This window comes from Astatotilapia calliptera, chromosome 4, assembly GCF_964374335.1.
Source record: "Astatotilapia calliptera chromosome 4, fAstCal68.1, whole genome shotgun sequence".
In the NCBI taxonomy this organism is placed as follows: Eukaryota; Metazoa; Chordata; class Actinopteri; order Cichliformes; family Cichlidae; genus Astatotilapia; species Astatotilapia calliptera.
Genome location: NC_137425.1, coordinates 24619883 through 24749321, shown reverse-complemented (window position 1 = coordinate 24749321; position 129439 = coordinate 24619883). Strand labels below are relative to the sequence as shown.

Sequence of the window (129439 nt, the reverse complement as noted above, 5' to 3'; positions counted from 1 at the left end):
TTCTCACTCGTTCCCTAAATTGTCTAGAAACCTTTAATTTAGCCATACCTAAATTATTAAAACACAGACCAAATGATAGACCCCCTATATAGCTTTTACCTTTATGAGCACACTTCAATAATGAGCAACAACCTGCAATCTGTACCAAAAAATCTTCATGGTCCCACCTGCAAATCATAAGAGTAATAAACGATTCAGCACAACAGACAAGTATCATGTTCAGGTTTCTCCAATCATTAAATCACTATTATTGCCACAATTTGCTTTATTCACCCTTTGGGCAATGTTATTCCAAGAGAGAGAGAGAGAGAGAGAGAGAGAGAGAGAGAGAGAGAGCCCCTAATGGCCAGTTAGTGGGCTCTAGGTCAAACTGTCCCCAAATTTGTTATTTGTTATTATTACTTGTTTTCATGTCACTTGTCTGTTTTCTACTGCACCCCTCTCACCAAAGCAAAGCAAACATTAGCAGCACATTGACCGTAGTCAGGCATCCTCATTCCATAGGTGCTATAAAACATTTCCTGTAAAAGAATCACAGTTTTCAAGACAGGGTGTGTCTCCCCCAACACTCTCACCAGAATACAGTGTAATAGCATCCCCAACTCCTAACCCATAAACACCGTTTCTTCACACATCCGCCCAGAAATCCTGTAATAGAAAAACATTAAAACTGTAACCCTGTAGGGAAGAAAATGTAAATGGTAACGCTGCGCAGTTACCTCTGTAAACAACACAAGACACAAAAATGGCATTTAAAGGTTCACTCATCCTCGAATATTTTGTCATCCTTCTACTCCTGTAAAAAGAAACACACATAAATTCATCCACCCTTTTATCCTATCTAGGTGGAGGTGGTTAACCTTGAGTCATGGTCAAGTCTTGTCATCTTTTACCAGTCAGTCCGTTTGTTTTTATTCCCAGTCTTTCATCCATTCATCCATTCTTTCTTTCTTTGCTGATAGTGAAACCTGTCGTCGCATTTAGTTTCCACACTCAGCAAAATGACGTCATCTCAAAAAGAAAACAAGAACTTGAGTTTGGATTACCTCGCTGAATCCTTTTTTAGACAGGGACTCTCGTTTCTAATTGTCCCCACAAGTGTTTCCTCCAGAACCCATTTCAATGCGGAGAAACTCACTTACAACAATTTTCTCGCCGACGTGTACTGCTTGTAATTTCCGATGTGCAGATCTGCTTAGAGAAAAGATTCACAAACAAAAATCAGTGCACTGTTCAAAATATAAAACAAAATAAAATGAAAAATAACAAAAACAAAATGCAGACGCCCGGGTCTTAGGACTTGTCACTGAATATCCCTCCCATCAATAAAAATACCAACCTAAACCTACACAGAGTCAAATCAACACCACCTCAACCTTTTCATATTCATAAACCTATATGTTTTGCGTTCGTGAAACAAAATTGAACCATTAAGTAAGTTGAGCTCTTGAAATGTTTTAATTCTCTTAATTCTGCCAGTTTATTTCAACACTTATTCAATGACTTTTATTCAACTGCTACTTGGTCACTCGAATTTTACCTGTTCAAATTGCCTAGGGTTCAACAAAGTCTAGATCCCCGTTATCATGAAACTTGAACGGGTGTACGATGATTTACTTACAGTAATTTAGAATCATCACTCAACCTAGCTCTACTACTGGCACTGCGTGACTTTTCTCCCACTGGAAACCAGAATTTAGTACAGAACACGGTATCCATGCGTGTTTACGGCTACTGTGGAGGTCACGTGCTTCCGGCTACTGTGGAGGTCACGTGCTTCCGGCTACTGTGGAGCTCCACAGTGGCTGCAACCAGACACTTCTCACTAAAACTAAACAAAGGAAAGAAGGATGGAAGGAAGGATCACATGCATTGTCACCAAGGAAAGAAGGATGTGTTAAGGTTCGAATTTGAGGAAGAGACAAACGACTGCATGGTCTCAGTAGATGTCAGAATAGTGATTTTTATTATACATATGTACATATGGGGAAGATGAGCATCACAAGCCTTTTAGAGCCGATCTTCCCCGAACAAGCATCTCACAAGGCTTTTATTACAATGATGACGTCAAGTCCCATGATAAGTATCAGTCAGTTCTCAGAACTCAGGAAGTTCCCCTCACTCCACAAGTTCTCCTTATAAGGCCTCCAGATGTTTCCACTCAGCCCAGCACTCAGAGAAAACCAGTGTGTGTTATGTGTATATCTATTCGTGTCTATTGTGAAAGTATATCTATCAGAAAACTGTCCTCAGACAACCCTCCTATTCTTACTAAGTGTGTGTGTACACATTCATGTGTTGTATAAGAGCGTGCATGTACTTTCAAGGCCTGTGCACGTGCAGAACTGAACATAGAACCAAGGCAGGGTCCAGCCGGCCCCACAGGCTTCTGAGTGATTACAGAACTGTGAAACAGCTTTAAGCAAATAACATGAATAGTACAGAACAACAATAGACTGATTAAAGTACTGATAATCTGTGTAGATTAATGTTAACCTAGATATGGTTCAAAGATTATTCTGTCAACTGGTTCAACAATGGTAAATGATTAATGATTGATACTTCTGATTATAACTGTGATCATAAGAATACAAAATAAAATATCTCCTGGTCACAGATGGAAGGAAGGATCACAAGCATTGTCACAAAGGAAAGAAGGATGGAAGGAAGGATCACAAACTTTGTCACAAAGGAAAGAAGGATGGAAGGAAGGATCACAAGCTTTGTCACAAAGGAAAGAAGGATGGAAGGAAGGATCACATGCATTGTCACAAAGGAAAGAAGGATGGAAGGAAGGATGACATGCATTGTCACAAAGGAAAGAAGGATGGAAGGAAGGATCACAAGCTTTGTCACAAAGGAAAGAAGGATGGAAGGAAGGATGACATGCATTGTCACAAAGGAAAGAAGGATGGAAGGAAGGATCACATGCATTGTCACAAAGGAAAGAAGGATGGAAGGAAGGATCACAAGCTTTGTCACAAAGGAAAGAAGGATGGAAGGAAGGAAAGATCACAAGCTTTGTCACAAGTGCAATACTTTAATTTTCTGCTGCTCATTCCTGTGCAATATCCCATCTGCCCTCCCGTCATATTTCTTTTCAAGATTTTCTTATTTAATCACTAATGTACATATATTTATATTTATAGATACATATATATTCAGTCATCTTTTCTCTTTTACCATGTCTCTCTAATATTTTGCTCCTTACTATTTTTCTATTTTCTTTATTGTTTTATTTTATTTTAATATATTTTCTCCTACTGTGCATGCTGCTGAGTGACTGCTGCTCGTCAAACACATTTAATTGCAATGTTGACCCTGTGCTAACTTGCATATGACAAATAAATCTGAAAACTGAAACTAAATTAAGGAAAGAAGGATGGAAGGAAAGATCACAAGCTTTGTCACAAAGGAAAGAAGGATGGAAGGAAGGATCACAAGCTTTGTCACAAAGGAAAGAAGGATGGGAGGAAAGATCACAAGCTTTGTCACAAAGGAAAGAAGGATGGAAGGAAAGATCACAAGCTTTGTCACAAAGGAAAGAAGGATGGAAGGAAGGATCACAAGCTTTGTCACAAAGGAAAGAAGGATGGGAGGAAAGATCACAAGCTTTGTCACAAAGGAAAGAAGGATGGATGGAAGGATCACATGCATTGTCACAAAGGAAAGAAGGAAGGAAGGAAGGAAGGAAGGATCACAAGCATTGTCACAAAGGAAAGAAGGATGGAAGGAAGAATCACATGCATTGTCACAAAGGAGAGAAGGATGGAAGGAAGGATCACATGCATTGTCACAAAGGAAAGAACGATGGAAGGAAGGATCACATGCATTGTCACAAAGTAAAGAAGGATGGAAGGAAGGATCACATGCATTGTCACAAAGGAAAGAACGATGGAAGGCAGGATGACATGCAATGTCACAAAGGAAAGAAGGATGGAAGGAAGAATCACATGCATTGTCACAAAGGAAAGAACGATGGAAGGAAGGATCACATGCATTGTCACAAAGGAAAGAAGGATGGAAGGAAGGATCACATGCATTGTCACAAAGGAAAGAACGATGGAAGGCAGGATGACATGCAATGTCACAAAGGAAAGAAGGATGGAAGGAAGAATCACATGCATTGTCACAAAGGAAAGAACGATGGAAGGAAGGATCACAAGCATTGTCACAAAGGAAAGAAGGATGGAAGGAAGAATCACATGCATTGTCACAAAGGAAAGAAGGATGGAAGGAAGGATCACATGCATTGTCACAAAGGAAAGAACGATGGAAGGCAGGATGACATGCAATGTCACAAAGGAAAGAAGGATGGAAGGAAGGATCACATGCATTGTCACAAAGGAAAGAAGGATGGAAGGAAGGATCACATGCATTGTCACAAAGGAAAGAACGATGGAAGGCAGGATGACATGCAATGTCACAAAGGAAAGAAGGATGGAAGGAAGAATCACATGCATTGTCACAAAGGAAAGAAGGATGGAAGGAAGGATCACATGCATTGTCACAAAGGAAAGAACGATGGAAGGCAGGATGACATGCAATGTCACAAAGGAAAGAAGGATGGAAGGAAGGATCACATGCATTGTCACAAAGGAAAGAAGGATGGAAGGAAGGATCACAAGCTTTGTCACAAAGGAAAGAAGGATGGAAGGAAGGAAAGATCACAAGCTTTGTCACAAGTGCAATACTTTAATTTTCTGCTGCTCATTCCTGTGCAATATCCCATCTGCCCTCCCGTCATATTTCTTTTCAAGATTTTCTTATTTAATCACTAATGTACATATATTTATATTTATAGATACATATATATTCAGTCATCTTTTCTCTTTTACCATGTCTCTCTAATATTTTGCTCCTTACTATTTTTCTATTTTCTTTATTGTTTTATTTTATTTTAATATATTTTCTCCTACTGTGCATGCTGCTGAGTGACTGCTGCTCGTCAAACACATTTAATTGCAATGTTGACCCTGTGCTAACTTGCATATGACAAATAAATCTGAAAACTGAAACTAAATTAAGGAAAGAAGGATGGAAGGAAAGATCACAAGCTTTGTCACAAAGGAAAGAAGGATGGAAGGAAGGATCACAAGCTTTGTCACAAAGGAAAGAAGGATGGGAGGAAAGATCACAAGCTTTGTCACAAAGGAAAGAAGGATGGAAGGAAGGATCACAAGCTTTGTCACAAAGGAAAGAAGGATGGGAGGAAGGATCACATGCATTGTCACAAAGGAAAGAAGGATGGAAGGAAGGAAGGATCACAAGCATTGTCACAAAGGAAAGAAGGATGGAAGGAAGGATCACAAGCATTGTCACAAAGGAAAGAAGGATGGAAGGAAGGATCACATGCATTGTCACAAAGGAAAGAACGATGGAAGGCAGGATGACATGCAATGTCACAAAGGAAAGAAGGATGGAAGGAAGAATCACATACGTTGTCACAAAGGAAAGAAGGATGGAAGGAAGGATCACATGCATTGTCACAAAGGAAAGAACGATGGAAGGCAGGATGACATGCAATGTCACAAAGGAAAGAAGGATGGAAGGAAGAATCACATGCATTGTCACAAAGGAAAGAAGGATGGAAGGAAGGATCACAAGCATTGTCACAAAGGAAAGAAGGATGGAAGGAAGGATCACAAGCATTGTCACAAAGGAAAGAAGGATGGAAGGAAGGATCACAGGCATTGTCACAAAGGAAAGAAGGATGGAAGGAAGGATCACATGCATTGTCACAAAGGAAAGAACGATGGAAGGCAGGATGACATGCAATGTCACAAAGGAAAGAAGGATGGAAGGAAGAATCACATGCGTTGTCACAAAGGAAAGAAGGATGGAAGGAAGGATCACATGCATTGTCACAAAGGAAAGAACGATGGAAGGCAGGATGACATGCAATGTCACAAAGGAAAGAAGGATGGAAGGAAGAATCACATGCATTGTCACAAAGGAAAGAAGGATGGAAGGAAGGATCACAAGCATTGTCACAAAGGAAAGAAGGATGGAAGGAAGGATCACAAGCATTGTCACAAAGGAAAGAAGGATGGAAGGAAGGATCACATGCATTGTCACAAAGGAAAGAACGATGGAAGGCAGGATGACATGCAGTGTCACAAAGGAAAGAAGGATGGAAGGAAGAATCACATGCATTGTCACAAAGGAAAGAAGGATGGAAGGAAGGATCACATGCATTGTCACAAAGGAAAGAAGGATGGAAGGAAGGATCACAAGCATTGTCACAAAGGAAAGAAGGATGGAAGGAAGGATCACATGCATTGTCACAAAGGAAAGAACGATGGAAGGCAGGATGACATGCATTGTCACAAAGGAAAGAAGGATGGAAGGATGGATCACAAGCTTTGTCACAAAGGAAAGAAGGATGGAAGGAAGGAAAGATCACAAGCTTTGTCACAAGTGCAATACTTTAATTTTCTGCTGCTCATTCCTATGCAATATCCCATCTGCCCTCCCGTCATATTTCTTTTCAAGATTTTCTTATTTAATCACTAATGTACATATATTTATATTTATAGATACATATATATTCAGTCATCTTTTCTCTTTTACCATGTCTCTCTAATATTTTGCTCTTTACTATTTTTCTATTTTCTTTATTGTTTTATTTTATTTTAATATATTTTCTCCTACTGTGCATGCTGCTGAGTGACTGCTGCTCGTCAAACACATTTAATTGCAATGTTGACCCTGTGCTAACTTGCATATGACAAATAAATCTGAAAACTGAAACTAAACTAAGGAAAGAAGGATGGAAGGAAAGATCACAAGCTTTGTCACAAAGGAAAGAAGGATGGAAGGAAGGATCACAAGCTTTGTCACAAAGGAAAGAAGGATGGGAGGAAAGATCACAAGCTTTGTCACAAAGGAAAGAAGGATGGATGGAAGGATCACATGCATTGTCACAAAGGAAAGAAGGAAGGAAGGAAGGAAGGAAGGAAGGATCACAAGCATTGTCACAAAGGAAAGAAGGATGGAAGGAAGAATCACATGCATTGTCACAAAGGAGAGAAGGATGGAAGGAAGGATCACATGCATTGTCACAAAGGAAAGAACGATGGAAGGAAGGATCACATGCATTGTCACAAAGTAAAGAAGGATGGAAGGAAGGATCACATGCATTGTCACAAAGGAAAGAACGATGGAAGGCAGGATGACATGCAATGTCACAAAGGAAAGAAGGATGGAAGGAAGAATCACATGCATTGTCACAAAGGAAAGAACGATGGAAGGAAGGATCACATGCATTGTCACAAAGGAAAGAAGGATGGAAGGAAGGATCACATGCATTGTCACAAAGGAAAGAACGATGGAAGGCAGGATGACATGCAATGTCACAAAGGAAAGAAGGATGGAAGGAAGAATCACATGCATTGTCACAAAGGAAAGAAGGATGGAAGGAAGGATCACATGCATTGTCACAAAGGAAAGAAGGATGGAAGGAAGGATCACATGCATTGTCACAAAGGAAAGAAGGATGGAAGGAAGGATCACATGCATTGTCACAAAGGAAAGAACGATGGAAGGCAGGATGACATGCAATGTCACAAAGGAAAGAAGGATGGAAGGAAGAATCACATGCATTGTCACAAAGGAAAGAAGGATGGAAGGAAGGATCACATGCATTGTCACAAAGGAAAGAACGATGGAAGGCAGGATGACATGCAATGTCACAAAGGAAAGAAGGATGGAAGGAAGAATCACATGCATTGTCACAAAGGAAAGAAGGATGGAAGGAAGGATCACAAGCATTGTCACAAAGGAAAGAAGGATGGAAGGAAGGATCACAAGCATTGTCACAAAGGAAAGAAGGATGGAAGGAAGGATCACATGCATTGTCACAAAGGAAAGAAGGATGGAAGGCAGGATGACATGCAATGTCACAAAGGAAAGAAGGATGGAAGGAAGGATCACATGCATTGTCACAAAGGAAAGAAGGATGGAAGGAAGGATCACAAGCTTTGTCACAAAGGAAAGAAGGATGGAAGGAAGGAAAGATCACAAGCTTTGTCACAAGTGCAATACTTTAATTTTCTGCTGCTCATTCCTGTGCAATATCCCATCTGCCCTCCCGTCATATTTCTTTTCAAGATTTTCTTATTTAATCACTAATGTACATATATTTATATTTATAGATACATATATATTCAGTCATCTTTTCTCTTTTACCATGTCTCTCTAATATTTTGCTCCTTACTATTTTTCTATTTTCTTTATTGTTTTATTTTATTTTAATATATTTTCTCCTACTGTGCATGCTGCTGAGTGACTGCTGCTCGTCAAACACATTTAATTGCAATGTTGACCCTGTGCTAACTTGCATATGACAAATAAATCTGAAAACTGAAACTAAATTAAGGAAAGAAGGATGGAAGGAAAGATCACAAGCTTTGTCACAAAGGAAAGAAGGATGGAAGGAAGGATCACAAGCTTTGTCACAAAGGAAAGAAGGATGGGAGGAAAGATCACAAGCTTTGTCACAAAGGAAAGAAGGATGGAAGGAAGGATCACAAGCTTTGTCACAAAGGAAAGAAGGATGGGAGGAAGGATCACATGCATTGTCACAAAGGAAAGAAGGATGGAAGGAAGGAAGGATCACATGCATTGTCACAAAGGAAAGAAGGATGGAAGGAAGGATCACAAGCATTGTCACAAAGGAAAGAAGGATGGAAGGAAGGATCACATGCATTGTCACAAAGGAAAGAACGATGGAAGGCAGGATGACATGCAATGTCACAAAGGAAAGAAGGATGGAAGGAAGAATCACATGCGTTGTCACAAAGGAAAGAAGGATGGAAGGAAGGATCACATGCATTGTCACAAAGGAAAGAACGATGGAAGGCAGGATGACATGCAATGTCACAAAGGAAAGAAGGATGGAAGGAAGAATCACATGCATTGTCACAAAGGAAAGAAGGATGGAAGGAAGGATCACAAGCATTGTCACAAAGGAAAGAAGGATGGAAGGAAGGATCACAAGCATTGTCACAAAGGAAAGAAGGATGGAAGGAAGGATCACATGCATTGTCACAAAGGAAAGAACGATGGAAGGCAGGATGACATGCAGTGTCACAAAGGAAAGAAGGATGGAAGGAAGAATCACATGCATTGTCACAAAGGAAAGAAGGATGGAAGGAAGGATCACATGCATTGTCACAAAGGAAAGAAGGATGGAAGGAAGGATCACAAGCATTGTCACAAAGGAAAGAAGGATGGAAGGAAGGATCACATGCATTGTCACAAAGGAAAGAACGATGGAAGGAAGGATCACATGCATTGTCACAAAGGAAAGAAGGATGGAAGGATGGATCACAAGCTTTGTCACAAAGGAAAGAAGGATGGAAGGAAGGAAAGATCACAAGCTTTGTCACAAGTGCAATACTTTAATTTTCTGCTGCTCATTCCTGTGCAATATCCCATCTGCCCTCCCGTCATATTTCTTTTCAAGATTTTCTTATTTAATCACTAATGTACATATATTTATATTTATAGATACATATATATTCAGTCATCTTTTCTCTTTTACCATGTCTCTCTAATATTTTGCTCCTTACTATTTTTCTATTTTCTTTATTGTTTTATTTTATTTTAATATATTTTCTCCTACTGTGCATGCTGCTGAGTGACTGCTGCTCGTCAAACACATTTAATTGCAATGTTGACCCTGTGCTAACTTGCATATGACAAATAAATCTGAAAACTGAAACTAAATTAAGGAAAGAAGGATGGAAGGAAAGATCACAAGCTTTGTCACAAAGGAAAGAAGGATGGAAGGAAGGATCACAAGCTTTGTCACAAAGGAAAGAAGGATGGGAGGAAAGATCACAAGCTTTGTCACAAAGGAAAGAAGGATGGATGGAAGGATCACATGCATTGTCACAAAGGAAAGAAGGAAGGAAGGAAGGAAGGATCACAAGCATTGTCACAAAGGAAAGAAGGATGGAAGGAAGAATCACATGCATTGTCACAAAGGAAAGAAGGATGGAAGGAAGAATCACATGCATTGTCAAAAAGGAAAGAACGATGGAAGGAAGGATCACATGCATTGTCACAAAGGAAAGAAGGATGGAAGGAAGGATCACATGCATTGTCACAAAGGAAAGAACGATGGAAGGCAGGATGACATGCAATGTCACAAAGGAAAGAAGGATGGAAGGAAGAATCACATGCATTGTCACAAAGGAAAGAAGGATGGAAGGAAGGATCACATGCATTGTCACAAAGGAAAGAACGATGGAAGGCAGGATGACATGCAATGTCACAAAGGAAAGAACGATGGAAGGCAGGATGACATGCAATGTCACAAAGGAAAGAAGGATGGAAGGAAGAATCACATGCATTGTCACAAAGGAAAGAAGGATGGAAGGAAGGATCACAAGCATTGTCACAAAGGAAAGAAGGATGGAAGGAAGGATCACAAGCATTGTCACAAAGGAAAGAAGGATGGAAGGAAGGATCACATGCATTGTCACAAAGGAAAGAACGATGGAAGGCAGGATGACATGCAGTGTCACAAAGGAAAGAAGGATGGAAGGAAGAATCACATGCATTGTCACAAAGGAAAGAAGGATGGAAGGAAGGATCACATGCATTGTCACAAAGGAAAGAAGGATGGAAGGAAGGATCACAAGCATTGTCACAAAGGAAAGAAGGATGGAAGGAAGGATCACATGCATTGTCACAAAGGAAAGAACGATGGAAGGAAGGATCACATGCATTGTCACAAAGGAAAGAAGGATGGAAGGATGGATCACAAGCTTTGTCACAAAGGAAAGAAGGATGGAAGGAAGGAAAGATCACAAGCTTTGTCACAAGTGCAATACTTTAATTTTCTGCTGCTCATTCCTGTGCAATATCCCATCTGCCCTCCCGTCATATTTCTTTTCAAGATTTTCTTATTTAATCACTAATGTACATATATTTATATTTATAGATACATATATATTCAGTCATCTTTTCTCTTTTACCATGTCTCTCTAATATTTTGCTCCTTACTATTTTTCTATTTTCTTTATTGTTTTATTTTATTTTAATATATTTTCTCCTACTGTGCATGCTGCTGAGTGACTGCTGCTCGTCAAACACATTTAATTGCAATGTTGACCCTGTGCTAACTTGCATATGACAAATAAATCTGAAAACTGAAACTAAATTAAGGAAAGAAGGATGGAAGGAAAGATCACAAGCTTTGTCACAAAGGAAAGAAGGATGGAAGGAAGGATCACAAGCTTTGTCACAAAGGAAAGAAGGATGGGAGGAAAGATCACAAGCTTTGTCACAAAGGAAAGAAGGATGGATGGAAGGATCACATGCATTGTCACAAAGGAAAGAAGGAAGGAAGGAAGGAAGGATCACAAGCATTGTCACAAAGGAAAGAAGGATGGAAGGAAGAATCACATGCATTGTCACAAAGGAAAGAAGGATGGAAGGAAGAATCACATGCATTGTCAAAAAGGAAAGAACGATGGAAGGAAGGATCACATGCATTGTCACAAAGGAAAGAAGGATGGAAGGAAGGATCACATGCATTGTCACAAAGGAAAGAACGATGGAAGGCAGGATGACATGCAATGTCACAAAGGAAAGAAGGATGGAAGGAAGAATCACATGCATTGTCACAAAGGAAAGAAGGATGGAAGGAAGGATCACATGCATTGTCACAAAGGAAAGAACGATGGAAGGCAGGATGACATGCAATGTCACAAAGGAAAGAACGATGGAAGGCAGGATGACATGCAATGTCACAAAGGAAAGAAGGATGGAAGGAAGAATCACATGCATTGTCACAAAGGAAAGAACGATGGAAGGAAGGATCACATGCATTGTCACAAAGGAAAGAAGGATGGAAGGAAGGATCACATGCATTGTCACAAAGGAAAGAACGATGGAAGGCAGGATGACATGCAATGTCACAAAGGAAAGAAGGATGGAAGGAAGGATCACATGCATTGTCACAAAGGAAAGAACGATGGAAGGCAGGATGACATGCAATGTCACAAAGGAAAGAAGGATGGAAGGAAGAATCACATGCATTGTCACAAAGGAAAGAACGATGGAAGGAAGGATCACATGCATTGTCACAAAGGAAAGAAGGATGGAAGGAAGGATCACATGCATTGTCACAAAGGAAAGAACGATGGAAGGCAGGATGACATGCAATGTCACAAAGGAAAGAAGGATGGAAGGAAGGATCACATGCATTGTCACAAAGGAAAGAACGATGGAAGGAAGGATCACATGCATTGTCACAAAGTAAAGAAGGATGGAAGGAAGGATCACATGCATTGTCACAAAGGAAAGAACGATGGAAGGCAGGATGACATGCAATGTCACAAAGGAAAGAAGGATGGAAGGAAGAATCACATGCATTGTCACAAAGGAAAGAACGATGGAAGGAAGGATCACATGCATTGTCACAAAGGAAAGAAGGATGGAAGGAAGGATCACATGCATTGTCACAAAGGAAAGAACGATGGAAGGCAGGATGACATGCAATGTCACAAAGGAAAGAAGGATGGAAGGAAGAATCACATGCATTGTCACAAAGGAAAGAAGGATGGAAGGAAGGATCACATGCATTGTCACAAAGGAAAGAACGATGGAAGGCAGGATGACATGCAATGTCACAAAGGAAAGAAGGATGGAAGGAAGAATCACATGCATTGTCACAAAGGAAAGAAGGATGGAAGGAAGGATCACAAGCATTGTCACAAAGGAAAGAAGGATGGAAGGAAGGATCACAAGCATTGTCACAAAGGAAAGAAGGATGGAAGGAAGGATCACATGCATTGTCACAAAGGAAAGAAGGATGGAAGGCAGGATGACATGCAATGTCACAAAGGAAAGAAGGATGGAAGGAAGGATCACATGCATTGTCACAAAGGAAAGAAGGATGGAAGGAAGGATCACAAGCTTTGTCACAAAGGAAAGAAGGATGGAAGGAAGGAAAGATCACAAGCTTTGTCACAAGTGCAATACTTTAATTTTCTGCTGCTCATTCCTGTGCAATATCCCATCTGCCCTCCCGTCATATTTCTTTTCAAGATTTTCTTATTTAATCACTAATGTACATATATTTATATTTATAGATACATATATATTCAGTCATCTTTTCTCTTTTACCATGTCTCTCTAATATTTTGCTCCTTACTATTTTTCTATTTTCTTTATTGTTTTATTTTATTTTAATATATTTTCTCCTACTGTGCATGCTGCTGAGTGACTGCTGCTCGTCAAACACATTTAATTGCAATGTTGACCCTGTGCTAACTTGCATATGACAAATAAATCTGAAAACTGAAACTAAATTAAGGAAAGAAGGATGGAAGGAAAGATCACAAGCTTTGTCACAAAGGAAAGAAGGATGGAAGGAAGGATCACAAGCTTTGTCACAAAGGAAAGAAGGATGGGAGGAAAGATCACAAGCTTTGTCACAAAGGAAAGAAGGATGGAAGGAAGGATCACAAGCTTTGTCACAAAGGAAAGAAGGATGGGAGGAAGGATCACATGCATTGTCACAAAGGAAAGAAGGATGGAAGGAAGGAAGGATCACAAGCATTGTCACAAAGGAAAGAAGGATGGAAGGAAGGATCACAAGCATTGTCACAAAGGAAAGAAGGATGGAAGGAAGGATCACATGCATTGTCACAAAGGAAAGAACGATGGAAGGCAGGATGACATGCAATGTCACAAAGGAAAGAAGGATGGAAGGAAGAATCACATGCATTGTCACAAAGGAAAGAAGGATGGAAGGAAGGATCACAAGCATTGTCACAAAGGAAAGAAGGATGGAAGGAAGGATCACAAGCATTGTCACAAAGGAAAGAAGGATGGAAGGAAGGATCACATGCATTGTCACAAAGGAAAGAACGATGGAAGGCAGGATGACATGCAGTGTCACAAAGGAAAGAAGGATGGAAGGAAGAATCACATGCATTGTCACAAAGGAAAGAAGGATGGAAGGAAGGATCACATGCATTGTCACAAAGGAAAGAAGGATGGAAGGAAGGATCACAAGCATTGTCACAAAGGAAAGAAGGATGGAAGGAAGGATCACATGCATTGTCACAAAGGAAAGAACGATGGAAGGAAGGATCACATGCATTGTCACAAAGGAAAGAAGGATGGAAGGATGGATCACAAGCTTTGTCACAAAGGAAAGAAGGATGGAAGGAAGGAAAGATCACAAGCTTTGTCACAAGTGCAATACTTTAATTTTCTGCTGCTCATTCCTGTGCAATATCCCATCTGCCCTCCCGTCATATTTCTTTTCAAGATTTTCTTATTTAATCACTAATGTACATATATTTATATTTATAGATACATATATATTCAGTCATCTTTTCTCTTTTACCATGTCTCTCTAATATTTTGCTCCTTACTATTTTTCTATTTTCTTTATTGTTTTATTTTATTTTAATATATTTTCTCCTACTGTGCATGCTGCTGAGTGACTGCTGCTCGTCAAACACATTTAATTGCAATGTTGACCCTGTGCTAACTTGCATATGACAAATAAATCTGAAAACTGAAACTAAACTAAGGAAAGAAGGATGGAAGGAAAGATCACAAGCTTTGTCACAAAGGAAAGAAGGATGGAAGGAAGGATCACAAGCTTTGTCACAAAGGAAAGAAGGATGGGAGGAAAGATCACAAGCTTTGTCACAAAGGAAAGAAGGATGGAAGGAAGGATCACAAGCTTTGTCACAAAGGAAAGAAGGATGGGAGGAAAGATCACAAGCTTTGTCACAAAGGAAAGAAGGATGGAAGGAAGGATCACAAGCTTTGTCACAAAGGAAAGAAGGATGGGAGGAAAGATCACAAGCTTTGTCACAAAGGAAAGAAGGATGGAAGGAAGGATCACAAGCTTTGTCACAAAGGAAAGAAGGATGGGAGGAAGGATCACATGCATTGTCACAAAGGAAAGAAGGATGGAAGGAAGGAAGGATCACAAGCATTGTCACAAAGGAAAGAAGGATGGAAGGAAGGATCACAAGCATTGTCACAAAGGAAAGAAGGATGGAAGGAAGGATCACATGCATTGTCACAAAGGAAAGAACGATGGAAGGCAGGATGACATGCAATGTCACAAAGGAAAGAAGGATGGAAGGAAGAATCACATGCGTTGTCACAAAGGAAAGAAGGATGGAAGGAAGGATCACATGCATTGTCACAAAGGAAAGAACGATGGAAGGCAGGATGACATGCAATGTCACAAAGGAAAGAAGGATCGAAGGAAGAATCACATGCATTGTCACAAAGGAAAGAAGGATGGAAGGAAGGATCACAAGCATTGTCACAAAGGAAAGAAGGATGGAAGGAAGGATCACAAGCATTGTCACAAAGGAAAGAAGGATGGAAGGAAGGATCACATGCATTGTCACAAAGGAAAGAACGATGGAAGGCAGGATGACATGCAGTGTCACAAAGGAAAGAAGGATGGAAGGAAGAATCACATGCATTGTCACAAAGGAAAGAAGGATGGAAGGAAGGATCACATGCATTGTCACAAAGGAAAGAAGGATGGAAGGAAGGATCACAAGCATTGTCACAAAGGAAAGAAGGATGGAAGGAAGGATCACATGCATTGTCACAAAGGAAAGAACGATGGAAGGAAGGATCACATGCATTGTCACAAAGGAAAGAAGGATGGAAGGATGGATCACAAGCTTTGTCACAAAGGAAAGAAGGATGGAAGGAAGGAAAGATCACAAGCTTTGTCACAAGTGCAATACTTTAATTTTCTGCTGCTCATTCCTGTGCAATATCCCATCTGCCCTCCCGTCATATTTCTTTTCAAGATTTTCTTATTTAATCACTAATGTACATATATTTATATTTATAGATACATATATATTCAGTCATCTTTTCTCTTTTACCATGTCTCTCTAATATTTTGCTCCTTACTATTTTTCTATTTTCTTTATTGTTTTATTTTATTTTAATATATTTTCTCCTACTGTGCATGCTGCTGAGTGACTGCTGCTCGTCAAACACATTTAATTGCAATGTTGACCCTGTGCTAACTTGCATATGACAAATAAATCTGAAAACTGAAACTAAACTAAGGAAAGAAGGATGGAAGGAAAGATCACAAGCTTTGTCACAAAGGAAAGAAGGATGGAAGGAAGGATCACAAGCTTTGTCACAAAGGAAAGAAGGATGGGAGGAAAGATCACAAGCTTTGTCACAAAGGAAAGAAGGATGGATGGAAGGATCACATGCATTGTCACAAAGGAAAGAAGGAAGGAAGGAAGGAAGGATCACAAGCATTGTCACAAAGGAAAGAAGGATGGAAGGAAGAATCACATGCATTGTCACAAAGGAAAGAAGGATGGAAGGAAGGATCACATGCATTGTCACAAAGGAAAGAACGATGGAAGGCAGGATGACATGCAATGTCACAAAGGAAAGAAGGATGGAAGGAAGAATCACATGCATTGTCACAAAGGAAAGAACGATGGAAGGAAGGATCACATGCATTGTCACAAAGGAAAGAAGGATGGAAGGAAGGATCACATGCATTGTCACAAAGGAAAGAACGATGGAAGGCAGGATGACATGCAATGTCACAAAGGAAAGAAGGATGGAAGGAAGAATCACATGCATTGTCACAAAGGAAAGAAGGATGGAAGGAAGGATCACATGCATTGTCACAAAGGAAAGAACGATGGAAGGCAGGATGACATGCAATGTCACAAAGGAAAGAAGGATGGAAGGAAGAATCACATGCATTGTCACAAAGGAAAGAAGGATGGAAGGAAGGATCACAGGCATTGTCACAAAGGAAAGAAGGATGGAAGGAAGGATCACATGCATTGTCACAAAGGAAAGAACGATGGAAGGCAGGATGACATGCAATGTCACAAAGGAAAGAAGGATGGAAGGAAGAATCACATGCGTTGTCACAAAGGAAAGAAGGATGGAAGGAAGGATCACATGCATTGTCACAAAGGAAAGAACGATGGAAGGCAGGATGACATGCAATGTCACAAAGGAAAGAAGGATGGAAGGAAGAATCACATGCATTGTCACAAAGGAAAGAAGGATGGAAGGAAGGATCACAAGCATTGTCACAAAGGAAAGAAGGATGGAAGGAAGGATCACAAGCATTGTCACAAAGGAAAGAAGGATGGAAGGAAGGATCACATGCATTGTCACAAAGGAAAGAACGATGGAAGGCAGGATGACATGCAGTGTCACAAAGGAAAGAAGGATGGAAGGAAGAATCACATGCATTGTCACAAAGGAAAGAAGGATGGAAGGAAGGATCACATGCATTGTCACAAAGGAAAGAAGGATGGAAGGAAGGATCACAAGCATTGTCACAAAGGAAAGAAGGATGGAAGGAAGGATCACATGCATTGTCACAAAGGAAAGAACGATGGAAGGCAGGATGACATGCATTGTCACAAAGGAAAGAAGGATGGAAGGATGGATCACAAGCTTTGTCACAAAGGAAAGAAGGATGGAAGGAAGGAAAGATCACAAGCTTTGTCACAAGTGCAATACTTTAATTTTCTGCTGCTCATTCCTATGCAATATCCCATCTGCCCTCCCGTCATATTTCTTTTCAAGATTTTCTTATTTAATCACTAATGTACATATATTTATATTTATAGATACATATATATTCAGTCATCTTTTCTCTTTTACCATGTCTCTCTAATATTTTGCTCTTTACTATTTTTCTATTTTCTTTATTGTTTTATTTTATTTTAATATATTTTCTCCTACTGTGCATGCTGCTGAGTGACTGCTGCTCATCAAACACATTTAATTGCAATGTTGACCCTGTGCTAACTTGCATATGACAAATAAATCTGAAAACTGAAACTAAACTAAGGAAAGAAGGATGGAAGGAAAGATCACAAGCTTTGTCACAAAGGAAAGAAGGATGGAAGGAAGGATCACAAGCTTTGTCACAAAGGAAAGAAGGATGGGAGGAAAGATCACAAGCTTTGTCACAAAGGAAAGAAGGATGGATGGAAGGATCACATGCATTGTCACAAAGGAAAGAAGGAAGGAAGGAAGGAAGGAAGGAAGGAAGGAAGGAAGGATCACAAGCATTGTCACAAAGGAAAGAAGGATGGAAGGAAGAATCACATGCATTGTCACAAAGGAGAGAAGGATGGAAGGAAGGATCACATGCATTGTCACAAAGGAAAGAAGGATGGAAGGATGGATCACATGCATTGTCACAAAGTAAAGAAGGATGGAAGGAAGGATCACATGCATTGTCACAAAGGAAAGAACGATGGAAGGCAGGATGACATGCAATGTCACAAAGGAAAGAAGGATGGAAGGAAGAATCACATGCATTGTCACAAAGGAAAGAACGATGGAAGGAAGGATCACATGCATTGTCACAAATGAAAGAAGGATGGAAGGAAGGATCACATGCATTGTCACAAAGGAAAGAACGATGGAAGGCAGGATGACATGCAATGTCACAAAGGAAAGAAGGATGGAAGGAAGAATCACATGCATTGTCACAAAGGAAAGAAGGATGGAAGGAAGGATCACATGCATTGTCACAAAGGAAAGAAGGATGGAAGGAAGGATCACATGCATTGTCACAAAGGAAAGAAGGATGGAAGGAAGGATCACATGCATTGTCACAAAGGAAAGAACGATGGAAGGCAGGATGACATGCAATGTCACAAAGGAAAGAAGGATGGAAGGAAGAATCACATGCATTGTCACAAAGGAAAGAAGGATGGAAGGAAGGATCACATGCATTGTCACAAAGGAAAGAAGGATGGAAGGAAGGATCACAAGCATTGTCACAAAGGAAAGAAGGATGGAAGGAAGGATCACAAGCATTGTCACAAAGGAAAGAAGGATGGAAGGAAGGATCACAAGCTTTGTCACAAAGGAAAGAAGGATGGAAGGAAGAATCACATGCGTTGTCACAAAGGAAAGAAGGATGGAAGGAAGGATCACATGCATTGTCACAAAGGAAAGAAGGATGGAAGGAAGGATCACATGCATTGTCACAAAGGAAAGAAGGATGGAAGGATGGATCACAAGCTTTGTCACAAAGGAAAGAAGGATGGAAGGAAGGATCACATGCATTGTCACAAAGGAAAGAAGGATGGAAGGAAGGAAAGATCACAAGCTTTGTCACAAGTGCAATACTTTAATTTTCTGCTGCTCATTCCTGTGCAATATCCCATCTGCCCTCCCGTCATATTTCTTTTCAAGATTTTCTTATTTAATCACTAATGTACATATATTTATATTTATAGATACATATATATTCAGTCATCTTTTCTCTTTTACCATGTCTCTCTAATATTTTGCTCCTTACTATTTTTCTATTTTCTTTATTGTTTTATTTTATTTTAATATATTTTCTCCTACTGTGCATGCTGCTGAGTGACTGCTGCTCGTCAAACACATTTAATTGCAATGTTGACCCTGTGCTAACTTGCATATGACAAATAAATCTGAAAACTGAAACTAAACTAAGGAAAGAAGGATGGAAGGAAAGATCACAAGCATTGTCACAAAGGAAAGAAGGATGGAAGGAAGGATCACAAGCTTTGTCACAAAGGAAAGAAGGATGGGAGGAAAGATCACAAGCTTTGTCACAAAGGAAAGAAGGATGGATGGAAGGATCACATGCATTGTCACAAAGGAAAGAAGGAAGGAAGGAAGGAAGGATCACAAGCATTGTCACAAAGGAAAGAAGGATGGAAGGAAGAATCACATGCATTGTCACAAAGGAAAGAAGGATGGAAGGAAGGATCACATGCATTGTCACAAAGGAAAGAACGATGGAAGGAAGGATCACATGCATTGTCACAAAGTAAAGAAGGATGGAAGGAAGGATCACATGCATTGTCACAAAGGAAAGAACGATGGAAGGCAGGATGACATGCAATGTCACAAAGGAAAGAAGGATGGAAGGAAGAATCACATGCATTGTCAAAAAGGAAAGAACGATGGAAGGAAGGATCACATGCATTGTCACAAAGGAAAGAAGGATGGAAGGAAGGATCACATGCATTGTCACAAAGGAAAGAACGATGGAAGGCAGGATGACATGCAATGTCACAAAGGAAAGAAGGATGGAAGGAAGAATCACATGCATTGTCACAAAGGAAAGAAGGATGGAAGGAAGGATCACATGCATTGTCACAAAGGAAAGAACGATGGAAGGCAGGATGACATGCAATGTCACAAAGGAAAGAAGGATGGAAGGAAGAATCACATGCATTGTCACAAAGGAAAGAAGGATGGAAGGAAGGATCACAAGCATTGTCACAAAGGAAAGAAGGATGGAAGGAAGGATCACAAGCATTGTCACAAAGGAAAGAAGGATGGAAGGAAGGATCACATGCATTGTCACAAAGGAAAGAAGGATGGAAGGCAGGATGACATGCAATGTCACAAAGGAAAGAAGGATGGAAGGAAGGATCACATGCATTGTCACAAAGGAAAGAAGGATGGAAGGAAGGATCACAAGCTTTGTCACAAAGGAAAGAAGGATGGAAGGAAGGAAAGATCACAAGCTTTGTCACAAGTGCAATACTTTAATTTTCTGCTGCTCATTACTGTGCAATATCCCATCTGCCCTCCCGTCATATTTCTTTTCAAGATTTTCTTATTTAATCACTAATGTACATATATTTATATTTATAGATACATATATATTCAGTCATCTTTTCTCTTTTACCATGTCTCTCTAATATTTTGCTCCTTACTATTTTTCTATTTTCTTTATTGTTTTATTTTATTTTAATATATTTTCTCCTACTGTGCATGCTGCTGAGTGACTGCTGCTCGTCAAACACATTTAATTGCAATGTTGACCCTGTGCTAACTTGCATATGACAAATAAATCTGAAAACTGAAACTAAATTAAGGAAAGAAGGATGGAAGGAAAGATCACAAGCTTTGTCACAAAGGAAAGAAGGATGGAAGGAAGGATCACAAGCTTTGTCACAAAGGAAAGAAGGATGGGAGGAAAGATCACAAGCTTTGTCACAAAGGAAAGAAGGATGGAAGGAAGAATCACAAGCTTTGTCACAAAGGAAAGAAGGATGGGAGGAAGGATCACATGCATTGTCACAAAGGAAAGAAGGATGGAAGGAAGGAAGGATCACAAGCATTGTCACAAAGGAAAGAAGGATGGAAGGAAGGATCACAAGCATTGTCACAAAGGAAAGAAGGATGGAAGGAAGGATCACATGCATTGTCACAAAGGAAAGAACGATGGAAGGCAGGATGACATGCAATGTCACAAAGGAAAGAAGGATGGAAGGAAGAATCACATGCGTTGTCACAAAGGAAAGAAGGATGGAAGGAAGGATCACATGCATTGTCACAAAGGAAAGAACGATGGAAGGCAGGATGACATGCAATGTCACAAAGGAAAGAAGGATGGAAGGAAGAATCACATGCATTGTCACAAAGGAAAGAAGGATGGAAGGAAGGATCACAAGCATTGTCACAAAGGAAAGAAGGATGGAAGGAAGGATCACAAGCATTGTCACAAAGGAAAGAAGGATGGAAGGAAGGATCACATGCATTGTCACAAAGGAAAGAACGATGGAAGGCAGGATGACATGCAGTGTCACAAAGGAAAGAAGGATGGAAGGAAGAATCACATGCATTGTCACAAAGGAAAGAAGGATGGAAGGAAGAATCACATGCATTGTCACAAAGGAAAGAAGGATGGAAGGAAGGATCACATGCATTGTCACAAAGGAAAGAACGATGGAAGGCAGGATGACATGCAATGTCACAAAGGAAAGAAGGATGGAAGGAAGAATCACATGCATTGTCACAAAGGAAAGAACGATGGAAGGCAGGATGACATGCAATGTCACAAAGGAAAGAAGGATGGAAGGAAGAATCACATGCATTGTCACAAAGGAAAGAAGGATGAAAGGAAGGATCACAAGCATTGTCACAAAGGAAAGAAGGATGGAAGGAAGGATCACAAGCATTGTCACAAAGGAAAGAAGGATGGAAGGAAGGATCACATGCATTGTCACAAAGGAAAGAAGGATGGAAGGCAGGATGACATGCAATGTCACAAAGGAAAGAAGGATGGAAGGAAGGATCACATGCATTGTCACAAAGGAAAGAAGGATGGAAGGAAGGATCACAAGCTTTGTCACAAAGGAAAGAAGGATGGAAGGAAGGAAAGATCACAAGCTTTGTCACAAGTGCAATACTTTAATTTTCTGCTGCTCATTCCTGTGCAATATCCCATCTGCCCTCCCGTCATATTTCTTTTCAAGATTTTCTTATTTAATCACTAATGTACATATATTTATATTTATAGATACATATATATTCAGTCATCTTTTCTCTTTTACCATGTCTCTCTAATATTTTGCTCCTTACTATTTTTCTATTTTCTTTATTGTTTTATTTTATTTTAATATATTTTCTCCTACTGTGCATGCTGCTGAGTGACTGCTGCTCGTCAAACACATTTAATTGCAATGTTGACCCTGTGCTAACTTGCATATGACAAATAAATCTGAAAACTGAAACTAAATTAAGGAAAGAAGGATGGAAGGAAAGATCACAAGCTTTGTCACAAAGGAAAGAAGGATGGAAGGAAGGATCACAAGCTTTGTCACAAAGGAAAGAAGGATGGGAGGAAAGATCGCAAGCTTTGTCACAAAGGAAAGAAGGATGGAAGGAAGGATCACAAGCTTTGTCACAAAGGAAAGAAGGATGGGAGGAAGGATCACATGCATTGTCACAAAGGAAAGAAGGATGGAAGGAAGGAAGGATCACAAGCATTGTCACAAAGGAAAGAAGGATGGAAGGAAGGATCACAAGCATTGTCACAAAGGAAAGAAGGATGGAAGGAAGAATCACATGCAATGTCACAAAGGAAAGAAGGATGGAAGGAAGGATCACATGCATTGTCACAAAGGAAAGAACGATGGAAGGCAGGATGACATGCAATGTCACAAAGGAAAGAAGGATGGAAGGAAGAATCACATGCATTGTCACAAAGGAAAGAAGGATGGAAGGAAGGATCACAAGCATTGTCACAAAGGAAAGAAGGATGGAAGGAAGGATCACAAGCATTGTCACAAAGGAAAGAAGGATGGAAGGAAGGATCACATGCATTGTCACAAAGGAAAGAACGATGGAAGGCAGGATGACATGCAGTGTCACAAAGGAAAGAAGGATGGAAGGAAGAATCACATGCATTGTCACAAAGGAAAGAAGGATGGAAGGAAGGATCACAAGCATTGTCACAAAGGAAAGAAGGATGGAAGGAAGGATCACAAGCTTTGTCACAAAGGAAAGAAGGATGGAAGGAAGGAAAGATCACAAGCTTTGTCACAAGTGCAATACTTTAATTTTCTGCTGCTCATTCCTGTGCAATATCCCATCTGCCCTCCCGTCATATTTCTTTTCAAGATTTTCTTATTTAATCACTAATGTACATATATTTATATTTATAGATACATATATATTCAGTCATCTTTTCTCTTTTACCATGTCTCTCTAATATTTTGCTCCTTACTATTTTTCTATTTTCTTTATTGTTTTATTTTATTTTAATATATTTTCTCCTACTGTGCATGCTGCTGAGTGACTTCTGCTCGTCAAACACATTTAATTGCAATGTTGACCCTGTGCTAACTTGCATATGACAAATAAATCTGAAAACTGAAACTAAACTAAGGAAAGAAGGATGGAAGGAAAGATCACAAGCTTTGTCACAAAGGAAAGAAGGATGGAAGGAAGGATCACAAGCTTTGTCACAAAGGAAAGAAGGATGGGAGGAAAGATCACAAGCTTTGTCACAAAGGAAAGAAGGATGGATGGAAGGATCACATGCATTGTCACAAAGGAAAGAAGGAAGGAAGGAAGGAAGGATCACAAGCATTGTCACAAAGGAAAGAAGGATGGAAGGAAGAATCACATGCATTGTCACAAAGGAAAGAAGGATGGAAGGAAGGATCACATGCATTGTCACAAAGGAAAGAACGATGGAAGGAAGGATCACATGCATTGTCACAAAGGAAAGAAGGATGGAAGGAAGGATCACATGCATTGTCACAAAGGAAAGAACGATGGAAGGCAGGATGACATGCAATGTCACAAAGGAAAGAAGGATGGAAGGAAGAATCACATGCATTGTCACAAAGGAAAGAACGATGGAAGGAAGGATCACATGCATTGTCACAAAGGAAAGAAGGATGGAAGGAAGGATCACATGCATTGTCACAAAGGAAAGAACGATGGAAGGAAGGATCACATGCTTTGTCACAAAGGAAAGAAGGATGGGAGGAAAGATCACAAGCATTGTCACAAAGGAAAGAAGGATGGAAGGAAGGATCACATGCATTGTCACAAAGGAAAGAACGATGGAAGGAAGGATCACATGCTTTGTCACAAAGGAAAGAAGGATGGAAGGAAGGATCACAAGCATTGTCACAAAGGAAAGAAGGATGGAAGGAAGGATCACATGCATTGTCACAAAGGAAAGAACGATGGAAGGCAGGATGACATGCAATGTCACAAAGGAAAGAAGGATGGAAGGAAGAATCACATGCGTTGTCACAAAGGAAAGAAGGATGGAAGGAAGGATCACATGCATTGTCACAAAGGAAAGAGCGATGGAAGGCAGGATGACATGCAATGTCACAAAGGAAAGAAGGATGGAAGGAAGGAAGGATCACAAGCATTGTCACAAAGGAAAGAAGGATGGAAGGAAGGATCACATGCTTTGTCACAAAGGAAAGAAGGATGGGAGGAAAGATCACAAGCTTTGTCACAAAGGAAAGAAGGATGGAAGGAAGGATCACATGCATTGTCACAAAGGAAAGAAGGAAGGAAGGAAGGAAGGAAGGATCACAAGCATTGTCACAAAGGAAAGAAGGATGGAAGGAAGAATCACATGCATTGTCACAAAGGAAAGAAGGATGGAAGGAAGGATCACATGCATTGTCACAAAGGAAAGAACGATGGAAGGAAGGATCACATGCATTGTCACAAAGTAAAGAAGGATGGAAGGAAGGATCACATGCATTGTCACAAAGGAAAGAACGATGGAAGGCAGGATGACATGCAATGTCACAAAGGAAAGAAGGATGGAAGGAAGAATCACATGCATTGTCACAAAGGAAAGAACGATGGAAGGAAGGATCACATGCATTGTCACAAAGGAAAGAAGGATGGAAGGAAGGATCACATGCATTGTCACAAAGGAAAGAACGATGGAAGGCAGGATGACATGCAATGTCACAAAGGAAAGAAGGATGGAAGGAAGAATCACATGCATTGTCACAAAGGAAAGAAGGATGGAAGGAAGGATCACATGCATTGTCACAAAGGAAAGAACGATGGAAGGCAGGATGACATGCAATGTCACAAAGGAAAGAAGGATGGAAGGAAGAATCACATGCATTGTCACAAAGGAAAGAAGGATGGAAAGAAGGATCACAAGCATTGTCACAAAGGAAAGAAGGATGGAAGGAAGGATCACAAGCATTGTCACAAAGGAAAGAAGGATGGAAGGAAGGATCACATGCATTGTCACAAAGGAAAGAACGATGGAAGGCAGGATGACATGCAATGTCACAAAGGAAAGAAGGATGGAAGGAAGAATCACATGCATTGTCACAAAGGAAAGAAGGATGGAAGGAAGGATCACATGCATTGTCACAAAGGAAAGAAGGATGGAAGGAAGGATCACAAGCATTGTCACAAAGGAAAGAAGGATGGAAGGAAGGATCACAAGCATTGTCACAAAGGAAAGAAGGATGGAAGGAAGGATCACATGCATTGTCACAAAGGAAAGAACGATGGAAGGCAGGATGACATGCAATGTCACAAAGGAAAGAAGGATGGAAGGAAGAATCACATGCGTTGTCACAAAGGAAAGAAGGATGGAAGGAAGGATCACATGCATTGTCACAAAGGAAAGAACGATGGAAGGCAGGATGACATGCAATGTCACAAAGGAAAGAAGGATGGAAGGAAGAATCACATGCATTGTCACAAAGGAAAGAAGGATGGAAGGAAGGATCACAAGCATTGTCACAAAGGAAAGAAGGATGGAAGGAAGGATCACATGCATTGTCACAAAGGAAAGAACGATGGAAGGCAGGATGACATGCATTGTCACAAAGGAAAGAAGGATGGAAGGATGGAAAGATCACAAGCTTTGTCACAAGTGCAATACTTTAATTTTCTGCTGCTCATTCCTGTGCAATATCCCATCTGCCCTCCCGTCATATTTCTTTTCAAGATTTTCTTATTTAATCACTAATGTACATATATTTATATTTATAGATACATATATATTCAGTCATCTTTTCTCTTTTACCATGTCTCTCTAATATTTTGCTCCTTACTATTTTTCTATTTTCTTTATTGTTTTATTTTATTTTAATATATTTTCTCCTACTGTGCATGCTGCTGAGTGACTGCTGCTCGTCAAACACATTTAATTGCAATGTTGACCCTGTGCTAACTTGCATATGACAAATAAATCTGAAAACTGAAACTAAACTAAGGAAAGAAGGATGGAAGGAAAGATCACAAGCTTTGTCACAAAGGAAAGAAGGATGGAAGGAAGGATCACAAGCTTTGTCACAAAGGAAAGAAGGATGGGAGGAAAGATCACAAGCTTTGTCACAAAGGAAAGAAGGATGGATGGAAGGATCACATGCATTGTCACAAAGGAAAGAAGGAAGGAAGGAAGGAAGGATCACAAGCATTGTCACAAAGGAAAGAAGGATGGAAGGAAGGATCACATGCATTGTCACAAAGGAAAGAACGATGGAAGGCAGGATGACATGCAATGTCACAAAGGAAAGAAGGATGGAAGGAAGAATCACATGCATTGTCACAAAGGAAAGAAGGATGGAAGGAAGGATCACATGCAATGTCACAAAGGAAAGAACGATGGAAGGCAGGATGACATGCAATGTCACAAAGGAAAGAAGGATGGAAGGAAGAATCACATGCATTGTCACAAAGGAAAGAAGGATGGAAGGAAGGATCACATGCATTGTCACAAAGGAAAGAAGGATGGAAGGAAGGATCACATGCATTGTCACAAAGGAAAGAACGATGGAAGGCAGGATGACATGCAATGTCACAAAGGAAAGAAGGATGGAAGGAAGAATCACATGCATTGTCACAAAGGAAAGAAGGATGGAAGGAAGGATCACATGCATTGTCACAAAGGAAAGAACGATGGAAGGCAGGATGACATGCAATGTCACAAAGGAAAGAAGGATGGAAGGAAGAATCACATGCATTGTCACAAAGGAAAGAAGGATGGAAGGAAGGATCACAAGCATTGTCACAAAGGAAAGAAGGATGGAAGGAAGGATCACAAGCATTGTCACAAAGGAAAGAAGGATGGAAGGAAGGATCACATGCATTGTCACAAAGGAAAGAACGATGGAAGGCAGGATGACATGCAATGTCACAAAGGAAAGAAGGATGGAAGGAAGAATCACAAGCATTGTCTTTTTTTTTTTTTTTTTTTTTCTAAATGACATCAGAAACAGCAGTATGCGACATTACGTGATGGCAGAGCTTCAGTTCATCCTTTGTCATTTTTTTTTTTTTTTTTTTTTTAATAAATAGGACAGGGGGAATGAATGAGAGAGAGAGGGGGAGAGAAAGAAAGAAAACCAAAGGGGAGAAGAGACGGTGAGAAGGGGGGGGAAGAGAGACAAAAAAAAAAAAAAACTCCTGGGTCACCTGTATGGAGAAAAAAAAACAAACAAACAAACAAACAAAAACAAACAGAGGAGACAGCAAACAACAAAGAGCAACATAATAATAGAGAAAACAAAGCACCATCACAATAAACTAGCTAGTCATAGATATCAGTATTTACTAAGTAATAAACGATATTGTGCAGCACGCAAGATAGACAGCGCACAGTGTGCTTTGAGGCAGCAGCCAAGAAAGCTTTAGTCCGCGTCTGTGAATACCCATGTGTGCATACCTGTGTGGATCAGCATGCTTGCATTCCAAAGGTTTCTCCATGTAATGATCTGCTAGGGAGTGTGGGGGGGCCACAGCCCCGTCCTCCAGGGTGTGAAGCGGGTATGGAGGAGATCAAAACTCCAGACATCCAGAGGCCCCCAGAACACAAGAGACCATGGAAGACCAACAGAGGGGCAGCCGCGCCACTGTCCCAGTAAGAGCTGAGGAGAGTCCCAGATGAGGGCTCGCCCAGCAGCCGCGGAGCAGAAGTCAGGGGGAGTTGCAGTGACGCGCCCGTGAGCTCCGCCGGCCCCCAGCTGCGCCTGAGTGACCGAGCCCTAGGCCGAGAGGCCGGGGGCACCCCACCTCCAAAGGGGCCCGAGCGAGCCCCAGGCCCCAGGCCCCGACAAGCGGCCGCCAAGGAGTGAGCCGGTGTGTACCCGGACGCCCACCCCCAGACACAAAGAACCACCAACACACCGACACCTGAGGGAGTCCGCCACCGGCAGGGAAAGTGGTGGTGGGTGGAGATAGGCCTCCAAACCTTGGAGGGCCTGAGGTGTCCCCAGAGAGGTGGCGTCTGATACCCAACCTGACATATAGACACAGACATACAGGCACACACAGACACAAACATCCATTCCCACCCTCATGCTCTCATATGCACTCACTCCACACTCAACCAACGTGGAGACAGACATAAAGAGACGCTGTACACACAATCACACTCCCCAAGCGTACTCTACAAACCGGGTCTAGGTACCCTTGCCCCTGGAGGGGGGAATTGCACCCAGACCCAGGTGGTGTTACCCTTTTCCCTGCGGTGGGGAGAGGCAGACCACCCCGACTCCGCAGCAGCAGGGAGGCCCCACACCCCAGACCGCAGTCGGACGGCCAACTCCTCCTACTAGCCCTCCCGCTCCAGCAGGCCGCAGAGAATGGGGGTGGGAGAAGACTCCAAACCTCCCTCCACCCGCTCATTGTAGTGTTGATGCATATGTGTTCTAAGGTGCAATTAAAACCCAGGAGGGCATGGAGCTACCTGCCAAGGAGCAGCAGGTAAGCGCATAGTCCCTCCTGCTAACCCTCAATGACTAAGTGTATTTAAAATTGAGAGGTGGGCAACGACGTCAGGGGTGAGGTATACACCCTGATGGTGATTTGGACTCCGTGATTGTGCCCACCCCCAAGATCCTATATGTATGTGTAATGAGAGTGTGAATAATGTGAATGTCTAAGTTGTGGGATAAAATTGAGGCAGAGGCAGCCAGAAGGGGACGGGGGGGGGGGGGGGGGGGGGGGTAGCCTCCTCTGCACCCTGGTGACATACCCCCACTCCAAGGCCCTGCATGTGTGGGTGGTTGTGGAGGAGCGGGAAGAGGGAGGCAGCTGGAGATGGGGAGGGAAGGAAGGGAGGGGCAGGTAACCCCTCCCTGGGGCCAGCTCCCCCGCTGACCCCAGTAGGCACTCCCACCCTCCGCGACCCGCCAGGGAAGGGGGGCCCAGGCCCATCAGACCGGGGCCCAGTGCAGTAGCGCCCCCCGGCTCCACAGAGCCCTGGACAGTCCACCCAACCCCACCACAGAGAAAACTGCACCCACCCCACCAACCACACATCTTCCAGACTACATAAGACGGTAAACGCCCAGGCTGAGATCTTCCTCCACCTCTCCTGTATCTCCCCCTCCTGCAGAGAGTTCCTGAGAGAAGAAAGCTCCTGCAAGATGTGACCATCCCCCCCACCAGTTGAAGAGCCCCCCAGGCGGCTCGATGCACCGGCGGCACCCTGCTCCAGGGCCGGGCCCCCATGCACCCACCCGCCCACAACCCCGGCAACACACCAACCAGGACCCGAGCCCCCGAGGCCCGGCCCGGGCCCCAGCCCAGAGACGGAGCGCCCCCAGAACCTCACGCCCATCCCGGACCCACCCAGGGGCAGCCAGGTTGCCAGGTCAGTAACCCGCGTCCGTCAGCACAGACCCTCCCCTAGCCCCGCTGCACGCAGCCGCGAGGAAACAGTCACCTGAGAGCCAACAGAGCCCTCAACCGGACGTGACCGCTACCCCGGGTTGAGCCCCCCAAGGAAGATGCCTCCGGGGAACCCCCCGACGCCCTAAGCCTGTCCCTACCCCCTCACCAATCACAACAGTGAAGGCGGGACCAAACTATGACCCCCCACCCCCACTAGGTGATGGAGCTGATAAAAGGGGCCCAGAGCAATTGATCTAATGTGGTGGCAGAGGCTGTGTCAAGACTAATGTAATCTAATAGATAATTTCTATATTGGTTAGAATTAAGATTATTTTTATTTTTCCAGTTCATGAGGACTGTTTTCTTGGCTATGCATAGGGCAGTGAAGATCATATGGGCTATATTCTTTTCTGAAGTGACATTATCTAAGCTGCCCAGTAAACACACTAAGGGGGAGGTTGGAATGTTACATTTCAGACATTTTGATAAGTCTTCACATATCTCGCGCCAAAACTTTTGCACTGGTGGACAGAACCAAAGAGCGTGGATGTAATTGTCTGGTGTATTGCCTTGACAGTGTGAGCAGTTGTTGGAAGATGTAAAGCCCATCTTGAACATCCGATGACCTGTATAGTGCACTCTATGAAGTATTTTGTATTGTATTAATTGCAGACTGGGATTTTTAATTAATTTAAAAGTTTTTAAGCAAATCTGAGACCAGAAGTTTTGGTCTAGGTTGACTGATAAATCTGCTTCCCACTTTGCAGTAGGAAGGGATATTGATTCATCTAATTTAGAAAGTGTTCTGTATATTTTAGATAATAATTTGGGGGATTTAAGAGTAAGAAAATGTGCCGCACTTAGTGGTGTTTGTAATTCAACTTGACTGAGGTTAAATTTCTTTTTTACTATGGATTTAATTTGTTGATATTCTAAAAACCTTGTCTTGTTGATCCCATATTGTTCAACTAGTCTGTCAAATGGAATAAATTCTGTTCCCTCTAATATATGTTCTAAGTATTTAATTCCTTTACAACTCCATTCTGGGAAATTAATCATATTATTGTTTTGTAATATGTCAGGGTTATTCCAGATAGGTGTACGTTTGCATGGGATTAATGAAGACTCCGTTATTTTTAGAAACTCCCACCATGCTGTTAGAGAAAAGCTGATGTTGATACTTTTAAAGCATTCATGTCTTTTGATGTTTGAGCTAATAAATGGTAGGTCTGAGATCTCTAGATCCTTGCATAGTGCCTGTTCAACATCTAGCCAGGGCTCAACTAAGAAGGTATGTTTTAACCATTCTGAGATGAACTGAAGCCTGTTGGCTAAGAAGTATTGGTGAAAATTAGGCAGATCTAATCCTCCTCTATCCTTGGTTCTTTGTAGCGTTTTTAAGCTAATACGCGGGGGTTTATCTTTCCAAAGGAATTTGGAAATATATGAATCCAGAGATCTGAACCAATCTTGTGATGGTTTGTTAGGGATCATCAAAAATAAGTAATTTATTTTTGGCAAGATCATCATTTTTATAGTGGCGACCCTTCCCATGAGTGATATGGGTAAAGATTTCCATCTAGTCAGATCGCCTTCTACTTTCTTTAGAAGTGGGATGTGGTTTAGTTTAGTTAAGTCTGAAAGCTTAGGAGAGATATTAATACCTAAATATTTAATATTTCCGGATTGCAGTGGGGCAGAGGAAGAATTATGGAAGGAGCAGTTAATGGGGAGAACTGTAGATTTTGGCCAGTTAATTGAATAATCTGAAACTCTTGAAAACCAGTTTATTAAAGTAATTACCTCAGAGAGGTTGGTTTGTGTGTTTTGCAGAAAAAGCAACACATCATCCGCATAGAGACTGATTTTATGTTCTATGTTCTTACATTTTATGCCCTTAATTGTTGTAGCCTGTCTAAATGCTGCTGCATATGACAAATAAATAAATCTGAAAACTAAAACTAAACAAAGGAAAGAAGGATGGAAGGAAAGATCACAAGCATTGTCACAAAAGAAAGAAGGATGGAAGGAAGGATCACAAGCTTTGTCACAAAGGAAAGAAGGATGGAAGGAAGGATCACATGCATTGTCACAAAGGAAAGAAGGATGGAAGGAAGGATCACATGCATTGTCACAAAGGAAAGAAGGATGGAAGGAAAGATCACAAGCATTGTCACAAAGGAAAGAAGGATGGAAGGAAGGATCACAAGCTTTGTCACAAAGGAAAGAAGGATGGAAGGAAGGATCACATGCATTGTCACAAAGGAAAGAAGGATGGAAGGAAGGATCACATGCATTGTCACAAAGGAAAGAAGGATGGAAGGAAGGATCACAAGCATTGTCACAAAGGAAAGAAGGATGGAAGGAAGGATCACAAGCATTGTCACAAAGGAAAGAAGGATGGAAGGAAGGATCACAAGCTTTGTCACAAAGGAAAGAAGGATGGAAGGAAGGAAAGATCACAAGCTTTGTCACAAGTACAATACTTTAATTTTCTGCTGCTCATTCCTGTGCAATATCCCATCTGCCCTCCCGTCATATTTCTTTTCAAGATTTTCTTATTTAATCACTAATGTATATATATTTATATTTATAGATACATATATATTCAGTCATCTTTTCTCTTTTACCATGTCTCTCTAATATTTTGCTCCTTACTATTTTTCTATTTTCTTTATTGTTTTATTTTATTTTAATATATTTTCTCCTACTGTGCATGCTGCTGAGTGACTGCTGCTCATCAAACACATTTAATTGCAATGTTGACCCTCTGCTAACTTGCATATGACAAATAAATCTGAAAACTGAAACTAAACTAAGGAAAGAAGGATGGAAGGAAAGATCACAAGCTTTGTCACAAAGGAAAGAAGGATGGAAGGAAGGATCACAAGCATTGTCACAAAGGAAAGAAGGATGGGAGGAAAGATCACAAGCTTTGTCACAAAGGAAAGAAGGAAGGATGGAAGGATCACATGCATTGTCACAAAGGAAAGAAGGATGGAAGGAAGGATCACAAGCATTGTCACAAAGGAAAGAAGGATGGAAGGAAGGATCACGAGCATTGTCACAAAGGAAAGAAGGATGGAAGGAAGGAAGGATCACAAGCATTGTCACAAAGGAAAGAAGGATGGAAGGAAGGATCACAAGCATTGTCACAAAGGAAAGAAGGATGGAAGGAAGGATCACATGCATTGTCACAAAGGAAAGAACGATGGAAGGCAGGATGACATGCAATGTCACAAAGAAAAGAAGGATGGAAGGCAGGATGACATGCAATGTCACAAAGGAAAGAAGGATGGAAGGAAGGATCACATGCATTGTCACAAAGGAAAGAAGGATGGAAGGCAGGATGACATGCAATGTCACAAAGGAAAGAAGGATGGAAGGAAGAATCACATGCATTGTCACAAAGGAAAGAAGGATGGAAGGAAGGATCACATGCATTGTCACAAAGGAAAGAAGGATGGAAGGATGGATCACAAGCTTTGTCACAAAGGAAAGAAGGATGGAAGGAAGGATCACAAGCTTTGTCACAAAGGAAAGAAGGATGGAAGGAAGGATCACATGCAATGTCACAAAGGAAAGAAGGATGGAAGGAAGGAAGGAAGGAAGGAAGGAAGGATCACAAGCTTTGTCACAAAGGAAAGAAGGATGGAAGGAAGGAAGGAAGGATCACAAGCTTTGTCACAAAGGAAAGAAGGATGGAAGGAAGGAAAGATCACAAGCTTTGTCACAAGTGCAATACTTTAATTTTCTGCTGCTCATTCCTGTGCAATATCCCATCTGCCCTCCCGTCATATTTCTTTTCAAGATTTTCTTATTTAATCACTAATGTACATATATTTATATTTATAGATACATATATATTCAGTCATCTTTTCTCTTTTACCATGTCTCTCTAATATTTTGCTCCTTGCTATTTTTCTATTTTCTTTATTATTTTATTTTATTTTAATATATTTTCTCCTACTGTGCATGCTGCTGAGTGACTGCTGCTCGTCAAACACATTTAATTGCAATGTTGACCCTGTGCTAACTTGCATATGACAAATAAATCTGAAAACTGAAACTAAACTAAGGAAAGAAGGATGGAAGGAAAGATCACAAGCTTTGTCACAAAGGAAAGAAGGATGGAAGGAAGGATCACAAGCTTTGTCACAAAGGAAAGAAGGATGGGAGGAAGGATCACATGCATTGTCACAAAGGAAAGAAGGATGGAAGGAAGGATCACAAGCATTGTCACAAATGAAAGAAGGATGGAAGGAAGGATCACAAGCATTGTCACAAAGGAAAGAAGGATGGAAGGAAGGATCACATGCATTGTCACAAAGGAAGGAAGGAGGGAAGGATCACATGCATTGTTACAAAGGAAAGAAGGATGGAAGGAAGAATCACATGCATTGTCACAAAGGAAAGAAGGATGGAAGGAAGGATCACATGCATTGTCACAAAGGAAAGAACGATGGAAGGCAGGATGACATGCAATGTCACAAAGGAAAGAAGGATGGAAGGAAGAATCACATGCATTGTCACAAAGGAAAGAAGGATGGAAGGAAGGATCACAAGCATTGTCACAAAGGAAAGAAGGATGGAAGGAAGGATCACAAGCATTGTCACAAAGGAAAGAAGGATGGAAGGAAGGATCACATGCATTGTCATAAAGGAAAGAACGATGGAAGGCAGGATGACATGCAATGTCACAAAGGAAAGAAGGATGGAAGGAAGAATCACATGCATTGTCACAAAGGAAAGAATGATGGAAGGCAGGATGACATGCAATGTCACAAAGGAAAGAAGGATGGAAGGAAGAATCACATGCATTGTCACAAAGGAAAGAAGGATGGAAGGAAGGATCACATGCATTGTCACAAAGGAAAGAAGGATGGAAGGAAGGATCACAAGCATTGTCACAAAGGAAAGAAGGATGGAAGGAAGGATCACATGCATTGTCACAAAGGAAAGAACGATGGAAGGCAGGATGACATGCAATGTCACAAAGGAAAGAAGGATGGAAGGAAGAATCACATGCATTGTCACAAAGGAAAGAAGGATGGAAGGCAGGATGACATGCAATGTCACAAAGGAAAGAAGGATGGAAGGAAGAATCACATGCATTGTCACAAAGGAAAGAAGGATGGAAGGATGGATCACAAGCTTTGTCACAAAGGAAAGAAGGATGGAAGGAAGGATCACAAGCTTTGTCACAAAGGAAAGAAGGATGGAAGGAAGGATCACATGCATTGTCACAAAGGAAAGAAGGATGGAAGGATGGATCACAAGCTTTGTCACAAAGGAAAGAAGGATGGAAGGAAGGATCACAAGCTTTGTCACAAAGGAAAGAAGGATGGAAGGAAGGATCACAAGCTTTGTCACAAAGGAAAGAAGGATGGAAGGAAGGATCACAAGCATTGTCACAAAGGAAAGTAGGATGGAAGGAAGAATCACATGCATTGTCACAAAGGAAAGAAGGATGGAAGGAAGGATCACATGCATTGTCACAAAGGAAAGAAGGATGGAAGGAAGGATCACATGCATTGTCACAAAGGAAAGAAGGATGGAAGGAAGGATCACAAGCATTGTCACAAAGGAAAGAAGGATGGAAGGAAGGATCACAAGCATTGTCACAAAGGAAAGAAGGATGGAAGGAAGGATCACAAGCTTTGTCACAAAGGAAAGAAGGATGGAAGGAAGGAAAGATCACAAGCATTGTCACAAGTGCAATACTTTAATTTTCTGCTGCTCATTCCTTTGCAATATCCCATCTGCCCTCCCGTCATATTTCTTTTCAAGATTTTCTTATTTAATCACTAATGTACATATATTTATATTTATAGATACATATATATTCAGTCATCTTTTCTCTTTTACCATGTCTCTCTAATATTTTGCTCCTTACTATTTTTCTATTTTCTTTATTGTTTTATTTTATTTTAATATATTTTCTCCTACTGTGCATGCTGCTGAGTGACTGCTGCTCGTCAAACACATTTAATTGCAATGTTGACCCTGTGCTAACTTGCATATGACAAATAAATCTGAAAACTGAAACTAAACTAAGGAAAGAAGTATGGAAGGAAAGATCACAAGCTTTGTCACAAAGGAAAGAAGGATGGAAGGAAGGATCACAAGCTTTGTCACAAAGGAAAGAAGGATGGGAGGAAAGATCACAAGCTTTGTCACAAAAGAAAGAAGGATGGATGGAAGGATCACATGCATTGTCACAAAGGAAAGAAGGATGGAAGGAAGGAAGGATCACAAGCATTGTCACAAAGGAAAGAAGGATGGAAGGAAGAATCACATGCATTGTCACAAAGGAAAGAAGGATGGAAGGAAGGATCACATGCATTGTCACAAAGGAAAGAAGGATGGAAGGAAGGATCACATGCATTGTCACAAAGGAAAGAACGATGGAAGGCAGGATGACATGCAATGTCACAAAGGAAAGAAGGATGGAAGGAAGAATCACATGCATTGTCACAAAGGAAAGAAGGATGGAAGGAAGGATCACATGCATTGTCACAAAGGAAAGAACGATGGAAGGCAGGATGACATGCAATGTCACAAAGGAAAGAAGGATGGAAGGAAGAATCACATGCATTGTCACAAAGGAAAGAAGGATGGAAGGAAGGATCACAAGCATTGTCACAAAGGAAAGAAGGATGGAAGGAAGGATCACAAGCATTGTCACAAAGGAAAGAAGGATGGAAGGAAGGATCACATGCATTGTCACAAAGGAAAGAACGATGGAAGGAAGGATGACATGCAATGTCACAAAGGAAAGAAGGATGGAAGGAAGAATCACATGCATTGTCACAAAGGAAAGAAGGATGGAAGGAAGGATCACATGCATTGTCACAAAGGAAAGAAGGATGGAAGGAAGGATCACAAGCATTGTCACAAAGGAAAGAAGGATGGAAGGAAGGATCACATGCATTGTCACAAAGGAAAGAACGATGGAAGGCAGGATGACATGCAATGTCACAAAGGAAAGAAGGATGGAAGGAAGAATCACATGCATTGTCACAAAGGAAAGAAGGATGGAAGGAAGGATCACATGCATTGTCACAAAGGAAAGAAGGATGGAAGGATGGATGACATGCAATGTCACAAAGGAAAGAAGGATGGAAGGAAGAATTACATGCATTGTCACAAAGGAAAGAAGGATGGAAGGAAGGATCACATGCATTGTCACAAAGGAAAGAAGGATGGAAGGATGGATCACAAGCTTTGTCACAAAGGAAAGAAGGATGGAAGGAAGGATCACAAGCTTTGTCACAAAGGAAAGAAGGATCGAAGGAAGGATCACATGCATTGTCACAAAGGAAAGAAGGATGGAAGGCAGGATGACATGCAATGTCACAAAGGAAAGAAGGATGGAAGGAAGAATCACATGCATTGTCACAAAGGAAAGAAGGATGGAAGGATGGATCACAAGCTTTGTCACAAAGGAAAGAAGGATGGAAGGAAGGATCACAAGCTTTGTCACAAAGGAAAGAAGGATGGAAGGAAGGATCACATGCATTGTCACAAAGGAAAGAAGGATGGAAGGATGGATCACAAGCTTTGTCACAAAGGAAAGAAGGATGGAAGGAAGGATCACAAGCTTTGTCACAAAGGAAAGAAGGATGGAAGGAAGGATCACAAGCTTTGTCACAAAGGAAAGAAGGATGGAAGGAAGGATCACAAGCATTGTCACAAAGGAAAGTAGGATGGAAGGAAGAATCACATGCATTGTCACAAAGGAAAGAAGGATGGAAGGAAGGATCACATGCATTGTCACAAAGGAAAGAAGGATGGAAGGAAGGATCACATGCATTGTCACAAAGGAAAGAAGGATGGAAGGAAGGATCACAAGCATTGTCACAAAGGAAAGAAGGATGGAAGGAAGGATCACAAGCATTGTCACAAAGGAAAGAAGGATGGAAGGAAGGATCACAAGCTTTGTCACAAAGGAAAGAAGGATGGAAGGAAGGAAAGATCACAAGCATTGTCACAAGTGCAATACTTTAATTTTCTGCTGCTCATTCCTTTGCAATATCCCATCTGCCCTCCCGTCATATTTCTTTTCAAGATTTTCTTATTTAATCACTAATGTACATATATTTATATTTATAGATACATATATATTCAGTCATCTTTTCTCTTTTACCATGTCTCTCTAATATTTTGCTCCTTACTATTTTTCTATTTTCTTTATTGTTTTATTTTATTTTAATATATTTTCTCCTACTGTGCATGCTGCTGAGTGACTGCTGCTCGTCAAACACATTTAATTGCAATGTTGACCCTGTGCTAACTTGCATATGACAAATAAATCTGAAAACTGAAACTAAACTAAGGAAAGAAGTATGGAAGGAAAGATCACAAGCTTTGTCACAAAGGAAAGAAGGATGGAAGGAAGGATCACAAGCTTTGTCACAAAGGAAAGAAGGATGGGAGGAAAGATCACAAGCTTTGTCACAAAAGAAAGAAGGATGGATGGAAGGATCACATGCATTGTCACAAAGGAAAGAAGGATGGAAGGAAGGAAGGATCACAAGCATTGTCACAAAGGAAAGAAGGATGGAAGGAAGAATCACATGCATTGTCACAAAGGAAAGAAGGATGGAAGGAAGGATCACATGCATTGTCACAAAGGAAAGAAGGATGGAAGGAAGGATCACATGCATTGTCACAAAGGAAAGAACGATGGAAGGCAGGATGACATGCAATGTCACAAAGGAAAGAAGGATGGAAGGAAGAATCACATGCATTGTCACAAAGGAAAGAAGGATGGAAGGAAGGATCACATGCATTGTCACAAAGGAAAGAACGATGGAAGGCAGGATGACATGCAATGTCACAAAGGAAAGAAGGATGGAAGGAAGAATCACATGCATTGTCACAAAGGAAAGAAGGATGGAAGGAAGGATCACAAGCATTGTCACAAAGGAAAGAAGGATGGAAGGAAGGATCACAAGCATTGTCACAAAGGAAAGAAGGATGGAAGGAAGGATCACATGCATTGTCACAAAGGAAAGAACGATGGAAGGCAGGATGACATGCAATGTCACAAAGGAAAGAAGGATGGAAGGAAGAATCACATGCATTGTCACAAAGGAAAGAAGGATGGAAGGAAGGATCACATGCATTGTCACAAAGGAAAGAAGGATGGAAGGAAGGATCACAAGCATTGTCACAAAGGAAAGAAGGATGGAAGGAAGGATCACATGCATTGTCACAAAGGAAAGAACGATGGAAGGCAGGATGACATGCAATGTCACAAAGGAAAGAAGGATGGAAGGAAGAATCACATGCATTGTCACAAAGGAAAGAAGGATGGAAGGAAGGATCACATGCATTGTCACAAAGGAAAGAAGGATGGAAGGATGGATGACATGCAATGTCACAAAGGAAAGAAGGATGGAAGGAAGAATTACATGCATTGTCACAAAGGAAAGAAGGATGGAAGGAAGGATCACATGCATTGTCACAAAGGAAAGAAGGATGGAAGGATGGATCACAAGCTTTGTCACAAAGGAAAGAAGGATGGAAGGAAGGATCACAAGCTTTGTCACAAAGGAAAGAAGGATCGAAGGAAGGATCACATGCAATGTCACAAAGGAAAGAAGGATGGAAGGAAGGAAGGAAGGATCACAAGCTTTGTCACAAAGGAAAGAAGGATGGAAGGAAGGAAGGATGGATCACAAGCTTTGTCACAAAGGAAAGAAGGATGGAAGGAAGGAAAGATCACAAGCTTTGTCACAAAGGAAAGAAGGATGGAAGGAAGGATCACAAGCTTTGTCACAAAGGAAAGAAGGATGGAAGGAAGGAAAGATCACAAGCTTTGTCACAAGTGCAATACTTTAATTTTCTGCTGCTCATTCCTGTGCAATATCCCATCTGCCCTCCCGTCATATTTCTTTTCAAGATTTTCTTATTTAATCACTAATGTACATATATTTATATTTATAGATACATATATATTCAGTCATCTTTTCTCTTTTACCATGTCTCTCTAATATTTTGCTCCTTGCTATTTTTCTAATTTCTTTATTATTTTATTTTATTTTAATATATTTTCTCCTACTGTGCATGCTGCTGAGTGACTGCTGCTCGTCAAACACATTTAATTGCAATGTTGACCCTGTGCTAACTTGCATATGACAAATAAATCTGAAAACTAAAACTAAACAAAGGAAAGAAGGATGGAAGGAAAGATCACAAGCATTGTCACAAAGGAAAGAAGGATGGAAGGAAGGATCACAAGCTTTGTCACAAAGGAAAGAAGGATGGAAGGAAGGATCACATGCATTGTCACAAAGGAAAGAAGGATGGAAGGAAGGATCACATGCATTGTCACAAAGGAAAGAAGGATGGAAGGAAAGATCACAAGCATTGTCACAAAGGAAAGAAGGATGGAAGGAAGGATCACAAGCTTTGTCACAAAGGAAAGAAGGATGGAAGGAAGGATCACATGCATTGTCACAAAGGAAAGAAGGATGGAAGGAAGGATCACATGCATTGTTACAAAGGAAAGAAGGATGGAAGGAAGGATCACAAGCATTGTCACAAAGGAAAGAAGGATGGAAGGAAGGATCACAAGCTTTGTCACAAAGGAAAGAAGGAGGGAAGGATCACATGCATTGTTACAAAGGAAAGAAGGATGGAAGGAAGGATCACAAGCATTGTCACAAAGGAAAGAAGGATGGAAGGAAGGAAAGATCACAAGCATTGTCACAAGTGCAATACTTTAATTTTCTGCTGCTCATTCCTGTGCAATATCCCATCTGCCCTCCCGTCATATTTCTTTTCAAGATTTTCTTATTTAATCACTAATGTACATATATTTATATTTATAGATACATATATATTCAGTCATCTTTTCTCTTTTACCATGTCTCTCTAATATTTTGCTCCTTGCTATTTTTCTATTTTCTTTATTATTTTATTTTATTTTAATATATTTTCTCCTACTGTGCATGCTGCTGAGTGACTGCTGCTCGTCAAACATGTTGGTCAGTCACAGGAGCTCGTTCAGTGAGAGACTGAGATTACCGAAAAGCACCACTGAACGACACAGGAAATCATTCCTGCCTGTGGCCATCTCCCTGTACAACGCATCCACTTAACACACTGTTTGCTGCTACAACTACACATGTTTCTTTTCCAAATATTTATTTATAAGTGACTTATGTATGTATGTATGTATATATATGTATATATTGTACTATTCTTAGTTAGCGTATTGTCTGTCTTGTCTTAATGTTGGTTTAAAATGGAGCACTGTAACAAAAAATAATTTCCCCCAGGGATCAATAAAGTATTCTGATTCTGATTCTGATTCTGATTCAAACACATTTAATTGCAATGTTGACCCTGTGCTAACTTGCATATGACAAATAAATCTGAAAACTAAAACCAAGAGCACCTGGCTGCAGCCACTGTCCACTGTGGAGCTCCACAGTAACCGGAAACACGTGACCTCCACAGTAACCGGAAACACGTGGCCTCCACACTAGCCGTAAACACGTAACTTCGGTTAAATCGACTTTGACAGCGAAAACTAAATTGCGTTTTTGTTACTATAAAATGGTTTTAAGTGGGGGTTTTTAACACTCTGGGTTTGTTCAAAAAAAATTCACCATCCCCTAAATTGTTCGTGGCCAAAAGTGACACTTGCTGTTTCGCTGATTTATTATTATTTTTACAGTACATCGTGTTGTGCGTTCTGATTGCTGTAGACCATTGTCAATCAATCTAGTCCAGTGTCTCCTGTACAGGAGCGGTCCCTAATAGGCCCACGGACCGGTCCCGGTCCGTGAGTCCTTTGGTACCGTTCCGCGAGGGTTGATCCTCCGGTGTGAAATGTATGGTTGTAGTTGTGTGTCTTATTTTGAAAGAACTATTTACGCGTTACCATAGCGACCAGAGAGCGTTAAGAAGCAGAGAGGAGGATGTCACTGTCATTGTTGTTGGCGCACAGCTCAAGTCACGTTTATTATTATATTTACAAAATACCACAGTTTCTTTTTTTTATTCTTTTGTTGTATTTATCCGCGACACCTTAAAGGTAGTTCCCTGAAAATATTGTCTGACATTAAAGTGGTCTGTGGTGCAAAAAAGGTTGGGGACTCCCGCTGTACAGTACAGAATGCGTTTAGCTTGTCGAATTTACATAAATCTTCGATCGCTAGCAGTGTAACTCTGAAGTGCTGTACTGTACGTTTGGAAGTTTTCTCCCAAACAAACACAACAATGCCGATGAAACGTTTTGCACCCTCAAATGCACCTTTAGGTTTCATTCCATAATACTGGACTTGTGTTTCTACAAAGGTTTGAACTCTAAGAGTGTTTAAACAAAGAGAAAAGTGTGAAAATGTTCATTCCTGTCTGAGAAAAGTGTATAAAGCATGTAGTGAGGGGTTTTACAGTCTTAACATCTGTAATAATTGTAAAAAATAAAGTTGGCTATGGATTTCACCTACCGCGGGTTATTTTTTGAACGTAACACCAGCGATAAACGAGGCACCGCTGTATTATTAATAGTAGTGTCTGGGACATCTAATTGATTAACATCAACATTGATTATTATGCACTATTATTTTTGTTCAAGGAGAGCCAAAAATATACAACTCTCTCTCAGCTTGTTTGTTGCCAAAAATGGCCACTTTTTGTGTATGTTCACAAAATGCTATAAAATGTATATTTCTTAAAACATTTATCTACTTTTACCGACGTGACTCTTTAAAATAGCACCAGTCCTTTTCATCAAAATCAAAATTGTATCTAAATGTTTTACTCTTTATAGCCAGTTAGGTTATATATTACCATTAACTTTTCTGGTAAAACGGTGATAAAGTCCTAATGTTTTCATGAAACTTCCTTTTTTTCCCCATCTGAGCATCGGGGAAAAGGCCGTCTTGCAATTGTTGAGGTCACTAGTGTGTGCCCCATTTCTTCCAGGATCACTCTCTTTATAGGTTTTAGTGGACTCCTAGTACTGCGAAGTGGTTTCATGGTACAAAGGGATTGTATTCCAAGATCTGGGAGACTGTAGAAATGAGCAGTGATGCCCTTCCTACCATCTTTCCAGAAAAATAAGTGATCTGTAAGCTGTTAGGCTGACTTACAGCAGCAGCACTTTCTGCACCTGCATAAACTCCAGGACACATTTACTAACGGTGTTTGTTGCTGTATGTGCAGCTTTGAATTTTTTAATAATATATATTTTGTTAATATTTTGGCTATGGTGTCTTGTTATGAAATGTAAAAGAGTAAAAGTGTTTTTAGCAGGTGCTTCAAAGCTAAGTTTGACTGGGAAACTCAAAGCTCAATTGGCTGTATCAACAGAAATTCACTGCAGCCTATGTAATATTTCATGCGTCATAATTTATTCTACTCTATCTTGCAAATACATATTTGTGTGGCAATGTCATGCACAACACACATAACTATTAGATCCTTAAGATCAAACCCGTGTCATTGTTTTGGTCCACTGCAGTGCAGTAGTCAAAAAAAAGAATAAGTGAAGTGTCCACAGATAGCCAGGATAGAGCCCAGAGTGTTAATGTTTAAAATGTATAAAAATATTATTGATTACAATTCTTTACTGTTAATATCAACAATAAGCTTTTTATTTTGAAATTACAAGTTTAAAAAAATGCTGTTACATTTACATTTAATGCTGTTTCACTGTAATCATTTATTATAAGTATGGACACAGAATCAAGTGAACAACATTTTGAAATAAGTTTAATTGGAATTTTGTACTATGCAAAAACAACAACAACAACAACAACAACAACATATTAAACAAACACAGCCAGTGCCTTCATTTGTCCATTACATGTCAAACATAGCACTGACCCTTAGCCCCTGATCATCAGCACATGCTTTCAAAAAGAGCTCCATGTCCTTTGCAAACTGAAAAACAAAGAGGAACAAGTCCCTTGCTCCAGTGTCTTCTTCCTCTGACATGTCTCTTAAGACCCTCTGCTGGTCCCCTTGATTTAAGGACAGATATTTGGGCATTGTTACATGTGCCTTATTTTGGACAGCCCACTGCACAGCAGGACGCAGATCTTCAACAACTGCTGGCTCCTGTGTCAGGCAAATGGGGATGAAAACATAGTTATTTCTCTGTTGCAGAACAGTTTTTTAACAGTTATTCAAATGTCACTAACCATGTAATTACACTACTGTTTAAAGTGAATACTGACCTGACTGACTTCCTGGAACTTGCGCTTTTTCAGTCTGAAAATGGGCACGTGTTGTCCTTCAAGCACAGCTTTGGCTTCCTCTCTCCAGTGTGCAAATAGCTTGCCAGAGCTACGAAGAGTAAGGCCACAGTGAGGGCATGTCATTTTCATGGACTTTCCATCAGCTGCAGTTTTATTGAACACAGAGGGTAGAGCTTATGAATGTTCTAACAAAGACTCAGAAAATGGTTCAGATACCGAAGACAAAACCTTGGGGGGGGGGGGAGACGGGTCTCCTCGAAGAGTTCAGCGGGGAGCAGTCCTGATAATGGTGGCTGACTTGGCATTGAAGAATGCTGACAAGACAATAAATGCCTTGCCATATCCCCACGCCGTATGATTGTAATCTTACAGACAGGGCAGTGAAAGTGTCCTGTTGTCCTACAAGGCTGCCTGCACCGGCATATCATTTTATCTGTAAGAGAAAAAAACAAACAAACAAACAGATGTAATTTAAATGTAGTTGTATAGAATGCAATCAATTTGTCTAACAATCAGATTGTACATGTTAACAAAAACATCCAAGCCAACCTCAATAATGAAAGCAAAATGGTATGGATCACAAAAGTTATGTCAAGAAAAGTGGTGAAAAGTAAATAAAAATATATTTTATAAAAACACTATTTTTGTTGCAGATGAATGCACTGAACTGTACAATATCAACAGCAACTTTTAAGTCAACAAAGATACTGCAGAAGTGCTTAAAAAAGTGCATATTTATAACTATAAAGTATATTTAATACAAACATACCTTTTAAAGGCAAAGCATTTTTTATATGCACACTTAGATGCTCCTCAATCTTTGCCCTGACAGTAGGGCTGAAAGTGGGGCACAGAGGGCAGTGAAAGAGTCCTCTGCAACACGTGTTGCATTCCTGCAATTCTGGCTTTAAGCCTGAATTCCAGATTGATGTGTGCATCTAAAACACAGAGAGAAACAGATAAACACCATATACACATTTAAGTTAAGGTTTTAGCAGAAATAACAATTTACACTTGGCATGTAATAGATTTGGGAAGAAAATTCTTGAAAAAAAAAACCCAAATATTTTAAAAGACACTTTAATCTGTGAGATATGTTTCTATTGACATATAACAGTCAATTGAACAGAGGCTAACTAAAATCTGGGCAATAAAAAAGCTGTACAGAAAAGAATGACGAATAGAAGTATTGATAAATATATAAATCTGTTTGTGACGAAATTTGCAGTGTTGACGCTAACCAAAGGTGTCACAAGTACACACGTTCCTTACTACAGTTTAGATACCTCTGTTTAGAAAGCACTGGCTCGACTTTTTAGTCAAGTCGAAGTAAGAAGTACAGGGTCTAAAATATAATTTATGTACAAAATTTTGAAGTAATCTTGCGTCCAAAGCACGCGTGCTGATTTACAAATGTACGGATTACAAAGTACAGATACGCGTGCTAAAATGTGAGAAGTAGAAGTATAAAGAAGTATACAGTAGGCACAAAAAAGTACAGCAGTAAAGTAAAGATACCAGAAAATTCTACTTAAGTACAGTATTGAAGTATTTGTTATTTTGCATCTCTGACGCCAACAATAAATCATACTCTAATGCAAAATGTGGTTTTTGCTTCTTCTCGCCCACAGATGCCGTTAATCCAGCTCTCTTACTAAAACCAGGCCCAGGAAAAAGCATATCTGTGTGTTTCTCTGCCATGGAGCACGATGAAAAAACATTAAAATAAGGAGGAATGTTGTTGTAACGCAAAAAAAGTGGCAACATGATCATTGTAAGAAAACTAGACGATTCCTAGAATTATGAAATCACTAACGGCAAATTTATATAAGAAAGACTTAACTAACCTTTGCGATCAACTTGCAAGACTTCCACGGTATCCATGCGTGTTTACGGCTACTGTGGAGATCACGTGCTTCCGGCTACTGTGGAGCTCCACAGTGGCTGCAGCCAGACCCTTCTCACTAAAACTAAACAAAGGAAAGAAGGATGGAAGGAAGGATCACATGCATTGTCACCAAGGAAAGAAGGATGGAAGGAAGGATCACAAGCATTGTCACAAAGGAAAGAAGGATGGAAGGAAGGATCACAAACTTTGTCACAAAGGAAAGAAGGATGGAAGGAAGGATCACATGCATTGTCACAAAGGAAAGAAGGATGGAAGGAAGGATCACAAGCTTTGTCACAAAGGAAAGAAGAATGGAAGGAAGGATCACAAGCTTTGTCACAAAGGAAAGAAGGATGGAAGGAAGGATCACATGCATTGTCACAAAGGAAAGAAGGATGGAAGGAAGGATCACATGCATTGTCACAAAGGAAAGAAGGATCGAAGGAAGGATCACATGCATTGTCACAAAGGAAAGAAGGATGGAAGGAAGGATCACAAGCTTTGTCACAAAGGAAAGAAGGATGGAAGGAAGGATGACATGCATTGTCACAAAGGAAAGAAGGATGGAAGGAAGGATGACATGCATTGTCACAAAGGAAAGAAGGATGGAAGGAAGGATCACATGCATTGTCACAAAGGAAAGAAGGATGGAAGGAAGGATCACAAGCTTTGTCACAAAGGAAAGAAGGATGGAAGGAAGGAAAGATCACAAGCTTTGTCACAAGTGCAATACTTTAATTTTCTGCTGCTCATTCCTGTGCAATATCCCATCTGCCCTCCCGTCATATTTCTTTTCAAGATTTTCTTATTTAATCACTAATGTACATATATTTATATTTATAGATACATATATATTCAGTCATCTTTTCTCTTTTACCATGTCTCTCTAATATTTTGCTCCTTACTATTTTTCTATTTTCTTTATTATTTTATTTTATTTTAATATATTTTCTCCTACTGTGCATGCTGCTGAGTGACTGCTGCTCGTCAAACACATTTAATTGCATTGTTGACCCTGTGCTAACTTGCATATGACAAATAAATCTGAAAACTGAAACTAAACTAAGGAAAGAAGGATGGAAGGAAAGATCACAAGCTTTGTCACAAAGGAAAGAAGGATGGAAGGAAGGATCACAAGCTTTGTCACAAAGGAAAGAAGGATGGGAGGAAAGATCACAAGCTTTGTCACAAAGGAAAGAAGGATGGATGGAAGGATCACATGCATTGTCACAAAGGAAAGAAGGATGGAAGGAAGGAAGGTTCACAAGCATTGTCACAAAGGAAAGAAGGATGGAAGGAAGGATCACAAGCATTGTCACAAAGGAAAGAAGGATGGAAGGAAGGATCACATGCATTGTCACAAAGGAAAGAACGATGGAAGGCAGGATGACATGCAATGTCACAAAGGAAAGAAGGATGGAAGGAAGAATCACATGCATTGTCACAAAGGAAAGAAGGATGGAAGGAAGGATCACATGCATTGTCACAAAGGAAAGAACGATGGAAGGCAGGATGACATGCAATGTCACAAAGGAAAGAAGGATGGAAGGAAGAATCACATGCATTGTCACAAAGGAAAGAAGGATGGAAGGAAGGATCACATGCATTGTCACAAAGGAAAGAAGGATGGAAGGAAGGATCACAAGCATTGTCACAAAGGAAAGAAGGATGGAAGGAGGGATCACATGCATTGTCACAAAGGAAAGAACGATGGAAGGCAGGATGACATGCAATGTCACAAAGGAAAGAAGGATGGAAGGAAGAATCACATGCATTGTCACAAAGGAAAGAAGGATGGAAGGAAGGATCACATGCATTGTCACAAAGGAAAGAAGGATGGAAGGAAGAATCACAAGCATTGTCACAAAGGAAAGAAGGATGGAAGGAAGGATCACATGCATTGTCACAAAGGAAAGAAGGATGGAAGGAAGGATCACATGCATTGTCACAAAGGAAAGAAGGATGGAAGGAAGGATCACATGCATTGTCACAAAGGAAAGAAGGATGGAAGGAAGGATCACATGCATTGTCACAAAGGAAAGAACGATGGAAGGCAGGATGACATGCAATGTCACAAAGGAAAGAAGGATGGAAGGAAGAATCACATGCATTGTCACAAAGGAAAGAAGGATGGAAGGAAGGATCACATGCATTGTCACAAAGGAAAGAAGGATGGAAGGAAGGATCACAAGCATTGTCACAAAGGAAAGAAGGATGGAAGGAAGAATCACATGCATTGTCACAAAGGAAAGAAGGATGGAAGGATGGATCACAAGCTTTGTCACAAAGGAAAGAAGGATGGAAGGAAGGATCACAAACTTTGTCACAAAGGAAAGAAGGATGGAAGGAAGGATCACATGCATTGTCACAAAGGAAAGAAGGATGGAAGGAAGGATCACAAGCTTTGTCACAAAGGAAAGAAGAATGGAAGGAAGGATCACAAGCTTTGTCACAAAGGAAAGAAGGATGTAGGAAGGATCACATGCATTGTCACAAAGGAAAGAAGGATGGAAGGAAGGATGACATGCATTGTCACAAAGGAAAGAAGGATCGAAGGAAGGATCACAAGCTTTGTCACAAAGGAAAGAAGGATGGAAGGAAGGATGACATGCATTGTCACAAAGGAAAGAAGGATGGAAGGAAGGATGACATGCAGTGTCACAAAGGAAAGAAGGATGGAAGTAAGGATCACAAGCTTTGTCACAAAGGAAAGAAGGATGGAAGGAAGGAAGGATCACAAGCTTTGTCACAAAGGAAAGAAGGATGGAAGGAAGGAAAGATCACAAGCTTTGTCACAAGTGCAATACTTTAATTTTCTGCTGCTCATTCCTGTGCAATATCCCATCTGCCCTCCCGTCATATTTCTTTTCAAGATTTTCTTATTTAATCACTAATGTACATATATTTATATTTATAGATACATATATATTCAGTCATCTTTTCTCTTTTACCATGTCTCTCTAATATTTTGCTCCTTACTATTTTTCTATTTTCTTTATTATTTTATTTTATTTTAATATATTTTCTCCTACTGTGCATGCTGCTGAGTGACTGCTGCTCGTCAAACACATTTAATTGCAATGTTGACCCTGTGCTAACTTGCATATGACAAATAAATCTGAAAACTAAAACTAAAATAAGGAAATAAGGATGGAAGGAAAGATCACATGCATTGTCACAAAGGAAAAAAGGATGGAAGGAAGGATCACAAGCTTTGTCACAAAGGAAAGAAGGATGGAAGGAAGGATCACATGTATTGTCACAAAGGAAAGAAGGATGGAAGGAAGGATCACAAGCTTTGTCACAAAGGAAAGAAGGATGGAAGGAAGGATCACAAGCTTTGACACAAAGAAAAGAAGGATGGAAGGAAGGATCACATGCATTGTCACAAAGGAAAGAAGGATGGAAGGAAGGATGACATGCATTGTCACAAAGGAAAGAAGGATGGAAGGAAGGATCACAAGCTTTGTCACAAAGAAAAGAAGGATGGAAGGAAGGATCACAAGCTTTGTCACAAAGGAAGGAAGGATGGAAGGAAGGATCACATGCATTGTCACAAAGGAAAGAAGGATGGAAGAAAGGATCACATGCATTGTGACAAAGGAAAGAAGGATGGAAGGAAGGATCACAAGCATTTTCACAAAGGAAAGAAGGATAGAAGGAAGGAAAGACCACAAGCTTTGTCACAAAGGAAAGAAGGATGGAAGGAAGGATCACATGCATTGTCACAAAGGAAAGAAGGATGGAAGGAAGGATCACATGCATTGTCACAAAGGAAAGAAGGATGGAAGGAAGGATCACATGCATTGTTACAGAGGAAAGAAGGATGGAAGTAAGGATCACATGCATTGTCACAAAGGAAAGAAGGATGGAAGGAAGGATGACATGCATTGTCACAAAGGAAAGAAGGATGGAAGGAAGGATGACATGCAGTGTCACAAAGGAAAGAAGGATGGAAGGAAGGATCACAAGCTTTGTCACAAAGGAAAGAAGGATGGAAGGAAGGAAGGATCACAAGCTTTGTCACAAAGGAAAGAAGGATGGAAGGAAGGAAAGATCACAAGCTTTGTCACAAGTGCAATACTTTAATTTTCTGCTGCTCATTCCTGTGCAATATCCCATCTGCCCTCCCGTCATATTTCTTTTCAAGATTTTCTTATTTAATCACTAATGTACATATATTTATATTTATAGATACATATATATTCAGTCATCTTTTCTCTTTTACCATGTCTCTCTAATATTTTGCTCCTTACTATTTTTCTATTTTCTTTATTATTTTATTTTATTTTAATATATTTTCTCCTACTGTGCATGCTGCTGAGTGACTGCTGCTCGTCAAACACATTTAATTGCAATGTTGACCCTGTGCTAACTTGCATATGACAAATAAATCTGAAAACTGAAACTAAACTAAGGAACGAAGGATGGAAGGAAAGATCACAAGCTTTGTCACAAAGGAAAGAAGGATGGAAGGAAGGATCACAAGCTTTGTCACAAAGGAAAGAAGGATGGATGGAAGGATCACATGCATTGTCACAAAGGACAGAAGGATGGAAGGAAGGAAGGATCACAAGCATTGTCACAAAGGAAAGAAGGATGGAAGGAAGGATCACAAGCTTTGTCACAAAGGAAAGAAGGATGGAAGGAAGGAAGGATCACAAGCTTTGTCACAAAGGAAAGAAGGATGGAAGGAAGGAAGGATCACAAGCTTTGTCACAAAGGAAAGAAGGATGGAAGGAAGGAAGGATCACAAGCTTTGTCACAAAGGAAAGAAGGATGGAAGGAAGGAAAGATCACAAGCTTTGTCACAAAGGAAAGAAGGATGGGAGGAAAGATCACAAGCTTTGTCACAAAGGAAAGAAGGATGGATGGAAGGATCACATGCATTGTCACAAAGGAAAGAAGGATGGAAGGAAGGATCACAAGCTTTGTCACAAAGGAAAGAAGGATGGAAGGAAGGAAAGATCACAAGCATTGTCACAAGTGCAATACTTTAATTTTCTGCTGCTCATTCCTGTGCAATATCCCATCTGCCCTCCCGTCATATTTCTTTTCAAGATTTTCTTATTTAATCACTAATGTACATATATTTATATTTATAGATACATATATATTCAGTCATCTTTTCTCTTTTACCATGTCTCTCTAATATTTTGCTCCTTACTATTTTTCTATTTTCTTTATTATTTTATTTTATTTTAATATATTTTCTCCTACTGTGCATGCTGCTGAGTGACTGCTGCTCGTCAAACACATTTAATTGCAATGTTGACCCTGTGCTAACTTGCATATGACAAATAAATCTGAAAACTAAAACTAAACTAAGGAAATAAGGATGGAAGGAAAGATCACATGCATTGTCACAAAGGAAAAAAGGATGGAAGGAAGGATCACAAGCTTTGTCACAAAGGAAAGAAGGATGGAAGGAAGGATCACATGTATTGTCACAAAGGAAAGAAGGATGGAAGGAAGGATCACAAGCTTTGTCACAAAGGAAAGAAGGATGGAAGGAAGGATCACAAGCTTTGACACAAAGAAAAGAAGGATGGAAGGAAGGATCACATGCATTGTCACAAAGGAAAGAAGGATGGAAGGAAGGATCACAAGCTTTGTCACAAAGGAAAGAAGGATGGAAGGAAGGATGACATGCAGTGTCACAAAGGAAAGAAGGATGGAAGGAAGGATCACAAGCTTTGTCACAAAGGAAAGAAGGATGGAAGGAAGGAAGGATCACAAGCTTTGTCACAAAGGAAAGAAGGATGGAAGGAAGGAAAGATCACAAGCTTTGTCACAAGTGCAATACTTTAATTTTCTGCTGCTCATTCCTGTGCAATATCCCATCTGCCCTCCCGTCATATTTCTTTTCAAGATTTTCTTATTTAATCACTAATGTACATATATTTATATTTATAGATACATATATATTCAGTCATCTTTTCTCTTTTACCATGTCTCTCTAATATTTTGCTCCTTACTATTTTTCTATTTTCTTTATTATTTTATTTTATTTTAATATATTTTATCCTACTGTGCATGCTGCTGAGTGACTGCTGCTCGTCAAACACATTTAATTGCAATGTTGACCCTGTGCTAACTTGCATATGACAAATAAATCTGAAAACTGAAACTAAACTAAGGAACGAAGGATGGAAGGAAAGATCACAAGCTTTGTCACAAAGGAAAGAAGGATGGAAGGAAGGATCACAAGCTTTGTCACAAAGGAAAGAAGGATGGGAGGAAAGATCACAAGCTTTGTCACAAAGGAAAGAAGGATGGATGGAAGGATCACATGCATTGTCACAAAGGAAAGAAGGATGGAAGGAAGGAAGGATCACAAGCATTGTCACAAAGGAAAGAAGGATGGAAGGAAGGATCACAAGCTTTGTCACAAAGGAAAGAAGGATGGAAGGAAGGAAAGATCACAAGCTTTGTCACAAGTGCAATACCTAAATTTTCTGCTGCTCATTCCTGTGCAATATCCCATCTGCCCTCCCGTCATATTTCTTTTCAAGATTTTCTTATTTAATCACTAATGTACATATATTTATATTTATAGATACATATATATTCAGTCATCTTTTCTCTTTTACCATGTCTCTCTAATATTTTGCTCCTTACTATTTTTCTATTTTCTTTATTATTTTATTTTATTTTAATATATTTTCTCCTACTGTGCATGCTGCTGAGTGACTGCTGCTCGTCAAACACATTTAATTGCAATGTTGACCCTGTGCTAACTTGCATATGACAAATAAATCTGAAAACTAAAACTAAACTAAGGAACGAAGGATGGAAGGAAAGATCACAAGCTTTGTCACAAAGGAAAGAAGGATGGAAGGAAGGATCACAAGCTTTGTCACAAAGGAAAGAAGGATGGGAGGAAAGATCACAAGCTTTGTCACAAAGGAAAGAAGGATGGATGGAAGGATCACATGCATTGTCACAAAGGAAAGAAGGATGGAAGGAAGGATCACAAGCTTTGTCACAAAGGAAAGAAGGATGGAAGGAAGGATCACATGCATTGTCACAAAGGAAAGAAGGATGGAAGGAAGGATGACATGCATTGTCACAAAGGAAAGAAGGATGGAAGGAAGGATCACAAGCTTTGTCACAAAGGAAAGAAGGATGGAAGGAAGGATCACAAGCTTTGTCACAAAGGAAGGAAGGATGGAAGGATCACATGCATTGTCACAAAGGAAAGAAGGATGGAAGAAAGGATCACATGCATTGTGACAAAGGAAAGAAGGATGGAAGGAAGGATCACAAGCATTTTCACAAAGGAAAGAAGGATAGAAGGAAGGAAAGACCACAAGCTTTGTCACAAAGGAAAGAAGGATGGAAGGAAGGATCACATGCATTGTCACAAAGGAAAGAAGGATGGAAGGAAGGATCACATGCATTGTCACAAAGGAAAGAAGGATGGAAGGAAGGATCACATGCATTGTTACAGAGGAAAGAAGGATGGAAGGATGGATCACATGCATTGTCACAAAGGAAAGAAGGATGGAAGGAAGGATCACATGCATTGTCACAAAGGAAAGAAGGATGGAAGGAAGGATCACATGCATTGTCACAACGGAAAGAAGGATGGAAGTAAGGATCACATGCATTGTCACAAAGGAAAGAAGGATGGAAGGAAGGATCACATGCATTGTCACAAAGGAAAGAAGGATGGAAGGAAGGATGACATGCAGTGTCACAAAGGAAAGAAGGATGGAAGGAAGGATCACAAGCTTTGTCACAAAGGAAAGAAGGATGGAAGGAAGGAAGGATCACAAGCTTTGTCACAAAGGAAAGAAGGATGGAAGGAAGGAAAGATCACAAGCTTTGTCACAAGTGCAATACTTTAATTTTCTGCTGCTCATTCCTGTGCAATATCCCATCTGCCCTCCCGTCATATTTCTTTTCAAGATTTTCTTATTTAATCACTAATGTACATATATTTATATTTATAGATACATATATATTCAGTCATCTTTTCTCTTTTACCATGTCTCTCTAATATTTTGCTCCTTACTATTTTTCTATTTTCTTTATTATTTTATTTTATTTTAATATATTTTCTCCTACTGTGCATGCTGCTGAGTGACTGCTGCTCGTCAAACACATTTAATTGCAATGTTGACCCTGTGCTAACTTGCATATGACAAATAAATCTGAAAACTAAAACTAAACTAAGGAAATAAGGATGGAAGGAAAGATCACATGCATTGTCACAAAGGAAAAAAGGATGGAAGGAAGGATCACAAGCTTTGTCACAAAGGAAAGAAGGATGGAAGGAAGGATCACATGCATTGTCACAAAGGAAAGAAGGATGGAAGGAAGGATGACATGCATTGTCACAAAGGAAAGAAGGATGGAAGGAAGGATCACAAGCATTTTCACAAAGGAAAGAAGGATAGAAGGAAGGAAAGACCACAAGCTTTGTCACAAAGGAAAGAAGGATGGAAGGAAGGATCACATGCATTGTCACAAAGGAAAGAAGGATGGAAGGAAGGATCACATGCATTGTCACAAAGGAAAGAAGGATGGAAGGAAGGATCACATGCATTGTTACAGAGGAAAGAAGGATGGAAGTAAGGATCACATGCATTGTCACAAAGGAAAGAAGGATGGAAGGAAGGATCACATGCATTGTTAAAAAGGAAAGAAGGATGGAAGGAAGGATCACATGCATTGTCACAAAGGAAAGAAGGATGGAAGGAAGGATCACATGCATTGTCACAAAGGAAAGAAGGATGGAAGGAAGGATCACATGCATTGTCACAAAGGAAAGAAGGATGGAAGGAAGGATCACAAGCATTGTCACAAAGGAAAGAAGGATGAAAGGAAGGATCACAAGCTTTGTCACAAAGGAAAGAAGGATGGAAGGAAGGATCACATGCATTGTCACAAAGGAAAGAAGGATGGAAGGAAGGATCACATGCATTGTCCCAAAGGAAAGAAGGATGGAAGGAAGGATCACAAGCTTTGTCACAAAGGAAAGAAGGATGGAAGGAAGGATCACAAGCTTTGTCACAAAGGAAAGAAGGATGGAAGGAAGGATCACAAGCTTTGTCACAAAGGAAAGAAGGATGGAAGGAAGGATCACAAGCTTTGTCACAAAGGAAAGAAGTATGGAAGAAAGGATCACATGCATTGTGACAAAGGAAAGAAGGATGGAAGGAAGGATCACAAGCATTTTCACAAAGGAAAGAAGGATAGAAGGAAGGAAAGACCACAAGCTTTGTCACAAAGGAAAGAAGGATGGAAGGAAGGATCACATGCATTGTCACAAAGGAAAGAAGGATGGAAGGAAGGATCACAAGCTTTGTCACAAAGGAAAGAAGGATGGAAGGAAGGATCACATGCATTGTCACAAAGGAAAGAAGGATGGAAGGAAGGATCACAAGCTTTGTCACAAAGGAAAGAAGGATGGAAGGAAGAATCACATGCATTGTCACAAAGGAAAGAAGGATGGAAGGAAGGATCACATGCATTGTTACAGAGGAAAGAAGGATGGAAGGAAGGATCACATGCATTGTTACAGAGGAAAGAAGGATGGAAGGAAGGATCACATGCATTGTCACAAAGGAAGGAAGGATGGAAGGAAGGATCACAAGCATTGTCACAAAGGAAAGAAGGATGGAAGGAAGGATCACAAGCTTTGTCACAAAGGAAAGAAGGGTGGAAGGAAGGATCACAAGCTTTGTCACAAAGGAAAGAAGGATGGAAGGAAGGAAAGATCACAAGCTTTGTCACAAGTGCAATACTTTAATTTTCTGCTGCTCATTCCTGTGCAATATCCCATCTGCCCTCCCGTCATATTTCTTTTCAAGATTTTCTTATTTAATCACTAATGTACATATATTTATATTTATAGATACATATATATTCAGTCATCTTTTCTCTTTTACCATGCCTCTCTAATATTTTGCTCCTTACTATTTTTCTATTTTCTTTATTATTTTATTTTATTTTAATATATTTTCTCCTACTGTGAATGCTGCTGAGTGACTGCTGCTCGTCAAACACATTTAATTGCAATGATGACCCTGTGCTAACTCGCATATGACAAATAAACCTGAAAACTAAAACTAAACAAAGGAAAGAAGACAGTTCGACCAAAGACTGCAGCCAATGATTGATGAAGTTGAAAAGCTTAAAACTGAGCTTGACTACTTCAAAAAACAGGACACAATCAAGAACAAACGGATCGAGGATCTAACTAAAGAAAACAAAGAACTTTGGCAGAATAATGAGATGCTGTCTTCTGTTGTGGACGACAGGACCAGTATCTCAGACAGGTTGGACTCGATAAAAGATGACAACGAAGCTCTCATAAAGTTCCGCGCTGAACTTAATAGGAAACATGAAGAAGATGTTGAAGTGCTGCAAGCACTGCTGGAAACGGAAAAATAAAAATTTGCGCGTCAGCAGTTTCACAACAGCCAAGTCGTCGACTTACTGGTGAAACGCCACAAAGAGGAGAAAAATCGGATGCAGCAATTTTATGACGAAAATACATCAAAACTCACAGACAAAGCATATGCTGCAGAAACAAAGTTAAAAATCGTCATAGGCATTTATGATAAATATATTGCAAAGCTTGAGAGGAAAATGGAAATTGGTAAACGTGTGAGCATCAATGCAGTCTATGAACGTGAGGAGGAACATAAACCCTCGCAGTTTTGGATCGAGGACATTTTGGCGCATAATGCGAAGCTGCAGGACCTAAATGAATTCATGGGTAAAACTGTGAATGATTTAACAGATGAGAAAGCTCAAATGGGGAAGACCATCAACGAAAAAACGGCCCAGCAAATGGAGATGAAACAAAAATGTCAGAGAAATATTAGGGCTCTGGCCTTTGAAAAGAAAATGAAGGCTGGGGTCGAAGATGAAAATGATTCTCTGAAAAAGAAAAATGAAGACATAAAAAAGGCCCTAAGCAAAGAGAAGGAAGAACACAGAAAGACAGCAGTGGACAGGCATAAAGTAAAAACGGCACACAATCAGGCACTGGCTGAAAAGATCTCACTGGAAGAGCAACCGCGCGCCACAAAAAAGCAAACAGAAATATTCACACAAAAAACGAATTGCCTGGAAAAGAAAAAGCGCCACTTCCAAGAGGAATTGTACTAGTGCGTTTTGTCCTTTGAAAAGGCATTTCCACATGCAGGTCACTTCAGAGAAAAAGAAAAGGTGGAATTTAGGGATATGTTCCACAACTTGAAAAAGAAATACGTAGACGGTGTGGAAGGCATCCCCTTTGTTGGAACAACGAAGGAGTTTCTTGAAAAACAGCTGAACTGTCTACGTATCAGATGCAAGGATCTAGATGCAGCTTTACTAGATAAAACACGGGAGCTGGAATCATTTAAAAAGCAGTACAATGATATGGTAAAGTCTTCCGAATACGCTTTATTCAAACAAAAACAGGAGCTCATTGGACCAGTGAACCAGATGATCAGAAAGGCTGGCAATGAAGAAAAAGAGATAGGTCATCTAAAATCTAGAGTGAAAGACGTTCAACTCCAGCTTAAATTAGAAAGACAGAAAGGACAAAAGCTCGCACCGGTGGTCCATAGAGGCGTGATGGGGAGATGTTATGAGGAGACTCCGACTCCGTCTCAGATCTTTCCACAGATTAAACCTCATCCACCTCCAGTGCCTCCAAAACACCCTGGCAGACGAAGGCCTTCCCCAGAGTCTCCATCAACACCACCTTTCCTCAATTCTTATGATGTATTACCACCAATTGGAATAGGCCATTAGAAGTATACTTCATCTTGTCTCCCTCTATTCTCTTTCCATCACCCCCAACCGGTCGCAGCAGATGGCCGCCCCTTCTTGAGCCTGGTTCTGCCGGAGGTTTCTTCCTAAAGGGAGTTTTTCCTCCCCACTGTCGCCCAGTGCTTGCTCAAAGGGGATCATTGGGGTTTTCTGGCTTTTTCTGTAGTGTTTTCACCTTACAGTATAAAGCAGCTTGAGGAGACTGTTGTTTTGCCATGATGCAATATAGTATTAAATATTGCTAAATTATAGCATCAAAGTAAAACAAAAAATACTTCAATGAAATTAATCAAAATGTCTAATCTGGCAAAAAAAAAAGAAAAGAAAAGATAAAAGGTTTCACCTTTAAATAAAAATCCAAATCACAAACATTCTGATTTTTGTTGTGTTTTTTTTGTGTGTGTTGTCAAGTATAAAAGTTTTGCACTCTGTCACGGTCTCGATGTCTGCCCGGCCGGCTCCGCAAGGTTACATATGTTTATTGTGTTGCTGCTTTCTTCCACTCGTCATTCTGCCTGGGCGGAGCTCAGGCCCACGCACCTGTCTGCAATTACGCTGCAACGTGTCCTGTCTGTATGAAGACTGAGAGCTGTATTAGATTATAATATTATTTTATGCCATGTTAGACCCCTAAGTAAAGGTTGTGAATTATTATGTAGTTTTAGTTGGCATTATTCTCCTGAATTAGAATAAGCTGATAACTATTGCATTAGTTAAACTGATTTGCATTACATTAGACTGCTGATTTATTGTGGATGAATGATATTGTTTTATGATGCATTATACTGCTGAGTTATAAGAAATACTGTTTGCAGAAAGTCATCGCCTTATTTGTCTGATTAGAAGAGAACGGAACATGCTGGAGTTTTCTGCCCCATCTCAGCAGGAGCAGATAGACGGGGAGCCAAGGTCGTAGCTTAGGCGCTGTGTGAGAGAAAGCATGTGAATGTTTAGGCTTTTTATGATAAGGTGGAGGCACCAGAGGCTATAAGAGTTTGAGCAATGCTCCACCATTTTGAGATCTGAGGCTCACTGCATCAGTGTCCATCTCCCACGTGTGTGACCATTAAAATCATCGTTTGACTCAACCCGGCCGGACCAGTGTTGTTATTGTGGTTTTTTCTCTTGTCTCCATCCCCAATATTTTGAACCTTAACATTTTGGGGGCTCGTCCTGTGGTATTGGGGTGGAATTTAAAAGTTTGGACAGTCTGAGGTTGTTGAACGGACAGGCACGAGCCAGTGGTCTGATGTGAGTGGGCATAAGCCGGCTTATCTAAAGGTACTTTGAATTATTTCCAAAGTGTGCCAAATTGGATATGACTAAATTAAAGTCTACTCACTGAAATTACTGGTGGGTGTCTGTTTTGATTTTGATGAGGATCCCCGTGTGTGTGTTATGCAGTTAAAGTCGGCTAAGAGTCTTTAATGAAGTTTAAAAAGTATGAAAGAAATGCTGGGTTAGAGTCCCAAGGAATTGAGTAAAGGCTCAAGTAGTTTGGTAGGGAATTGGTCATGTTGTTGGTTAAAGTCCAAATTGGTTATAAGTGTGGTCCTGTGTGATTATAAGTGAGGGAAACGGCTCCATTGACCTCTAGGTGGCACTTGCCTTAGTCAGACTCTTGTTTTAGGGTGTTGACTGTTGTTTCTAATTTTTATAAATTATTATAGGACGGCACTGGAAGATGCTAAGAAGCGCATAGCCCGGAGGTTATGCTCCCTCCTGGCCGTGGACGCGCGGTCTTGACCTGTCGGCGAAAAGGGTTAGTTCAGTTTGGCTTATCTGTGGGGTACAGGGCATCCTGAAATAAGCTAGGAGTTCGATTCTCCTCACCGTTGGAAACGGTGTGATGTGCTTTTTTGGACACAGTTAAATTGAGTTAGGGATTTTAGAAATCAGGCCATAGGCTGTTCTGGAGGAAACAGATACTGGTTAATTGATTACAAAAAAGTTATCTTTCTTTGGTTAGACCCGTTATGGTAAAATTTGTCAAAATTGTTTAGGTTCTTTAGAAATCAGGCCATAGGCTGTTCTGGAGGAAACAGATACTGGTTAATTGATTACAAAAAAGTGAGACTTTCTTCGGTAAGACCCGTTATTTTAAATTTGTCGAAATTTGTTAGGTGCTGAATCTGTCAGGCCTGTCAGTGATTGTAAATATAAGATGTCTTTGTAATATAAGATAAAAGAGTTTTGTCTGAGCTTTGTGTGACCCTGTGTGTGACGACAGCGCACTGCAGCGCTGCGAGCTATTTTTAGACTGTGTGTGAACATGCAAATGAGCTGTGACGCGCACAGAGGACTTTTGCTTCCTGTTTAGCGTGTTATTGAGTTTTATCATTTTGATTTGCAAATAATGATACATGCCTGTAATTAAAACGCTGTTTTTGCTGATTATAATAGTACAGATAAGGTTTTGAATGACTACGCTGAATGTTTGATGTTTGGCTGAGTTTTGATATAGAAGAGACAAATCGTGCATGATTAAGACCGGCACGTCAGCTGGCAGAGTAAGATTGTGATGAAAATGATATTAAATAAATCTCTCAGTGTGTTGATACAGGTGGCCTGAGGATGAAGTTCAGGGTGTAGAGCTCGAGAGTTCTACAGTTTCTGCTCCGACCCTGCGACTCCTCAAGAGACTCTTTCAGCTCCTAATAGCGGCTGCAATGGAGAGAAACCCCACTCAGTTTCAGCTGGATTCAGGATGTCATCGCTCTCCAGTGTAGTATCATGCAACACCTATCCATCAAACAGAAGGCCTCATCAACAGAGTGGCACTTTGAGAAGAAAATACACAATCAAGTGGAACATCAGAGGACATGAAAAAGGCTGAGCTACAGAACAGACTGAAGGCTGGGAAAACGCCATCAGCTTCTGCCTCTGGACTGGTGAACCACATAGGAACAGAAACGGTTAAGAAGGAACCCGAGAGCACTGTAAATGCATGTGCCCAACAGAACTGCCCCACTGCCCCCACGATATGGCCCCACAGTGGCCAACAGAACCAAAGGAGCCAGACAGAGCCCCAGGAGGAGTGTGTGAGCACCGATGAAAAGCCCTCCTTCTCAATCACCAGCAGTTCCTTCACAGATGCACCATCTAGAGGCAGCCAGGAGCACGACACAGTAATGTTTGGATCAGCACCTACTCCAGGTACACATCAGAAATGTCAAAGCTGCAGTCTAAATGTATCACTTTATACAGCTAATAATAATAATAATAATAATAATAATAATAATAATAATAATAATAATAATATACTCAAGTACCGGTAATCATTATGTTACTCTCTCCTCATTATACGTGTAAGGGGACCATGGTGTGCATGAGAGAACATTTAATTTGAGGCTATAGCAACATTATTTTACATATTTAAATTAATATAAATACATTTTTAACTTTAAGAAATTGTGTTAATAGTCATGCTGTTAGGCTGAATTATTATTAGTATTAACATCTCCACTTTCATAACGTCTGTTTTGCATTAAAGCACAGAGAATGCCTCAGAACTGAGAATGGTTATATGCTCACCTTTCTTCACTGCAGCCACTACATGCTTGTTTCAAGGCTTACACACATTCACTCACACACTTTAACACACATGCAGGGGCAGGGATAGCTCAGTAGGTAGAGCGGTTGCCCCATGATCGGAAGGTCAGGGGTTCGAATCCCCTGAACGGCTACCCTGAGGTACCCTTGAGCAAGGTACCATCCCTACACGCTGCTCCCTGGGCGCTGCACTGGTGGCTTCCCACTGCTTCACTGAGTGAATGGGTCAAATGCAGAGAAGAATTTCCCCACGGGGATCAATAAAAGTGTACATTATTATTATCATTATTATTCACACGCGTGCACACTGACCAACTCTGCTTCATCCAGGAGATGCGTTACTGTCAGAACTCTTTTTTCCCCTTATAATGTAAGAAAGAGCTCCAAGCAGATGGGAAGAAGGCCTTTTTATTTCATGCCTCAGTCTAGGATGGATGGGATGCATAGCTTATTTTATTTGGCAGATCACTTAAAATTGTGATTCTGTTATTTCTACTTTTAATAATTTATCAGTTTTTTGTCTTTAGGAAAATGTTTCTTCAAGAAAGTGGAAATGTGATTGTGATATGGGATGTAAATACAGTGAAAGAGTTGAGCTCTTTTGGCAGATACTGTGTATTGTTAAACTATCAAAACAAGCATTTTCTAAAGTGGAAACAAATGAAAAGTTCATTTTAAAAGACCTGAGTTTTCTCTCTTTTGAATGTTTACTGTTGCTATTAATTGAATACTCACTGCTGACATAATCGATAGTGCTAACAATTTTCTTGCATATTTTGTATCGTGCAGCCCCATTTATCCAAAGGATACATGGCCATTTAAGAGCACATTTTATTTTCAGTTACTGAGTTATGAAGAAAAAAAAGGTATTCAGATACAACTTGCTTTGCCTTCTATCTCAGTAATAGTTCCTGTGCACTTTTTTCCTTTATAGTGAACTATCAAAAACTGTGTTTTTTCTGGTCCTTCTTTTATCTCATCTCATCAATTTGTCTGTTTTTTTTTCTCTCCTGTCCCTCAGACATAAAGGCTGCTCCTGCACTGACGGACTCACTGCTCCCCAACACACTGCCCTCCATCACCAACCTGTCCAGCTGCATGAAGGATGGAAAAGAGGAGGATGGGGGTGAGTTTGTCACTCTGCGGCCACATGTGACAGTTTAAGAGCCTTCATATTGCTGTGTTCTGCTATGAAGCACACGAAGATGTAATTAGCTTTCAGCGGTTGTGTGTGTTTGTGTTTTTGTGCACATCGATCGAGCTGGACAAACTGGATACAGAGATGATCAAGCTCTTGGCACATCAGAGGATCCAGCAGCTCTTTGCTCCCAAAGTGCCCAGCACTCAACCTCCCCCCACCACCAGCACTACCCCAAAAACCTCAGCACCCCACCCAAACAGTAAGACACCTTTGCACTACAGTTTAGTCTGTTTACTTGTCAAGAAGTCAGTTTTTCTGCTGTTTGATTGCTGTTTTGTTCTAATTATTAAAACCTACACGCTCCTCCTTCCAGGTCAGAAAAAGGTGCAAGCCAGAGCGGTCTTTTACCCTCTGACAGGAAGAGGAGCAGCTGTCAGCATGTGCTATAGGACGTTACACATAGGATCAGGTAGGACATTCAGTCGCTGTGACTTTGACCCTGCTGCATTCTGTGCCCTGGCTCTGAGCCACTCTTAGGTTTCACCTGTGATGTGGGAAAGGTTCACGTAGGAGAACAGCATTAAAGCTGGTCTCACGTAGTTTTTTGAAATTATACCAGTTCACCAAACTCAAGTCAATCATGTTTGATTTAGGTTATATTCTTGCCTTGTGACTAAAGTTTAGTAAGACCGAAGTAGAACATAGGTAGGGCCCCATCATACCTGCTGTGTGGTGCCTGGCAAATGTCACCGTACAGCAAAGTTGATGTTGCATGTTGTAAGCTGTCATCTCTGCTGGTCATGCACTTCTCCATTTTTATAATCTGGTGTGTTGTTGCATTGCTGCTGCAGCTGGGTTAAAGTCTGTTTTTAATGGCATCCTAACATCATATCAGTACAGAAGTTTAGAGGTTCACAGGTTTCACAGAGGGAGATGTTGAAACTTTGAAACTTTGCAAAAACTTTAAAATTCCTTGTCTTCCAACTTTGACTTCTTCTCCTTCTATACCAGCGCTGATTTGGAGGACGGGCAACACCTGTTGTTCAGAAGAATACTGCAGCACGTACATGCACCGTAACAGCTAGCATGAATGGATATAGCTGTGTGATGGTATTACTGGTGACACGCAAAGCTGCCAACACAGCAGGTATACCAGGGCCCCTGGTTTGGTGTCTTGGCTCTGAGCTAATCACTCCTACAGATATAAAACTGGGAAGTGATGCAGAAGCAGTGTGTGGAAAAACTAACAATACCCCATCGTTCATCAGCTTGCAGAACCACCAGACAGATTTGCTGACGTGCTTGGAGTCATTGCACTGCCTGAGCCTTGGTGGCTGTTTTTGGACTTTAACTCCTGGGAATATTTTGCAGCTGTCTTGCATGTTTTCCACTTGAATAATGAATAATCTTTCTCATGGTAGAATTATGAGCATGTTTGGGACTGGCTTCATGCAACTTCAGATACTGACATGCAGCACTCATTTATTCTTTAAGACATCTTTCCTCTTTGGCATTATGTCGACAGACACCAGAATGCTTCTGAGTTTATAGAGGTGGTCACTCGTGCTGATAATCAGTTAATCAGCTACTTGTCATCTTTATTTATATGGAAGCAACAGGGGTTTGCTTAGTGCTTCATACACTAATTCTGCATTTTGGCTTCTTTTTTGTCAAATACATGACAGTAGTGTCATATTTTATAGTTCATTTGAGGTTATATATCAAAATTTAATTTCAAGACCTGCTAAAAACAAGATAATTTTTATTTTGTCCTAATATGTAAACCTTGACAGAAGGTATCCTTTTAACCATGACTGTACTTCTGCACGACATGCAGCAGTACACAACAGAGTATAATATAATATAATAATATACTGAGCCTGTACTAACTCCCAATCTCTGTATCATTAGTCAGGTTGAGTGATAGTTGATACCGTCATCTTTAAATCAGAGTATTTTAAGCAAGTTGTCTGTGAAAGTAAGTTCTTAGACCTGTGAGGGTCACAACAGGACCATGTGGAATAAAAACTACTGAACAAAAACACAATATGTCACATTGGAGTGCAGGTCATTAAAATACATTTTGACACGTCAATATTGCAGAAAAAAAATCCATGTTGCAAATCTGTATTCTTTGTGTTGTGGGAAAGGGTGTTTAAGTCTTTAACTGTTTCTTTAAGGTGCTGACATGGATGTGTGCCTTACAAACTACGGTCACTGCAACTACGTATCGGGGAAACATGCCTGTATTTTCTATGATGAGGTGAGGCCGTTAAACTACATCACTCTGCAGAGCACTCCTGTGGTTGTCAAAGGAGCTTGCAAAGAAGCTTGCAAAGCTCCTTTGACCACGATGACCTGGATGACTGAGAACCTTCACAGACACTCCTGTGGTTGTTAGTGACCAAGATGTAAATTATGTGTGTTTGTCGTCCTTCAGAATACCAAGCATTATGAGCTTCTGAACTATAGCGAGCATGGCACCACAGTGGATAATGTCCTGTACTCGTGCGATTTCTCTGAGAAGACCTCACCATGTCCACCCGGTGGCCTGGTAGCCAAAGTCCAAGGAATCATTCGTAAGTACATCTCCGTCATCTGTTTGGATTGGCTTGAAGGAACCCAGGTCTGCGTGCCCAGTTTGACCATCTTCATCCACTTAGCCACTCATCTGTATGTGTCCTGGTTAAAATAGTTAAAATTTTATTTGTGAAGAAATCATAACATCATTGCTTCTGTAAATTAAAGGAATACTTTAATTTATACTCTGATACTGAAAAGAATCATTTTTAGTTTGGCTAGAATTTCAGGAAGTGTAGCCCCCCATGTGCTTAATGTCAGTGTCCTGTTTGTTACACTGACACTGCTCCTGCAGTATTGGACAGCTTTTAGTGTTCTTCATCCAAATTGTGGTTAAGGTCACATTTGTCATTCTTAATGGGTACATGTAATTAGTTTATGCAGTGCAGTGAACCAATGACAAGAAAACTTATCACCTTCTTGCTGTAATTCATACCTTACAGTAGCCTATGAGATGTGCTGAGCTATACGTGCTTATTTTTAAGTGAATAATATTAAATGGTAAATGGCCTGTATTTATATAGCGCTTTACTAGTCCCTAAGGACTCCAAAGCGCTTTACATATCCAGTCATCCACACATTCACACACACACATATTAGCTTAATATAAAACTAAAATAAATGGTAAATGGCCTGCATTTGTATAGCGCTCTACTCAGTCTCTAAGGACCCCAAAGCGCTTTACACTACATTCAGTCATTCACACACACAGGCAATGGTAAGCTACATTGTAGCCACAGCTGCCCTGGGGCACACTGACAGAGGCGAGGCTGCCGGACACTGGCGCCACCGGGCCCTCTGACCACCACCAGTAGGCAAACACGGGGTTAGTATCTTGCCCAACAATATTTGGCATGCAGCCAGGAGGCAGCCTGGGATCGAACCACCAATCTTCTGATTAATGGCTGACCTGCTCTGCCACATGAGCTACAGCCACCCCAAAATAAATAAGTGAACATCATCATTAGCTGTCTTCAGTCAGCCCATGTTCTTGGACTGCAGCTGCTGGCTCTTGTTCTGCTCTGAGTCCCAGTGAGCTCATTGTATTCTCATTGTGTGAGAACTGCACACGAACCAGTTCTCCGTCTGTTGTAGGTTCTGGTTAGAGTGCCAGCTTGAAGTGCAGGAAAAAAACAAACCATGAGTTTGGTATTGGAATTCATCTCCATCCATAATGGCGATCTAGCCAGCGAGCCTGCTGGTAGAGAAAACACCAAATGGGAATGAACGGGCTGGCTTATTATTAGCTATTGCAATTTCAAAGTAAAAGTAAGGATGTAGTAAACGTACAGTACAGTGGTAAACTTGGTGCATGTGGCATTGTAGCAATGAGAAAGGTAAATAAAGTGCTAAAATGAGCAGTCAGATATACTTGTTCTGTGGCAGACCACGTTATGTAAAGTCTGAATGTTGCTGTATCACATAAAGCTTCCAGTCTTAATCTGTTATTAAAGATCATTTGGACAGATGTTTGATTAGTAAAGAGCTGCAGTGTGAAACAGCATTAAATCAAATTTCTCTGAAACTGTTTATAGATGATGAGTGTAAAACATGTTTGCCAGAGTTCAGCTTTCCACATGATTTTAGTCTCATTTTCAAAACAAAGTGTTCATTTTTTATTTTGTGGATAAAATGTAATCAGTGAAATCTTTTCATGGTTGCATTGTCTCCACATTAATGGAGTTTACTGTGACACTAGTCTGGACAGACGTCTTTCTCAGACCTGCTGCATTTCTTCTTTGCGTAGGTCGCAGTAAGAAACGGGAAGAGGACGAGGGAGCCAACTCCATGGTGGGGTTGTTGCCAGTAGGAGGAGTGATGAGTAGCCAATGTCAGGGTGGTGCTGAGCCGTCTTGTAGCTGCAAAGCGAGTAGCTCCAGTCTAATTGGAGGCAGCGGGGCAGGCTGGGAGGGCACGGCGCTGCTCCACCATGGTAGCTACATCAAACTGGGCTGCCTCCAATTTGTCTTTAGCATCACTGAGTTTGCCAGTAAGCAGCCCAAAGAGGAGCAGGCCACTACACCTGCTGCCAGTTGCACAAGCACCAACACCAGCAGCAGCAGTGTCATCAGCACCACCCTCACCACCACCGCTAACACCTCCACACCACCACCACCCAGCACTGCCACAACAAGCGGCTTTTCCAACCAGGATGAGGCTGACTCTGAGACTGTACCTCCCCACCAAGTGCCCGTACTGCGTTTTAACTCTGTTCCATAATCCGCACAGGAAGCCCCGCCCTGCCTCTTATTTTGCACCTTCTGTGTCACGATGAAGGGAAAGCTGCACAGCTGGTTGGTCAACAGGGAAAAGTTCTTTTTTTTTTTTTAATAGTTTATATCTTTGCATGAACTTGAAGTATTATTGACAATCTCTTTTTTTCTTTTTTCTTTTAAATGACTGACGTAACCGTTAGGACCGTTAGGTCTTTGAGCAAACATTACTTCCTTGCGCTCAATCTTTGTTTTTGCCAGTATATTAGTTATGTATGGTGTAACCTTTTTGTCAGTCAGCCCATTTAGCACAAACATTTTTTGTTTTTTTTCCTTTGTAGTATTCAATTCCATACATTCTAATTTCTTTTGCTGCTTTTGCACCACAGGTAGCTATATATGTATGAAAACATACATGCTTATACACTATAACATGTATATATAATGTAAATACATTTTAATTCAGTGCCTCTCGATTGGAGAAACATTGGATTTCATTTAGATTTGCCATTTTTTGGTTTTTAACTGTACAGCTCATTGAATTTGTGATACTGTGTAGAGTACCAGACGTTTTGTGATAAAACTTGTTCTTAGTCTGTACTTTCCGCTGTAGTCCATCTGTAAATACCGTATAGTTTTAGCATTCATTTTAACATCTTGTGCTGCTGTGTATATAAGCACTCTTTGTCTGTACCTGCTTGTCTGTTCAAACCTGTGAATACAGAAAGTTTCTAAGAACAAACTCAGTGTTTATGCCTGTTATTTTCAGCCTTGTTTTAGGTCCACTTTGAGCTCTAGTTTGGTTTTCACTTTCTGAGACAGCAAGTTCAGTACTGACAGGGGTGGATCTACAGGGGTGGCATTGGGTGGGCATGTGCCACCCTAAAATAATCTTTGCCACACCCTAGTTGTTTGCATATGACATGTTGTTTATTAAAATAAGCTAGCATTAACACTTTGAGCCTAGCTGCAATTAACGTTGAATATAAATTCTAAAAAATGAATATATTGCATAGCGTTACCCTCCCTCCCCTATTAGAAAATGGTTCAGCCCTGCTTTATTTCTTGTTGTTGGTAGCAACCAATGCCTATGATTGGGCAGAGCACATTTGGAATCAAGAGTTTATCAATGAGGTCGACGCGGACCTGGTCATCATACTGTTCATTCAGAATGCTGGTGGGCTCGGCTTGTTTCAGGACAAAAAAATAAATAAATAAAAATGGACAAAGTGATGACGTGCTCCATGAAAAGCAGACTGTGGGTTGGAACAGAAATAAACAGAGATGTGTTTTGTTTTCATTTCTGTACCTCATGGTTGTTTAATTCAAAAATACAGGAAGCAGCAACAGATGCAAATACAGTTATTAAGGTGTCACACATTAGGGCTTTCACAAAGTTGGTACATTAACTGTTTAGAAATGACAGCTTTAAAAAACATTGTTGTCTCTAGCATGATTATATCTTTGATATGATTTACTTTTAAACTCAAATGTTGCACATTCTTCACAAACAACTACGCTTTAGTTACACCACTTGACACAACATTTTACTATTTATGTAATCTGGTGTATCTGGGTGCTTCACACTATATAGCTACATTGCTTTAGTCCACCTGACAACTTACACCAGTTTAGTCTAGCCCATTGTTAATTATACACCGGCTAGCGAACTACACACCTGAATGCAGCCAGGCTGATTTCATTCTGGCTACATTCCTGTTTCCTATCCTGTTTCCTCAGTTGTCGCCAAATCGTTGCACTGGACTCATTACTCAACCTTGGCTCCCTCGCTTGCATACTCACTTTGCTTAAATTCACCTTGGTGTCCTTTTGCCAAAGCTGCTGCTGCAGAGCTGAAGAGCTGTGGAGAGAGGGCTTGAGTGGAGCGACGTGGAAAGCAGCAAGCTGCATGGTGTTACGCTCAGTGTTGGGGAGTAACGCAATACATGTACCAATGCTACGTATTTAAAATACAAAATATGAGTAACTGTATTCCGTTACAATTACCGTTTAAAAAGGTGGTATTCAGAATACAGTTACTTTGTTGAAATAAAGGGATTACACGGTGGTCTTTTCCTGTTCCATATGTTAGGCTATGCCCTCTCTATTTTTGGTAATTCCACGCTGGTGGAAACCCAAACAAAACACGCATTAAGAGGCTCTTATGCCTGTGTCTCAATCTCGTGGCCCATGTCACCTCTAATGACATGAAGAAATATTTTTTAAAATTATTATGCAAGAAATTATTTAATATGAAGGCAATAGCAGAGTGTTACAGGCATCGCCCTAAAGAATGTAGCCTCATGGGCAGTGTAGTCCGTGCTGCAGGGAGAATGGACTGCCATACCCGTTATGTGTCTGTGAGCGAGGGAGGGAGAAAAAGGAGAGTGGAAAAGTACGAGCTGTCACTGAGCAGAAACGGGAGCTGGAAGCATGTAAATATAATAATAACCACTGCAGCCAAGAAGAGTGCCTGACGAGCCCAGCTGTAAGTAAGCTATTAAGACTCGACTGTACAATGTGTGCGTGTTTTCCTCCGAAACAATAAGTTTTGTTGGAGCAGCCTTTCAACGCCTCTCTCTGTCTCTCGCTAGCAAAATTGACCCAGACAACAAAGTAAAGCTAGTTTTCGGCTACGAGCCCGACACGAACCCGACGTATTAGCCAGAGGTCCTTTTACTACGGTTCGGAGCCGCGGACCTGTTTTATATAAGCGAGGAATAGTTTTCTATATGAGATCGCTGCAAAAATGGTGAGTACCTTCAGTAATAGTAATAAATCACACAGAAATAGTACATTCATGTAGTTGTAAAAAGCATGATAATATCTCAAGTATTCCAAAGTATTCAGAATACGTTACTCTCAATGAGTAACGTAACGGAATACGTTACAAAATACATTTTAGGGCATGTATTCTGTAATCTGTAGTGGGATACATTTGAAAAGTAACCTTCCCAATGATGTTGCCTCTCCTGACACTTTTCATGTTCCTTGTTTGCCTTGAACTGCTGCCAAGCCTTCCCGTTTCACCAAGTCAAGACTGTTTTTATAAGTTCTGTCATATCTGGGATAATTTTAATGGTTAAGTCAGTCACCTGATCTCAGAGTGTGCTTTTCAGTTTCTGAAGTCAGCAGGACCCACAAATAAGCACGATGAACAACTGAAGGTTTAGCACAAGTAAGGAACACATAAACGGATGGTGTAACAGATAAAATGCAGTTCCAATTACTATTTTTCTCATTCAAAGCAATCAAAAACACTTTGGGAGCTTTTAGCCAAAAGAACTAATACTTAGCAACGTATAATTTAGTACAGGGAGAGGAGCTATAGAAAGTGTGCCTCACCAGTGTGGAGTCCATGCAGCTCAGGCTGGGAAACCCCACACATGCAACATGTTTACAAGTGGCGTCACACTGATTAATGCCCCACTTCAACAGTGACACGTGGAACCTTAGTGTAGATAACCTGCTGTTAGTTTGGTATTTTGTCCTAATCCGCTTGCCGTACCTCCGAGTAGGTGTGTATGTTTTGAGTGGTATAGGCGCCATTCGTTTAAGGAATCCAAGCATGTAAGTTCTCTGCTGCTGTGCTGGTTAATAAAACCACGTTAACCGAGACTACTGCTTCATCATTATCATACTGGTGAACATACAACATGGTGTCAGATGGGATAGAACACGTACTTCGTAGTTGAGGGTATTTTTTCTTCCCGCCTCAAGTCTTTTTTGTGTGTGCGTTTTTTTGTATCCGGACTGCAGACAACATGGCGGAGGGATTCAGGAGGCCCGACCCGCTTGTTTTCTATGGTAATGTTGCTGAAAATTGGCGCATTTTTGAGCAAGAGTATGACATTTTTATAGCGGCGGCACACTCTGACAAGCCAGCGCGCACACAAGCCTACATATTGCTCAACTTAGCAGGTCCCGAAGCTATAGAACGAGAGCGGTCTTTTGTTTACGCGCCAGAAGTGAGAGAGCCCGGCGATGGAGGACGAGTTCTCATTCCTGCAGAATCGAAGGAGGATCCTGAGTGTCTCAAAAAGAAATTCAGACAGATGTGCAGCCCTCAAACCAACGTCACGATGGAAAGACACAAGTTCAACACGCGGAATCAGAGGACTGGCGAGACTGTTGAATCCTATGTAAGTGATTTACGGATTAAAGCAAAAAGCTGCAGATTTGGCGATCTGAGTGAAGAACTAATAAGAGACAGACTAGTTTGTGGCATCAACAATGACAATTTAAGGAAAGTGCTACTGCGTGATAGTGATTTAACGCTAGCAAAAGCCATATCTGTCTGCCAGATTCATGAAATGACTGAAGAGCATAATAAACCACTTGCTTTTCCTCAACAATCTGCATCAAATGTTGATGTGCTCCAGCCCAAATTTACAAGAAAGCACAGAGGAGATAAAATGAAAATACAAGGAGACAGGTCTGAAACACAGCATGTTACTAACTGTACTAACTGTGGGGGCGCTCATGCTGCAAAAAAGAGCAAATGTCCAGCTTTTGGGCATGTCATGCATGCAAAAAGTGGAATCATTTTAAGAAACGGTGCAGAGCTGTTCAGCCTACCCAAAACGTAGCAAGACGCAGAAAGTCAGTTCATCATGTGGAACCAGAACAAGCTGATCACAGCGGAGATGACACCTTCTACGTTGATGGTGTAAATCTTCAATATGCAATCCATGCGACTGATGTGCATGTGGAACACAAAGAGGAAGTTTTTGTCACCGTACAGATTAATGGGATTCCTGTTGAGATGAAGGTGGACACAGGTGCTAAATGTAATGTGCTTCCCAAGAAAACGGTTAACATTGTAAGAGCAGATAAACAAATGAAAGCACACCCCAAGTCCGTTAACCTAATAGCATTTGGAGGCAGCAAGATTCAAACCTCAGGTGTAATTAAGCTGCAGTGTTTTCTGCATGGACAGCCACATGTGTTATCATTCTTTGTTATTAATGAAGATGTACAGCCAATACTTGGACTGTGTGCATGCAGAGAAATGGGGCTTGTATCATTCAGCAATGACGTCCACCAATTGAGCACGTCTGCAGATGACCTGTCACAACAGCTTATCACAGAATACAGCGACTTATTTTCTGATGAGCTTGGGAGGTTGCCAGTCACCTATCGCATGACACTGAACCCAGATGTGAAACCAGTTGTTCACCCAGCACATCGCATCCCTTTGGCCATGAAAGACAGGGTCAAGGCAGAGCTGGTCAGGATGGAGAAATTAGGCATCATTACTCCCGTCTCAGAGCCGACAGACTGGGTGTCTTCCATGGTAGCCACCAACAAGAAGGGCAAAGATGAAACCAGGATATGCATAAATCCTCGAGATTTAAACACTGCTCTGAAAAGACCACACCATCCCATGCGCACAGTAGAAGAAGTGGCTGCAATAATGTCAAATGCTACTGTGTTCTCTGTTTTGGATGCTAAGAACTCTTTTTGGCAGGTGTCATTGGATCAGAAATCATCCATGTTAACCACCTTCAGCACTTGTTTTGGTCGTTTCAGGTTCCTCAGAATGCCTTTTGGTCTTAACGCTGCCAGCGAGGTGTTTCAGAGAGCCATGGAGCAGATATTCGCTGGATATCCATGTGCCATCATTGTTGAAGATATACTCATCGGTGGAAGAACCATGAAAGAACATGACGACAACCTGAGAAAAGTCCTTGATCGTGCCAGAGAAGTAAACCTGCGACTAAACCCATTAAAGTGCAAATTCTGGCTGAATCAGGTCAGTTATGTCGGACACATTTTCACAAGCGAGGGGCTTAAAGCAGACCCTTCCAAGAAAGCCGCAATCAAAGAGATGCCGGTTCCAACAGATGTCCAAGCCCTGCAGAGGTTCCTGGGGATGGTCAATTATCTTGGAAAATTCATTCCAAACTTCAGCCATCTGTCAGCTCCTCTGCGACAGCTCACACACAAGGACAGCGAGTGGATGTGGGACACACAGCATCAGACTGCGTTCGAAGCACTTAAAGAGCACATGTCTAATCCACCTGTTCTGTCATATTACGATGTCAGCAAACCTGTGACACTAACGTGCGATGCATCACAGTATGGTCTTGGTGCAGCTTGCTTACAGGAAGGGCGACCTGTGGCGTATGCTTCACGTACTCTGACAGACACTGAAACCAGATATGCTCAGATAGAAAAGGAGCTGCTGGCTGTTGTTTTTGCATGTACAAAGTTTCATGACTACATTTATGGCAAGCCTGTGGTCGTAGAAACAGACCATCAGCCACTAGTCACCATACTAAAGAAACCTATTCACGCTGCACCAGCCAGATTACAGAGGATGTTGTTACGGCTCCAAAAATACAACATCACCCTCACATATAAATGTGGAAAACACATGTATCTGGCTGACACACTGTCTCTCCCAACAGCTCCACTTTCCAGCAGTCTGAAGAAGAGGACAACTTTGATGTCATGACGGTGAGCTGCATCTCTTCTTCACGCCTGGAGGAACTTAAAGGACACACAGCTGAGGATGAGACACTGCAAGCACTCAGCTCGCTCATCAAACATGGTTGGCCACAACGACTCCACAACCTTCCCTCAGCAGTTCATCCATATTTTCCTTTCAGGGATGAGCTGATTGTGGATGACGGCATCATTCTTAAAGGTTCCAAAGCTGTGATCCCAAAATCACTGCAAGGAGACTACATCACCATCGTGCACAGAGGACATCCCGGCGTAGAAGCTACCAAGCGGAGAGCACGGGGATTGTCTTCTGGCCGTTCATGTCAAGAGATATTGAGCAAACAGTTACTTCCTGCTCGGTGTGTAACAGCACTAAACAAAAAGAGCCCCTTCATCTTCATGAAGTTCCAGAGCTTCCTTGGTCAACTGTGGCTGCAGATGTCTTTGAGTGGCACTATTTAGTAGTAGCCGACTCATACTCAGGCTGGTTTGAGATTGACCTGCTAAAGGATTTGACATCGGCGACAGTCATCAAGAAGCTGAAAAGACACTTCTCAGTTCATGGTGCTCCACACACTCTGATCTCAGACAATGGAAGGTAGTTTACAAGCCAGCGTTTCAAAGACTTCGCTTCACAGTGGGACTTTCAACATGTCACCAGCAGTCCAGAGTATCCTCAATCCAATGGGCTTGCTGAGAGAGCAGTGCGCAGTGCTAAACAGCTGATGGAGAAATCACACAGAGATGGCACTGATGTATTTCTCAACCTGCTGAATCTCAGGAATGTTCCACGTGATGTGAACCTGGGTTCTTCTGCAGAACGACTTCTATCCAGACAGACTCGAACTACGCTCCCAATCACAACGAAACTGCTCGAACCACAACACCGTGAATCTGAGAGTGAAAGCCCAACTACTCAACAAGAGACTGACTCAGAAGGTCTGTTATGACAGATCCAGCCGACCACTTCCACCTCTCAACGAAGGACAAGTAGTGAGGTTACAGACCCCACAGGGTTATGACCGCACAGGTGTGGTCAAGGAACTTTGTAAAGAACCTAGATCCTACCTGGTACAGTCAGATGGAAACACTTACAGGAGAAATCGCAGACACATATTGCCTATATCTGAGCCCGTTACTGTTCAGGAAGACACTGATCATCATCATTATGATAGACTGCAGGGTGTGGATGAAAACAATGATGTAGAACAGTTTAAAGACAGCACTCATGTTGAGAGCTCTTCTGATGTTTTGCATTCTCCAAGACCTTCCAAGAGTGATGGTGCTTACAGGACACGCTTTGGTCGTGTGTGCAAACCAAATCCAAGATATAGGGATTAATTTGGTGCTAGTTAAAAAACACAGAACATTTTCAGGTTTGATGTTTGAGCCAACAGTAACTGATGTCAATGCCTCAAGATAAATTCTGTTTGAGGTGTTTTTCAGTTGTAATCATATTTTACTTTATACAGCAAAATGGTATTTTTGTCATGTTTATTTCTTCCATCTGCTTGCAAATTTAAATGTTCCTAAGGGTCAGCGTATGTCACCTTTTATGCTGTGAGTTTTATTATTCAATATGCACTAAACTTTATATCCGGTTGGGGAAGTACTAAAGAAGGGGGAGTAGATAACCTGCTGTTAGTGTTAGGTGTGGCTGTGTGCAGACAGGAATAGGACCCAAGGTGCAGACTCCGGAGACAGAACTTAAACCAAAACAGCTTTAATGCTGAACGCAAACATCATATAACTAGAAAAAACTCAAAATAAACTTACACCGGTGGACGCACAAAACACACAGCAAAGTAAACGGTAGATCGCGACACAGACACAGAGAAACACAGGGCTTAAATACACAGAGGGAGCAATCAGGGAATGGGTAACAGGAGGGAAACACAGCTGGGGCAAATCAGGCCTAACGAGACAAGGGGAAGCAAAACCAGACACATTAACATCAGACATGGACTTTCAAAGTAAAACAGGAAACATAACACAGACTCACAGGCAGGCACTATAACAAAGGGAACAGAGATGTGGGACCAGGGCAGACACAGACACTGACTGGATGTGGGGATACAGCAGACAGGGGAGACAGCAACATGACACAGACAGAAAACCAGAACACCAAAACTCTAACCAAATCCCACCCAGAGAACCTAAACTAAGAATAATCCTAAAACCCATAAAGCAAAGCTAGAATATAATGAAATAACAAAATCAAAGAACCAAAAACACAAAACACTGGGTCAACGACCCAGGGACCCTAACAGTTAGTTTGGTATTTTGTCCTAATCCACTTGCCGTACCTCCGAGTAGGTGTGTGTATGTTTTGAGTGGTATAGGCGCCATTCGTTTAAGGAATCCAAGCATGTAAGTTCTCTGCTGCTGTGCTGGTTAATAAAACCACGTTAACCGAGACTACTGCTTCATCATTATCATACTGGTGAACATACAACACTTAGTTTTACAAAAATTAAATTTACACAATAAAAAAAAAAATCTATATACAATACAGTTTTGAGAATGTTCACACTCCGTATATTACACCTTGTTTCTGTAGAGAAGGTGATCAGGGTTTTTCTTCATTTCCTGAGACCAGCTGCTCTGGATCATCACCAGCTTTTCTCTTCATTTTTTTTTTTCACTCGGGGAAGTCTGTCCTTTTCTTGGCCATTGCTCTGCACTGTGTTGAGAAATCAGTTTTACCCCGGTTCTTTTTATTCCTCGAGCATCCAGAGATGGCACCGGACTCAGTAGTCATTTTTACAAAACTTTATTCATCTTCATTCATCTTTACTCATCTTCATTTAAGCATGCACTTCTAGAAGGGAAGATGAGGCCGGTGTCCCTCTCCAAAAATCTTCACCCCTTTGTTAGTTACAGCCAGCTTTATAGAAGTAACCCCATCATAAAACCCCCCACAGTGTGCTGCAAACTCTGTCTTTGTCTATGTGCACGAGCACGTGAATGCCTACATGTGCACGTTCCCACGTGTCTATGTGAGTGCTCGTGTGTGACTGTGTACGCATACCTGTGTGTATGTGTGAGTGCACATGAGTGAGTGTGCGTGTGGATGTGTGTGCGTGACAGTTAAAACACTGTGGGTGAAGATATCTTCCTAGAGGTCATAACCCCCCCCCTTGCATCCTCTGGGGAATTTCCACTCAATGGGGGAGAAGCCCTCTAAAATCTACTGCTAAATTCACAACACAATAAGGCCTTTATTACTCTACAAACAATGTCTCTACAATAATTCTACTTTCTATGATAACACATTTCTAAACTCTACATCAGCTAAACATTCCTACAACTGGAGAACCAAAGTGTGTGATCAAAGCTGAAATAAGGGATATTTTTCCATTGCAGGACTTAGAGTGCTTCAAGTAGTGATAGCTGTTGATCCATTTCTCAAATAATCTGTAAGGATCTGGATTTTTAAGAAAGATACAAATATCTCTGCTTATATTTGGCTAAAAGCTTGATATAGATAAGGCATATAAAGCCCCTGTACACCAGCACTGCGCTTACATTATAGTTCAATCAAGAAATAGTTATTATTGATTTATTATTGAATTTTTTTAGTAATCATTATTAGTATTTAATCACATTAGCACAGTGGGGTGGCAATAATATTCCACATACTAGAAATCCTGCTCAGCATTTCATAAAATACATTTTCAACAAATGTTGGAGTAACAACACAGTTACGGGGAAAATGTGTCTGTCTGTAAATATTAACTAAACATTTCTATGTGCTACAAAATAGATATAATTGTAAATGTGCTGAGGTGAAACTATACTTTCAATAATATAACCACCGAAATAATCTATTTATATATATATTAGGGGTGCAACGATAAGGCTTGTTAGTGTCGGTAATCGATTGTTCGTGAAGTACCCTCAGAAGGTCTGCTAGATGATGTTAATGCAGCACTACGGACGATATATATATATATATATATATATATATATATATATATATATATATATTTTATATATATATATATATATATGTATATAGTATGTACATTGGGTGAATGTACAGTAGTAGCAGCAAGCAGGTGAATTCTGTACATTAATATGAATAGACATCTGACTATTTTATTATTATTATTGTTTTATGTGATAGAAGAACTGAATTGGGCATGTATGGCGTTATCACATCATTTGAAACTTAGCCCTGATTGCAGAAATTGGAAGTGTTACAATTGACCCACGTTACAACTATCCCCGGTCTCCCTACTAGCACTTAATAAAGTGGTCAGTGACTGTATGAGAAACTGATGCATAAAGCTCTGTAGCCAAACCCACATGTTGTATCTATAGCACAGTAAAGTGGAAAGTTACAGGAGATCGTACAAAGCATTGTTTTATCCAGGGGCAATTCTAGGATCAGAGCTTTGGGGGTGCTGAGCACCCAGAGCTGCTCAGCCAGGCAAGATAAACTTTACTCGTCACGATGAGACTTCTTCCCTGTCTCTGTTAGTCCCTGCATTCCACTCCAGTTGTCCTGAGTTCCCTGTCTCCTTGGTGCATTTAAACCCCTGTTCCTCCCTGGCCTCATCATCTGTTGTCTTCATCTCCGTTATCAGTCATCATAATTTTACCCTCTCTGTGCAAGTCTGCAAATTTCTTTATTAAATCATAAGATTCTTAAATTCATCAAGTCTCTCTGTGCCTGGGTCCACGTCACAAAATATGACATCACTGTTTTGTACATTTTAACACAATTTAATCCCCACATTTGTGAAAGAAAAGCAAAACACTTTTTTTTTTAAAGTCTGTAACAAAACCATCAAATCTGATAAAGGTTATTTAAATGCTGCAAACGAAGAATGGATTGGAATTTAAAAAACAAACAAACAAACAACATATCCTAACCTTAATTACTTTACTGGGGGAAAATGATGAATGGTGATCATAGTGAGTAAGAAGTAAACTGAGTGCATTTTTTGGACAGAGATTCACTTTTAACTCATTCACTGCCATTGACGGCTATAGACGTCAATTGAAAAACTTACGTTACTTACTTACTTAAAAATGCACAAAAACCCTGGCAGTGGGGAGTTACCTGATTTGAAAATGGCTGGCAGTGAATGAGTTAATGTGTATGGTAAATGGTCTGTATTTGTATAGCGCTTTACTAGTCCCTAAGGACCCCAAAGTGTTTTACACATCCAGTCATCCACCCATTCACACACTGGTGATGGCAAGCTACATCGTATGTATAATAAAATACAGATATATGAAAATAGACTCCAAAAATAGAGTCCTTGAAATGTACAAATTATTGATTAAAAGAAAATTATAAAAATGGAGGCAACTTTGCCTATGGTACAATGTATGAAAATATCTTTACTGCAGATACTACTATGGCTCTGCAGATTTATTCCTTTCATTTTAACCTGTGTTGCCTCACCTTAAAGTTGGCAAATACTTTTGGTGGTCAACTCTCACAAACAGTTTAGCAGTTTCTGTTTTGCCTGTCACTGTTCCCTGTCTGTTTTCTTACCTGGTTCTTTTCTTAGGACAATTTTAAATTTTAGATTTTAAATAGGCTGTATAAATTTCAATGGGAACAACAGGACAGTCAAATGTCGCTGATTTTACTACACAGTAGGATGGATTGTAGCTAACATTGTCGCAAAACACGTTTTCAATACTGCAGGTTACCTGGGTGTAATGTTTTTCAGCTAAAAAGAAACATGGCCTGACTCCTACCTAACTAAATAAAAAGTAACTGAAGGTTAAATGCAGTTAACATGTCCCGTTTTAAACCAGGCACTTACACCTCCAACCCGCTGCGTCTCAGCCACCATCGCTCTGGCAGCAACGACGGCGCAAGAGCCAGAGTAGGTGAGAGCCGAACTGGAACAAACCATTTTGGGACGGGGGGGTATCTATACTTTTGTTGTTAAAATGTTACATCTCAACCAAGTACTGCATGCTTTTTTATATTTTTAGTAGTGTGTAGTAGCAAGTATTGTCAAAAAAGTAAGAAATATTTGGGGGTGCTTTGATTCATTTCGGGGGTGCTGAAGCAACCCCAAAAATGGGCTAAAATCACCCCTGGTTTTATCCAATCTCTGTAAGGAAATCCTGAAGTTCAAACAGGAACGTGTAGGGCGAAGAGAACTACATTTCCCTAAAGCCATCGCGCGAGTCTGAAACGAGGAAGCGAGCTGTTTATTAGAGAGAGGCAAACAAGAACAGCTAGCAAGAGAAAGGAGGCTGTAATAATAATTATTAGGCTGTCAAGGCAATATTGAATATTATTGAATGTAACAGACTCAATTTGGCGGTGACAATGAGCGAGGTTTTCTCGTATGAGAGTTTGGTTCATGCTGTCTCAGGAGCAGTGGTAAGTTGATCTTAGTTTCAGTATGCGCTGCTTAATTTTAAGTCACAAATGGGAGTTGCTGTAGCGTCACTTCTTATATGCTTTATCCAAACAGAGCTCAGTTCAAAATAACAATTTCCACTCCCAACTTTACCAAAAACAATAAATAGTAGATAATGTAGCTGTAAATGTGGAAGTGTTTACAATAATAATAACCTCTTTATTCGGCGAAATGTTTATGTACGTGTAACTTATTATACGCACCGAATTGAATACTGAATAACAATCATATATAAAACGTCTTATTTTAGATCCTAGTGTGCATTTTAAACCGTTTACATGTATGTTCCTGTAACTTGCTTGATTTTTATATGGGGTTCATTCGAGGATTTGTTCCATATGTCAAAAAAATGGCATGCCATGGATTTCTTACTGTTGCCCCTTTAGGGAAGTGTGACTGCAATGACAGTGTTCTTCCCTCTTGATACTGCCAGACTACGGCTCCAGGGTAAGAGAGCAGAAATCACAGTCTCATTTCCAAAAGTTTTGGGGTTTTTTGTTTTGTTTTTACTGAAAGAAAATCCCCATCTGTTTGTGTTCAGTGGATGAAAACAGGAAAGCCAAATCAACTCCAGCCATTCTGGCAGAAATTGTGAAAGAGGAAGGATTGTGAGTATAAATAGTGAAAATCTCAATGTGTTTCAAGCCAAAACTATTTTAATAAATTTGCACGCATCCCCTCAAACATCAAAATACAGTCTTTCAAGCAGTAGAAGGCTGCTAAGATGTGTTCCTGTGTTTACCTCTGCCCCCTAATTCAGACTGGCACCCTATAGAGGTTGGTTCCCTGTCATCTGCAGCCTGTGCTGTTCCAACTTTGTCTATTTCTACTGCTTCCACTGCCTCAAGGCTAGCTGGCTGAAAGGAAAACAGTCAGCACCAAGCACTGACTTGATCATAGGCATCGCAGCAGGTGAGGTGGTCATTGGCAAGATCTGCCATCTAATTTCAGACGAGTCCCTCATACCTTTGTCCTAAGAATGACTAGCGTGAACTCCTATTTAGTAGCCTATTCTGCACAGTGTATAAAACCAGTTTACATTATTTACATTTCTAAATGCTGAAACCGGTAGTAAAGATTCAATTTCATCTGCCTCTTTGTCTCTCCAGGGGTTGTAAATGTACTTGTCACCACCCCTTTGTGGGTTGTCAATACCAGACTGAAGCTCCAGGGCTCTAAGTTTCACAATGAAGACATCCATCCCACCAACTACTCTGGGATTCTGGGTAAATGACCTTACATTTTTCTTCTAATGAGTATTTGTGCAAACCTTCTACACATGTGCATACTACAAATTCTCTCTTTCGCGCGTTTGTTTCCAAATTGTTTTGATTTTGCAGATGCATTTGTGCAGATCATCCGTGACGAGGGCATCGCAGCACTGTGGAACGGGACCTTCCCGTCCCTGCTGCTGGTGCTAAACCCCGCTATCCAATTCATGATTTATGAGGGCCTGAAGAGGCAGCTGAGGAGAGGCATTCCCAAGGAGGTGAGTAAGAAAAGGGAAGGGAAGTATGCAGACATTGTCTGGTTGGTAATTCTGTTCACATGATTTGTTCAGTGGCTCTGCATGTGTTCCCTGATCTTTTGAACACCACGTTTTGAGACTTTTTTGGACACTACCGCAGCGTTTGTTGGTATGTTTATTAGCTAAGGAAAATCTGATAGGCAGAGTAAAACTTTAAACTACACCTGTTACTGAGGTCATCTGAACTCAAAACTTTCACCTTTGGGATACGTTTGTTCCTCTGATGATACACAAAAGATTCAGGTTCTTCTTTCTGCCCAAAGCTGTCATCACTGGAGGTCTTTGTGATCGGGGCCATCGCCAAAGCCATCGCCACCACTGTGACATACCCACTGCAGACTATACAGTCCATTCTTAGGGTATGTCTGCATTCTGTTGATCACTTTTAAAGTGACACATATAATCTTTTAGTAGCTAGATTTGTGAATGTATGAACCTGTAACAAAGAAAACATTAATCTCAGAGATGCTTTTCTTTTTTGTTCAATCACCACAGTTTGGACAGTACAACAACACATCGACAGAGAAGTCAAAGCTGCTGTCCAGTCTCAGAACTATAAAGTGTCTGCTGGTCAACAGGGTGAGGTAAGTGTTTACACACGCATATTAACATACTTGCAGTGCAAATTGCCACCATGACATATGGGTTAGAAGGTCCTGGGTTTGAAGCCGCCATCTGACTAGCGTGTTCTCTGAGGTTTTGCCTGTGTCTGGCTGTCGTTCTATGAAAAAGTGGTGATTGAATTGGATAAGGAGAGGAAAATGGCTGGATGGGAACCCCAAATATGGTTTTGGGTTTTGTTACATCCACATTAGAATCTGTTTGATTTTGGGTGACCGCATTTAAACAGAGCATACTAGGCAACATGGGTTAGAATTACTATGAAGAACAAGATGAAAAAAATAGCTCCATTTGGTATTTAAAAAAATCTGTATGCATACAGAAGCTGCTCTGTTTGTTTTTTTTGCGTTATTTTTTTTTATTTATTTACAACAGAAACCATTGCAAATGCATTACCATACACATCTGTAATAATTATATACAACTAACTGTACAATCAGACTCTAGAGAACTCATCAGGAAAACACACTGAATAATCTCTGCATTTATATTTTAACAATTAGATTAATTATATCCAGCATAACAAGCAAATAATCCCTGGTTTAATTCCTTGATCGAACCTTATGAATTAGGGAGTATGCTTTATATGGAGTATGGGCATTCATCACTGGGCCCTCGTGATGTATCATCTGAGTTACTGAATATTAATAATTTTGCTCTTTCACCTCTTGTTCTTTAACGTTTTCATGCTGGTTTTCTTCTGTAGGAAGTATGGCATGTTGGGTCTTTTTAAAGGCCTTGAAGCAAAACTGCTGCAGACGGTGCTGACTGCTGCTCTCATGTTCCTTCTCTACGAGAAGATCGCAAGCTGCACCTTCAGAGTGATGGGACTGAGCAACAACCACTACAAGAGGCGCTAGCTTACAAAGACACTTAACAATCCTGCACACTTGACCACAATAAAGGACAGATGAGCAATGGAAATCACTGCTGACAGACTGTATGAGTGACGGGGGCTTCACCTGCCTGGACACCAGTCACTTTTTTAAAAAGGTGAAACTGTAACTTGCGTAAGCCATCCAATAAAACATTACAAACTAAAGAGTCCTTTGGGAATTTATAGGTAAAGAGGTAATGTTTTATTATGTGGAAGATGAGAAGTGCAAAGTTTTGGGTGTTTTTTGGAAACAGCCAAATCAGAAAAGTTCTTCTGTCTCTCTGGGTTCTGTCTCCAAGTCATCCATAGACACAAGAGAGCACCAAGATCTGGGTTACGGCATTGACTCATCTCTTTAGAAGCACAAATAGAAAATCCTTGGTGGACCTGACTGTAGGAATAACTGTAGGAATAACTTCCTGTTTACCAGCAGCAGAATAAAAAAGATGAGTGTGTGGATACAAAGATTTTAAGAGGCAATTAGAAAAACGTAAGCACAAGAATTCATGTTAAAAACCAAAGCTTTATTAACACAGCTACTTTCAACATGGATGTGTTTGATTCAGATGACAGGCTTGGTTTGGAATGGCCCTCAGCAAACAAACATTTTAAGCAGCAGTTTTATTATGACCTGGTGGCAGGTATAGTTTTTAAGATGAGGGCATTTTACAGACATTGAAGGCCTTAAAGGAAACTGTATCAGGTGGAAGTGCATTGCAAAGTATTTGGGCAGGGCAACTAAAGGTTCTGAGTCCCATGGAGTCCCAAGTGGAATAGACAAAAGACATTGAATATCAGATAAATACTAAGGAGCAAGGTTATGAAGGTCTGTGAAAGTGGGAAGGAGGATCTTGAAGTTGATGCATAGGTGAACTGGAAGCAGTAGGTATTAATGGGCCTAAAGTGTGGCAAGAAAATATACACCACCAGCATGATCTAGACCATACAACGATTTAAAATAAAAATTATACATATATATATATATATATATATATATATATATATATATATGCGCATGCATCAACTTCAAGATCCTCCTTCCCATACATATGTATATACACATATATATATTCCAAGGTGGGCCCGCGTGAATTGTAGCTTCAGTCTGCTGTTTTTAGCCGCAGCTTTAATGAATGTTTTCCAAAGTACAACACCTCCTATCAGCACATTTACCGGTTCCCACCAAGGTACGCACGTGGGGCTCGCACAGATCCCACAAGGTGTGATGGGTAAAAGCACCGCTGCAGCGTGCGCTCGGTCCATCCCTGTGGTGTGTTGATCGCTGGTGTAACACTTACGTGACGCGGCAGTAGACTTTCATAATTACGTAAGCACCTCAGCTCTGTGGCGCTCCCAAATAACTATTAAGCTTGACTTGTGCCTTTTCACCAAGATGGACTCAACAACGACAAAAGACGCGGAGAAGAACTGTGTTCTGTGCTGCCAAGAGGTCGAGATCTTCGCCTTGGGAAAATGCGACCATCCCGTTTGTTACCGCTGCTCCACCAAGATGAGGGTGCTGTGCGATCAGAAGTACTGCGCCGTCTGCCGGGAGGAGCTCGACAAGGTGCGCGTTCTTCTGCTACGTTAACCCGAGGATGGAGCCTTGTGGCATTAGCTAGGCCGTAGCGTTCTCATAGTTTTTACTCTATAAAAGTAGGCACAAGTTGTGTGTTGGCATCCTAACTGTGTTCAGAATCAATTAAAATAGTCACCAGGGGAAAAAAGAGGTGGCAGCTCATTGTGCGTACCCACTGTGGAGAACACTTTTTCTTAGCTGTCATTAACTTAGCTAAGCTAACTAGCGAATATTAGCAAGTGCATAAGTTAGCTTATCTGTTAGACTGACACTGGTCAGAAAGAGTTGGTTTAGAAGCCGGATTTTATAATTGAGCTGATGACAGAGTGCTTGTCTATCCGACGTTTATGGGTATACCTCATTTAGCCAGGGTGACAGTAAACTCTATAATACATTTTTAATTGAACACGTTAGCTGTCACCTCTCAATTTAGCATGAGCTTTAGCGGCGCTGGTATGCTACCTGTTATTACTGGGTTGTGATAAATGTTTAATTGATATAGTTTTAGAGGTCATTGTGATGTCTGCCTACTGTCAGCCCTGAATAAATTCCGAATCTTGATTGCAGATGACGGAATGAGTCAAAACAAGTGGACGGTGGCCCCGGCCTCATAACACTCCCCTAAAGGCCAAATACACCTGTGATCAGAAGTTTACATCCACTCACTATGGGAATTAATGTCATGGTCGTTTGGGGCTATAAATGATTTCGTTCTTTCTCCAGGGTAAAATGATTGTATAGCACACATCTTTAATGACTTTGATAAAACAAGATAGGGTTAAATGTGGACACAGTTCCAGTAGGACAATGATCCCAAACACACATGAAAACTGGATTTAGAATAGATAAAGCAGGTTAGTAATAAGCCTCTGGAATGGCCTTCCCAAAGTCCCTACTTCAGCCCCACTGAGCATTTGTTGACTGTGCTTAGAAAACAACTCTGAGACTGACTAATTTGATTGAAGTCTAACAATTTTGTCAAGAATAGTAGTCAAATATCCAGCCAGGATTACAGAGAGCATTTCAACCTTTCAGCACTAAATTAACACGACATTCATGGCCATGATGAGCGGACGTAAACTTTCCCAACAGCTGGATGTTGTAATGTCAAACTGTGTTGAATTGCCTAGATTAGACGCGTACCAAGTATGCATCCTCTGTACTGACGTGGTTTTGCTCGTGCATCATTTCATGTGATATTACAGTAGGTGTTTGTGTGACATCACTGGTATGCTTTCTATTTCTAAAACAATCATCTTCCTCCAGTTACCACAGGTTATTACTAATAAGACTGTCATGTTGTTTTCAGGTGGTGTTTGTGAAAAAACTGGAAGCCTTTCATTCTCTGCCCTATCAGCAGTTCCACTGTGAGAAAAAGTATGACATCTATTTTGTGGATGAGAAGATCTATGCCCAGTACAGGTACTAGATGTCTCTATTCTTTGTGCTTGTGTTGCTCTTTGGCATTTCAGTTCATTTATACTACAAAACTCAGAAATAGCAGTAAGAGAATTACAGTTAATATAGCTGAACTGTTGCTTGAAAAATACAATGGAAATGTGTATAGAGAGCCATGCTGGTATTAACTAATGCTATGTGTGGTTAGAGATGGTGCTCTTGCTGTCTCAGTATATGGTCATATTGTAAATGTATACAAGCATGTGTATAAACCGGTATAACTAAAAGTCAGCTTTTAAAGCCTTTAGTGTTATCTTCTTGAACACTCCATGCTGTGTTCTTGTTTTGATTGCTTTTAAAGTGAGTCTAAGTTTGTGTGATGACTAAAGTGAGCGCTTTTATTTGCAAATGTATAAATGACTTGCTTTAGCAGGAAGTCTCCTCAATCTGATCTGTCATTTAACTAAACAAAAACTTGGCTTGAATTTTGGGTTTTTCCTGCTGTATCCAACTGCCTTTCATGCCCCTTTTGATTTTTACTTGACTCCGACTGAACTTTTCCTCGATGTGTGTCTGTCAGGCATCTGCTGTTGCCCGAGTGTCTCCGCTGCTCGGAGCCCAAGGTTTTCTCCAGGTTTGAGGAGCTTGAGCAGCACATGAGGAAGCAGCATGAGCTTTTCTGCTGCAAGCTCTGCACAAAGCATCTAAAGGTATCATCATCATCATCCCTAAAGAGTAAATAAAGGGGTGTCTGATCGGGTTCTCAGTATTACATGACTGGCCAAATGTACATGGAAACTTTGTAGCACAAACGGTTCTTTTTGGTCTTTTTCATTTTAATTTACTGGAGCTACCACCAACAGTGTTCAGATATAAATATGAATGTTTAGTTAGTTACTCTATTTCAGTTTGAAGGCATTCGGTCATTGTCCTTGACAACAGTATCTGCTACTAAATGGTAACAAAAGCACTTACACAATACAGTTGTTGAATTGTATTAAATTCACCCTCCTTTTTAAGGTTGTTATTTGATGTATTGCTTTTCACACCGAATGAGAAACCGTAGCGTTGTTCAAGTTGTCTGTTGATAACTGAAAGTGCTGTGCATCAGGTCATTAACTTAAACGGTTTTGCTTGTACCATTAAGTCAGATTTACAAATTTTGCAATTATTTTTTTATGCATTTGTTGCTGTTGCATATAAAAATGGTGAGTTGGACAGACTTACATTTGCAGGCAAATAAGGGCTGGTTGAAGGAAGCCAGATATAAAGAAGACAGATGTCAATATCCTGATAAAGAGCTTTGTTTGCTGATCTCCTGAATAATTATTTACTTTAAAAGTTACTCTTTCCCTGCAGATCTTTTCCCATGAACGGAAGTGGTATAATCGTAAGGAGCTGGCACGTCACAGAGCGCATGGAGACCCAGATGACACCAGTCACAGAGGCCACCCGCTCTGCAAGTTCTGCGATGACCGTTACCTTGATAACGATGAGCTGCTGAAACACCTGCGTAGGGATCACTACTTTTGCCACTTCTGTGACGCAGACGGCTCTCAGGAGTACTACAGGTGTGTGTGACCCTTTCACCCATCCACACAAACCCTCCTTTGTTTTTGTTACCTAATGTAGAAGAATATTAAACCAGACTTTTGTTTTTAACCGTGCTACCAACAGTGATTACCAGTATCTGAGTGAGCACTTCAGAGAGAGTCACTATCTGTGCGAGGAAGGTCGCTGCGCCACAGAACAGTTCACTCACGCGTTTCGCTCCGAGATTGACTACAAGGCTCACAAGGCTGCAGCACACAGCAAGAACCGAGCAGAGGCTCGACAGAACCGCCACATCGACCTGCAGTTTAACTACGCCCCAAGACAGCAGAGGCGAAATGAAGGTCGGTCGGTCGAGACGGTGGTGTTTTTGTATTGCCATACCACCAGGATTTCTGTTTGGCATTTGAGATGATCAAAACACATGCGTTCTTACAGGTATGGTGACAGGCGAGGACTACGAGGAGGTGCGTCACAACCGAGGAGGAAGGGGAAGGCCTCACGGGGGACAGAAAAGCTGGAGGTACTCGAGGTGAGTATAAATGACCAGCTCCGAGTTAATTGGAAGGGAGCATTAGTGGTGGAGCTGTCAGAATTGGAAGAGATGGCTGTTGTTAAAGGGTACATTCGTCTTTGTCTGTGACATGGAAATTTTGCAGGATATAAAAAGATGGATGGGTGCAGTTATATGCATGAGTACTGGACTGCAGAGCATCCACTTGTATTGAGAGACAGACATGGAAAACATTTGAAGAATGACTGCACGGCATTGTTGCACCTGGGTGTCTCACATTGTGCTGTTACTGTGTTTGCGTGCTTGTGTATCTGTATATAACTTTAAAAAAACTTCAGCAGCTGTTAGAGTGGGAGTAGTTTCTTGCTTTTTACCGTTTTGTCTGCTTGTCTGCACAGAAATGAGGAAGACAGGCAGGTGGAAGCTGCTTTGAGGGCATCCATTGCAATGCGAAGACAAGAAGAGAGAGCAGCAGTGCAGGAGAGGAGCGCTCCCAAACACTGCAGAGAGGAGAGGGCCGAGAGACCAGAACCAGAAGAGCTCAGACACCCGATCGGACATGCCAAACAAGCGAGCAAACCTCCAGGTAAAAAGTAAACTGAAAAAACATACATAATGGTTATGGTTGCTAGATGTCAGGCGTATTTGTCTGCTAGTTTTAGTGTATTTATTTCTGCCTCTTTAACAGTAAAAACAATGAAGAGCCAGAACCCGCGAGATGTAGAAGATGACTTCCCAGCTTTGGGAGCCACAGCTGCTGCAGCTGTGTAAGCTTCATCAGAGTACAACGTTTTCATTATTCAGTGTGTATGTGAGCATAGTGTGACACAAATCTGTTATTTGTGCTGTTTTTTGTTTGTCCCTGCAGTGTAAAGCCAGCTCCTGCAGTGACTGCACCATCCCACGTAGCTTTAAAGGAGGACGACTTCCCCAGCCTGTCAACTGCCACACTCACAACCCCCATGACTCCAGCTTACTCTGCACAGCCTAAGAAGACGTCCTCTTTTCAAGAAGAGGATTTCCCTGCTCTCGTCTCCAGAGTCCGGGCCCCCAAACCTGCAGCTGGTACCACCTCTGCTTGGTCCAACCACACATCTGCAGCTAAACCCAACACTCAGCCTACTCCTTCCTCCAGACCTCCCCCACCCCTTTCCTCTGTATCCTCTGGCCCTCAGCTCCTTTCCTCCTCATCCTCGTCATCTTCACGGAGGAAAAAGAAAGTGGGTGAGAACGGGAAAGCGTTGTCAAATTACTCTCCCCTTCATTCCGACGATGAAAGCGGAGGAATGACGCAGCAGGAGTTCCGCTCAGTGCCCACCATGTTGGATATTTCCTCTCTGCTAACTGTTAAAGCAGGCAGCAGCAAATCCTCAAACCCAGCTGTGACCCCGAGCGCTTCAAATCCAACCCCCAACACCGATCTCCCGACCCCAAAAGCCAACAAGAAGAAAAAACCGAAGAACCCAACTGCTCCCCCTACATCTGCAACTACAACATCAGACCTGGGAACAACTGTAAATCCAGTCTCAGTGGAAACAACGGCACAAAAGGAAAATGTTCCTGAGAAAACGTGGAACAAACCGCTTTCCGGTCCTGTGACAGCGGCACTTACAAGTGGGCTGGCTAACGGCTACGCTGAGCAATCGCCACCCACTAGCAAAGATGACACTCCCGTAACAAATCATCCCAATGCGGAGCCTGCAGATGAACAAGAGGAGGAGTTCCCTGCCCTCATGACCAAAAATCCACCACCAGGTACGGAATAACAATCCACAGTATTCATTTATCATCAATTTACATGTACTGTTGCTTCTTTCCACCCAATATATCCACCATACAGGTCTGTTTTACAGGACCTCAAACTACAAACGACTAATACATTTAAAACTGAATGTACAGCTGCTTTAATGACTGATAGCTGCCATCACAAAGAAGCGGTGGGGAAGACTTCCTGGAAATCATTTGGAAACTCTCCAACTTAGCTCTTACAATAAACAGAGTCAATAAGAATTATGGAAAGTCATTTCTGTTCTTTGGTTGTGTGGTTGATTGGAAACCAGGAATGTTTCATTATTAGGCAATATGATATTTGATTGATATGAGAGCGGTCCGGCAAGCAGTGGTAAAAAGGTAGACAGCTAAGGTTTTCCATAGACTTCATATAAAAGAAGAGTCATAGAGTTTGACTCCTCATTTAGTGAACGGTTTGGCTAATCTAATGTTTTGGTTTGGTTTGGGGTTTTTTGTTTGTTTGTTTTTTAGCCAGATGTTACTACAAAGCACCCACATCCCTAAATTTAAAAAAACAAAAACAACAAACAAGTCACCCACCACACAGTTGTTGTAAAGAGGGAAACTGGTTAAAACTTTTTTATACCCAGCTGTGAACATGCTCTTCAAAATGTTCTTAGGTGAATATTTAAACCCTGAGCTCTGAGCTTTGATTTGACTTAATTTTCGGTTTTCATCAAATTAATGATGTTATACTATTGTAAAACCGTATAAATGCCTCACAAATAAGCATTTTGTTTGAACACTGCGGTGTTGGTTTTATAGTTAAAACCCTGAGAACTGTTTTTCAGAGTTGGTACTGCATCATTCAAAGTTCACGATCTCTTTGTTTTTCAGGCTTTAAGACCTCTTTCCCAATGAAAGCCTCAGCTCCAGCCCCATCCTCCACCATGCCCCTGCCTCCACCTGGCCTGGGTATGTCAGCCCCTAAACCTCCCCCAGGGTTCACAGGGATCCCCCTCAACAGCAATGTGGTGGAGTCTACACCCCCAGTAGTCAACCTGTGAGCCTCTCGTTTTTCTACATTACATGATCACTGCTTGACACAAAGGTTTTTGGTTGGCCTTGTTGGTACTTAGTGTTTTTTGTCTGTTCCCAGGCCTCCCAAAGTGCCGAGCAATGGTTACCTGGTGCCAGAGGACTTCCGCGAGAGGAACCTGGAGCTGATCCAGTCCATTAGGAAGTACCTCAATGATGACGAATCAAAATTCAACCAGTTCAAAAACTACTCTGCCCAGTTCAGACAGGTACTCACTACATAAGAGCTAAATACTCTGTTGGTATGGATATTGTGTCTGGGTTTTTTTTGTTTTTTGTTTTTTGTTCCCCGTCCCCTTTAATGCCCCTGAAGTGGTTACAGCTCTGTGTTAAGGTTGTGCATCCCTCCAAGAGTTGTGAGAAGTAGTATCTCAGGGACAGACTTTTATTTTATTTTTTAAATTCTAGTTCACTTTGACTTAAATCGGTAAGAATTTAGTTGTATTTGGTCTTATACATCAATTATGACATAATAAATAATAACTGTCACTGCTTTATCGTCCTCAAATGAGGATAAAGTGATTATGAAGGTCAAAGGTTAGCGTACATCATCGTAATCTTGCACATAAACACAACCATTATTCAGCACCGTTAATCAGAGTCAGGAGGGTAGTGTGCGTGATTACCATAGAGTAGATCAAGAGAATTCATTATAATGATGTCATGATTTTCCACATTTATAAAGAAATGTGCTGCCAGCTAAAAATGTGAATACGTATGTGCATGTACTACCGGATTTTTATGGCTGCAACTTTATTTTCTCTCTGAATCCGATTTTTTTGGCCAAACATAATAAATTTAAATACCTTTGATTGGATTACATTAAAGCCTTCACCTCTATATTTTGCTCTAGTTCGGACAGATGTGGATGTAAAGTGCCACTCCCCTGGTTGTAGGACTGTGTAGTCGATCAGTAAAACAAAACTGCAGCTGATTTCTGCATTATATTAATTATTATTAATAATATAATAATAATAATGCTTCCATGTGTTGAGTGAAAAATGTTTAGCCCAGTGGTTATTTTGTTAGGGCTTACCTTTTCCCAAGACTATGTCTTTATTTAACATGAATGACAAACGAGAAGAAGCCCACTGAAAGAACCTGCTCCTCACATTTGGCACTTCCTGTTTGTTTACTTTGCTCATATGTCCTTTCTGTCTTTCCAGGGTGTGATATCAGCAGCCCAGTACCACCGCAGCTGTAAGGACCTGCTTGGGGATGGCTTTAACCGCATCTTCAATGAGCTGCTTGTGCTCTTACCGGACACGGGCAAGCAGCAGGAGCTTCTGACTGCGCACGGAGACTGTAAGGCACTGGAGAAGCAGTCTGGGGCTGGAGGAGGAAAGAAAAATAAAAACAAGAAGAATGCCTGGCAGACGCCTGCTACAGCGGTTAACATGGCAGCTGAGCTGGACTGCCGGGTGTGCCCCACTTGTAGACAGGTGCTGGCCCCCAAAGACTTCAACTCCCACAAGACCCTGCACATCACGGAGAGCGAGGAGTTCCCCTCTTTGCAGTCGATTAGCCGCATCATCAGCTAGCCCCCCTTTCTCAGCCTTCCTCTGGTCCGTTTGCCATTGCGAGGCGAATTCAGTTCTGTGGTTCTGACACAGCCACGCAGCAGCCGGTGTGGGAAAGCAGCCGCTCATTTCCTCTGGGAGGAGTCGGAGGCCTAGTGTAGCAAAAGAAGATGGTTCATGGTGTTTCCACTTTGATGGGGATTAATATTGATAGGTTTATGTGATTGGTTTACAATTCAAGATGCACAGGGTCGCCACATCTTATATCTTCTTTCAACTCTCATCGCTTGAGGACGTCCCCAGCTGGCACTGGCACCGGCAACGTCTAATCAGAACTCTAAATTTATTTAATGAAAGCGGAGAGGCGAGCCAGGGCTTTACTTGAAGAATGCAACGCTCCCTAATGCTGATATTATATTGATTTTCTTTTCTTTCTTTCTTTTTTACCTTGCTCTGGCAAGTTGATAAAGTCTGCATGAGTCTCCAGCTGTGCTGCTTGGTTAAATAAGAGGTTCAGTTTGAATATTTAGCTTTATATTTATAGCTGTCTAATTGCTTTTAATTGTTCATTGCTCTATGCAGGCCTGTCAACAGTGTCAGTGAATGGACTCCTCATTCAGGATGGTGTGTCAGAAAGTGAGCTGCTTCAGAAATTGGAACAAATTATGGATTCATCAGTTGAATGCTTTTTTTTTTTTTTCTTTCAATAAACCCCATTCTCTTTTATTCCGTTTGCACAACTCACCAGTAGATTTCATAATTTTGTTTATGGACTGGTACAAATGTGGCCATGATGTTGCACAAGGTTTCAAAAGGAAATTAAAGAACTGAACAATGAGTCTTGTTGTATATTTCTCAACAGTTTTGTTCAAATTGTCTTTTTAAACATGGGAGAAACAAGATGGTAACAATTGAGATCTCCACTTCTGACTACACATTTGGTTATGATGAACAAATTCAGCTGAAGGCATCGTTGTTTCCACCCACACTCGGTCTGCGTACTCAAGTAAAATCAAGCACTGACACAAATTGAAAGGTAATGGATTATCTACTCATCTCTTTGTCATGCTTGTACTGTTGTCAGCAGGGTGTCTGTGTATTAAAGTGGCAGACTAGTTTTCACAGAGTAGACTGCTCTATTTTTGACCTGCTGCCAAAAACACAGTTTCTGTTGACACTGCAAAGTTCTCCATGTTTGACTTGATGGCAGTTTGTTTGTTTTTTTTAACCATTTTTCATTATATTGCTCCAGTGGTCTGCTGACACAGTGCTGTGCAGGCTCACGAATGACCTTTTAACCCTTAGTTTTATGAATCGTAGTGCTATCGTGGTTCCAACATTTAGCTTGCTGTATTTTGGGTAACTAGTGAGGAGCATAAGGAGATCTAATATATGTACTACTACACCCCACACACATGATGGCACATTATTTAAGCACAAACAAAAAACGTCTTCATGTTTGATTTGACACCAAGATCACATAAAAAGCAAGTGCAGTGCAAGTCTAACTATACTGAAAATGGATCAGAAAAGCAATAATAAAACAGGTTTTGTACCAGTTTTGGTACTTGTATCCACCTGTGAATGATTTCCCTCTAAAGTTAAGTTATCTGGTGCACAATTAGAGCTTTCTTATTGAAGAAGTGTAGGGGTTGGCACAGCTTCCATTCTCTAAAGCTTTGGAAAGCCCAGGGAAATAGTGTGTATATGGAAAATAAAGTAAATGGTAAATGGCCTGTATTTGTATAGCACTTTACTTAGTCCCTAAGGAGCCCAAAGCACTTTACACTACATTCAGTCATTCACCCATTCACAAAGTCACAGGTCCTCACCCACGAAACCCAGGGACACAAACAGCCAGTCCAGAACATGGTTTCTTTTTTATTGGAGTGATGGTCAGACTGCAGTCCAGAGACATTCAGGTAATAGACAGTGATACACATCTCTGTACACGCGTTTTTACACTGAAGAGGTCAAACACCTTCAGGAAAGGAAGAAGCAACTCAGAAGAAACGTTTAAGGGGTAACACGCCATAAAATCAATGTTCACTTGAATTCTTGGTTGATGTATCCATACAACGCATTATACTATATGACATGCCTTCTTTATGACCTCGGTCTAACAGATTAATGAACGACTGATTTTAGCCCCTTTAAGAGTGATCGGACAAAGTATTTCCAACAGAGAGTGCTTTCTAGTTATAAATATGCATTATTGACATAAATTTATTTATTTGTTGTTGTTTTTTAAATTTTCTGTAGTAGTGGACACATCAGACCCTGAACAGCATCACACAATAATTTCATTTACTTCAATAACATACTGAATTTTACAATCAAACCAATACCACGGTGGTGTACATGGGCCAGAGCACGAAACACAGAGAATGCTTGTATTATTATTATTATTATCTACCACAGTGACTGAAGAAGAGACTGAAGCACTGAGAACATCAATACAACCTGACCTGACAGCAACCCAATCTACCCAGTAACACCCCAGCAGCACCTCTCACCCAACCACAGTTATCTGTTCACTACCATCCCGGCAACACTGAAGACTTAAAGGACTACATCGGTGCTTTCTAACACATAACGACAGACTATTTTCAAAACTCATGCCATAAACTGAACTTAAACTGTATCCATAGCTGCTTAAATCCGATTTCTCAGAATGGCAATGGCAGACTCCACCAGCAACAAAGCTGCTTTCAACTATGTCAAATGTCTCCTCTAGAAAAATGGTGTCAAAAATAGTATAAAAAAAACCCCTATATTTATGATTAAATATTTTTTCAAAGTTTTTATTTATTAGCAGGTTGTGGTTTATGGTAAGCCAGCGTCCTTAACAGATAAATCTGAACAAACAAACAACACGTAAACCAAGCTGGAGTCTGTGAGAACATATTCAAAGCATTTTCAAATAAACTAAGACCAGCCCGTGTGAAAAGTAGAGGATCTGTGCACAATTTGCAGCTGGTGGGCTAAAACACAAAGTGTAGTCCTTTAACTCTTACAAATAGACTTAACGGTACTCCTCCTGTCCCCTATTCTAGCTGTAGTCCAGCAGCCAGTGGCGTTGCACCCTGTCCCAAAATAAAACTCTGAAAGACAGGACTGTTGGATTATCCCACGGTTTTAAAGACATGCTTAACTTAACACTCGCTGACAGACGGCGAGGTGAGTAAAACTGGGTTTTTTTTAAAGATCACAGGTAGATCAGTGTTATTCATTTGAGTGCTGGAACTGAGGACACACAGAAATTCTATTATTGCAGAATAAGAGTTTTTTTTTCTATAACTACATATCTACAGTAGTTAACATTTTCAGTCTGTTGGCTTCCTGTAGCTCCAGTCCATGAAATCAAGGGCCGGATCTGGATTTTTAATAATACTTTAAGTTGTTTTTTTTTTTTTAATGTGTGTACACACTTGTGCAAAACTACAACTGAGGAATCAGAAAGTAAATTTAAAGTATGGATACATTGGCGGTTACAAACGTATAAAATGATCCTGTCAGCTTCACCGATGCTGCCAGTCTTTCTAAAACATCCTATCAGAGTCGGAGTGACACAGCATTCGATATATAACAAACAATTTTCTTTCCTTATTATGATGATTGCTTCAGTTGTCCTACCGCAGCAGAGATAACCATTTACACTGGATCCATTAGAACAGCAAGCAAGGCTTTCGACTGGTCATGTGTGTCACTTTAACTAGAATTCTTTTAGATTTGGCCCAGTTAATTTGCTTTGCATTATGTATACCTTATCAGTGACACTGAGGTTAAATAGTGTTTTTACTGAGGCAAAATGATTAAATATCGTAGCACGCTCGTGATTCCCCCCTCTCTGATAAATGCACGTTAAAGAAAAAACAAACTTCGATGCAGCACAGAACCCAACTGACTGCACACACTCACGGCTTTGGACACAAGCGTGCAGACTTACACGTCCCTCGTGCACGACGATGGTGCACGTGGACACACTCGCACGGTCGCACACACACCACACGACACCACAGATTCACTGATGAGAGCGTGCACGCGAAGCACAGCACAGACACTGCTACACACCGACATGGTTGGCATGGGTACTATCTACATCAGGGCCCCTGGTGACCAACATCCACACAACCCTGTCGTCATGGCAACTAATTATTACACCCCAACCCGCCGCTCTCTCCTTAATGTGGCGGGATTGCAGGATCAATGAATTAGCCAGCGAGCGATCTGTAACACCCCCCAACTATATTCTTTCTTTTGCCCCCCCCCTCCAGAAGATCCTATTAACAACATAGTAGTAACGTAGTAGTAACGTGGTAATCAGAAGACAGCAATAAGAACACAGGGCAGTTTGGCAGCTTCTAAAACGTAAACATAAACGGACCTACATAATTTACCCAGAATATCTCCCACTCTCCTGATTTTTGTACACACAGCAGTCAGCACAGGGCGCTGTCTCAAATAACACACTGAATACATTCCCTGGCACCGTGGATTGATTGTGAGACAAAGGCCCCCTGGGCACAGGCTGTAAAAGCCCCCACCCTCCCCCCGAACTCCTGATCAGTTTGTGTGTGTGTGTGTGTTTTTAATAGTCATGTAACTGACTTTCCAGGATTAATAATCACTTCCAGCGCAGGAGCCCATTAGGTCCATTTAATAATCCATTCATGCCAGGCACAGAAATATACCAGACTGAATGGTGATTCAATAAGGATGAAGGTTTCCACACTGAATTTGAAGTGTAATCAGGCTGACCCCCAAAATCACACCGGCTCAGTCAGGGTGACACTGTACCATTTATATTTTGCACCGTGAGTGTCGTTTGCTTTAAAATGTGCGATAGATTTCATTAAGGGAGACTAAAACATGTCTGAAAGGATGATATAGCACAATTTGAACTTTTCTAATTATATATATAATAGCTCAGCTTCCATGGAAGAGAAATTCCCTCTTTCTCTCTCTCTCTGGAGCGCTTTGATCATCTGATACAACTTCCATTTCCTGCAAAACATCACCAGGGTGGTCAGATCGCCGAGACTTATCAGCACAATCCAAAGAATTGCATGTGATTTGAGACAGCACCTGAAATTGACCTAAACTAGTTTACCTACAGTACTGCATCTACCTACTTACATAAGAATGTGAAATATTGCACTTGGTCACAAAAACATTGCCGTTGTGTTTTTTTTGTTTTTCTTTTCTTTACAGCATGTGGAAAACTACTAAATTAAGTCACTGTCTGAAACACACAGTACAGTATGGCACTTAGTTGATCTCTAAGTTTGGAAACATGCAGATTTAATGCAGATGATGGTTTCTAACTGCAGCAGGGAACATACGAGGAAAGACCAGACTCTAGCTAAAAAAGAAAAAGAAAAACAACAACCAAAAAAAAGAAAAAGAAAAACGATTCCCTGCAGTGTTTGGCATGAAAGGGGATTTGGAATAAATGAAAAGAATAAGACAAGGGTGCTCTCTGGATGCGAGTGCCTCCTGCACTATTTTTAGGGATCTAATACTGCTTTGTTGTGGTGGAGTCACTAACTTGTTGATCACTTTTTTTTCATACTTATTTTTTGTCAAAATGCGTTTGAAGTCGGCAAAAGTGGCCTCCTGCTCTGCATTTCCTCCACTTGTTTTTCTTTTTGATTTATCAGCTCTCGTACCTGTGCTGTGGCCTTGCTCCACAGAGAGGCGTACAAAAGTGACGATAAAACTGGAATGTTCGGGAAGGAAAAGGTACCAAGAGGAAGAAATGAGGAATCAGAGGCCGCTAATTCAACGCTTACTGAAAACTCAGCCCGGATCAACATAAACAACTGCACGTGTAACATCACAGAAAGCAGTTTCCTCTTATCTGCATCCCTCTCCCCTGTCGTCTTCTTCTTCTTCCACCACCATCACCAGGTCTATCCTTTCTAGTAAATGGGAACCTGGTATGTGGGTGCTGCGTTGTTTTCGGTGAATGGTGGGCTCTGGTAGGTCTCCGTGGTCTCGATGGTGGTGCCGCCGCCTCCCGGAGAGTTGGAGGGGTATGGCTGGGTGGGTGCGCCACCGTCCATGTGTTCGGTGGTGAACAGTGTCATGTCTGTGCCGAGCAGATACTTCTGGACCGCACGCACTGTTAGACCAGCCTGGAGGACCGGGAAAAGGGCCACAGAGAGGGAAAAGTGAGTCTGAGACTCAATGTGAGGTATTCCTAATCATAAAAGCACATTATAACTACACTTTAGCAACAAAGGTTTGAAAAAGAAGAATTTTATCATTTATTTTATAGAATTTAGTAGAAATAAAGCCAGCTAATTTATAGGTAAGCTGGCTAGCTAGTTATACAAGCTAGGTAGCTTGTCTGTGCCAACAAAATGTCAGAAAGAAGAAGGGAAAATAGTGAACTGAGTTTACAGCTAACAAAACAGCCCATCATGGAAACCAATAAAACTTCAAGAAGAAGCCAAGAGAGAGTCCAAAAGAAAAGCCTTAAAACAAATAACATTTCTATAGTTAGACTTAAACTAGCTACACTGCAGTATGCGCTAATCGAGAAGTGCTTTAGCAGGTTTTTGTATACTGTGAGCCAGGCAGTTATTACAGTTTTGTAACTTCTGATTAGTTTTTATTTATATTTTATAAAGGCAATGTCAGAGGTAGCATTTAGGAAAATCAGTACAGCTATTACAATAAAAAAAAAGAAACTTTTTGAAAGTCCAAAGTCTCAATAAATACGTACATCAATGCCTCATAAGGCCAGTTGCTGCTGGAGTTTCATAATTAACTTTAGACATGGAATCAACTCAGATAGAAAGATTTCCAGCCTCAGCTCTTGGGGTTAAAGGTGGTTTTGCTTTTAGGTGGCTGGAGGGGCTTACCCAGGTGATTATGGAGAAGAAAGAGAAGGCGATTGCTGCCCGAGCGGCATCTGCTCCTTGGTTGAGTGGCAGCTCTTCAGCTCTGGTCCGAGACCACTGATTGGCGAGGAAGCAGAAACTTACAAAGTATAGAAAGGTCCAGAAACCTGTCAGAAACCAGCAGAGCAATTAATAGTTTATTCAACGTTAGCGTTCCACATAGATGAAAGAGCACCTGTAGGTGTTGATTTCTCCAATTTTTGGACTGGAAGCACTTCTTTGTTCCCTTTTAGAAACATAAAATGCTCCTTAATACTATTTAAAACTTAAATTCAGGTGACAGGTTTCATTCCTTTGAATGTTATTTGAAATAAAGAAGCAAGCTGGTATCTGTAGCATTTTTGTTATTTTTGGGGAACTCCGGCCTTTTGAATCATGATTCCAGGCTTCGTTCACTCACTTCAGTTTCAGACCCTTTAGGCATTCAGTGGTTAGCCTGTGATTTGTCAAAGTGCAGTGATTTGAGCAAGGAAATCAATGCTAGTCATGTATATAATTGGTTTTATCCACTCATCAACCAACTTATTTAGGTACACTTTGCTGGTACTATGTTGGACCCCATTTGTTCTTCAGAACTGCCCTAACTCTACCTGGTACAGATTCAACAGTGTGCTGTGGTCATAAAGTTATGGACATGATCAACACCAATCAGTTACCCACAGAGTTAAAAGCCAGGGAATAAAAATAGGTTTTTAACCCTCGGAGGCTTTAAGTCAAAAAAAGCTTTTTTGACTTAAAGCCTCCGAGGGTTAATAAAGACTTAAAAACTGGCACTGATGTAGCCTGTCTAATATGGAGAGGAAGGTTATTCCAAAGCATCGGCACAGCAACAGAGAACGCTCGGTCTCCTCTAAGTTTCAGCCGTGACTTTGGGACCGAAAGCAGCAACTGCTCAGCTGACCGAAGGGAACGAGTGGGGACGTGGGGCTTCAACAAGTCAGACAAATAAACAGGTGCCAGACCATTTAGAGATTTAAAAGCCAATAAAAGGACTTTAAAACGGATCCTGAATTAAATTGGAAGCCAGTGTAAAGAGGCCAAAATCGGAGTGATGTGATCAAATTTTGTTCTGCCAGTTAAAAATCGTGCCGCAGCATTTTGCACTAATTGCAAGCGTGACAAAGTGCCCTGCCCAACCCCTATTAAAAGAGAATTACAATAATCTAAACGTGAGGTAATAAAGGCATGAATAACACTTTCCAAGTCACACTTGGAAAGAAAGGGCTTAACCTTTGATAAACGTCTGAGGTGATAAAATGCTGATTTTACCACCCCGTTTACATGGTCATCAAAGGTGAGTGCAGAATCAATTTTAACTCCAAGATTTGTGATCGAACTCTTTAGTTGGGAAGTCAAAGCTGCAAGATCAACATCCAGAGTATGAGAAGAACGATTTGGGCCAAATAAAATTGCTTCTGTCTTCCGATCATTAAAATTTAAAAAGTTTTTTGCCATCCATGCTTTGACATCAGTAAGGCAGTCAAGCAGAGGTCCAGTTGGGAGACTATCAGAATGACTAAAAGGTAAGTAGAGCTGGCAGTCATCTGCGTATAGATGGAATGGCACTTTATGCTTTCGGAAAATCGCGCCAAGAGGCAAGAGGTACAATGAAAACAATAACGGCCCAAGAATAGATCCCTGTGGCACACCCCAAAGCAGAGGAGCCACAGAGGATGAAGCCGACCCCAACTTAACACAAAAGGTCCTATTTAAAAGATAGGACTTTAACCACAAAAGTGCCGAACCATTTAGATTAAAAGTACATTTTCCAAAAACATCCAGTGCACAGTCCCATTACGCGGTTTGGCATTATGCACTAGTGATGATGTATTTTGTTTGATTTCTTCATTTTTTCTCACAGCAAGACCTTTTAAAAACGAATCACTTCCTGTAGCTGCCATAACTCAGACACACCAGGACAGCCTGGAAGAAATGCTCTGTGCCTTCCCTGTTTGCTTGTGTCTGCGAACAAGACCTCCCATCACATGTCACATCCTCACCTGAGAAGCCGATCTCAAGCATTACAGCCTTCTTCCTGTCTTTAACAGAGCTGATGGAGGAGAACTTGTAGTCAAGCAGGAAGAAGAAGGAGCATGCCAGCAGGCCAACCAGGCCCACGAACACGCCGTAGTTGCACGCGTCTGTGTTCTTATTGAAGATGCAGTGGAGTCGCTCGCTGCCCATGTTGACATAACCCTCGTTCACGATGGAGGCGAAGACCACCAAGGAAAATATCTGTTGTTCGAAGGGAAAGTAGAGGGTGGAGTCAGAGTCAGAACAAAGTGAGCGACAGGAAGGAAGAGCTAGATTAAAGAAAACAACAAAAACAGATTACCATTTAAAGCGATACTGTTTCAGTTTTCTGTCTATCCAGCAAACAAACACTGCTTGCAGACTCACTGGAAGCTACACTACTCAAAAGCATCTCTCTGAGCATACTCAAACCAAAAGGCATTAACCTAATTTCCCCTCTTTCTCTCTGACCGACTGGAAGAGGTGGATGCTTCGCTTCCCCTAAAGAATCACACAGTCCCGAGGCAGTGTGTGTGTAACTGCACGTAAACCTACTACCATAAACTCCAACTTAAATTTCTCAAGTTCATTTTCAGCCTTTCTTCTTCCCTCTGTTGATCAGCTGACTAACACTCATGGCAGAGTAGGGCCATGTGACTGACACACACACTCACAAAGAAAAAATGCACTCCTACTGGGGGGGGGGGCTTGTGGGTCATATGACAGAGGTGGAGGGGACACACAAAGGAATAATGTCAGGTCCACATTTTAAACTAATCACATGTGTGGATTTAATCTGAGTAGACGCACACTCGGGTGCTTTTAGTGAATCGTTGTGATAAAAAAAATAAAAGCTGCTTAAAAACAATATGTCTTTTTAAGGGTTGGCTTCTCCTTTTACCTGCCTGCTCTAAACTTTGATTCGCTTCTTCCTTAATTAAAAAAATCCTGCTGTGAGATTTCTAACTGACGAATAGCTTTTTTTTTTAAACAAACGAGAGGAAAGGGCATTAACATAATTGCCTGTTTACTGTGGATTCCCACTACAGACTAGAATTCATTTCCCCCTCCTCCTGAAATAGATTCCTGGTATACTGTCTTCTGTAAACTGCCACTGCAGTGGTGGGAAGTACCACATGGGGCTGGAAGCACAGGGCTACCTTAACGTATATCAAGCAGAGTTTAAAAGGCTCCATCTTGAGTGGCCACAGCTATAAAGTGAGGCAGCTTTTTCTGCATAAGTACATCACAGCGCGTATCTTAACTCGACGTGGCAACCTCTGCATCCAGTCAAATTCTTTAAAATCACGTGATGATGATGACATTAATTGCATACGATCCACTGGCTTCCTTTTGAGGCCCTGGCACCACTGAGGAAGACCTTCTCTGTGTCACCCAGAGGTGATGCGTTTAGCCTACACGAAACGTCAGGGCACGAAGCTTCTCGTGGCCCTCCGTGCGTAACGACGATCGCGGACCAATCACAGGTGGGATGACGAACGGCGACGGCAGTGTAGGGGTAAATCAGCAAAATCATGAGCTGAAAATTGTGACTTAACAGTGTAAACGACAAGTGAAATGATAAATAAGAAGTGGTAGGTCAATGGGACCGTAAATAAGTAGCACAATTGCCCAGAAACGTGAATGCTGATGAGTGAATATGGATGTGCCTCTCTTATTTTCAGCACAACCCGGTCTGCTGCTCAGTGTTTGTTAAACACTGGCAGGTGGCATGTAAAAAAAAAAAGGAAAAAAAGGGAAAGAGAATAGGTGAGGAGAGGTCGTTTACACCTCACAAACACACACATCTGTAGTGAAATCACTGGTCACGGTGTCAGATAAGCACCAGGCCCTGGTTACACCCTGTACAGCACATTTCTGTAAATCACCCCCAGCATTAACATTGATTTCATGTCTCCATTTACACCGCATCCTTATCAGCTTTTAGTGGATTTCTCGAGCCTGTATTTACAGGGAAAACACGTCACTGGTTTCGCGCAGCAACGACAACAGAGAGGACCCCCCACCCCCCGCACACACACACACGGCAGCACCGTGAAAACCCGCTCTCACCCAGGACAGCACTCTGAGGATGGTCTGCGGCTGCTTGGCGAAGGTAATCGGGTCGATAGTGGACCCGGACCGGCCCGCTCCGAACGATCCCACTCCGTCCATCTTCTGTCGCTCTGTGTGTGCGCTCCTCGCGGCTCCACGCTCCCGGCTCCACGGCAGGATGGATGCGCTGCTGCTGCTCGCTGCTGTAGGGACGGGTCCTGCGCGCTCCCAAACGGCGCGCGGGCGCTCGGTGGAGAACGTGCAGGAGCCAGAACGTGCCCACGCTACGGACGAGCGGGATAGGCCATTTATGCCAGAGCTCACTTTAATGTTGTTACACAGGAATAAAACAGGATAATGGAATACAATTATAGGAGGATAGCGTGAGAGCGGGGATAAAACGATGGAGGCCACTTGGACCAATGTTGTTGGTTCAAAATAGAACAGGTTAATGAAATACACATTTATGTTTGACCTCAAAGGGCTTTTGCAGTAGGTTAGTGGGATTAATAATGGCAAAAACAGAGTACACAATACCCGTGTGGGACAGCTTATGTTGCCATACTTTTCCCAAATCTTTGGCCAAACTTTATGTAAACAAATAAAAGTTTAAAAGAAAGGAAACCCAATCTGGGATAAGGTTATTAAAGAGCGCTATTACAAATTACTGTAAGAACTACATGATTTTATTATTATTTTATGCTGTATTTTTAAAAATACAGTAAACTTCTACAAACAACAATGCATTCTGGGAGCCTGTGGAGGACTGTCCGACATTAAATCAAGTATAAAACCTTTCTTGTAAATTTTAAATTAACAGATGCATTGTGGGATTTCCATTTTAGTGTTTCAAGCTCTCTGTTTAGGAGGTTTAAATTTGGCATGTTTTGTAATGTTAAGCACACATTACCACTTATCGTCTGCTAAAAAGGTTAAGGTTAGGTTGGTTGTTGGTAATGCAATCAGTGAGCTTTTGGAGCTTTTGGCACCTCAGATATTTTACGTGGATGAACTGGATTTTATTCTATAAAATTACTGTTTTGAATTACTAGTAAACTTTGCTTAAATCTCCTAACCCTGAGCATATGTCTTTGTTGTCCTGAGCACCATCTAAATCTACAGGTTTACAACTATTCCAGGAGTTTCATATAAGTTAGCATCCAGCTAAGCAGGCTATAAACAATACAGTGGGTGAGACTGTGCGTGCCCCAGTCACAAACACTCTGCGATTATGAAATATGGAATAAAGAAAAGTCTTATGATGGTACAGGAATGCCAAATACCACAGAAAGTATAGTCACAAGTGTCTCATCATGGGATATTTATTCATTCATGAATCCTCAATGATGACTGAACCATAAAAATCAACATTATCAGCCTTACTAAAAATCCCAGCACAGGTTTACAAGTCATTCCTGGTAAATTTATGTACACTGCCTGAGGACACGTGGTTTGTGATTCAATAAATACTACATAAATTAAATAAATGCAACTTGGCTGTACAACCAGTGCATTGTGAATACTAAAAAATATTATATTATTACACCTGGAGAAAAACAAATGTGCCATTTTTAATATTCAGTGAATTGTTTTATGTAAAGTGTTCTGAGAAAGGCCACTGAAGCAGTAGATGTGTTGATTTATACAATGAGGTGCATTTATGGCTGACACCACTAGAAGTCACTAATGTTTTTTGTAGTTTAATAATCTATGTTTGAGGAAATAAACTGAATGTGTGATGACACTAGGGTTATAAAGGAAATAATTCTAGACAAGATATGGCAGGAGAATATGGCATAAATAGAGAAAAAATTATATGATCAGTAAAACAAATATAAGAACTCTTCAAAATAAGAGCTTTTATGTAGTCTTTTGAGTCAGTGTGCTTAAATTTTCACAAATGCAATCATTCTGATTAGACATGTTTTATTCCCTCTGGAAAACAGACACATTTCTGTCACACGTTTACACAGTCTAGTGATTTCTGTTGAGTGATTACTTTGTCAGACCAGCAGACAAAACACTGCATAGTGTATAGTAAAAAATGAAATGACAGAAATTTAGAAATTTTACTGGTCCAAAATTTACAGTACTTTAACAAAAGTCTTGACTCTTCATTTCTCTATATTTTGCTGGGAAAATGGGAAATAGGTGCAGTGATATACTGAAACATGCAAAAATACATGAAAATATAGTATACAAGACAAAATGAAAGTTAATATTTCCTATGACTGCCTTTATTCTTCAACACAGTCTGAACTCTCTTAGGCAGCTTTCTTGTCTTTTCTGTGGGTAAGGGGTGGGGGAACTCCAGGCCTCAAGGTCCAGTGTCCTGAAGGTTTTAGATGTATCCTTGATCCAACACAGACAATTTAAATGGCTAAATTACCTCCTCAACATGTCTTGAAGTTCTCCAGAGGCCTGGTAATGAACTAATCATGTGATTCAGGTGTGTTAACCCAGGGTGAGATCTAAAACCTGCAGGACACCGACCCTTGAGGCCTGGAGTTACCCACCCCTGCTTTGAGTAGTCTTCATTAATAGTTCTCCAGGTTTCTTGAAGGACATTCCCAGCTTTACTTTGGATGTCCAAAGATAAACTTTGAAAGACTTTCAGAAAGCCTGGAGAACTATTGCTTAGGACCACTTTGAAAAATTACAAGAAAATCTGGCTCTTGGGAAGCAAAATATAAAGAAATGATGACTCGATATGTTTCCACAGCACGGAAGGTTGGTGATAATGAACCAATACACAGGTGTCTTTGCTCTAATGGTCAAGTGAGAGTCATACCTGGTTAAGCACTTCCAACAAGGAGAGGATTATAATATAACCCAGAATCTTGAGTTTAGTGTTTTGAGTTTCTCTCTATAATATTGCAGAAAACTGTTTTTATGTTTCAGTGCTTTACAAATAAAACTGAACTGAAAGGATCTGAACTCAAGAAACACTGAGGAAAACTATTATGTAATCTTTAATTTTATTAATAGATTAATTATACTATATTAAAACAAAACCAGAAAAACCCAACACTCAAACATGAGCTCAGTTTAGTGGTGTTTTATACCGACGACGGGGTTTACTCGAGTCTTCAAATCTCTCTCAGCACAATCACTCAATCACAGGAGCCATCTTTCCATCCATCTCTCCACCTCTCATCCACACGGGAACAGTCAAACTCAGGCTTCCCCAACCTGACGTTGATGTTGTTGTGAAGACGACAGAACCACTGAGAAAGAGCGTGGCGGCTGCTAGTGTCTGGCTGATTGGTTTTCAATCTGTGGAGAGGAAATGTGGTTTGGTGATCGTGGCATTTCATCCTAAAGCATCTGAAAGTGTGAGGGTGGTAAATAAAAGAGTAAAATATGCCGAATCATTTCTAAGATCCTTTATGTGTGAAGATGTGCGCAAGTGCCGATATGTGACTTTCAGCCCTGTACATTAAATCTGGCAGCACTCGTGTGGTTCTGACCTGTCCCTGAGGTCTTGTGCACATTCATCACATGGGAAGAACTTGGAGAAAATGTTGATGAACTGCCCCATCTCTTGCTGCTGAGTGGTAGATGGATGATCCGGGTAATACGCGGCCATAGTGTGCAGAAAGGACCAAGTGCTGCGGCCCAGCTCTTCCCTGTCCAGCGGACACTGGGGATCTTGTGGCTCTGAATCTGCAGCTTTTGTCTCCTGCAGGATCAACACAGACAGTCACCTGATGAATTCAAGAGACTAGTGGCCTCCTGCCCCGTCTGAATGAATGATTTATGGTTGTTTGGTTATCACAAATACATATTGATATCTCTCCAGTTTGCTGGCTGCCATCACAACCAAATCTTAAAACAGTGAATCACAATGTTACGACATCATAAACTTTACACCGTCGAAGTAATTTGTCAAGTTTCCAGCCTGACTCCATTGTGTCACCTGTGCGGTACCACCACTAGCAGTTGTCGCCTGCTTCTTCTGCATCTTTATCCACGATTTAAAGTCCGTACAAGCCCTGCATGGCTTCTTTTTCACATCCCCGGTCTGCTCCTGCTCTTTACCGGAGCTGTCCTCCGGTGGTCTGCTAGCCATTGGAAAGGGGAATCCTTCAAACGCAGAGGGCACCTGTGATCCTCTCGGTCCCGTGGGCGCAGCCATGCTTACTTTACGTATAAGCTAATACCGCTAACTGAACACTTGACAGGCATGGACGTATAGCTGTTTAAAATGCAAATGCCTCTTAGTGGACGGGTAATTGCTCTTTAATATTTCCTCTACCGTGGCGACAGTGTCATGGTCACAAGCGGTCACTTCCCCGACTGATGTAACGACATCGACACACGCGGTAAAAGTTTCCCCGAGTTTTCTTGTTTCCTCCCGGACATTTCACTGGAACGGACCGTGTTCCGGTTGGTGATGTCGGTTAACTGTGCATGCTGTTGAGTGTATCCTCTGCTAAAGTGTAATTTTCTACAGTATTTCAATAATTTAAGCTGTTGACATTACCCGTGTTGTATTCGGGTGCTCGCTTGCTTTATCATATCCTCACTCTCTGTTTTTGTTTCTCAACTGTTAAAGTGTTACTAGTTGCCCGGTTAGCCGGGCGGCTAACAAAGCTAACAACTCTGGAGTGACACGTTTCTTTTTTTTTTTATTTGCTGATTTTTTTAACAGTGTAAGCGTTGACACCTGTCTGAACTTCAGCCATGGGAATCCTGGAGAAAATCGCGGAAATAGAGAAAGAAATTTCTCGAACACAGAAAAACAAAGGTGAGAGGGAGAAGTCGCAGCGCTAACTGTTAGCGCCACAATGGACCAACTTGTACCCAGCTGTGTGTGTTTGTCAGCTATGAGTGTTGCATTATACCTCAAGACGAATCAATATTTAGTCTTATTTCCACATTTTGTTTATGCATATGTTAAGTACAATCTAAAAACAACTGTATTGTTGTTATTTTAATTGCAGCATTAACAGCTCCATTATCCCCCCTTTCCATTCACTCTTACTTCCAGCCACTGAGTACCATCTGGGTTTGCTCAAAGCCAAGCTAGCCAAATACAGAGCTCAACTTCTGGAGCCCTCCAAGTCAGCAGGGGCCAAAGGGGAGGGGTTCGATGTCATGAAATCAGGAGATGCCCGTGTCGCTCTCATCGGTTTCCCCTCTGTGGGTAAGGTATGTCAACATGGTGGACGGTGGGTTGTGTTTCCTGGTCTGGACGTAGAAGATAAAGGAGTTTGTGCTTGTCTTCCTCTAATAATGTCTTTATTTTTCCATAATCCTACCACGAGAAAGCAGGGTAAATTTTAGTATGTTCAGGTTTCCTTGAAGCATGCCTTATTCTGATCATTTGCTGGATCCTAATTTATTTTGGAATTTTTTCTGGAATAACTTTTAAAGGCTTTAAAAAGGGTAATTTTGAGCATTAATGTTTGCTTGTACTTTGTAGCAACACCTCTTGTCACCCTCTGAAGGGCTTAGCTTTAAGTCCTGTCTCTTTAAAAAACCCTTCAGTCCAGTTTGTTCTGATTGCTTAGCCCTTATGACAAAGCTGAGGCCAAAATAAAATTTAGTTGCATGCCATAACTCTTATTTGTTGTTTAAATTAGTGTTAAGGGGAGTCTTTGTGATTTATATGGACAGAATTCATAGGCATAGCTAGTTGGTGGTCTCAGAATCTCGTCTCTGCTGGATGATGATATTCTTTGGCTTCATTGAGCAGCAACCTCGAGCTTGTTTAGGGAGCTTTGCAGCCGAGTACAAGGCGATGGAAAAAAGAATTAGCATTTCCAGGTCCAAGGCCATGGTTCTCTACCAGAAAAATGTGGAGTGCTCACTCCAAAGCTGGGACAAGTGGGAATTTCAGGGTCTTGCTAATAAGTAAGGGAATAGTGGGGCGAGAGATTGACAGTTTAATTGGTGCTGCATCAGTACTATAACAGACTGGTAGTCGGTTGTGGTGAAGAGAGAGCTGATCGTGAAAGTAAAGCTGTTGATTTACCAGCTCGTGTTCTGATCCTCCACTGTGGCCACAAGCTCTGGACAGATGGTTCAGGCATCTGACTGGGTTGCCTCCTGGACCATACGTAGGTGATGTGTTTCAGGCATGGGAGGAGGTCTGAGGCCCATCTTTCAGCTGGCTTGGGAAGGCCTCAGTGTTTCCTTAGATAAGCTGGAGGAGGGTGTCAGGGTCACCTGCTGCCCCTGCAGGTGAACATCAGGTTATGTAGAAGGTTGCAGCATAGGGTTAGAATGGGGTTTCTTTTATGGCATAGATCTGATGCAGAAGTATAATTCACGTGTAAGGCTTGGCGCATTTTGGTGGCTGAAGCAAGTAACAGAAGAACTCTGGAGTACACAGTGTTTCATGTGAGAGAGAAGGACTCACTTTGCCTTTGTAACACTACAAACATGTCAAAAGGCTGCGTAACATACTAAAACACCATCTTTGACTAACGTTGACACTTTCATTCTCTGCTGTGTTCTGCAGTCCACCTTCCTTAGCTTGATGACATCAACGGAAAGTGAAGCTGCTTCCTATGAGTTTACAACCCTCACCTGCATACCTGGTGTCATAGAGGTACACACATCTACATTAAAAATATTTTGACACATACAGTGTGTTAAGCGCTGTATCTTGAAACTCTTCTACTCTGTTTTCCCTCAGTATAAAGGGGCCAACATCCAGCTGCTAGATCTGCCGGGAATCATTGAGGGTGCTGCTCAAGGTACACTTAGGATTTATATTTTTATATTTTGTCGCTTTAAATTTAAAGTGTACAGAGACTTTAATATTTAGGTATAAGGGTGTGGTTTTTATAGTTGTGGTTAGAATTATTTATAAACAGATGAATATGATTTTACATGTATTTGTTGCTGTGTTTAATATTGTGGGGAAAGGGAAAACCAAATCATACCTGTGGAAGTAAGTGCTTCTAAAAACTGTGGAAAAAAACATGAATAAAAGACCTTAATTTGTAGTTGTTGTGTTAAGCTGATCTCTAACTTTTATACTTCTTATAGGCAAGGGTAGAGGTCGACAGGTGATCGCTGTTGCCAGGACGGCAGATGTTGTCGTCATGATGTTGGATGCCACCAAAGGAGATGTTCAGAGGTTTGTGAGTTTGGAGAGCTTGGATGGAGTTTCAGGGACACACAAGTGTTTATTTAGAATTCTTATCCAAACATATTCTTTGTTTGGTTTTTTGTTTGTTTTTAGGGCACTTCTAGAAAAGGAGTTGGAGTCAGTGGGCATCAGACTCAACAGAACAAAACCCAATATTTATTTCAAGGTACAGTGTGTATATTTGTCTTTTTTTTGTCTCACAGTTGGAATAACTGAAATAAGAAGATTGTAAACAGCATCCACTAACAGCCATTTGGCTGTTTGTTCTCTATATGTAAATGTTGATTTGATGGTGGCAATAACTACTGAAGGGGTTTAGCAAAATATCAACACAGCAGTCTGCTCTTTCCCTGACTCTTGCAATACATTATCAATACACTAAACATTTGCAGATATTTATATTTTTATCAATACATCTGTTCTAAATTCCTGCCAGTTTGAGTTACCGGAGTTAATCTTTCATGGTGCACATTAAATAAATAGAGTTGACTGTCTGAGACGGTGCAAATATCAAACATCCTGGACGGCAGAGTTATCTTTGAGTTACCTAATTGAACTGAGATATTATTAACACCGAATAACTCTAACTATACTTTAACTATAATAATCTTTTTATTATTGTACAGCTGGTCCTTTTGGAGTTCACAGCAGATCATCTGCCTCCATCTAACCCTGTCTTTAGCATCCTCCTCTGTCATACCAACTCTCTACATGTCCTCCTTCACTTGAGTCTCCTCTCAGGTTTTCCTCTTTGCCTCCTGCCTTGCAGCTCCATATTCAGCATCCTTTGTCCAGTATAGCTGTCTCTCCTCTGCAAAAGTCTGAATAACTATACTAATAATACCCTATATGCACAAAGCAGTGATTTGATGTTTTCCTCTAAGTGATTCTTTGTGATGTGCGATTCTGCTTTTAGCTACAGACATCACGATATACCACAAATGACCACGTTATGTATCACTGGTATTTTTGAAGCTGGAAAACAAACATTAATTTCAGCGCAAATGTGCTTTTTTTTCTTCCCCTGTAGCCCAAGAAAGGTGGCGGCCTCTCCTTCAACTCCACAGTTCCTCTCACCCAGTGCTCGGAGAAGCTCGTTCAGCTCATACTTCATGAATATAGTATCCTTCGTTGATCTCTTTGATGTACATTTAGCCCAGTTAGCATTTCTGTGACATAATTTGTGAGTAGGCTGCAGAAGTGTCTGGTTATTCCTTTAATTCTGCTCCTCAGAAATCTTTAATGCAGAGGTTCTCTTCAGGGAGGATTGCACACCAGACGAGTTCATTGACGTCATTGTTGGGAACAGAGTTTACATGCCTTGTCTATATGTGAGTCAGTTAAAGCCTTGGACTTATTTAGAAGCTTCCTTATCATTTTAGAGAGATTTGAGATGATTTTCTGTTTTTTGACTCATAACAAAAGGGAAATAATTTTGAGATATTGGGCAAATCTCTTGAACTTTGACTTTGTGTGTGTGTGTGTGTGTGTGTGTGTGTGTGTGTGTTCGTGTTCACAGGTGTACAATAAGGTGGATCAAATCTCCATTGAGGAAGTGGACCGCCTAGCACGCAGACCTCACAGTGTTGTCATCAGGTCAGATATCTTTCCACAGGTTCACAAGAAATAAACACCATAATGTTGTTGTTCACATGTTGAAATAAATTGCCAATCAATCAATCAATCAATCAACTCAAATTAGGTGGCTAACTGGCTCCAGAGTAGAGTCCAAATCAAATCATGATATTTTAAGAAACTTTGCAATAACGCTCACAATTTCCGACAATGAAGGGGGAAAAAAAATGCAACGTTTTATTGATGTTTGCAGGAACCAGTGTTTGTTCGTGTCATTAAATGAAGGATATTTTCCATCCTCCTTTTCCAGTGAGCTGCCACTGATGACACCACCTAATTTGAGTGCCAGCAGCAGCATTATATCCATGATATAATGGATATAATGTAATATAATATAAAGCATGATGCAAATGTGAACTCTAAAGCAGCTTAAGTTGTGTTAGTAACTTCTATCCACATGAAGCTAAGCTTGTGTGGGCTCCAGTGGCACTCGTCGTCTCCTTTGTTTACCTTTAAAAAGTATTTTGACTAGTTGAAGGTCTCTGAAATAGCTCCCTTTAAGTGCCTTATTACTAAGTAATTGTAATCATGGGGGACATGCCTGGGAATCTAAACACATGACGTTGCTATAGCAATGATATTGCGATATGACATTTTTATATTATATAAAAACTTTGTATGTGCACAGTCCAGTTTCTTTAGTCACGTTTAAAATACAAGAAACAGACACATAAAACCTGCTGGCTTAAGTAAAACAATGCAATTTATAATTGTGATTCACTCATGCTCGTGTAGTTGCAGCAGCACAGAAGGAATTCCTTTATTTTGCCTCTTTGGTCCCATTTTCAGCTTAATTAGAAGGTTGGAGGGATTCACAGAGTTTGTTTTTTTTTTTTTTTCTCAAATGAGAGCAGTCACTTCACACCTTTTCTGTTTGTATGAAGGAGGTAAAAGTATCCTATTTTTCTGACTGTATGTTTCAGTTGTGGGATGAAGCTGAATCTGGATTACCTTCTGGAAAGGTTGTGGGAATATCTGGCTCTGATCTGCATTTATACAAAGAAAAGAGGAGGTATCCACATGTGCACACATGTATTTTTCTCTTAGTCATTTGTGAGACTTTTGTCTTACATGGATGAATATACACTAGATCTAAATTAATTTACCCTTTTCTGCTTTCTCTGTTAGAGCGCCCTGACTTTAATGATGCCATCATCATGAGAAGAGGAGCAAGTGTAGAACATGTGGTAAGGAAAGCGCATTTTCAAGTCAGATGCTTTTACACGCATAATAAGTTAGAAGCAAACTATGTGTACAGTGGGGCAAAAAAGTATTTAGTCAGCCACCGATTGTGCAAGTTCCCCCACTTAAAATGATGACAGAGGTCAGTAATTTGCACCAGAGGTACACTTCAACTGTGAGAGACAGAATGTGAAAAAAAAATCCATGAATCCACATGGTAGGATTTGTAAAGAATTTATTCGTAAATTAGGGTGGAAAATCAGTATTTGGTCACCTCAAACAAGGAAAATCTCTGGCTCTCACAGACCTGTAACGTCTTCTGTAAGAAGCTTTTCTGTCCCCCACTCGTTACCTGTATGAATGGCACCTGTTTGAACTCATCATCTGTATAAAAGACACCTGTCCACAGCCTCAAACAGTCAGACTCCAAACTCCGCCATGGCCAAGACCAAAGAGCTTTCGAAGGACACCAGGAAAAGTATTGTAGACCTGCACCAGACTGGGAAGAGTGAATCTACAATAGGCAAGCAGCTTGGTGTGAAAAAATCAACTGTGGGAGCAATCATCAGAAAATGGAAGACATACACGACCACTGATAATCTCCCTCGATCTGGGGCTCCACGCAAGATCTCATCCCGTGGGGTCACAATGATCATGAGAACGGTGAGCAAAGATCCCAGAACCACACGGGGGGACCTGGTGAATGACCTGCAGAGAGCTGGGACCAAAGTAACAAAGGTCACCATCATTAACACACTACAACGGCAGGGAATCAAATCCCGCAGTGCCAGACGTGTTCCGCTGCTGAAGCCAGTGCATGTCCAGGCCCGTCTGAAGTTTGCCAGAGAGCACATGGATGATACAGCAGAGGATTGGGAGAATGTCATGTGGTCAGATGAAACCAAAGTAGAACTTTTTGGTATAAACTCAACTCGTCGTGTTTGGAGGAAGAAGAATACTGAGTTGCATCCCAAGAACACCATACCTACTGTGAAGCATGGGGGTGGAAACATCATGCTATGGGGCTGTTTTTCTGCCAAGGGGACAGGACGACTGATCCGTGTTAAGGACAGAATGAATGGGGTCATGTATCGTGAGATTTTGAGCCAAAACCTCCTTCCATCAGTGAGAACTTTGAAGATGAAATGAGGCTGGGTCTTCCAACATGACAATGATCCAAAACACACCGCCCGGGCAACAAAGGAGTGGCTCCGTAAGAAGCATTTGAAAGTCCTGGAGTGGCCTAGCCAGTCTCCAGACCTCAACCCCATAGAAAATCTGTGGTGGGAGTTGAAAGTCCGTGTTGCTCGGCGACAGCCCCAAAACATCACTGCTCTCGAGAAGATCTGCATGGAGGAATGGGCCAAAATACCAGCTACTGTGTGTGCAAACCTGGTAAAGACCTATAGTAAACGTTTGACCTCTGTTATTGCCAACAAAGGTTATGTTACAAAGTACTGAGTTGTATTTTTGTTATTGACCAAATACTTATTTTCCACCCTGATTTACCAATAAATTCTTTACAAATCCTACCATGTGGATTCATGGATTTTTTTTTTTTTTCACATTCTGTCTCTCACAGTTGAAGTGTACCTCTGGTGCAAATTACTGACCTCTGTCATCATTTTAGGTGGGGGAACTTGCACAATCGGTGGCTGACTAAATACTTTTTTGCCCCACTGTATGTGCACAGTCTAATTTTTGTCTTTAAATACTTGCAGTGTCATCGAATCCACAGAACTTTAGCCAGCCAGTTCAAATATGCCCTGGTTTGGGTAAGTTCAAGTTTCCAGGGTCAACAATCTTCAGAGACACATTTTCTGCTTGTCCTATGAACCGTTTGAGCTAACTCTGTACAATTGTACTCTTGACTAGAGTAAACATAGTCTGCTGACGTCCTGGTCACAGGGCATTTAGAACAGACACTTTCTTTCTACTAGAGATGTAAAGCAAAATTCTCATTTTGAAACATAGAGCAGAGAAGGCAAATAAATATACAGTTTACACTTGAACATGAAGCCCTTTGATTGAAGGGGAACTAAAATGTGTTGTCTCTCGGTCTTTTAGGGAACCAGTACCAAGTACAGCCCTCAGAGAGTGGGCCTAACGCACATCATGGAGCACGAGGATGTCATCCAAATTGTTAAGAAGTAAAAGAAAAGAAGAAGAAAAGCTTCTGTTTGGACAGAGGAGGAACTCGCCAGGAGAGGAGGAAAAAATAAACTGTATAGTAGAGAATAAAAACAAAATAATACCCACCATCCTTATTTTGTATATGGAAATTAAGAGAGGCAGTGAATCAAAGACCTTACAAGAATTGGATAAGGACAGAAAATGGTGCATTTTACCTTTTGATTAAGATAAAGAGAACACAAGATGCATTGATTCAGAGAGAACATGGATAGAATAAAGTCCATACAACATTTCCAGTCTTTTTATGTGTGTTTTATTTGTAGCCTTATCTCAATCTTAGATTGAGGCGCATGCAAACATGTATGTTTTTGTGTCCTTTATTATTATTATTTTTTTTATTTTTTTATTTTTTTTTTGTTACACTTCTTTTGTCAAAGTAAAGATTACTTTTTGGCATTTTATTGTCTGACTTTGAATTTGGTCATTTATAGCAATAATAATCCAGTTAAATTGTATTTGTATAGCACAGGTTCACCACAAAAGTCGTCTCAAGGTGATTTGTAAAGAGAACGCCAACAATCAGAAAATCCTAATGAGTGACATTCAGCTGTGGTGGGAAGGAAGAACTCCCTTTTAGCAGGAAGAGACCATCCAGCAGAATGAGGCTCAAAAGTTCATTATGTGAACATGCAATTATTTTTAATGAATTTGTTTTGCCATGTGAACTTTTTCCATTGTCAGAGCAATGATGCCTTTGAATTTATAAGCCGAGTAAACAAACTTGTAGCAGCACTAGCGGTTCTATTTTATTCTACTTTCTGCTTTTACTCATATTTCTGTTGTAATTATGATTGTGTTTTGGACTTCATACCATTTATTTTTAAAGAATTAATAGTTTTCAGTTTAAGTGCATTATTAAGCAATTCAAGCTATGTAGCAAGCAATAGTACTATCCAAAAACCTCAAACCACCCTTTATTTTTTGAATAGTTTCATATTTTCTGGGTAAAATGGCTGCAGTAATTTATGCACACTCATAAGTGTAAATGGAGTATATAGGGCAAAAACAGTGTTTCAACAATTCTAACAAACTTGAAAGTCAGTATTTGATGTGACCACCTCAGTCTTCAGGAATAGTTCTCCACATTTCTTCAAAGCTCTTCTTTGAAAAGTCGAGAAGTAGGCCAAAATAACAAAAATTGTCATTGTCCAAAAATGTATGAACCAAACTGCATGCCTACATCATCATAAGCTTAAGGTCAAGGGTGAGAAAAGGCAAGTCTTTTCCCTTCGTATGTGTCAAATTAGATTTGCACTAAAGCCACAGGCAACTCCCTTTTAAGTAGAAAGGCGTAGTGGTGGTCCCAAATAAATGGGAATCCTACAAAGGTCTAACTAACAGTGATAAAGACTATCACAAAAGGCCAGCTGTGACTTTAAAATGTTTTTGTCACATGAATCCTTCAGGTGCACAGTAGCTGATGGGGATGTCCCCTCTGAGCTCCCCCTCCCATACTGCCTCCTTGCAGCCGAATTGTTTGTATAGCTGTATCCAACGCTCCAAAGCAAGCTGACCATTTGTCTTTCAGAAAGTGTGGACTCCCAGCCAATGGACCCCATTCACTCGCGCACACACAAGCATAATAGGGCCATTAAAAATTCACAAGCATCTCTTCAGTCTAGGAGACGAGGACTGAGTGGATGCTTTATACTAGAAAGAGAGAGGGGGGCTGTGAGTTGACAGGGTTGTACTTCAAGATGCCTTAAAGATGTCTCATCGAGTGTGTCATGGATGGAGACATTCTGCTTTGAAATTACCTGAGCAGGAGAGGAGAGATGGTGGGATGATATCGTGGTGCAGAAACAGAAACAAAGGTACTGTTGGCTGGGTGTGTGCTGAGTGGTGCAGGTATGACACTTGATGCTGTTTGGCTCCATATGGCATGGCTAAGCGTGAGTGAGTGTGTGGGGTGCAGGTGTCCATGAGCTAGAGTTGTGTCCTTGTTCATTAGCTGTTTAAAGCAATGAGCTGAGAGAGCACATTTAGTGTGTGAGAGGAAGAAGTAGCTTGTAATTCCTGGATGTAAATAACTTCTTTCACAGCTTGGTGAATAACCGTTAGAAACACTTGACTGGGTTACCTATGAGTCACCAACGCATCTATAGCTCCACAACTGCTGCACCTTGTGGTTAACTGAAACCAAAAGTGCATCTTACCTTTGAGATAAGACAATCATAACATGAGGGCCAGGGTCATGACCTGCTGAGACAGTGTGGCTGTTTTTCACACTAAAAGTCTTTCCTGTCTCTCTACTGCAGCTATCATAGTCTGTAATTTTTTTCTGTTCTTATATATTTTTTTCTGTTTTTAGTTTAGACTGAGGTTGTTTGTTTTAGTTTAGTATTTACTCTTTGGAAACGTTTAGCTTTATTGTGATTTATATTAGTGTCAGAGACAGTTTTTAACCATGGTATGCAAAGTCAGCCCACCAGGGGGCAGCACAAGCGAGGGAAGGAAAAAAAGGTGTGACTTTCACTATAAATACTATTAACCATTAATCTGGAAAAATAATCCCACATTATTTAACTGTACAGTAATAATAATATTATTAGACTAAACCTGCTCTCTGGAATTGTATTTTTTTAGATAATAAAATTTAATTACGTTATATAGTCTGCATCTATTTATTTATTTATTCCTAATTCATTTTATTATAATAGTCATTCACACTTTCAGTTTTTGGTTTAGTTTTAATATAATAATGGGGTATTGAGTTTTGTGACCCCTGAAAGCATTATGACAATGTCAAAACTGCCAAAACAGAAGAAGACAAAAAGAAAAGAAGAGGGGGAAAAGATAACAGAGACAGAGGTACAATGAAGTTAATGTGATGAAAATATTTGTCTGTTGTTTTAGCTATCGAGCAGAGTGTAGCGTTAACATGCTAATTTGCTAGTTTTGAATAGCAGTATCCTTTAGCCTAGCATGGCTTGCTAATCAATAAATAGCTTGTTTTAACATAAGCTAAAGTACTGCAGCATTTTATAATAAATATGTACAGTACAGATATCAAAGACAAAGCTATTCAGTGTCTTGTGTGTCTTAAATCTTGCCATGGCAAAGTGTTTAGAGGCAGGACTGATGGTACAGTGAGGTATTTGTCAGGGAAAGGATTTAAGAAGTCCATAACACCTTTTAACAGGGACAAAGGCTTCACTCACAATTTCCTTGTCCCAGTTTTGATAAACAAATGCACCAAAGGATCTTCAGGTACCTTGTGTTGATGAATTGTATATTTTTATTTTAGTTAGATTGTAAGTACAAAGTAATTTTTTTTTTTAATATAGTCTAGTTTAGATTTTTTTTTAAATTTAGTTTAATATATTCACACTTTCAGTTTTTGGTTTAGTTTTAGTTGACTATAATAATCTGTAATATATTTGTAACTCCCTAAATGAGGTAGACTATGTTTATTTACGCAGATAACAGTTTTTCACAAATTTTACTTAAAGAAGGGTACAGTGAGGTTTTTGGACAGTGACCTTTTATTGCAATTTTGCTTCTCAACACCATTATAGTGGATTTGAAGTCCAACATTTAAGATATACCAACTTTCAACTTTAATTCATAGGATTTAGCAAAAGTGTTGCATTGTCTATTTAGGAATTGCAACTATTTTTAAATATTCCTCCATTTTCAGAAGCTGGAAATAAATTGAAGTAGCCACCTTCAGTTGCTGCCTGTTTGTGGGTTGTTCTGCATTCAGTTTTGTATTTGGTAATTGAAAAGCACGCTCTGTTGGGTTGATATCGGGTGACTGACTTGGTCTTTGAAGAATATCTAATTTCTTTTCCTTGTCTTTGAGAGACTCTTGGGTTGCTTTTGTAGTTTGCTTTGGGTCATTATCCAGCTGCACTGTGAAGAGGAGTCGGTTTAGCAGCGTTTGGCTGAATCTGAGCAGATAAAATAATAATAATATAACTCTGTACACTTGACAGTCCTCCTGGTACTTACATCAGCAGTCACATTACTCAAAAAAACAAACCCAAACTGACTTGATTCAGTTAGCATTCACATCATAATATTGCCTCCACCATGACTTAAAGACATTGTATTATGGTTTGGATCGGGAGCTGTTTGTGTCATCTTCCATACTCTCTTCCCAGTGTTCTGGTACACGTGGTTTCATTTGTCTAAAGATGTTTTTTTCAGAACTGGGCAGGTGATGTGGATTGTAGACTTTGACAATGATTTGGTTAGCTGCTGTGAAATTGTGTTTCCTGACATGAAAATAACTCTGTGATTGTGCACTTTAGCTGTCTTATCTGGTCCTTCAGGCCATCATTATTGATTTGGCCACTCCTAAACCTTCTTCTATCTATCTCTAATAGGTTTATTTTCTTCTATTTCAGCCCACTGATGGCTCTTTCATTTGCATTGATCTCTGGGCCTCATTGAAAAATTCCAGTGAAGAGCTGCTAAATGCAAGCTCAAGACTTGGAATAAACTTTAAATGTCTTTAACCGTCCACAGGTCTCGTCTGTCCATGAAGCTGCACGTTAGTCGATGGTTTAAATTATTTTGAGCCTTCATGAATGTTAATCCAACGATAATGTTATCCCCTTTGAATTAAAGCTGAAAGTCTACACTCCAGTCACATCACGATTGCTTGATTTAAAATCCATTGCGGTGGTGTGCAGGGGCAAAAGTACAGAAACATGTGTCACTTTACAAAAAACCTACATACCTGACTGTATGGGCTGAGAAAACTTCATTAAAAATAGTAAGCAGACATGCAAGTCTCACGAGACTCTAAGTTGAATAGTAGTTAGTGGGACCCAAGCTTTGCTTTTTTTAATAAATATTTTTTTAGGGTGCCTTGAAAAATAATTACAGACAAAATCACACTGTGAATAATCACATTTGACAAAAAGTGTAAAATTACAAACGTACAAAACAACATACAGAACTCAAGCGTTGATCTGAGAGCCTGGATCACGTTGTCTCTCCTGCCCTCTTGTGCTTCATTTTGCTCACTACATGAAGTTGCATACTTGAGTTAAGAGTCCAGTTATCACTGTGTTTACTGCAGTGAAAAGTTAACAAACAGAAGATGACTAAATGTCACCTACAAAGAAATCTAAATGTTTAAAAGTTGCCAAATGAGAGCAACAGTTGAATTTATCTGACAGTATAAAATTTTTTTATTATAAAACAAAAAAAAACCCTCTAGCAGATCATTACATGAAGGAACCTTTTAAAAAACAAAAAACAAGCGCGTCCATGCTCACAGGTGTACACACGGGTGATCACACCCACAAACTACACCCTTTTTGGCTCCTACCTCAAAGCACACTGTGTTCTGTTGATCTTATGTGCTGCACAATAATGTTTAACATTTAGTATTTACTGTCATATTCCCATATATCATTGTGATGTTGTTTATTCTATTACTCTTGTTCTCTTCTGCTTGTTTTCTTTTTTCTTTCTCAGCAGGTGACCCAGGTGATTGATATATGCATTTTTTTTTCTTTTTTTCTTTTTTTCTTTTTCTGCTCATTCTGTTGGTTTTTGGTTTTTGCCCTTCTCCCCCGTCCCTCTTCTCAGCTGTTTCTCTTTCCCTCTTTCTTTCTCCCCTTCTTTCCCCCAGTCAAGTCTGTCCCATATTCAGTAAGTGAAAATAAAATAAACAATAAAAGGTGAATCAAATGGACCATTATGGCAAGGCTGGGATGGTCAATTTGGTAAAGTAAATCCGTTGGGCATCTTTCTTTGCCTTTAGACAACAATTCTGATGGCAAAAGAGCCAAACGGGACAGGCAAAAAAAAAAAAAAAAAAAAAAAAAATTGGACATTGTGAAAGGGTCTATATTGTTTTAGCCAATTGGTTCAACCATAAGAGATCAAACCAAGTGTTGAATGTGCAAATTAACTTTTTAGAAGTTGGACATTTCTGTATTTTGATCCTTCATTGACCTTAAGAAATATTCCAATGATTTGAGATATTGAATATCTTATTTTCAAGAGATATATGCCATTTTCTTCCACTTGGAGCCTGTCCCATGTTTCCCATAACCATGAAAAAAAGGATTGAGACTTTTCATGGATACAGAATATGTAAGTTCACCTTTTTTGAAATACTTTTTAAAATGAAAAAATATTCTAGCTGTGAAAGATTAAGAAGAATATGATTACAAAATACAAATGTCTCATTGCTTTTGATGTTTTTATCCTTAGTTAAAGAAACATTTGTGCAGTTTCATGTCTCTATAGACAGCAAGACATATTTAACTACTCATATTACCACTACTTCAGTTGTCAGAAAATGTTTGCTCAGCTGCTACAAGAATAGAGTTTTACCTTTTGCACTAAGTTATATAAAACACTCTGCAGTAATATCTGTGGATGTTAGTTTCTATAGACATTGTTTGTATTGATCATGTGTACTTTTGTAAGGTAAAGAATGGCAGACTGCTAACAGACATTTGCCTTTGTGTGACTTATATGCCTTTTAAGGCCAGTAATAAGTGGTCCAGTTGTTTCTCTGTCTAAAGCATCAGTGACATCCATAAAGAAGCAGGCCCGGTACAGAGAAACGAATCCAGCATTGTATTCTCTCTTCTCACATGCAAGCCCAGTTTCTGTTTTGTTAAAAGCACAGATTGAATCATTAACAGTTAAACACACTTAGTAATTTCCCTCGCAAATCCGATTCCTATTGGCCCGCTTTAAATGTTATTTTAATTTGAAATACTCACAAAGTCATGAAATATTTCAACAAACCTAAAAAGTAACCAAGTGAATGCAGTTTTCACATAACTGTCGTGTTTCCTGTTTAAAAAAAACATTTAAGTAAAGAAGAAAATGGAAAGCAGGAACTGTTGTGTTAGAATTATAGCCATTTGCCACTTTATTAGGTACATCTGTGAATCAGATGGTGCAAATATCTAGTCAGTTTAAGATGACCTGCTGAACTTCAAAGCAAGAATCCAAACGTGGAAGGAAGCAATGCAATGTTGATATTTTGTCCCAAAAATATAATTTTCCTGTAAAAACAGAGTTAATAGAGTTCGTCATTTTATCATTAGTATCGTTACTTCTGCAGATATCATCTGATGTGAAAGATATTCTCAGGTCTGTGAGGCTCTGTTGTGATGCTATTGTTATCATAGGCATCCTATCGCGCTCTATTATTCTGGCATCTGCAGAATGTGTCGATACACACACACACACACACACACACACACACATATATATATATATGTATATATATAAGATAAGATAAGATAAGATAAGTCTTTATTGTCATTGCACAGTCATACATAGTACAGTAGTACAATGAAATTGGAATATATGGAATATGGAATATATATATATATATATATATATATATATATATATATATATATATATATATATATATATATGATCAGAGCTACAATCTTGTGATTTATGTCTGTGTGTGTGTTTGAAAGAGAGAGACAACTTCTGAAAAGGCACCCCAACAGAGAAACGCACACACACACACACACACACACACACACACACACACACACACACACACACACACACACACACACATATATATAAAAAACACCCATCACGCCCCTGCGGGCGGTTTATCCTTCAAGCTCGGGTCCTCTACCAGAGGCCTGGGAGCTTGAGGGTCCTGCGCAGTATCTTAGCTGTTCCCAGGACTGCGCTCTTCTGGACAGAGATCTCCGATGTTTTTCCCGGGATCTGCTGGAGCCACTCGCCTAGCTTGGGAGTCACCGCACCTAGTGCTCCGATTACCACGGGGACCACCGTTACCTTCACCCTCCACATCCTCTCGAGCTCTTCTCTGAGCCCTTGGTATTTCTCCAGCTTCTCGTGTTCCTTCTTCCTGATATTGCTGTCATTGGGAACCGCTACATCGATCACTACGGCCGTCTTCTTCTGTTTGTCTACCACCACTATGTCCGGTTGGTTACCCACCACCATTTTGTCCGTCTGTATCTGGAAGTCCCACAGGATCTTAGCTCGGTCATTCTCCACCACCCTTGGGGGCATCTCCCATTTTGACCTCGGGACTTCTAGGTTATACTCGGCACAGATGTTCCTGTACACTATGCCGGCCACTTGGTTATGGCGTTCCATGTATGCCTTGCCTGCTAGCATCTTGCACCCTGCTGTTATGTGCTGGATAGTCTCTGGGGCATCTTTACACAGCCTGCACCTGGGGTCTTGCCTGGTGTGATAGACCCCAGCCTCTATGGATCTTGTACTCAGAGCTTGTTCTTGTGCTGCCATGATTAGTGCCTCTGTGCTGTCTTTCAGTCCAGCTTTGTCCAGCCACTGGTAGGATTTCTGGATATCAGCCACCTCCTCTATCTGCCGGTGGTACATACCGTGCAGGGGCCTGTCCTTCCATGATGGTTCCTCGTCTCCCTCCTCATTCTTGGGTTTCTGCTGCCTGAGGTATTCACTGAGCACTCGGTCAGTTGGGGCCATCTTCCCAATGTATTCTTGGATGTTCCTTGTCTCATCCTGGACTGTGGTGCTGACACTCACCAGTCCCCGGCCCCCTTCCTTCCGCTTAGCGTACAGCCTCAGGGTGCTGGACTTGGGGTGAAACCCTCCATGCATGGTCAGGAGCTTTCTTGTCTTTATGTCAGTGGCTTCTATCTCCTCCTTTGGCCAGCTTATTACCCCAGCAGGGTACCTGATCACGGGCAGGGCGTATGTGTTGATGGCCCGGATCTTGTTCTTACCATTCAGCTGACTCCTCAGGACTTGCCTGACCCTCTGCAGGTACTTGGTGGTTGCAGCCTTTCTAGCGGCCTCTTCATGGTTCCCATTTGCCTGCGGGATCCCCAGGTACTTGTAACTGTCCTCTATGTCTGCAATGTTGCCTTCTGGTAGTTCAATCCCCTCAGTTCTGACTACCTTCCCTCTCTTTGTTACCATCCGACTACACTTCTCCAGTCCGAACGACATTCCAATGTCATTGCTGTATAGCCTGGTAGTGTGGATCAGTGAATCGATGTCTCGTTCACTCTTGGCATACAGCTTGATGTCATCCATGTACAGGAGGTGGCTGACAACTGCTCCGTTCCGTAGTCGGTATCCGTAGCCAGTCTTGTTAATGATCTCACTGAGGGGGTTCAGGCCTATGCAGAACAGCAGTGGGGACAGAGCATCTCCTTGGTAGATCCCGCACTTGATGGTAACTTGTGCTATGGGCTTGGAGTTGGCCTCTAGTGTTGTACGCCACATCCCCATTGAGTTCCTGATGAAGGCTCTTAGGGTCCCATTGATCTTGTACAATTCTAGGCATTCCAGTATCCAGCTGTGGGGCATTGAGTCATAGGCCTTCTTGTAATCAATCCAGGCAGTGCACAGGTTGGTCAGTCTGGTCTTGCAGTCTCGGCTGATTGTTCTGTCTACCAGTAGCTGGTGTTTTGCACCTCTGGTATTCTTGCCAATTCCTTTCTGTGTCCCGCTCATGTATTGACCCATGTGCCTGTTCATCTTAGCCGATATGATGCCTGACAGGAGCTTCCATGTAGTACTGAGGCAGGTTATTGGTCAGTAGTTGGAGGGGACCGGTCCCTTCTTGGGGTCCTTGGGGATCAGGACCGTCCGGCCTTCAGTTAGCCATTCCGGGTGTCTTTCGTTAACTAGCAGCTGGTTCATTTGTGCTGCCAGACGCTCGTGGAGTGCAGTCAGCTTCTTCAGCCAGTAGGCGTGAACCATGTCGGGCCCTGGTGCTGTCCAACTCTTCATACTGGAGACCCTTTCTTGGATATCTGCCACTGTGATGGTTACTGGACCCTGTTCAGGGAGGTCGCTGTGGTCTGCCCTCAGATCCTCTAGCCACTGAGCATTGCCGTTATGGGTTGCATCCTTCTCCCATATGCTCTTCCAGTATTGCTCCGTCTCCAGCCTTGGTGGTGCTGTTCTCTTATTGTTCCCTTGCCACTGAGAGTACACCTTTGCTGGTTCTGTGGAGAACAGCTGGTTTATTCTCCTGCCTTCTATCTCTCTGGTGTACCTCCTCAAGCGGCTGGCCAAGGCTGTGAGTCTTTGCTTGGCAGTTTCCAAGGCCTCAGGTATGGACAACTTGCTGTTGTATGTATATATGGACAACAGCAAGTTGTCCATATATATATATATATATATATATATGATCAGAGCTACAATCTTGTGATTTATGTCTGTGTGTGTGTTTGAAAGAGAGAGACAACTTCTGAAAAGGCACCCCAACAGAGAAACGCACACACACACACAAATGTCTCACAGCTATTGTCACCGCACAGGATTTATAACAAATAACTCTCTGGGCTCTGACGTTAAGACACGCTTTGGCAATGATGATAGCGTGATATGTGTTTGTGAGTGTGGTAAGGAGAGGATGCTTGTGTGCCAGTCCTGCCATTAATACACAAAGGATCCACCCGGTTGTTTGCTTAAACACTTTATTGGGACAGGAAGCTGGGTAATGCTGCACGTTGACATTTGTAAGTGCAGCGTGTTTACCTAGAAACCCAATCACTGCGCTAATGATGCGTGGGACAGCAAAAAAAAAAGCATATGTCTGAATCACCACTGTTCTCTCTCTGCTCCCTGTTGTGCCTTTGTTCTGTAGATGTACAGGTGGATACTGAAACATCAGAAGTTATGTTTACCATTCGATCTGCTCATTTCATTTCAGAGAAGCGAGGTGAACTTTGTGTGTCTGTGCGTGTGTGTGGCCACTATATAAATGTCCAGAAGAGGAGTCGGTCCATGCACAGAGGAGTCGGCGAGTTTAGTGGTTTTATTCCAGACGGTGGGTGGGTTGGTTCATAAATTGATGGATTTTCGTAGCAAACAGATGATCTGAATATCAGTCACAGTCACTCAGATTAACAGATGAGGTAAGCTACTTAAAAGCCAGGGGCTTATTGTGCTTTTATAACTAAAGAAGGGCCATCAACTTCACTGTCATGAGATGTTTTATCCACTTGTGCTGCTGCTTTCTGTGGAAAAAGAAAAAGGGAGATCGGTGAAATAGCAGATGCCATTTAAGGCTTTAAAACTGTGTTTTTAAATTTGGCACAAATCGCTGTATAGTGAATTATTTTTAGCTGCTGTGTTCCAACTAACAAATATTTGCACTTGTATATCTTTAGTCGGTTAAACTTTTACAACTTTGTGGAAAACTTGTTAAAGAGAAGTCCCAGTGAGGAACCTAACAGTTGTTAAAAAAGATGTTATTTTCACAGTTACAGTTTTAAAGTAAAATTTGTAGCACAAAGTGTCAGATCTCTTTGTGACAGTACTGGAGGAGTTACAATACTGTAACAGTGGCTCGTGTTGATTTAGCACTGTGAGTTTGTGTTTGTGTGTCCTCGTGCAAATCTGGATCTGCTGATGCCTTCTGTAGGAGGAACTAAAGACCTTTTTAGTTTTTTTAAACAAGTTTTTAACTGTCTTTCGGCTCCTCAATAGACAAACAATAGTGTTGCAATGACGAAATTAAAACCGTTAAAGGGAATCAAGGGCACCTACGTCAGTGTTGCTGTTTGAATGAGCTGATGGGTCATTGCAAGTATCTTTATAAGGAATGTTTTTGAAAATAAGGTCGGAGAGCGCACAGGCATTCTGCTTCGTGTGGTCTGATGACAAAATGGTATATATAAGAACCAGTCTATTCATTCATGTCCTCTGTCATGTCATTCATGTGTTTTTGGTCTATATATTTTGACTTATTTGAGCTACCATACTGATCCTGATGTACTAAATAGAGGACATCCTGAGCTTTCCACTGACATCTCATGTGTTTGGGTGGCCTCTTTTAGCTCCAAAGAGGCAGGAAATCAAAAAGTTCAATGGGAAGATCCTTTTTCCTTGGATCTTAGGAGGCTATAATTGGTCAATTTTCCATTGTCATGGATAATCGCCCACATAATATAATTATTATCTGAAAAGAAAGCATGCTCACGCTCAATTCTTTTAAAGATAACATTATAAATGCTTTAAAAAACCTCACATCAAAGCAGAATATTCTCAGCCTGCATAACCTTTATCAGTTTTTGACATTCAAAGGTTCACTTTAGTTGTTTGCAAGGATAAAGTTGGACCCTGTTATTGAGAAACTAATGACTTCTCTTCATTCTGGTCATAGGGATCAATCACAAGTACAGAATTACATCTTATATTTAATATAAGCCTCACACACTGAGGCCTCATATGAAAGTCCCAGTTTTGGAATACAGCTATTGGGTTTAGCCAACAGCCCTGGGCCCTGCCTCTGCACCACAATGTTTGTGATTGTTTCATTCTCTGTAGAATGTAGAAATATAAAACATAGTTGGCTGGTTTTACACTGAAGACCTAGGATTGGCCCAAACTTTAATTCTAGACTTCTAGGCTTATTGAACATGAGGTTTGGGGGTTATACTTAGTATGTGCAATCTTCAAAACTACATCCGTGCATGTACTGCAGGAAGTTTGTCAGTATTACTTCATCAAAAATATTTACAAAGCTGTGAAGTATTCTCTCTTTTCTCGAGGTCTGTTCTTTTTGTGAAAATTCTGACTAATTTTCTAAATGTCTGTGTAAAGTCTGAACTTGTACATATTTTATTATGCATTTATTTTCTTTACCACTTTGTGGTAAAAGCTCAGTTTTTTACAGAGCGATAAGCAGGGTACATAAGTGAATAGCCAGAACATTCACACCCAGTAACATTAAACAAGTCAAAGTGTGTGTCTTATCTTTAGTGAGTCTGTTCAAGCAGTCAAACCAACCAAGAAATGATGTCTGATCCACTGAGACAAGTCTTCAGTGAGTTACTAGCTGCTGGCATTTCCTGCATTGTCAAGTCTGACAGCGCAGGTTAAGACCTGAATGGGGCTTAAAGGCTTACAGGAAACCTGAATCCAGCCTCCTCATCCTCCTGTCTTTCCTTCAGTCTGAAGGACACTCTCCCTCCTTAACTCTGTGTTTCTTTCTGTCAGTCATTTTCCTCTTTATGTTTTACACCCATGTTTCATAAGCAAATATGTCACTGTGGAGTATTATTCTGTCACTTTGACCGTATAGCAGATGGGCGTGATCATCTCCAGCATTGTGTTTGTTTAAAGGTCAATTGTAGATCCATTACTTTGGTCTGTTTATATTATATTTATGGCTTGTGAGCAAAACTAATGATGTCATCTAAACTTTGTGTTTAGTGCTGCTATGTAGTAAATGTTAACATGCTAACATGCTAAGCCAAGATGCTAAGATAATTAACATCGTTATTGTGAAAATGACATGATGTTCATCAAGGTTCAGGGTTCACATGTCTTGGTCTCTGGGCCTATCAGTGTGCATGTTCTCCTCCATGTGCTCAGGTAGTGATGCTAAATATGCCATAGTTTTGAGTGCAAGGTAAATAAAGCTCTTAAGTGCTTAGATTAAAGTGCTGTATGAATGTGACTGATAATATGAATGGCCATTGGGGAAGTCTTTATCAACAGGAAAAATGTATTCAAATACATTTAAAAGTCCAAAAACGTATACCCTTCTTCACTGTTTCCAGTGCTGTCCAGTTGGTTGAAACCCCTGAGGTGTAGATGCATGTAGCAATTAACTAATGCAATCATAATAAACGCTGCTGCTTTTCCTGCAAATAAATTGCCCCTGTAACACTAGTGTGCGTGTGTGTGTGTGTGTGTGTGTGTGTGTGTGTGTGTGTGTGTGTGTGTGTGTGTGTGTGTGCGCGCGCGCACGTGTCCCCACTCACTGAATGAGCTTGTTGGCTATGCTCTGCTCAGGTGATCTCCTTTATTAGTCTTGTATCAGTGAGTGGGTTCAC

At 40.9% G+C, this 129439-nt stretch overlaps 6 protein-coding genes and 1 long non-coding RNA gene across 9 annotated transcripts; 4 read left to right on the top strand and 3 right to left on the bottom strand.

Moving 5' to 3' along the window:
- Positions 1-43651: 43651 nt before the first annotated feature.
- LOC145428589 (uncharacterized) lies at positions 43652-46395 on the bottom strand. The gene is made up of 5 exons (XR_013908883.1): positions 46004-46395; positions 44926-45094; positions 44373-44589; positions 44136-44244; positions 43652-44016 (listed from the first exon to the last, which is right to left on the bottom strand). It is a non-coding gene; the product is annotated as an uncharacterized LOC145428589 (long non-coding RNA).
- Positions 46396-59688: 13293 nt separating this feature from the next.
- On the top strand, positions 59689-68050 carry LOC113020059 (PHD finger protein 12-like). Its single transcript, XM_080300978.1, has 6 exons — positions 59689-60978; positions 62396-62774; positions 62889-62984; positions 64696-64778; positions 64956-65094; positions 66843-68050. The coding sequence occupies exons 2-6, from the start codon at positions 62657-62659 to the stop codon at positions 67313-67315; spliced, it is 909 nt and encodes a 302-aa protein (XP_080157104.1). The 5' UTR covers positions 59689-60978; positions 62396-62656; the 3' UTR covers positions 67316-68050.
- Positions 68051-79895: 11845 nt separating this feature from the next.
- Positions 79896-83350, top strand: slc25a17 (solute carrier family 25 member 17). Its single transcript, XM_026163725.2, has 9 exons — positions 79896-80119; positions 80546-80606; positions 80701-80767; positions 80920-81071; positions 81269-81385; positions 81500-81648; positions 81951-82046; positions 82183-82271; positions 83015-83350. Exons 1-9 carry the CDS (start codon positions 80066-80068, stop codon positions 83166-83168), a joined length of 939 nt encoding a protein of 312 aa, XP_026019510.2. The 5' UTR covers positions 79896-80065; the 3' UTR covers positions 83169-83350.
- Positions 83351-84428: 1078 nt separating this feature from the next.
- znf598 (zinc finger protein 598) lies at positions 84429-93414 on the top strand. The gene is made up of 12 exons (XM_026165594.2): positions 84429-84752; positions 86074-86186; positions 86743-86872; positions 87522-87733; positions 87840-88057; positions 88152-88245; positions 88626-88813; positions 88916-88994; positions 89096-89982; positions 90856-91021; positions 91118-91265; positions 92223-93414. Exons 1-12 carry the CDS (start codon positions 84579-84581, stop codon positions 92595-92597), a joined length of 2784 nt encoding a protein of 927 aa, XP_026021379.2. The 5' UTR covers positions 84429-84578; the 3' UTR covers positions 92598-93414.
- A 4297-nt stretch (positions 93415-97711) lies between these two features.
- syngr3a (synaptogyrin 3a) lies at positions 97712-103891 on the bottom strand. Its single transcript, XM_026165595.2, has 4 exons — positions 103574-103891; positions 101488-101722; positions 99449-99594; positions 97712-98716 (listed from the first exon to the last, which is right to left on the bottom strand). The coding sequence occupies exons 1-4, from the start codon at positions 103673-103675 to the stop codon at positions 98501-98503; spliced, it is 699 nt and encodes a 232-aa protein (XP_026021380.1). The 5' UTR covers positions 103676-103891; the 3' UTR covers positions 97712-98500.
- Positions 103892-105464: 1573 nt separating this feature from the next.
- Positions 105465-107693, bottom strand: gfer (growth factor, augmenter of liver regeneration (ERV1 homolog, S. cerevisiae)). Its single transcript, XM_026165593.2, has 3 exons — positions 107475-107693; positions 107026-107237; positions 105465-106831 (listed from the first exon to the last, which is right to left on the bottom strand). Exons 1-3 carry the CDS (start codon positions 107691-107693, stop codon positions 106669-106671), a joined length of 594 nt encoding a protein of 197 aa, XP_026021378.1. The 3' UTR covers positions 105465-106668.
- A 45-nt stretch (positions 107694-107738) lies between these two features.
- On the top strand, positions 107739-115902 carry drg2 (developmentally regulated GTP binding protein 2). Of its 3 annotated transcripts, none has more exons than XM_026165589.2 (14): positions 107739-107880; positions 108210-108305; positions 108549-108709; positions 110025-110114; positions 110202-110262; positions 110558-110648; positions 110754-110826; positions 111691-111781; positions 111894-111991; positions 112180-112256; positions 113219-113307; positions 113424-113482; positions 115199-115252; positions 115545-115902. In XM_026165589.2, the coding sequence occupies exons 2-14, from the start codon at positions 108242-108244 to the stop codon at positions 115629-115631; spliced, it is 1095 nt and encodes a 364-aa protein (XP_026021374.1). In that variant the 5' UTR covers positions 107739-107880; positions 108210-108241; the 3' UTR covers positions 115632-115902. The 3 variants fall into 3 exon arrangements, with proteins under 3 accessions (XP_026021374.1, XP_026021373.1, XP_026021376.1); XM_026165588.2 differs by having other exon boundaries at positions 107875-107997; XM_026165591.2 differs by lacking the exon at positions 107739-107880 and adding an exon at positions 107910-107944.
- The last annotated feature ends 13537 nt before the right edge of the window (positions 115903-129439 follow it).

What these genes read in the sequence shown, in the direction of transcription:
- syngr3a (XM_026165595.2), bottom strand. Translation starts at nt 103,675, where the DNA reads ATGGACGGAGTGGGATCGTTCGGAGCGGGCCGGTCCGGGTCCACTATC. An exon ending in GCTTGAGATCGGCTTCTCAG is followed by an intron (nt 99,595 to 101,487) that starts GTGAGGATGTGA and finishes GGTTTCTGACAG; the next exon opens with GTTTCTGGACCTTTCTATAC. An exon ending in TCTTCTCCATAATCACCTGG is followed by an intron (nt 98,717 to 99,448) that starts GTAAGCCCCTCC and finishes CCGGTCCTCCAG; the next exon opens with GCTGGTCTAACAGTGCGTGC.
- znf598 (XM_026165594.2), top strand. Translation starts at nt 84,579, where the DNA reads ATGGACTCAACAACGACAAAAGACGCGGAGAAGAACTGTGTTCTGTGC. An exon ending in TCTGCACAAAGCATCTAAAG is followed by an intron (nt 86,873 to 87,521) that starts GTATCATCATCA and finishes CTTTCCCTGCAG; the next exon opens with ATCTTTTCCCATGAACGGAA. An exon ending in GCCACAGCTGCTGCAGCTGT is followed by an intron (nt 88,995 to 89,095) that starts GTAAGCTTCATC and finishes TTGTCCCTGCAG; the next exon opens with TGTAAAGCCAGCTCCTGCAG.
- drg2 (XM_026165589.2), top strand. Translation starts at nt 108,242, where the DNA reads ATGGGAATCCTGGAGAAAATCGCGGAAATAGAGAAAGAAATTTCTCGA. An exon ending in ACCAAAGGAGATGTTCAGAG is followed by an intron (nt 110,649 to 110,753) that starts GTTTGTGAGTTT and finishes GTTTGTTTTTAG; the next exon opens with GGCACTTCTAGAAAAGGAGT. An exon ending in TCAAATATGCCCTGGTTTGG is followed by an intron (nt 115,253 to 115,544) that starts GTAAGTTCAAGT and finishes TCGGTCTTTTAG; the next exon opens with GGAACCAGTACCAAGTACAG.
- slc25a17 (XM_026163725.2), top strand. Translation starts at nt 80,066, where the DNA reads ATGAGCGAGGTTTTCTCGTATGAGAGTTTGGTTCATGCTGTCTCAGGA. An exon ending in ATGCTGTCTCAGGAGCAGTG is followed by an intron (nt 80,120 to 80,545) that starts GTAAGTTGATCT and finishes TTGCCCCTTTAG; the next exon opens with GGAAGTGTGACTGCAATGAC. An exon ending in GGAGAGGCATTCCCAAGGAG is followed by an intron (nt 81,649 to 81,950) that starts GTGAGTAAGAAA and finishes TTCTGCCCAAAG; the next exon opens with CTGTCATCACTGGAGGTCTT.
- gfer (XM_026165593.2), bottom strand. Translation starts at nt 107,693, where the DNA reads ATGGCTGCGCCCACGGGACCGAGAGGATCACAGGTGCCCTCTGCGTTT. An exon ending in CTAGTGGTGGTACCGCACAG is followed by an intron (nt 107,238 to 107,474) that starts GTGACACAATGG and finishes TTGATCCTGCAG; the next exon opens with GAGACAAAAGCTGCAGATTC. An exon ending in GCACAAGACCTCAGGGACAG is followed by an intron (nt 106,832 to 107,025) that starts GTCAGAACCACA and finishes TCCTCTCCACAG; the next exon opens with ATTGAAAACCAATCAGCCAG.
- LOC113020059 (XM_080300978.1), top strand. Translation starts at nt 62,657, where the DNA reads ATGATCAAGCTCTTGGCACATCAGAGGATCCAGCAGCTCTTTGCTCCC. An exon ending in GACGTTACACATAGGATCAG is followed by an intron (nt 62,985 to 64,695) that starts GTAGGACATTCA and finishes TGTTTCTTTAAG; the next exon opens with GTGCTGACATGGATGTGTGC. An exon ending in CAAAGTCCAAGGAATCATTC is followed by an intron (nt 65,095 to 66,842) that starts GTAAGTACATCT and finishes TTCTTTGCGTAG; the next exon opens with GTCGCAGTAAGAAACGGGAA.